The sequence below is a fragment of the Oncorhynchus kisutch genome, linkage group LG3 (assembly GCF_002021735.2).
Source record: "Oncorhynchus kisutch isolate 150728-3 linkage group LG3, Okis_V2, whole genome shotgun sequence".
In the NCBI taxonomy this organism is placed as follows: Eukaryota; Metazoa; Chordata; class Actinopteri; order Salmoniformes; family Salmonidae; genus Oncorhynchus; species Oncorhynchus kisutch.
The window spans coordinates 19,031,495-19,175,673 of record NC_034176.2 but is presented as its reverse complement, the minus strand read 5'-3'; the positions used below and the strand labels follow the sequence as shown (position 1 = coordinate 19,175,673).

Here is a 144,179-nt window from a genome sequence, read left to right as displayed (position 1 = left end):
TGTCCACATGCACATACTGCATCTCGTCATCCACCCAGAGAGTAGAGCAAGAGGTGCTCTGTTGGCATGGCATGTCTGACACAGTGGCAGACAAGCCAACACCCCAGCCATTTCTTCTGCATTTATGTGATTAGTTTGATTAACGGGGGCTGAGCTACAGTGGTGTTTGTGAGACAAGGGCCCCCAAGGGGTCCGGGCCGGGTCATTTCCCAAAAACGTCAGAATGGTTTGAGCTGTCTATGAAAAGCTGAGACTCTCATGAACACACTCATGTAACATGTTTTGTTCTATGATGCTACAAATCTACACAATGGTCGTTAGAAGTTAAGGGGTTCTACATAAAAAATCGTAGGAAATCCCTGGACATAGTGTCTATAATACTGTAATAAACTCACATAGTTGCTGTCACAAACTACAAACTCCACACAGTTATCACTGACTAGTTTATTGACATTTGTCAATAAAACTTATGAACTCAACTGTTTATGTCAAATACTTTTGTGTTCTACTTGTAGCCCTGGTTGTCCTGAAAAGAAAATGGTAAAACATTTAATTTTGAGGCTAAATATAAGGGCAGGATATGCAGATAAATGGAGGTCAGATAAATGAAAAGCAGATTTTTCTCAGGTCTTGGGACTGAAGACAAACTCAGAAGTAAAAGACAGTGCTAACCACTACCTCTTATGTTAAGAATAATCTTATCTGTAACCTACAGCCTTTCTCAAAGTATCTGAGTTCATAAAAATAGACCAGGAAGAGATTGCAGAGATGCAAAAGCCATATATAGTCAAAATATCAAGAGGAGATGCACACACACAGATGCACACAGATACAACTCCGTTAACAGACACAGCAGTGGAAGAACACCAGATCTTCAGTCCAATGGACAAGCAATCCCACCGACACCTCATCCCATAGGATAGAGGAGTATTCTGATGATATATCTACAATCCCAGACAGATTTGTTAATCAACCTACACTGTATGACAAAATCTCAACTGGATAAGAAACAGGATGCTGAAAGTGATTTCCTACGGACAAACTACAGACGGCTTCACATCATCCTAGCAGACCAGTGTCTACTTCAAAAGAAAGCTGTGGCTGGTCTCTGCTCAGTTTGAACTATTGGTGGTTTGGATCATCGGCTCCTGGGGTTGGTTAAGTAATAAATGCATCCTCTATGACAAGAAATCTAATTAGTGGCTTTCCATTCACTCCAGTTCCTGCCCTCACAGCAACCTAACTGCCGTTTTCTGGGATTTATCTGATCTCAAACTCAACCTTTCCATTGTTCCGTCAAACTACCAGGCTCTCTGTCTCTAGATCAGGAGTGGGTCTGTGATGCAGTCTGGGGCTTTATCTCGATTCTCCGTCCTTGAGACCATTCACATACGTCTGTCCACGATTCTCCCTGGAACCTTCAAGGGGCTGTCCCATGTGAAGAAACTCTATCTGCTGTGTATGGAACAGTGTTACAATTCTACCTAACACATTCAGTGACCTGACTAATCTTGAGGAATTGTCCATTGAGAACTACAGGCTTTCTGTGATGGCACCGGACGCATTAGGAGGGATACCTCTTCTGAAGAAACTCACAGTCGATAGTTGTACAGAAGAGCTCTCTGATTTGCTATGTAGGATAGTCAATATGTCACAGTCATTGACATCCCTGGACTTCACTTCAGATGGCATAGTCATTTTAAGGCACCGAAACTGTTCTGACACCAACAGAGCTGTTCTTCAGCTTCCTTATTTCTACCGTCTTCAAGAGGTGTTTCTTAACTTCCCTAATGCCCACCGTTTAGAAAAATGAGCATTAAAATGCTTTGAAAATATTTCCTATATATTGCCTGACAATGATGCGCTACAGACACAGCTTCTGCAGTCTGGTATCAGCAGGCTGCGTCATTTTGTGCTCAACAATAACATTTCTTTTGAATCGGTTTGTGAGACTGTATTCAAACTATCAATCAGACAAGTTCATATAAGTGAGCATAAAACTCAGAACTACTATTTCTTATTGTCGATCCCCTGACAATAAGAAATTGTCAGGGGATCGAGGTGCTCAGACTCAGCATCTGTCATAGTGATAATGTTAGAGTCAACTTGATCCATTATTTGAAGAATCTCACTGATGTGTCAGTGTTAAGATACTGGGACGTTAAACCTGAGTGCATTGAGCTTTGTGACACACACTCAGGGCCCAATCACATGGCTGAAGAGACTTTCCTTGACCCTACACATGCCAAGTATCACCTCAGAGCAGTTCAGTTGCTTGAAAAATCTGGAACATCTGGATCTAGAATCCAGCAACATTAACAATATTTCGGACTTTACATTTAACGGACTTGGTAAATTGAGGATCCTAAATTTAAGGGATAACAATATCTCTCAGATTACAAAGAACATTTTATTTGGCCTGCACAACTTAGAGACCCTAACACTGGAACTAAACCCACTTGTACACATTGAAGCTTTTGCATTCATTCACCTCACTTCACTGAAGAATGTAGATTTAGGGGACATTCACCATCCAGCCAGCCAGTGGGAGAAGCATGTGACTTTAAATCTGACGCACATATTTGGGGTCTTCCCTCCGGGATTGATGTACATGAACATTACCTCCTTTTTCGGTTGTATAAACATCATCATCGGCAGCAACAGCACCCCTACACTAGGCTTGGCCCTTCAGGTCCGTGCCAAAAATGTGTCTTTCCAGGACTGCTGGAGGCCGTTCTTCAAGTCCGTCGTCAGCCTCACAGCTATGACGGAGCACCTCCTGTGTGGATCTCATTTTGCTGCAAAGTACTTCCCCTCCCTGGAGTATATTGACTTCCAGTCTATGCTCTATGCAGAGTTTGTAGATATGACTGACCTGAACACACTTGTGCAGCTGAGGTATCTTAAGCTGATGAGAGTTGACCTTATCCTGCAACCGGGACTGGCCATCATGTTCCGCAATCTGACCAAACTGGAGAGCCTGAACCTCATCTCCTGTAGGATCCTCACTCTGGAGGAGGAGCTGAGCAGAGACCTGCACTCCCTCGTGCAGCTGTCAATCAAAATCGAAGAGGAGTTCAGTATGTTAGAGACCTTCCCAGAGCCCCTGACCAGCCTGAGTTACCTGTTGTTCTACAGACCTCATCTGCACTGTAGCTGTGACAACACCTGGCTGGACAACTGGGACAGGGGTCAGGGGCATATCCAGGTCATCATCTGGCACCCAATGAGGCTGATCTGACCTGTAAAGATGAGACTGGTATCCAAAACTTTGCCAGGTACTCAGAGGCCAACTGTTCCCTGGATGTGGGCTTTGTCCTGTTCTTCTGCACCTCATTGGGCCTGCTCCTCTTCATGCTGGTGACGGTGCTCTATCAGCTGGCTGGGGACTACCTGCTGGCCTTCTGCCACATCCTCCGTGGCTGGATGGAGGAGGCCGTGCGGAGGCCCAACCCCAGAGGGCGCCACTGCTATGATGTGTTTGTGTCGTACAGCGGTAGAGACGAGCGCTGGGTGGTGGAGCAGCTGTTGCCAGGCTTGGAGAAGAGGGGGCATCCGTACCTGCGTCTCTGTCTGCATAGTAGGGACTTCCAGCTGGGGAAGGACATTGTGGACAACATCACAGACAGCCTCTACAGCAGTCGCCACACCCTGTGTGTGGTGAGTCGTCACTACCTGCTCAGTAACTGGTGCTCCCTGGAGCTACGACTGGCCACCCTGCGTCTGTTGGTGGAGCACAGGGACTTCCTTATCCTGGTCTTCTTGGAGGACATCCCTCCTCGCCAGCTGTGTGCCCACCACCGCCTGGCCAGGCTGGTCAAGACCAGGACCTACCTGGACTGGCCTCAGGAACCGGCTCTGCAGTCTGCCTTCTGTGACCGTTTGTGGATCAAACTGGCCCCTCCTGAACCAGATCCCAGACTGTAACATTTACATTGACATTTTGCTCATTTAGAAGACCCTCTTATCGAGAGCGAGGTAGAATAGTGAGTGCATACATTTTCGTATTTTTTTTTTTTTTGTCATAATAACACAACACACAAGATATACATGACTACCTTTATCATGGGTATTTTGAATTTACAGACATGGGAAAATAGTAACTTTTTACATTTTGTTCCATACTGTGCTACCTGCATTGCAACAGATTTTGGTCTTATTCTTTGAGTTTATTTTATTTTATTCAACATTGCAGATACATTTTTATTGTTTAACATATTGTGTTGTTATTGTTTTTTTCTTTGCTTTGCTTTCATTAAATGTATATATAGTATGCCTTGATCATTTGATACCAAACACACACAAACACACTAGAGGCCAGTCTGATATTGTGTACTGAATGTCAAGATGTCCATACTTTAAGAGTAGGAAAATGATTCACGTATACTGTATTGTTGATTGCACTGTGCACAAGACAACACAATATAGCCTCGCTACTGTTTTTCACTGTCTTCTTACTGTTGTTTTTATTTCTTTACTTACCTATTGTTCACCTAATACCTTTTTGCACTATTGGTTAGAGCCTGTAAGTAAGCATTTCACTGTAAGTATCACGCATGTGACAAATAAACTTTGATTTGATTTGAACACAATGTCCTCTTGTGTCACGGTTGATAGATTTGAGAGATAATCCACTGTTGCAGAGTAATCAAAATGTCCCTCTGTGTTTTAATGCCCCATAAAGAGATGTTCAGTCATCTGAGCATGTATAAGCTAAGGGGCTGAGGTCCAGAGATCTGATTGACAAGTGGACATAATGGACAGATAAACATTTAACCAAGGGCATTTTTAATGAAAAAGCGAATTATCTTACGCTAAATAGGGAAATGAACTGAGGTTATCCTCTAACACACAATCCAATTTCTACAGGATCAGTGTGTGTGTGTGTGTGTGTGTGTGTGTGTGTGTGTGCGTGCGTGCGTGCGTGCGTGCGTGCGTGCGTGCGTGCGTGCGTGCGTGCGTAGGTGAGAGTCTCTACATTGAGGTGGGTTGATGGGTATTTTACTATTGTGTTGCCCATTGTAGAGGGAAGTCAGAGTTCAGGGCAGGTTTACTCCATTAGCACAGAACAAACTCTTTGTGTTCCATAAATAAAATATAAATAAGAGGGAGAGAAAGAGAGAGAGAGAGAGAGAGAGAGAGAGAGAGAGAGAGAGAGAGAGAGAGAATGTGTGTGTGTCTCTCAGGGATGGATGCTAATAGCTTGCCTTAGGCCACAATTTGAAGGGAGTCTACAGTAAAGCAGACATAACAAGAGTGCTTGTGTGGATGTGGTGTTGGTGGAGGTAGGGAAGGTGGAGATAGTGGTGTTGGTGGAAGTAGTGGTGTTGGTGGAAGTAGTGGTGTTGGTGTTGGTAGAGGTAGTGGTGTTGGTGGTAGAGGTGGTAGAGGTGGTGGTGTTGTCAATGTTGGTAGAGGTGGTGGTGGTGGTAGTGGTGGAGGTGTTGATGGTGGTGGAGCTATTGGTGGTGTTGGTGGTGGTTGTGGTGGAGGAGGAGGAGGTTTTGGTGGTGGTGTTGGTAGTGATGGTGGTGGTGGGTGGTGGTGGAGGTAGTGGTGTTGGTAGAGGTGGTGGTGATGTTGGTGGGTGGTGGTGATGTTGGTGTTGGTGTTGATGGAAGGTTTTAGTGGTGTTGGTGGTGGCGGTGTTGTTGGGTGGTGTTAGTGGTGGTGTTGGTGGTGGTGGTGTTGAGAGTATTTAGTATTTTATTAGGATCACCATTAGCTGTTGTGAAAGCAGCAGCTACTCTTTCTGGGGTCGACACAGAACATGAAACATAATACAGAACAGCTCAAGGACAGAAGTACTGGCACACATAGCCTACATCACAATACATACACACAAAATATCTAGGTTAAATATATATAAATATATATATTTAACCTTTATTTAACCAGGTAGCTAGTTGAGAACAAGTTCTCATTTACAACTGCGACCTGACCAAGATAAAGCAAAGCAGTGCGACAGAAACAACAACACAGAGTTACACATGGAATAAACAAATGTACAGTCAATAATACAATAGAAAAAAAAGGCAAATAGGCAATAGTAGCAAAGTAATTACAATTTAGCAGATTAACACTGGAGTGATAGATGAGCAGATGATGGTGTGTAAATTGTGATACTGGTGTGCAAAAGAGAAGCAAAGTAAATAAAAACAATATGGGGATGAGGTAGGTAGATTGGGTGGGCTATTTACAGATGGACTATGTACAGCTGCAGCGATCGGTTAGCTGCTCAGATAGCTGATGTTTAAAGTTAGTGAGGGAAATGCAAGTCTCCAGCTTCAGCGATTTTTGCAGTTTGTTCCAGTCACTGGCAGCAGAGAACTGGAAGGAAAGGCGGCCAAAGGAGGTGTTGGCTTTGGGGATGACCCGTGAGATATACCTGCTGGTGCGCTGTCACGAGAATTTTCAATCCCAATGATAATAACTAACAATCAATAAGCTTTGACCAATCACCGAGGTTTGTAAGACCCTGGGTTTAATAATAATTAAGCAAAGACTCAGTTTATGCAAAAGGTTCGTACAGTTTATTCACGAGAACGTTCTGAAGTCCATAATACAAAGACACCCATTTTATGGCTTACGCACATACCTCCATACAAACAGTAGATATCCTACGCACATAAATACACAAGAACAGTAGGTGAGTTGTATCTACTGTTTATCACTACCAAACCGGCAGTTCCATTCCCCCGAGATTAGAGGAACCTTGAAAGGACTCCCTGTCCTATCATAAGTTTCTCAGAGTTCTAGCCAGGTCAGGTCATACATAGTTTAATGGTTCTCGGTCTCTTCTTAGTCACACAGAAGTTTACCATTCTAATTCATTATAGATGTTACTGAATCGATTGATTACTAATAGTTACATTTGTCTAATTATTCATTATATCTGTTACATAATGTCATAATTACGTTTCAGGGTGGAATTGTTTAGTCATTACCTTTAAGCATATAAATTCCCGTATCAAGTGCGTGCTACGGACGGGTGTTGTTATCGTGACCAGTGAGCTGAGATAAGGCGGCGCTTTACCGAGCATAGACTTATAGATGACCTGGAGCCAGTGGGTCTGGCGACGAATATGTAGGGAGGGCCAGCCAACTAGAGCATACAGGTTGCAGTGGTGGGTGGTATAAGGCGCTTTGGTAACAAAACGGATGGCACTGTGATAGACTACATCCAATTTGCTGAGTAGGGTATTGGAAGCTATTTTGTAGATGACATCGCCGAAGTCAAAAATCGGTAGGATAGTCAGTTTTACTAGGGTAAGTTTGGCGGCGTGAGTGAAGGAGGCTTTGTTGAGGAATAGAAAGCCGATTCTAGATTTGATTTTGGATTGGAGATGTTTGATATAAGTCTGGAAGGAGAGTTTACAGTCTAGCCAGACACCTAGGTATTTGTAGTTGTCCACGTATTCTAGGTCAGAACCGTCCAGAGTAGTGATGCTAGTCGGGCGGGCGGGTGCGGGCAGCGAACGGTTGACAAGTATACGTTTGGTTTTGCTAGTGTTTAAGAGCAGTTGGAGGCCACAGAAGGAGTGTCGTATGGCATTAAAGCTCGTTTGGAGGTTAGTTAACACAGTGTCCAAAGAAGGGCCAGATGTGTACAGAATGGTGTCGTCTGCTTAGAGGTGGATCAGGGAATCATCCGCAGCAAAGCGACATCGTTGACATATACAGAGAAAAGAGTAGGCCTGAGAATTTAACCTTGTTGTACCCCCATAGAGACTGCCAGAGGTCCGGACAACAGGCCCTCCGATTTTACACACTGAACTCTGTCTGAGAAGTAGTTGGTGAACCAGGCGAGGCAGTCATTTGAGAAACCTTGGCTATTGAGACTGCCGATAAGAATACGGTGATTGACAGAGTGGAAAGCCTTGGCCAGGTCGATGAAGACGGCTGCACGGATATCGTTTAGTACCTTGAGCGTGGCTGAGGGCAACCGTGACCAGCTCGGAAACCAGATTGCACAGCGGAGAAGGTACGGTGGGATTCGAAATGGCCAGTAATCTGTTTATTAACTTGGCTTTCAAAGACTTTAGAAAGGCAGGGCAGGATGGATATAGGTCTGTAACAGTTTGGGTCTATAATGTCACTTTGAAGAGGGGGATGACAGCGGCAGCGTTCCAATCTTTAGGGATCTCGGACAAAACGAAAGAGAGGTTGAACAGACTGGTAATAGTGTTTGCAACAATGGTGGTGGATCATTTTAGAAAGAGAGGGTCCAGATTGTTTAGCCCAGCAGATTTGTACGGTTCCAGGTTTTGCAGCTCTTTCAGAAAATCTGCGATCTGGATTTGGGTGAAGGAGGAGCTGGGGAGGCTCGGGCAAGTAGCTGCGAGGGGTGCAGAGTTGTTGGCCGGGGTTGGGGTTGCCAGGAGGAAAGCATGGCCAGCCGTAGAGAAATGCTTATTGAAATGTTCGATTATCATGGATTTATCGGTGGTGACCGTGTCGCCTAGCCTCAGTGCAGTAGGCAGCTGGGAGGAGGTGCTCTTGTTCTCCATGGACTTTACAGTGTCCCAAAACTTTTTGGAGTTAGAGCTACAGGATGCAAATTTCTGTTTGAAAAAGCTAGCCTTTGCTTTCCTGATTGACTTGTGTGTATTGGTTCCTGACTTCCCTGAACAGTTGCATATCGCTGGGACTATTCGATGCTATTGCAGTCCGCCACATGATGTTTTTGTGTTGGTCAAGGGCAGTCAGGCCTGGAGTGAACCAAGGGCTATATCTGTTCTTAGTTCTACATTTTTGAAAAGGGGCATGCTTTTTTAAGATGGTGAGGAAAGCACTTTTAAAGAACGACCAGATATCCTCGACTGACGGGATGAGGTCAATATCCTTCCAGGATACCTGGGCCAGGTCGATTAGAAAGGCCTGCTCGCAGAAGTGTTTTAGGGAGCATTTGACAGTGATGAGGGGTGGTCGTTTGACCGCGGCCCCATAGCGAATGCAGGCAATGAGGCAGTGATCGCTGAGATCATGATCAAAAACAGCAGAGACGTATTTGGAGGGCAAGTTGGTCAGGATAATATCTATGAGCGTGCCCATGTTTACGGATTTAGGGTTGTACCTGGTGGTTTCCTTGATGATTTGTGTGAGATTGAGGGCATCTAGCTTAGATTGTAGGACTGCTGGGGTGTTAAGCATATCCCAGTTTAAGTTACCTAACATAACGAACTCTGAAGATAGATGGGGGGCAATCAATTCACATATGGTGTCCAGGGCACAGCTGGGAGCTGAAGGGGTTCTATAACAGGCGGCAACAGTGAGAGACTTATTTCTGGAGAGATTCATTTTTAAAATTAGAAGCTCGAACTGTTTGGGCATAGACCTGGAAAGTATGACAGAACTTTGCAAGCTATCTCTGCAGTAGATTGCAACTCCTCCCCCTTTGGCAGTTCTATCTTGACGGAAAATGTTATGGTTGGGTATGGAAATCCTAGAATTCTTGGTTGTCTTCCTAAGCCAGAATTCAGACACGGCAAGGACATCAGGGTTGGCGGAGTGTGCTAAAGCAGTGAGTAAAACAAACTTGGGGAGGAGGCTTCTGATGTTAACATGCATGAAACCAAGGCTTTTTTAATTACAGAAGTCAACAAATGAGATTGTTTGGGGACACGCAGGGCCTGGGTTAGCCTCCACATCACCCGAGGAACAGAGGAGGAGTAGGATGAGGGTACGGCTAAAGGATAGCAAAACTGGTCGTCTAGTGCGTTGGGGATAGAGAATAAAAGGAGCAGATTTCTGGGCGTGGTAGAATAGATTCAGGGCATAATGTGCAGACAGGGGTATGGTGGGGTGCGGGTACAGTCCGGCTAAGGCCGATTGAAGGCACTGCTGATGGAATTACATCTGCGGACCAGTCGTGGTGGTACGGCGGGGCGCCGTATCGACGAAGGGACCGGGCCAGATGGCGAAAGAGGTATTGTAGTTTTGGTCATTTTGTTTGCTTGCCGGGAGATGCACCAGGCTCATGGCTAGCTTTTGGGCTGGGTCACTCAGTGGTAGCTAGCTAGCTGTGATGATCAATGGTCCAGGGTTTACGGCAGGAATCTGGCGTTGTAGTGGAGAAAGACAGTCCGAGGCTGGCAGGTATTATCCAGGCTAAAAAAACAGCTGGTGCCTGAGCAGAGGGTAAAGGCCACCAGCAGTGGCTAACAATGACTAAATAGCTAGTAACTTAGCTAATTAGCTGGCTACCTTCTGATGAAAGTTTTGGCTATAGGGTCTAAAAAAATAGCGGATTCGTGTCACATAGAGTGAGGCGGGTTACCGGAAGGAATATTTCATTTAAAAATGGAAAAAGAAAATGAAAATTAAATTGGAATATGTACAAAATAGACGAAAAATATTTTGGCCCATTGCTCCTGACAGAGCTGCTGTAACTGAGTCAGGTTTGTAGGCCTTCTTGCTCGCACACGCTTTTTCAGTTCTGCCCATACATTTTCTATAGGATTGAGGTCAGGGCTTTGTGATGGCCACTCCAATACCTTGACTTTGTTGTCCTTAAGCCATTTTGCCACAACTTTAAAAGTATACTTGGGGTCATTGTCCATTTGGAAGACCCATTTGTGACCAAGCTTTAACTTCCTGACTGAAGTCTTGAGATGTTGCTTCAATATATCCACATCATTTTACCTCCACATGATGCAATCTATTTTGTGAATTGCACCAGTACCTCCTGCAGCAAAGCACCCCCACAACATGATGCTGCCACCCCTGTGCTACACGGTTAGGATGGTGTTCTTTGACTTGCAAGCCTCCCCCTTTTCCCTCCAAACATAATGATGTTCATTATGGCCAAACAGTTCTATTTTTTTTCATCAGACCAGAGGACATTTCTCCAAAAAGTACGATCTTTGTCCCCATGTGCAGTTGCAAACCATAGTCTGGCTTTTTAATGGCGGTTTTGGAGCAGTGGCTTCTTCCCTGCTGATCGGCCTTTCAGGTTATGTTGATATAGGACTCGTTTTACTGAGGATATAGATACTTTTGTACCTGTTTCCTCCAGCATCTTCACAAGGTCCTTTGCTGTTGTTCTGGGATTGATTTGCAGTATTCGCACCAAAGTGCATTCATCTCTAGGAGACAGAACGTGTCTCCTTCCTGAGCGGTATGACGGCTGCGTGGTCCCATGGTGTTTATACTTGCGTACTATTGTTTGTACAGATGAACGTGGTACATTCAGGCGTTTGAAAATTGCTCCCAAGGATGAGTCGGACTTGAGGTCTGCAATTTCTTTATGATGTCTTGGCTGATTTCTTTTGATTTTCCCATGATGTCAAGCAAAGAGGCACTGAGTTTGAAGGTAGGCCTTGACATACATCCACAGGTACACCTCCAATTGACTCAAATGATGTCAATTGGCCTATCAGAAGCTTCTAAAGCCATGACATAATTTCCTGGAATTTTCCAAGCTTTTTAAAGGCACAGTCAACTTAGTGTATGTAAACGATTGAACCACTGGAATTGTGATACAGTGAATTATACGTGAAATAATCTGTCTGTAAACAATTGTTGAAAAAATTATTTGTGTCATGCACAAAGTAGATGTCCTAACCGACTTGCCAAAACTATAGTTTGTTAACAAGAAATTTGGTGAGTGGTTGAAAAACCATGACGGTTCATTTGCAAAGTATATGGTTCCTGTAAGTGAGAGTGGTTTCTAAATGTACCAACGTTAAGTGTCTCTGTCCCTCTCTCTCTCGCCCTCTCCATCTCTTTTGTAACAAGCAGCCATATTGTTGTCAGTCCACTAGCGACCTTTTTTAACGTATGTATGTATGTGTGTATGTTGTTTGTGTATGTTTATCCTGTGTTACCATTTAATTAGCTAGTGAATAAATAATTTAACACATTTGTGTAGTACTGAATAATAAGTAAGGCTCTGGTTTTTGCAGATGCAAGGAGATAATGACTGTTCAGAATGATGATACGATTAGGGGTTATGGTTAATAAGATGACTGTTTAAAGATGTGATCGTTAAATACCTTTTTTAGAGTTTAATTCAGGAGATGGTAACTCTTTAAAAAACTATCTTGTGGTTCCCCAGATCCTAATGAGTTAATTGTTACATGATTCATGTAATTGGGTAAAAATAAAACATTGTTAGTTGATTAGATAAATCATCAGATTAATGTTAAAGTCAAGTCACGACACAGCCAAGAGGGACCAAGAGGGACTAGCATACATAGTATTTATATTAGCCCTCTGATTACAATGAAGAGAAATAAGTGCTGCTCTGTTTTGGGCTTAACTAGGTTGTTTTTAACAGCACTTGACCACATAGCTGGACAATAACCAAGATAAAACAAAATTATAGCCTGCAGGACATGCTTTGTGGAGTGTGGAGTCAAGAAAGTGGAGAACATCTCTTTATTATGGACAGACCTCGCCACATCTTTACAACCATTGAATCTATATATTTTGACCATAACAGTTTACAATCTAAAGTAAAACCAAGTAATGTAGTCTCCTCAACTTGTACAAAAGCCACACCATTCATCACCAGATTCAGCAGAGGTCTAGAGCTTAGGGAATGTTTTGCACCAAATGCTTAGTCTCTTAGTTTTAGAGATGTGCAGGACCAGTTTATTACTGGCCACCCATTCCAAAACGGACTGCAACTCCTTGATAAGGGTTTCAGTGACTTCATTAGCTGTGGTTGCTGACACATATATGGTTGAATCATCAGCATCAATGGACACACAGGATTTTTTTCATGCCAGGGGCATGTCATTGGTAAAAATATAAAAAGTAGAGGGCCTAGAGAACTGCCCTGCGGTATACCACACCCTACATGTTTGACATTAGAGAAGCTTCCATTAAAGAAAACCTCTGAGTTCTATTAATCCACGATATGGTAAAGCTTGAAAAGCAATAAAACATATGTTTTCTCAACAACAGCTTATGGTCAATAATATCAAAAGCTGCACAGAAATCTAACAGTACAGCTCCCACAATCTTCTTCTTATCAATTACTTTCAATCAGTCATTTGTGGCAGTGCAGTACTTTTCTCTATAAGCATGCTGAACATCTTTTGTCAAGAGCTGGCAGCAAACTGATTGGTCTGCTGTTAGAACCAATATAGGCTGCTTTACCACTCTTGGGTAGCGGAATGACTTTGGCTTCCCTCCAAGCCTGAGGAAAAAAACCTTCCTCTACTCTCAGATTAAAGATATGACAGATAGGAGTGAGCATAGAGTCAGCTACCATATCAATCTAAGTTGTCAATGCCAAGAGGTTTGTCATTATTGATCAATAACAACAATTTTCCCACCTGTCCTACACTAACTTTACAAAATGTACATTTTTCCTTCATTATTCATTTTTTTAAAGCATGAATAGGATGGCTCACTGTGTGCTGTTGGCATTTCCTGCTTAAGTTTGTCCACTTTACCAATGAAGTAATCATTCAAATAATTGGCAACATCAAATGGTGTTGTGATGAATAAGCCATCTGATTCAATGAAAGATGAACTTGAATGTATCTTTCTACCCACAATTTCATTTAAAGATTTTATATCATTGAACTTGTCATCATAATACAGTGAAGGAGTGTGTTGTTGCATGTATGTGGTGTTGTTGTTGTGGGGGGGTGTTGGTAGTAGTAGTAGTGGTGTTGGGGGGGGGGGGGGGGTGTTGGTGTTGGTAGTAGTGGTGTTGGGGGGGGTAGTGGTGGTGGTGGTATAATGGATAATACTGTACTTACAACCAACATACAGTAACTTCTCTTTCTCCAGTATACATGCAAAAAGTCACTCCTTCACACACACTCACGTTTCACCCTCACCTCCACTCTACTCCATTCATAATTCACCTATCAATATTTCAGCATGACATTAAGGGGAAACTGCTGTTGCTAGGCAGAATCACTTATTTTCTCCTGTCGTCACCCTGATTGAAGTCAAAATGTTAAAAAATAACATTAAATGGGGAACAATTTATAAATGGCAATATCAAAAGAAAATACACACACACACACCCACACACACACACACACACACACACACACACACACACACACGCACACACACACATACACACACACACACACAGGGATCACATCTGGACTTACAGACTTGGAGAGGGGAGGGAAGAAAAGTGGTTGGGGTTACATGGCTAGATTCACATTAATGAATCATGCCCCCCATCCTCATTGCCCCCCTCTACCCTTCCCCACATCATCCTACACCCTGCAGCACCCACTGCCATACAGCTTCCCCCCATGCCTCCACACACTCACCTACAATACTATTATCATACATTATACTATGAGTTCTGCAGACATGCAGATTTCAATGTTTCATTTTAAATAGCTGGGTTCTATTTCTATTGCCATTCAAACAAAATGGAAAACACTGTATGCTTACATGTACACTTTGTATTAATGAGTATGTATATTTGCATGGATGCATTCTTTGAATTTCATATCACTTTAAAGACTGCCTGTGGTTAGCCCTGATGTAAATATCAACTAATGGCATTTGACTGACATTTGACTGGGTACATTTATGTCCTCGCAGACGGTGTGAATGTTTTTGGTAATGCTCAGTGTGCTGTGAGGCTTCCTAACAAGCCCAATTGCCCTGTGTGTGTGTGTGTGTGTGTGTGTGTGTGTGTGTGTGTGTGTGTGTGTGTGTGTGTGTGTGTGTGTGTGTGTGTGTGTGTGTGTGTGTGTGTGTGTGTGTGTGTGTGTGTGTGTGTGTGTGTGTGTGTGTGTGTGTGTGAGTTAGATGCCTGAGTGTGTATGTGTTTGTGCAGATGTTTATGCAGATGTTTTGGGCACTCATGTCTCGTACTCCCTCCTGTTTCTGTTTAGGGAAGTGAGGTTTCATGCTTGTCAGACACATACACACAGTGGAGTGTGCATTGGAGCAGCTCTGTGCTTTGCTGATTGTGCTGGTCAATGTGCTTCACTGTGGGACTGCATGCCCCCAAGACTGAGGTTGAGTCTAGACACGAGCCAGTCAAGTCACCCTGCTGACCTATATCCTACAGTTACACTGCACACCCGCACAGAGAGAGAGAGAGTCAGAGTCAGATAGAGAGAGAGAGGGATCGAGACTGAGAGACACAGAGAGAGAGACAGAGATAGACAGGGAGAGAGAGAGAGACAGCGAGAGGAAGGGAGACAGAGAGACAGAGAGAGGAAGGGGGACAGAGAGATAGAGAGGAAGGGAGAGAGAGAGAGGGAGGAAGGAAGGTAGAGAGAGATATGAAGGGATAGAGAGAGACAGAAATAGGATAGGAGAGAGAGAGACAGAGAGAGGAAGGGAGAGAGAGAGACGAGAGGAAGGGCTGTGATAGAGTGTTGGAAATGGAGAGCAACTGGAGAGAGAGAGCAGAGAGAGGAGGAGAGAGTAAAGTGAGATGGGGGATGTGAGGCTGAGAGGGAGAGAGGTGTACTGTAGACATGCAGGCATGAGGACAGGAAAGAGGGGGGTGAAGAAAAGAAGAGAGATCGGTATGGATAATTCAGAACGAGGTCCAAAGGGGGATAGCAGGGCATGGGGAGAGATGGAAGTCACTGAAGCAAAATGACAAAAATTGTTAAGTATGTGGAACAAAACCCAGAAGAAGAAAAAACACCCCAGGAGAAGACAGATTGGAGTGCGTATAGCATTATGTCACTGAACAGCGTAACAAAATATTCTGAAGCCCAACTCAAAGGAATGCCTGTGTTAATCCCCTTGGTAACACTTGTTAAAGTATCAATCAAGGTTTGATAGGGTGTAAGCAGTTCAGTAGTTACTATTGAAAAGCAAGAATAGATACTTTATAGATATTTTGTAACATATGAATACATTTATATAGAAAATACCTAAATTGTTAATATACAGTATGTCAAACCCTTGCAATTTGCATCTTTGGTAACACTTAGTTTGATGGTGTGCCTGTGGAATATGCCAGTATTAAATTACTTGTTAATATTCCTAAACTGTTAGTAAATCATTACATAGTATTCTTCATGCATTCACTAATATTTTGTGAATACATTTGGGCCTATATAATCATAAATAATGTACACATACAGTATGGACTAAACAAAACATACCCTTCCATAAATGTTTGGATTCATGCCAGCTTAAAATATATTGCCAATATATTAACTAGATTCTTGCCCTTCTGTACAAACCCTAGCATGTGCTTTTTGTGAACTTCGAGAGCGTTCATGGAGCCACACTGGTTTTGCCATTGAAATGAACAGAGGCTGGGAGATAAATAATATTACCTGGATGGTATAACCGATTTCCCTTGCAATTCCATTGAACATGCATGGCGTTGAGCCTTGCGTTGAGCCTTGCGTTGAGCCTTCGTGGCACAAGTTTGGTGAATTCTCAAAGCACCGCATCCAAAAACTATCGCTCAATGCAAATCGTCTCTAGAAGATGGCAACTTTTCTGGAACATCCCCAGAATCTCAGACTGCCCCTCATAAGTGAAATACTTATGACTTTGATATTAAAACTCACTCAACTGTCTTGCAGTGTTAGAAGTCAATCAAGCTTGCAATTGTGCTCGTGCCAAGCTGTGTAGAGAGAGAAAAAAAAAATCTACCGGAAGTGAATCTGTGTTGAATAATGTTTATAATCAGTACAGAGCGAGACCTCCACATACTTCACACTTGATGTAAAGTGTTACCACATTCTTCATAGAGAAACTACAGTTTAAACAAGTATTTTGTAATGGTATCTAGAAAACCATAATATCCTATTATTCCAAAAGGGGTTGAAAGTCTATAATGCAGTATACATGTTACTTACATGATGAGCAGCTGCATTTGATACAATGGTAATTGTGTTTCAGCACAACAAAATTAATATGATAACAAAAGTTTATTTGTGTACGTTATTTGTGTAACATACTTGAGGTGGAATAGTGGTGTGTATTTGTTGATGAAACGGCTCAGTATAGCCAATGTAAAGTCAAGTGTTTCCCACTTAAAACCATAAACTTAAATTCATTCATCTGTCCACTTTTTCTTTCCCATCCTTCCTCCTATAAGCGAGACAATGAATGAGCCAGACAGAGGAAGACAAAGACTTGACATGTTTCTTATCCTTTCCTCTGTGTAATGAGAGTATCAGCTGGACTGTACTAATGGTGTTTGAATGTGTGAATGGAACAGGGTACTTTTTGTGTGTGTGTGTGTGTGTGTGTGTGTGTGTGTGTGTGTGTGTGTGTGTGTGTGTGTGTGTGTGTGTGTGTGTGTGTGTGTGTGTGTGTGTGTGTGTGTGTGTGTGTGTGTGTGTGTGTGTTCCAGACAGCAGCACATAAGGCAGGACTTAAGTAGATGCTCATCAAAGCGTATGTAATACCAGAGAACAATAATATAATCCCTGATGCGTCCACTTCTCATTTTAAACTCACATTAGCAATCCCAAAACCATTACTGTTGTGTTTTCCTTGGGAACTTATCCTCCGTGTGGTCAGATGATCAATACACTGTAAATGAAACAACATCAAGAGTTGTGTGAGGTCAAATCTTAACATCAGATCTCATGCCAAGACTGAGAGCTGATGACACTGGGACTGATTTGGAAATACAAAATATTTAGCATAATTTCTGGCTTTATTCTTACTATATATATTATCTAAATGTATTTTATCATGTCACATTTTTTTTCTTCTACAAAAATCTGCTAATGTCATTCAATTCACACACACACACACACACACACACACACACACACACACACACACACACACACACACCACACACACACACACACACACACACACACACACACACACACACACACACACACACACACACACACACACACACACACACACACACACACACACACACACACACACACACACTCCATGGGGGATTGTTGTTACTTCTCAATCCTAACAGATTAATAGACTAACAGACTAATTTTACGTCAGCCCAAACCAAGAGAGGTGTCAAATCAACCCCCAGCAGTTAACGGTGTGGTTCGTATTTGCATGGTGTGGTGGGTGTGTGTGTTGGGAGGGGAGGGGGGGAGTTACCAGTGAGCCGGGGAGAATGAAAAGGGAGAAGCCAGATTCTTTAGTCAACTGAGTGAGTGACAGGGCCACATTGATGGGCACACCTGTTGTTGACTCAAACATATATACACACACACACACACACACACTTCTATAGACATACCAGGCCCTGATGCTGCATGGTGGATGTATGGAGGGATGTTCTGATTGCATATAAAGTCATTAGCCTTAGCCATGTGCTGACTGTAATATTCTCACAGTGCGGAAAGGGTAAACTGCTTATAGACGTAATCTTATAGATGTGCCATAAGAAACACTGCTTTATGGCAAACAGTGGTGAGGGACACTGCCCTCTAATCCCCATGCTAGACTTGGGATTAAAGAGGAGGGCGAGTGAGGGGTTAAAAACATGAGCCCCCGCTCTTCTACCCATGCCCACCACCCACATCCATATAGTCGCTATCTCCAGATTAAAGTGCTTAGTGCTGCCCCTGTGAAACAGACAGTAAGAGGATTTTGGGGCATACCCCAGGGATTTGTTATTAGTCTCCTGTAAAAGCCTCTGGTCAAGCATCCCTCTGATAGGGTGGAGGTCAAAAGGTAAGGGTTAGAGGTGGGCAGGACTTAATGAAGATAGGGGCCTGTGTGGTGTGTTATCAATCAGAGAATAGGGATTTATCCTTCCTGGGAGTTTTATATATTCTGAACAAAAATATAAACACAGCATGTAAAGTGTTGGTCCCATGTTTCCTGAGCTGAAATAAAATTACCCAGAAATGTTCCAGATGCACAAAAAGCTATTTTCTCAAATTTGTTAACATCCCTGTTAGTGAGCATTTCTCCTTTGCCAAGATAATCCATCCACCTGACTGGTGTGGCATCCCAAGAAGCTGATTAAACAGCATGATCATTAAACAGGTGCACATTGTGAGCAGAGTGCCCCATGGAGATGGTGGGGTTATGGTATTGGCTGGCATAAGCTACGAACTTAAACACATTGCATTTTATCAATGGCAATTTGAATGCACAGAGATAACGTGACGAGATCCTGAGGCCCACTGTCGTGCCATTCATCCGTCACCATCACCTCATGTTTCAGCATGATAATGCACGGCCCCATGTCGCAAGGATCTGTACAAAATTACTGGAAGCTGAAAATGTCCCAGTTCTTCCATGGACTGCATACTCAGTCATCCATTGAGCATGTTTGGGATGCTCTGGATCAACGTGTACGACAGTGTGTTCCATTTCCCATCAATATCCAGAAACTTCACACAGCCATTAAAGAGGATTGGGGCAACATTCCACAGGCCACAATCAACAGCCTGATCAACTCTATGTGAAGGAGATGTGTCGCGCTGTATGAGGCAAATGGTGGTCACACTAGATACTGACTGCTATCCTGATTCACGCCTCTACTTTCTTTCAAGGTATCTGTGACCAACATATGCAGATCTGTATTCCCAGTCATGTGAAATCCATAGATTAGGGCCTAATGAATTAATTTCAATTGACTGATGTCCTTATATGAACTGTAACTCAGTCAAATCTTTTAAATTGTTGCATGTTGCGTTTATATTTTTGTTCAGTATATACAGTATTTCCACACTATGAGGTTGGTATAATACTGTGAAATTGTGAAAATAATGATAATGCCCTTTTAATGTAAGAACTGAAATTTCAGCCTGTTTTGGTAGGAGGGAGTTTTGGCCTTCCACGGTGACATCACCATGACATAAATGAGCCAATAAGAAAGAATGTCCCAAAACCTCTCTGCCAATGTACTGCTTCCCCTCCCCACTAAAAACACTCCCAGACAGTCCTAGTAAAATTCTTGAAACCCAGAAATGATTTGATATTGACATAAAAACTGCTTCATTGGACTTTTGTCTAATGGCACAGAGCACGGTTTCTACTAACTTAACATATGGAATTGTTTTAAGATGTTTAAAAAAGGATCAGTTAGCTAATTGATTTTGAAGTGTAGGACCCCTGTAGGTATAAAAACGTTGATGAAGTTTTTGATGAGACATTGAATTTAGCCTTACTGCTCTTAGCTTATAGAAACACATTGAATAACCGATTCATACATGGCAAAATAGAGAGACAAAAAATAAATCAAACAGAAGTGTGTTTTGAAGTGTCTGTCCTGTATCTGAGATATATAAGAAAGATCAGGAAATTATATATACACTACATGACCAAAGGTATCTGGACACCTGCTTGTTGAACAGCTCATTCCAAAATCATGGGCATTAATATAGAGTTGGTCCCCCCTTTGCTGCTATAACAGCCTCCACTCTCATGGGAAGGCTTTCCAATAGATGTTGGAACATTGCTGCAGGGACTTGCTTCATTGAGCCACAAGAGCATTAGTGAGGTCGGGCACTGATGTTGGGAGATTAGGCCTGGTTTGCTGTAGTCGTTCCAATTAATCCCAAAGGTGTTCGCTGGGGTGGAGGTCAGGGCTCTATGCAGGCCAGTCAAGTCCTTCCACACCGATCTCTACAAACCATTTCTGTATGGACCTCGCTGTGTGTATGGGGGCATTGTCATGCTGAAACAGGAAAGGGCCTTCCCCAAACTATTGCCACAAAGTTGGAAGCATGGAAATTTCTAGAATGCTGTAGCATTAAGATTTCCCTTCACTGGAACTAAGGGGCCTAGCCCAAACAATGAAAAACAGCCCCAGACCATATTCCTCCTCCAACAAACTTTATAGTTGGCACTATGCAATTGGGCAGGTAGCATTCTTCTGGCATCCACCAAACCCAGATTCGTCCTTCAAACTGCCAGATGGTCACTCCAGAGAATGCGTTTCCACTGCTCCAGAGTCCAATGGCGGCGAGCTTTACATCACTCCAGCCAACGCTTGGCATTACACATGGTGATCTTAGGCTTGTGTGCGGCTGCTTGGCCATGGAAATCCATTTCATGAAGCTCCAGACGGACAGTTATTGTGCTGACATTGCTTCCAGAGGCAGTTTGGAACCCGGTAGTGAGTGTTGCTACCGAGGACAGATGATTTTTACGTGCTACACGCATCTGCACTCGGTGGTCCCCTTCTGTGAGCTTGTGTGGCCTATCACTCTCGGCTGAGCCGTTGTTGCTCCTACACCTTTCCACTTCACAATAACAGCACTTACAGTTGCCCGGGGCAACTCTAGAAGGGAAGAAATTTTACAAACTGACTTGTGGCTGAAAAAGTCAAATCCACTCATTTGAAGGGATGTCCACATACTTTTGTATATATAGTGTATATATTTGTACATTTCTTTTTGCCATATTTAATCCCTTTTTTGGCACTACAGTACTTCCATATATAAACTTCCATTCATTTTTAAAACTGGTACTGGGCTACCTTCAGACGAGTCTTGAGACAGAGCCCATTTAAAAATATATCTAGCTTAAACAGACAGATTTCAATGGGGATTGTTGTATTATGCTAATTCGATTTCCAGGGGACGTGGACATCAACTCTAGGGGGTTAGGAAATAAGATTGATAGAGAGTGGAAATACCTGCTGTTACTGAAAGATGTAAAAACGTAAATGTAAAGAAAAACTTGTTGACCTTTTAATTACAGTCAAGCTGTCATAGCCGACATTACTATTGGAGACTGAATCGTCAGTAACAGTAATACTGGAGCCAGTCTTCTTGTTGCTTTAAGTCACTCAGAGCTGCTATAGAGGATATTTTGAAATAAAGGTTAATGGGGGAACAGTGACGATTAAAGTACGATGAATTATTCAACCTTTAGACACTGGATTGGGTATGGATTGGGATTGGTCTCCCTTGCTAGATCCATCCGGAACATATCAAACAACAGACCCTGAACATGAAAGCTTCTGACTCTCTGATTGCTATTTCTCACAATTTTAACGTCAACGTTTACTATATTAAGCGCTCCGAACGAAATCAACGGCTAAATCATTTTCAAAGTGCGCCTCAGGCCATACAGGCATATTCTAATGCGTACCAAAATAAGGACATGAAAACTAGATTTAATATCTTAATGGCTTTGTGTGGAAAGAACAGGGATAAAACAGAAATCCAATTAAAATCAGATGATTGGTACTGTGAGGTATAGTGTGGAAAATAGGCCTGTTTTGTCTAAGTGACTGACTATTTAAAGCTTTGATGAGATGACACTGGTTACGACAGCCTTTTACTTTAACTGGAGTGCAACACTGTTAAGCAAGAACTGTGCCGTGGCTAAGCACAGAACCAAATCCTACAGTCATTTTCATTATTCAATAATATTGAAATGATTTCACACACATTACAAACATAATGAAGGGCATACATGTGCTTAATTGTTTATTTTCAATTTTATTTGTACTTTTCTTTATGTTTATGTGTGTGTGTGTGTGTGTGTGTGTGTGTGTGTGTGTGTGTGTGTGTGTGTGTGTGTGTGTGTGTGTGTGTGTGTGTGTGTGTGTGTGTGTGTGTGCTGACATTTTCTCTAATGCTTCTCAAGGTGACACAGCCTCCTTCCTCCTTCAGGGCTTGCCTTTCAATTCTTTTTGGGATTGAAATTATGATGAAGTCATTTTTCTCCAGAAATTGCCTATGTCACTTGTGGTATCTTTCTGCACATTTCTCAAGTGTATTTTCAATCTCTCTCTCGTTCTCGCTCACTCTACTTTGACACTTCAGAAAGTTCAAGGTGGATGATATCCCACCGACACTTATTTATGCACAAAGACAGAAATGTTCCCTCGCATAGATCTACAGACACACATAGACCCAAATGTGCACACACACACACACACACACACACACAGTGAAAATCACCTGCTTGTTTCAGGAGAAAATAAAAGGCAATGTTGTACATGTCGTTTGAGACGAGAGGGGGAATCCTTAGAGACCATTGGCCTAATTTTTTATTTTCAGGAGGAAAACGATCTAATTATATGTAAGTTAACTTCCTGATGGTCGACTCAAGGGCGGGACAGAGTGGTATGAATGAGTTAAATCCTCAAAAAACAGGACTATCAGCACACAATCCCATCTCTTCTTGTCTCCTGTTCCTGCTCACACACAATAGCCCTAATATTATCCTCTTTAATTCTGTGTTGTACGCACAAAGTGCTTGGGTGTGTGTGTGTTGTGTGTGTGTGCGCATGTAAGTCTGTATGTGTGAGCTGTAATCAAAATGACATGTGCAACACATTTCTACACACACACACACACACACACACACACACACACACACACAGAGAGAGAGAGAGAGAGAGAGAGAGAGAGAGAGAGAGAGCAAGAGATAGTAGGCTTCAAGGGGACTCCTACAGTAGGAACACCTGTAGCTCGTCTCTTGGCAGTAGTACAGTAGACTACTTTATCACTGACCTCAACCCAGAATCTCTCAGAGCGTTCACAGTCAGCCCACTGACACCCCTCTAAGATCAGAGCAAAATCACAGTCTACTTGAACAGAGCAATACTCAATCATGAGGCATCAAATCCAAAGGAACTGAATAATATTAAGAAATGCTATAGATGGAAGGAAAGTAGTGTGGAAACCTACCAAAAAGCAATTAGGCAACAATTCATTCAAACAGGTTTCACTGTAATAGTGAAGGTATAAACTTGGCAGTAGAAAACCTAAACAGTAAATTTGACCTCTCAGCTTCCCTATCAAATCTAAAAATGAAAATGAACAACAATGACAAAAGGTTTGATGAAGAATGCAAAAACCTAAGAAAGAAATTGAGAAACCTACCCAACCAAAAACATAGGGACCCAGAAAACCTGAGCCTAAACCTCAATATGATGAATCACTAAAACAATACATAAATGCACTACAAAAAAAGAAGGAACAGCACATCAGAAATCAGATCAATATAATTGAAGATTCCATAGACTCTAACCACTTCTGGAAAAATTGGAAAACACTAAACGAACAACAACACAAAGAGTTATCTATCCAAAACAGAGATGTATGGGTAAACCAGTTATCCAATCTTTTTGTCCATATAACAAAGAACAAACAGAAAAGAAATATACATGATCAAATACAAATCTTAGAATCAAATATTTAAAACAACCAGAACCCACTGGATGCTCCAGTTACATTGAATGAACTACAAATTGACTCAATTTGGCATGAGGGTTTGCTATAAAAATGGATGATAATGGTGTGTGTGTGCCACTGGAGGCTGCTGGGGGGAGGATGGCTCATAATAATGGCCGGAATGGAGTGATTGGAATGGTGTCAAACATGGTTTTCATGTGTTTGAAACCATTCCATTCACTCCATTCCAGCCATTAAACTCCATGCCGTCCTCCCCTCAGCAGCCTCCACTGGTATGTACATGCATGCATGTGTTAAACCCAAATCGTAAATCGTGTGTCCTTGTTAACAGCAACATATGACCTTGATTTCCAGGGTGTTTCTGTGAGAAGGTCACGTCCACACATGCGCACAAAAACATTACACTCTCTACTCCATTTTCTAATAATTCTGGGTCCGTCTTCTGTCTCTTGTCAGGCATATAGCCACAATCCCTGTTAGACAGGTACATCACTCTGTTAGGCATGAAGATGAGGAATGGGTCTGGAGAAATGTAGCCAGGATTAAATATAATACGTTTTTTAATTTATTTGATTTATTTAACCTTTATTTAACCAGGTAGGCAAGTTGAGAACAAGTTCTCATTTACAATTGCGACCTGGCCAAGATAAAGCAAAGCAGTTCGACACATACAACAACACAGAATTACCCATGGAGTAAAACAAACATACAGTCAATAATGCAATTGAAAAATAAGATACAGACAGAGATACAGACAGAGATACAATGAGAGAGAAAGTGATACAGAGAGATCATTTCATAACAGTTTTAGACATGGCTGGGGTGAAACAAGCAGGTCAAATGTAGAAAGACCACATAGGAAAAGATTTATGAGAAGATGCAACTGGAAGAATCAGGAAGAGAACTAAACCAAGGAGGTGAAGTGAAGCAGTAGCGCTGAATCAGATAGAAAGACAGACTGAGAGAGAGAGAGACCTTGGATCCTGTCTCTGGTCTGAGTGCTTTTCAATGCATTCCCCAAGCTAAGCCCTTGGGCATGGCCCAGTCACTTCCTTTCTCACTCTGCTTAGACACCATATGGCAGCAGACTTCTTCAATTCAGAATTACAGATTTAGTATAGCAGTAGTTGTACTTACAAGGAGGATATTTCATAAGCCTATAGTAGAATGAATATTATTTTATATTTTTTTCTATGGAGGTCTATCTTCCGTTTCCTAGCTAAAGGAACCTCCACCAACACAAGAATGTTATCCTCTATTTTTTTCCTTCTCAAGGAATAATGTAGTGTCACATCATTTCAGTTCCATGTCATCAATAGGTTTTCTCTCAGTTGATAAGGCATCCGTATGAGAGGTAATCCTGCTTAATGGATCCTTAGAGCTCAGATGGCTCCTGCTTACTATGCTATATGCCATTAAGATCACTGAAGCACACAAAGAGCACACGAGGACAGGTTGTATTGCCTGAACAAAAAGAAAAAGCTTTTTGTATTTTGACACAGCCCACTCCTTCCTTTCTTCCCTTCTCCCTCTCTCCCCCTCTCTCCCTCTCTCCCTCTCTCTCTCCCTCTCTCCCTCTCTCTCTGGATGTCTGTCTCTCTTCAGGGCCATCTTTTTTGACCAGTCTAGCCTTTTGTCATACTTGCTTTGGTCATTACATCACAATTACGGAGCTGTTGGTACAAGAGAAATGAGATGAAAATATAATGGATGAAAAAAAGCAAGGGATGAAATGTAGGTCAGTGGAGATGTGCTCGGGGCTGTTTCTCTCTCTCCCCCTCTTTCTGTCTCTCTCTCTTTCCTTGCCTTTCCAGGTCCAACACTCTGACGCCACAACTACAGGGGCTATGGGACAGGGGGCTATAGACTGCAAACCAACATATACTCTTGCATGTAAAGGTGCTTACATCCATCATTATGTCCATCATAAGCCTAATAATCTCCATGAAATACAATTGGGATAGAACTGTAGCTGGGCTACTCAGAATGAAAAAACAAGATGTGTTGCTAAAATCTCAGTAAGGCAGTAATGAAACCCATAAGTGACGAGGAAGAGACACTGCAATGCATGCTTATGACATAACGGTTCAGATTGCGATAGAGTGAAACTGTAGGTACACTGAGGTACAGTGAAGTCAGACATAATAGGAAGTAATGTAATGCGGGGTCAGTCAGGGGTCAGAGCTGGTCAGGCTGGGGTAAGAATGGCATAATAACGTCTCTAAATCAAATCAAATTTTATTGCTCACATACAAGTGTTTAGCAGATGTTATTGCGGGTGTAGTGAAATGCTTGTGTTTCTAGCTCCGACTGTGCAGTAATATCTAACAAGTAATATCTAACAATTTCCCAAAATATATCCAACACACACAAATCTAAGTAAGGAATGGAATTAAGAATATATACAGTAGATATATGGAATTAAGAATATATACAGTCGATACAGTGCCTTGCGAATGTATTCGGCCCCCTTGAACTTTGCGACCTTTTGCCACATTTCAGGCTTCAAACATAAAGATATAAAACTGTATTTTTTTGTGAAGAATTAACAACAAGTGGGACACAATCATGAAGTGGAACGACATTTATTGGATATTTCAAACTTTTTCAACAAATCAAAAACTGAAAAATTGGGCGTGCTAAATTATTCAGCCCCTTTACTTTCAGTGCAGCAAACTCTCTCCAGAAGTTCAGTGAGGATCTCTGAATGATCCAATGTTGACCTAAATGACTAATGATGATAAATACAATCCACCAGTGTGTAATCAAGTCTCCGTATAAATGCACCTGCACTGTGATAGTCTCAGAGGTCCGTTAAAAGCGCAGAGAGCATCATGAAGAACAAGGAACACACCAGGCAGGTCCGAGATACTGTTGTGAAGAGGTTTAAAGCCGGATTTGGATACAAAAAGATTTCCCAAGCTTTAAACATCTCAAGGGGCACTGTGCAAGCGATAATATTGAAATGGAAGGAGTATCAGACCACTGCAAATCTACCAAGACCTGGCCGTCCCTCTAAACTTTCAGCTCATACAAGGAGAAGACTGATTAGAGATGCAGCCAAGAGGCCCATGATCACTCTGGATGAACTGCAGAGATCTACAGCTGAGGTGGGAGACTCTGTCCATAGGACAACAATCAGTCGTATATTGCACAAATCTGGCCTTTATGGAAGAGTGGCAAGAAGAAAGCCATTTCTTAAAGATATCCATCAAAAGTGTTGTTTAAAGTTTGCCACAAGCAACCTGGGAGACACACCAAACATGTGGAAGAAGGTGCTCTGGTCAGATGAAACCAAAATTGAACTTTTTGGCAACAATGCAAAACGTTATGTTTGGCGTAAAAGCAACACAGCTCATCACCCTGAACACACCATCCCCACTGTCAAACATGGTGGTGGCAGCATCATTGTTTGGGCCTGCTTTTCTTCGGCAGGGACAGGGAAGATGGTTAAAATTGATGGGAAGATGGATGGAGCCAAATACAGGACCATTCTGGAAGAAAACCTGATGGAGTCTGCAACAAGACAATGATCCAAAACATAAAGCAAAATCTACAATGGAATGATTCAAAATAAACATATCCAGGTGTTAGAATGGCCAAGTCAAAGTCCAGACCTGAATCCAATCGAGAATCTGTGGAAAGAACTGAAAACTGCTGTTCACAAATGCTCTCCATCCAACCTCACTGAGCTCGAGCTGTTTTGCAAGGAGGAATGGGAAAAAATTTCAGTCTCTCGATGTGCAAAACTGATAGAGACATACCCCAAGCGACTTACAGCTGTAATCGCAGCAAAAGGTGGCACTACAAAGTATTAACTTAAGGGGGCTGAATAATTTTGCACGCCCAATTTTTCAGTTTTTGATTTGTTAAAAATGTTTGAAATATCCAATAAATGTCGTTCCACTTCATGATTGTGTCCCACTTGTTGTTGATTCTTCACAAAAAAATACAGTTTTATATCTTTATGTTTGAAGCCTGAAATGTGGCAAAAGGTCGCAAAGTTCAAGGGGGCCGAATAATTTCGCAAGGCACTGTATATGGACGAGCAATGACAGAGCGCCATAGACTAAGATACAGTAGAATAGAATACAGTATATACATATGAGATGAGTAATGCAAGACATGTAAACATTATTAAAGTGACTAGTGTTCCATTTATTAAAATGGTCAGTGATTACAAGTGTATATATATAGGCAGCATGCCTCTATTTGCTAGTGATGGCACAATGGGACAACTCCATGATCATCACCACACATGACCTTTAATTACTCTTCACTACACAGGGGCATACAGTGGGGCAAAAAAGTATTTAGTCAGCCACCAATTGTGCAAGTTCTCCCACTTAAAAAGATGAGAGAGGCCTGTAATTGTCATCGTAGGTACACTTCAACTATGACACACAAAATGAGATGAAAATTACAGGCCTCTCTCATATTTTTAAGTGGGAGAACTTGCACAATTGGAGGCTGACTAAATACTTTTTTGCCCCACTGTATATAGAATATAGGCTTCATTTGAATGGGTTCTGTGTGTTACTTACTGGTAATTCCTCATTATTGAAGAGGTGAATTGTTTGTTCATCTCTGTGATACTCTGCATAAAACAATGCATGTTTCTTTACTCTAACTGAATATGTGTGAATATGGTTATTGGTAATGTAAGTTGAGCGTCAGAGTACAGGTGGATGGAGGACTTTCTGTAGGAGCAAGGACAGGATGGTCACCATCAGCCACAACCACTGAGGGCCACAAATAAAACAAAATCTGTCACTTCCTGTTTTCAATAAAGCTATTACAAGCAATGTATTGACCAATTACCAAATAGATGATTAGTTAGCAGGTTAAAAAAAATAGGTAAGCACATACACCACTGTATGTGCTTTGCAGAAGAAACATTAGACATGTAGCTTAATGTCATCCTCTCAGTGACACTTAAATAAGCATTTGAACAGCAACATTTTACTGATTACCAATTGAATAGCCTATTTAAATATATATATATTATTCCACGGCTCTATTCTACTATTTAATTCACAGCCATTACAGTGTTTAACATCCAAGGAATATTTTAAATATATATCAGAGAGTGTTGAACTGTGTATCAATAAACTATTTAGATACAACCATTTATCAAATCCCAATTCTGAAAGATTTAAAGATTTGCTCATCTAACTGGTGTAGCCTAGGCTATTATACCTGATTGTAAGATATGTATAGGCCTATAAATTGAAAAAGCATTTATGTAACCTATTGCTTTGACTGCACACTGTCTGTGAACTTAGAAACGTATTCATGTAGACAGACTTAACCCAATCGCTCCATCTTTTGACTACAATTCAGTAGGTTCTACATATGGCCGTTAGATAGTTCGGTTATGTGTTATTGTAGGCTAACTAACTGTTTGTAAACACAATTTATTTGGGAGGATGATGTATCTTATCCTCACAGTTGACAGTGCCCTCACGCGCAGACGGATACTGTCTAACATGGGCTACTACACTCACACTCATTGGGGACGTTCGAGAGTGGGAGGAGCAGAAAGTGCTAGTCCAATCCCTGCTCCTGTAAGCCTCTAGCGCTCTCCCCTCCGCCGGGGGGAAACAGTGAAAACCTCGGGTTGATGTGCAGACGCAGATGTCATGTGAAAACTCGCATGCTCGCTGCGCGCACGACTCAAACCGTCCGACTACTGCTCCAGACTCCACCGCCCGCGCTCTGCCCAGTGCGTCACCAAGCTCGAGCCCGTTCTGGACTGGAATGCTTTTGCACATAAAAAACACTCATTGAATGAACGTGGACGACGCCGAATATTAACATTGTTTTTTTTCCCGAGGATATTGCTTTTTTTAAGTCTTTATGTTTGTTTCTTCATGACTGCTGCATTCGGAAGCGAATCGCACCACAACCACTATGCGAGGTAAGGAGAATCCAACTGCTTTTGACAGCTCATTTAAATAGCTGGCCATGGAGCGCGTGTGGCGCCCGGCCGCTATATCCACTCACTCACATCACACTGGTATTCCACAAATCCATTCGGGACTGTAGTTATGTTGTGTGTGGGCTGTGTAAACTTACTCGGGAAGTTTTTTCAGCCTAACTTGCTCATACAGCCTCAGTCAAACTATTAGCCCAAGTGTGAGGATAACATGGCCATTTATTGTCATTGTTGTAGCCTATTCGGATATTCGTGTGTGTGTGTGTGTGTGTGGTCCATCAAACACCTTGCATTAAGTGAGTTACAGTGTTTGAGTTAACTCCACACTCCACTAGTTTGGAGGAACTTCTACTCACTACAAACAAATGGGCGCACGTGAAGACCTCTATTGCCATTGCCATTAACTATTGCCAGTGATGATTTAAAGAAACAACTATTTTCTCAGAGAGCAGCAGGTATAGGCTGTGTGTACCAGACCTCCATGGTGCTAGGGCCAAGCGCGGAGGTTCTGTGTTCCAACGTGTTATGCGCTCTACTAACCCATTTCCGTCAGTCAAGCGCCGCACCGCGCCGCGCCGAAAGCATCGAAATGCAGTGCCCCCCAGGTCCAACACATACACACACACACACGCGCGCACGCACACACCAGAGAGAGTGAGCGATAAAGAACTGACCCCAGTCTTCCAGACGGAAGTTCACTTCACAGCTCTCCCGGTCCCAATCATGTGCTTTAGATCAAAGGCTTTTAATGCTGAATAGTAGGCCTATTTTACATCTCCTACAAATTATGCCAGAATGGCAAAACAGTGGCAATGCAGTTCTGCCCAATAATTGAACAAATTAACGTATCCCTGATTACTAATTGTGAGCAAATTACATAGGTAGTGTTATTAAGCTGATCACTATAGCCCATAGGCTATAACTTATTAATTGTAAAATAAATACAATCACTAAAAATATAACCCATGAAGAAACTAAGCCTACAGGAATTATTATCATTACATAAAAGTAGCCTATAATCTGTTTACATTTTTTTTTAAAGACAGGTGATAGCCTCACTGGGAGGTAGGCTATTACCTCTGTTGTTCAGGCAACATACTAATTCTACGTTGTATACTTATAATCGCAAATAATAAAAAAAACATAATTATGTTAATAATGAAGTGAGGTTTAACTAAACTGTAGACTTCTGAATTATAGGCAATTTACCGTTAATCATCGATTATCAACGGGTATCTTAATTTGAGTTTGTCATCATTAAAGAGAAAACATGGGATGGTGCATACAGAAATGGCTGTTGTAATAATAGCATTCAAATTATTATTATTATTATTACATTATTCCCCTGTTAATTTTTGCCAATTGTTGAAGTTCTAGATATTTTAGTCAATATTTAGCCTATTCAACATAATTCATTTATTGCACAACACTTTTGTGATATTAACAGTATTTTTTTCGTGACTATTATGGTGTCCCTTGCTAGCTAATGCTATTTGGCCTTGAAAGTCAAGCGCTTCCTTGCATTAACCTTTTTACTTTATAGCCGTGGTGGGTAAAAGAGGCTCTCTCTCCCTCCCAGTCTTCCTCTCTCTCTCTGCACGCCCAAAGGGTTTTGTCGGATATGATTAAATCAGTGTGCGCCGGGCGGCCCCTCTCCCAACCTTTGCGGCCTGTGGAGTCTATGCTGCTCACAGAGAAATGCACTCCCATCCACGAGGTTATAAAAAAAGTAGAGGGCCCCACAATATGTCTTGTTTAATTATCATTTAGCAATTGCCAAAATTCCTGTCCCGACTGACTGACGGACGATGATGTAGCATATGCTAGACTAATAATCACAACCAGACAAGGGAGAAAGAAAACGTTGTTTGGTGAAAAAGATAAGTTGATTATCAAATAATTCTCATTGTCGCGGCTCTTATAGTCCTACTGTTAGGCTAAATATACGTTATTCAATGTCAAGCATGTTGGAAACTCTCTGAAACAATTAGCATATAACAGGGGTGTCAAACTCATTCCACATGAACCAAGCGTGTTCGGTTTTTCTTCTTCTTCCAATTAAGACCTAGACAACCAGGTGAGGGGAGTTCCGTACTAATTAGTGACCTTAATGCATCAATCACGTACAAGGGTGGAGCGAAAACCCGCAGACACTCGGCCCTCTGTGGAATGAGTTTGACACATCCGGCCTAAAGCCCAACCTGAACTGCCCTAAAACATTTTTAAAAAATAAGAACGTGCTCAAGTAAAATGTTTTTTATGTGCTCTTGTTAATAGCTGTTATTTTTATTTCCCTGATTTGATTCCATTAACTCATTCTTAGATAAAAATGTTTGGGGTCTGAGCATTTCGTTTCCCAAGTGAACCTTCTCCTGATTTCTTTTTTACTGCCAATTAAATAACTTCAAGCCCGTTTTGATCTTGTTGACCAAGCTATCACTAATAATTGGTTTATACAAGTTCTCTAATCACTGAACTTTATTTTTCAAACATTCTAATAATCAAACAGCCTACTTCTTTAATTAACCAACATTGTCCTTTCAAATTAAATGTTTGGTTTATTTTCTGCATCTTTTTCTAAGGTTTCATACCTCAAATCAATTCACATTCTAGAATCATATTGATGCAGATGGATTCGTATTTTTTTCGGTTTGACTAGGCCTATGTTTGGTCAGGGGGCTTCAGGAACCACGTGCACCTTTGCATTGCACCTGCACTTTACTGTACACTCCCACCTACACACACAAACACAGTGAACCCCCCCAAAACATACCTTCATTATAATAAACACAATGATGCCTCCATGCATGCGCACATCACATGCAAGTGCACATGATCACATACATACATTCTCACAGATATGGGAATACATACATAGGCCTAATAAACATGGCCAAACACACTTAAATTAATAATATATGTGTATATATGTGTGTAGGCTACATGGACGAATGCATACCAACAAATAAACACACACACATACACACACAGGCAATGACAATCTACTGCAATGCAATCCAATTTTGTTTACCTCATATGATTTATTCTTGTGTGTGTGTGTGTTCAGTGAGATAGACCGAGTCTTGTGCTTTGTATTGCTGATCAGATTATGCTGCTGAAGCCAGTATTACCCAGGCTAACCCTCCCATAGACGGTATAGGTCACTGAGTTTAGTCCAGGGCAGAAGGAGGATGGATCATGGGTCAGAGGTGGGCTATTTGCAGCGAGATCACACTAGATAGACTTCAGTATTCAACATTTGTCCAGGTCCCCAGGACGTCAGGAGATGCCTTCAATACCGTCCACTAGGGGCAACGTGAGCATGTATTACCATCTAGTAGGCTTGCAGTTTACGAGGGCATTGTGTTAAACTGTGCGCTTCGGCTCTGAGGATTGCGGGTTCAATCCCAGTGCTTTAAAATATATATATATACATTTAACCTTTATTTAACTCAGTGCTAGACACTTGTTTTATTTATTTCCTGTTTTAACCTTATCCCAAACCTTAACCCTGACAACCAGTCAGAATGAATGCCTAAACTTAACGTCAAGGTTTTTACTGTTATAACAACCTTAATTAACCCTCAACTATCATTTCACTTCACCTGAGGTGTGGTGGAAATGTGAGAGAGGAAGATTGCGAGATAGAGAGAAAGAAAGAAAGAAAGAAAGAAAGAAAGAAAGAAAGAAAGAAAGAAAGAAAGAAAGAAAGAAAGAAAGAAAGAAAGAAAAAAAGAGGAGGAGGGATCGGAGATATTAAATCTAAAGGTATGATGCCACTTCTATGATGTTTATTATCAACATAACACAAAGCCGTGCAGTATAACTAGTGGTGATTCTTTAGGTATCACTTCGAGAGCAAAGATAAACATTGTTGTCCTCCAGAAGGTATTGAAGTGAACGTCATTACATTCATTTAATCTGGTTATCCTATGCACAGAAATCTCAGTCTAGTAATTGGGGATGCATGATATATCGGTGAGTATATTGAAATCGGCCGATATTAGCTAAAAATGCCAAAAATCGGCATCAGCCCGATGTCTAGGTCAACAGCAGTGTGCAAAACCGATGTCAAAGCTGACGTACATACCTATATAACGTAGGTAGATGACGTGCATACCTATATAACGTAGGTAGATGATGTGTATACCTATATAACGTAGGTAGATGACGTGCATATAGGTAGATGATGTGCATACCTATATAACGTAGGTAGATGACGTGCATACCTATATAACATAGGTAGATGACGTGCATACCTATATAATGTAGGTAGATGACGTCCATATCTATATAACGTAGGTAGATGACGTCCATACCTATATAACGTAGGTAGATGACGTGCATACCTATATAACGTAGGTAGATGACGTGCATACCTATATAACGTAGGTAGATGATGTGCATACCTATATAACGTAGGTAGATGACGTGCATATAGGTAGATGATGTGCATACCTATATAACGTAGGTAGATGACGTGCATACCTATATAACGTAGGTAGATGACGTGCATACCTATATAACATAGGTAGATGACGTGCATACCTATATAACGTAGGTAGATGAGGTACATACCTATATAACGTAGGTAGATGACGTGCATACCTATATAACGTAGGTAGATGACGTGCATACCTATATAACGTAGGTAGATGACGTGCATACCTATATAACGTAGGTAGATGACGTGCATACCTATATAACGTAGGTAGATGACGTGCATATAGGTAGATGACGTGCATACCTATATAACGTAAGTAGATGACGTAATGATGCCACGAAAAATACAGAGCTACACAGAACAAAAGCAGAAAAATACTAAGCAAACACTTCCAACAACTAAACAAGTTCAAGTCGAGCAGTCATTTGAAAGAGTAAGAACATTTCAGCGAGACAACTCAAAGGCAAAATTCATTATTGCTAAGATAATGGAATTCATTGCCCTTGACAATCAACCGTCCTCTGTCGTGGATGATGTTGGCTTTCGCCGACTGGTCGAGCCCCAGTACACACTATTTTTCAGATGTTGCCCTAATGGAGTTACACAGTATTGTTGAAATGTACTACTTGCTATGGGCGTCACTGCTATTAGCTTCATGACTGACATTTGGACCAGCGATGTCAGCCCCATGAGCATGCTGATTCTGACAGCACAGTGGGTCGACAAAGATTTCCTACTGAGGAATGCCGTATTGCACGTTCATGAATGTGCTGATTCTCATACCGCTGCTGCCATTTCAATGGCATTTGAGAACATGTTTGAAACTTGGAAAAAGGAACACTCCTAGCGCCATTTGAACAACTGACTGGAGAAATAAGCTAAACAACTGCGTCTGCAGCAGACGTGATACCCTCTGTCATGGTATTGAAACGCCTGCTCAACAAACTGTCGACAGACCGTGGGGTTAAAACATACAAAAGTACTTGAGGCTGTGAACAAGTGATTCGGTGGAATTCTCTCTGAGCCTTTTTACTGTGTTGCCACCATGCTCGATGCTAGGTACAACGACCGCTACTTCGATGCTCGATGCTAGGTACAACGACCGTTACTTCGATGCTCGATGCTAGGTACAACGACCGTTACTTCCATGCTCGATGCTAGGTACAACGACCGTTACTTCCATGCTCGATGCTAGGTACAACGACCGCTACTTCGATGCTCGATGCTAGGTACAACGACCGTTACTTCCATGCTCGATGCTAGGTACACGACCGCTACTTCCATGCTCGATGCTAGGTACAACGACCGCTACTTCGATGCTCGATGCTAGGTACAACGACCGCTACTTCCATGCTCGATGCTAGGTACAACGACCGTTACTTCGATGCAGACAAGAAACAGGGTTTACGTGAAATGTTATACACAGCTGGACAAGTGACAACGGACTCAGTGACAGTTCGCACCGAGGAAGAGAGACCACGGACAGACAGAGCTGAAACGTCACTGCTTGACGTGTATGATGAAATCCTGGTTGAGAATGAAACGACTGAACAAATGAACAACAAAACAGCACAGGAAGTAAGTGAAAGAAATGGGTCTTGATTATGTTTTACTGGTAATGGGGACATGCCTAAATGCCAACAAAATAACTTTTTGGTCAGTGTGTGTAACCTTTATTTAACTAGGCAAATCAGTTAAGAATAAATTCTTATTTACAATGACGGCCTACCCCAGCCATACCCGGACAACGCTGGACCAATTGTGCACCGCCCTATGGGACTCCCAATCACGGCCGGATGTGATACAGCCTGGATTTGAACCAGGGACTGTAGTGACGCCTCTTGCACTGAGATGCAGTGCCTTAGACCGCTGCGTCCATGTGTGTGTATGTGTTAACTATTTAACTGTACTAGAATGCTTAAAAGGCCGCAACATTTTTAAATATCGGTTATCGGTATCATTTTTTTGGCAAGGAAAATATCAGATATCGGTATCGGCCAAAAATGTCATATCAGTGCATCCCTACTAGTAATCCTAGAGCTATATTCCCAAACTGCTCATTTCTGCCTGTAGGACTAGTTAACAAAGCCTTTCCATCAACACCTTAGTTCACACCCCGATCCCATTAACAACCATATGGTCTATCCATTAAACACTCATGGACAATATGGACACAGACATACAAGTTATTAAGGTATAAATGACCAAAGATCCCATAGATTCCAGTAATTTGATATATTACAAGTAGCTTTGCAACCCTAGTCCCCCCTTTCACTGTCTTCTTCTCTCTCTGTTGGCGCATTTGAGCGGATCACTTTTTTCTCGTCGGTGACCAGCATTTCAAAGTGTGTTGCATTATGGGGATAGAAATTGTTAGATGTATGTTTACATGTTGACTGCATGAACAACAACCATGTGATCAAAGGTCATGACTTTTCGACTGCGGTCAACTTCAATTTTCTGCAGTTGCTCTTCACCAGCTGCAACTTGTAGTCACCGCATTCATTGTGGGAGGCACTATTTGTCATCCAATCATTACAGTGTCTTTGTTTGACCCACATGAACGGGACCAAAGACGTGACTAAACAGCAAGCAACTTTGTCGCGTTTCATATGTATACAGTGGATATGTACAAATTAACAGTGGTGGAAAAAGTACTCAATTGTCATACTTGAGTAATAGTAAAGATACCTTAATAGAAAATGACTCAAGTAAAAGTGAAAGTCACCCAGGAAAATACTACTTGAGTAAAAGTATATTTAAGTATCAAAAGTAAATGAAATTGCTAAAATGTACATAAGTATCAAGAGTAAAAGTATAAATAATTTCAAATTCCTTATATTAAGCAAACCAGATGGCACAATTTTATATATATATATATTTTTTAATTGACGGATTGCGAGGGGCACACTCCAACACTCAGACATAATTTACAAACAAAGCATTTGTGTTTAGTGAGTCCACCAGATCAGAGGCAGTAGGGATGACCAGGGATGTTCTCTGTTTAGTGAGTCTGCTAGATCAGAGGCAGTAGGGATGACCAGGGATGTTCTCTGTTTAGTGAGTCTGCTAGATCAGAGACAGTAGGGAGGACCAGGGATGTTCTCTGTTTAGTGAGTCTGCTAGATCAGAGGCAGTAGGGATGACCAGGGATGTTCTCTGTTTAGTGAGTCTGCCAGATCAGAGGCAGTAGGGATGACCAGGGATGTTCTCTGTTTAGTGAGTCTGCTAGATCAGAGACAGTAGGGAGGACCAGGGATGTTCTCTGTTTAGTGAGTCTGCTAGATCAGAGGCAGTAGGGATGACCAGGGATGTTCTCTGTTTAGTGAGTCCGCCAGATCAGAGGCAGTAGGGATGACCAGGGATGTTCTCTGTTTAGTGAGTCTGCTAGATCAGAGGCAGTAGGGATGACCAGGGATGTTCTCTGTTTAGTGAGTCTGCTAGATCAGAGGCAGTAGGGATGACCAGGGATGTTCTCTGTTTAGTGAGTCTGCTAGATCAGAGGCAGTAGGGATGACCAGGGATGTTCTCTGTTTAGTGAGTCTGCTAGATCAGAGGCAGTAGGGATGACCAGGGATGTTCTCTGTTTAGTGAGTCTGCTAGATCAGAGGCAGTAGGGATGACCAGGGATGTTCTCTGTTTATTGAGTCTGCTAGATCAGAGGCAGTAGGGATGACCAGGGATGTTCTCTGTTTAGTGAGTCTGCTAGATCAGAGACAGTAGGGAGGACCAGGGATGTTCTCTGTTTAGTGAGTCTGCTAGATCAGAGGCAGTAGGGATGACCAGGGATGTTCTCTGTTTAGTGAGTCCACCAGATCAGAGGCAGTAGGGATGACCAGGGATGTTCTCTGTTTAGTGAGTCCACCAGATCAGAGGCAGTAGGGATGACCAGGGATGTTCTCTTGATAAGTGTGTGAATTGGACCATTTTCCTGTCAAAATGTAAAGAGAACTTTTGGGTGTCAGGGAAAATGTATGAAGTAAAAATTACATTATTTTCTTCAGGAATGTAGTGAAGTAAAAGTATAAAATATAAATAGAAGTTAAGTTAAGGTTAGAGACCTTCAAAAACGACTTTAAAGTATTTGTACTTAAGTACTTTACACCCATAGAAATTAATGTGATATTTGAGGCTTTCTCTGCCCAATTGATAATACAATGTACACACATATATTTACAGTTTGAGTGTGTGATATGGGGGTTGGAGACATGTTCCAAAGAAAAACTTCATAAACAATGGCAACACTGCCATGTTAGTAAAGAGCCTGCGCACAGTGTTAAAGCTCCCAATTCACTGGTTTATTGACAACGTTTTCACCCAAAATGGATTTTGGTGAGGTCAAACAAACACTGCCATGTTGCACTAAGCCTTGCTGTTGGAAAACCACATCAGTGTCTGACTTTCAGCTGTAGCAGATGTACCTCCTCCGACTTCACTCCTCGACTTTTGTCTGCAGTTGGTTGCTTCAGCCTTTCCACTCAAACAAGCCCACAGTCTCTCTCCTCCCTCTCTTCCCCCTTCTCTACTCCCTTTCACATTGCTTTTTTCACTCTCTGTTTCACACACACACACACACACACACACACACACACACACACACACACACACACACACACACACACACACACACACACACACACACACAGTGCATAGCCAGAATGTCATGCATGAGATCCCAATGCCAATAGAATGAGACATCCTGCATCTGCATTGATCAGTCAATCCTAGCGTGATCAGGGGATCGATGCCTCCTGAAGCTCTACGGAAGCAATCCCCAACATAATCTATGTTGTAGTGCAGTTTAATCATTTACATAATCTATGCTGTAATGAATAGTTTAATCATTTACATAATCTATACTGTAATGCATCATGTAATCATTTAAAGAATATATACTGTTGTGCATAGTTGAATCATTTATATCACCTATGCTATAATACATAGTCTAATCATTTACATATTCTATACTGTAACGCATAGTCTAATCATTTACATAATCTATACTGTAATGCGCAGTTTAATAATTTACATAATCTATACTGTAACGCAGTCTAATAATTTACTTAATCTATACTGTAATGCGCAGTTTAATCATTTACATAATCTATACAGTAATACAGTCTAAACATTTTCATAATCTATACTGTAATGCGCAGTTTAATAATTTACATAATCTATACTGTAACGCAGTCTAATAATTTACTTAATCTATACTGTAATGCGCAGTTTAATCATTTACATAATCTATACAGTAATACATAGTCTAAACATTTTCATAATCTATACTGTAATGCGCAGTTTAATAATTTACATAATCTATACTGTAATGCGCAGTTTAATCATTTACATAATCTATACAGTAATACATAGTCTAATCATAAACATAATCTATACTGTAACGCATAGTCTAAACATTTACATAATCTATACTGTAATACATAGTCTAAACATTTACATAATCTATACTGTAATACATAGTCTAAACATTTACATAATCTATACTGTAACGCATAGTCTAAACATTTACATAATCTATACTGTAATGCATAGTTTAATCATTTACATAATCTATACTGTAACGCATAGTCTAATCATAAACATAATCTATACTGTAATACATAGTCTAAACATTTACATAATCTATACTGTAACGCATAGTCTAAACATTTACATAATCTATACTGTAATGCATAGTTTAATCATTGACATAATCTACACATAATTTATATCACATTACATGATCCATCTCATCATTTCATCAACATTTCCCAAAGCATGATCAGCATTCTTTATATACTGAACAACAATATAAAGGCAACATGTAAAGTGTTGGCCCCATGTTTCATGAGCTAAAAAAAATATCCCAGAAATGTTCCAGACGCACAAAAAGCTAATTTCTCTCAAAATGTTGTGCACACATTTGTTAACATCCTTGTTAGTGCGCATTTCTCCTTTGCCAAGATAATCCATCCATCTGCCTGATGTGGCATGTCAAGAAGCTGATACAACAGCATGATCATTACACAGGTGCACATAGTGCTGGTGACAATAAAAGGCCACTCTAAAATGTGCAGTTTTGTCACACAACACAATGCCACAGATGTCTCAAGTTTTGAGGAAGCGTGCAATTGGCATGCTGACTGCAGGAATGTAAACCAGAGCCGTTGACAGAATTGTATGTTCATTTCTCTAGCATAAGCCACCTCCAACATCGTTAACAGAACATCCAACTGGCCTCACAACCGCAGACCACGTGTATAGCATCGTGTGGGCGAGCGGTGTGCTGTGAAAAGAGTGCCCCCATGGTGGCAGTGGGGTTATGGTATGGGCAGGCATAAACTACGGACAACGAACACAGTTGCATTTTATCGCTGGAAATTTGAATGCAAAGAAATACCAAGACGAGATCCTGAGGCCCATTTTTTTTTAAGTTCTCTGTGACCAACAGATGCATATCATGTGAAATCCATAGATCAGGGCCTAATTTATTTATTTCAATTGACTGATTTTGTCATATGAACTGTAACTCTTTGAAATTGTTGCATGTTGCGTTTATATTTTTGTTCAGTGTATTATTGTCTTAGTTAGGAGCATCAAACTTACTTTCATTGAGTATCATTCATTGTGGTGAAGAAGCATCCCTACAAACCTTTATTGGTGGTGGTGGTGAAATGTTTGTTCATGTACCTGAAGAATGACCAGAATAAAAGAGAGGAAAATGTTTTCATTGTGTGTGTTGCTGACTAATGGCCCAGTGTTATGTAACTGGGGGAAAGATTACTCAAAGCCCGGGCCAGGAGAGCTAATCCTCCACACTGAGGCGTTGCACCACAACACACACACACGTCCACATATGACTATGTATAGTCTCTATCTATCTCTAACTGTGTTCCTCGATCCTCTCTCTAACCCTGTATCACTGTCTCTCCTCACTCCACCTGTCTGCTCTTCTTTCACTCCTGCTTTCAACTCAAATGAGGAGAGGTTGTGTGTGTGTGCATGTTTGATTTATCAGTGTATTTTAGATACTGTAGCCTGTAGAACGTGTCTGTACAGTGTGGTTCCCAGTGGAATCCAAGTGTGTTTGCTTAGGGACTGCTCCGTGTTGATTTTATTTCGTCAGCTTTTGAGGGGAGTCTAGGCAATACCCCGCTGAGAGCAATGGAATATGTTCAGTCAGTGTGATGTGTGTGTGTGTGACTAGCATTACATTGCAGCACAGTACATTTCTTCTACTTTATCTCAGCTGTGAGGGATAAGAGATCCCTAGCACCCCAGTGCTGCCCGACTCTGAGTTAAATAAACAAGCTTTCTCTCTTTAGAAAGTCCTAGTTAAACACACTGGCAGTATCTCTTAATAGATGCAGCGTATCCGGGCAGGATTCTTCATCTAGTCTAATACACTGGCTGGTAGTGATGGTAGCAGACGCACTCTGGTAGTGCGGTGTAGTGTGATGTCGTGCAATATGGGATTGAACTTTGACCTCATCAGCTTACTTTTGTTCAGTAGCACCTGGCTATATCCCAAGTGTACGCTTTAGAGATTGTGGGTGGCGGTCATCATGATGTGAATCAGAGAGAACAAGTAACGGGCAAAGGAGAAAGAGAGAGGGCAGAGGGAGAAAGATGCAGAGAGAGAGAGATGGGGGACAGAGAGAAAGAGTTATGCAATGGTGAAATTATAATCTTGTGAGCGGGTTGATTTGGGTTTCTGTATGTGTACAATTCACCAGATGGGTGTGCTTGTGTGCGCATGTACGTTACCAATAGAACAATGACAGCTACTAAACTTGTAACCTTGTGCATATTTCTTGGACGGTGGGTAGGCAGGCAGAACCCTTTGTGGTACTTTCTGACACTTAGCTTCTATTGTAACCTCCACCACCAGAGCTCCATTACTGCACTCACAGCTGCTTACCCCAAATGAGTGTTGAGTTTTCCTGTTACATTCCACACTTTACTATGTACTAGGAGGAAAATAGGTGTCATTTCTGTCATTATATAGTGCATTTATATGCTTGCTACAGGAGGTGACCATAGCTACCATGGAAGTAACAGATTTGTAATGACCTAAAGCTATTTCCTGAAGACTAATTATGCATTTAGCATATTCCACAACACAATTAGATGCTTTAAAAAGTCATTGCCCACCATCGTATCCCATAGAAGGTTGTTTGTTGTGGCATACCTGTAGCACTTACTGTGTTGACTATAAGGATGAGCTACAGGTAGGGGTTAGCGTCAGTGTGGCATGTTTTGTGAGTGGCAAAGATTAGCCTGTATTAGCGTCAGTGCCTAATCTCACTGAGGAGAGTCTCCAGGGCTTTATCAGTTCTATTTCTCTCTTGTTTGCTGCACTTCCACATCTTGAAACACAGTACCAGAGCTGCTGGTTTCAAATATTATTTCTGTGCTTGATTGAGATTTCTTGTTGCAATGGAACAAATAAAGTCATGACATTGTAAAACCCGCCAATCTAGTGCAATGTATAGTGTTCATATATTTTCTAGAATCATAATAGTCTTTTTGTTTTAAACAGTGTCTTCATATTAAGGTTTGATGAAATACTCATATTGTATGTGAAGAGAGCTCTTTGATTGTCTTTGAGAAAGATGCCCCTGGGGCCACTTTGGGGAAAACCTTGTTAGACAGTTAAATTGTGGCCTAAGGCGAGCTATTAGCGTCCATCCCTGACACACACACACACACACACACAGTCTCTCTCTCCAAGGCAATTGTTGTAGTTTGGTACCTTTGGATCCATGTGATTAGCTAGTGTCCTCCAAGATGAGCTGGAATATGCATGTTTCTAAATTAAGTTGTAAGCTATTAGTCCCCTATACCCTTCCCTTCTTACTCATGCATGCACGCACACACAAACACTTGTACACAAGCACACACACATCATCTACAATTAGGACCAAGACCAAAATCATAGGAAGATGAGTGGGTTTGTTTAAGGGAGGGTTAGGGAGCGGTGCTCCAGGCATTTACTTACAAATACATTATTTGGATCATTATCATCAGTAGCTCTGCAACAGTGTGTAGCCTACCCCTGCTCTCAGAAGGGGTAGACCAGATGCTGTGGTCACATCACCCTTGGACTTGTTCCTCTCTGTCTCTCTCTAAGGAAAGTTCAGAGGTCAAGCCTGAGGGTGGATCACAGAGGAGGGTGTTGGGAAGAACCTGAGGGGACAGAAGGGTGGGAGGGACGAGAGGGGGTGAGGGTGTTTGGGGAGGGAAAGGGGCATTGGGATCGAGTCTACCCTGTGGAGTATTTCCCAAGCCTCCCTTGCATACCTCCCCATTTCAGGGCCACTTACCATGAACCCCACAGTGTTGTATGGGCTTCACTTATAGCAGAGGTTCCCAAAATGTTTCACTCGGGCCCCCCTTCTAGCATTGGGGAACATCCCCCGCCCTCACCCCTCCCCTGCGCCATGTCTATTTCTATGGGTACAAATACTGTTCATGACTAATGTCTAATGTGTATTCGTGATATTTGAGTGACAAAAAAAATAAAAAAATATCTATGGCCTAGAAAAACTAAACAGAATATAAAAGCATTAGCTGACATGGGCTAGTTAATCTGGACATTTTTGACAAGTTATAAATAGCTCTCTATGTTATGAAATGACTAACATGACAAAGGAAAACTGATGATGCACTACCCAATTTCGAAAATGCACCTTCCACTATTACAACTTTCAAGAGAAAGTTTAAAGCCGGACTGAGATCCTTTAAAAAAATATATATAATAATTTTAAAATACACTACCAGTCAAAGTTTGGACACACCTACTCATTCCAGGGTTTTTCTTTATTTGTACTATTTTTCTACATTGTAGAATAATAGTGAAGACATCAAAACTTTGAAGTAACACATATGGAATCATGTAGTAACCAAAAAGTGTTAAACAAATCAAAATATATGTTATATTTTAGATTCTTTAAAGTAGCCACCCTTTGCCTTGACGACAGCTTTGCACACGCTTGGCATTCTCTCAACCAGCTTCACCTGGAAGGCTTTTCCAACAGTCTTGAAGGACTTCCCACATATGCTGAGCACTTGTTGGCTGTTTTCCTTCACTCCGCGGCCCAATTCATCCCAAATGGGTTGAGGTCGGGTGATTGTGGAGGCCAGGTCATCTGATGCAGCACTCCATCACTCTCCTTCAAATAGCCTTTACACAGCCTGGAGGTGTGTTGGGTCATTGTCCTGTTGAAAAACAAATGATAGTACCACTAAGCACAAACCAGATGGGATGGTGTATTGCTGCAGAAAGCTGTGGTAGCCATGCTGGTTAATGTGCCTTGAATTCTAAATAAATCACAGAGAGTGTCACCAGCAAAGCACCCCCACACCATCACAGCTCCTCCTCCATGCTTCACGGTGGGAACACACATGCGGTGATCATCCATTCACCTACTCTGCGTCTCTCAAAGACACGGCGGTTGGAACCAAAAATCTCCAATTTGGACACATCATACCAATGGACAGATTTCCACCGGTCTAATGTCCATTGCTCGTGTTTCTTGGCCCAAGCATTGGTGTCCTTTAGTAGTGGTTTCTTTGCAGCAATTCAACCATGAAGGCTGTTTCACACAGTCTCCTCTGAATAGTTGATGTTGAAATGTGTCTGTTACTTGAGCTCTGTGAAGCATTTATTTCAGCTGCAATTTCTGAGGCTGGTAACTCTAATGAACTTACCCTTTGCAGCAGAGGTAACTCTGGGTCTTCCATTCCTGTGGCGGTCCTCATGAGAGCCAGTTTCATCATAGCGCTTGATGGTTTTTAAGTCTTCACTATTAGAAAATAGTCAAAATAAAGAAAAACCCTGGAATGAGTAGGTGTGTCCAAACTTTTGACTGGTACTGTATATATATATATATTATTATAATTTGTAAAAAATAAAATTGGGGGGGGGACCCTGCTGAACACTCAGTTTGGGAACCACTGACTTTATAGTGTTGCCATAGCATTTCTAAATCCTATGTATTATCTACCGCTGTGTTTGAGTGTACAGTACATTTCTGCATTTCACGATGTGATTTGTACGTGTGCATACATATGTACACTTTTCTGTATGTGTCTGCGTGCGCATGTGAGTGTGTATCGATGCGTTGGATGCCAGCCAGTGGCCCCCTTCTGTACCCTCTCTGACGTGTCCAATCAGAACACAGAGCTGGATTCCATGAGCCCAATGCAGCTGATCCCAGACCTGCTGCCCCATGAGCAATTACCCAGAGTGCACTGCACCTCGCGGAAAATTGGATGAGCCTGTTCCCTCTGACATATGAGGGAGGGAAGGGGGACGGGGAGCAATCCATGATGCATCATGGCTAATGTTCAACATGGCTACTGGACAAAGACATGTTTGCCCCACAACACACAGGCAGGCGGGAGGGGATGGGAGAAGCCCCTGCCCTGTGTTATTACCCAGAGTCTGGACGGACCCCATGGAGACAGTGCCAACCATACAATCAGGTCTGAGTAATTACCCATAATACCCGGCTGCTGCCACGATGCCAGAGCCATCCAAGTGAGTCAATGTAGGCATTGGTGACCCTAGTGAAAACACAGGTGTGAGGGTCAGGCTGTGTGTGCATGTGTGTGTGAGCAGTAACAAAAGTAACAACATAACTCCTATTGCTGCTATTCCATGGCAACAGCATGCTGAACACAGTATAGCCCTGGGTGTGTTTTTGTAACTAGCCCCCTTTAGCTAATGGATGAAACATGCATGTCCAGTCTGCCCCTTCTGTTCACACTTACATAACAAATAGCCCTTACGGCTGTTGAAATACAGCAACACCTAGTGGTAACAAGCATCACCACACAGTTTGAGAGGTGCCCGAGGTAAGGACGACTGCTGGTTGAACATTGCGCTTAGTATTGATGTTGTCTTGCTGCTTTGTGCCCATATCCCTTTGTGTGTGTGTGTGTGCGTGTGTTTGTTCACTACAAATTGAATTATGGTAAGCCAGTGTTCATGTGCGGATGCTCCCATCTCCTCAAATGAAGCTAATTAAGGCTCTATTTAGAGAGTAGGGAGCCCATGAGACTGAGTGGAGTTCCTCACTTCATTAAAAATCAATTAACACACTCCACGTGCCATTTCACCATACATCACTCACTGTACCAACCAGACACCCACAGTCCACCTCACAAAACTCTTTCCGTTAGATGACTGTAACACGTCTGTCTGTCTGAATGTGTGTCTATCTCTCTCTGTATCTCTATCTCTCTCTGAGGAGATTGTGGGGCTGAGCTCATCTTGGCCATGGAATCGCCAGCGCTGCACTACGGCTCTTACATAACTTCAGGATAAATCAGGACTGCCAGTCAGGGCCTAGCTCTCACCCACACAGCCAGCAAGTCAGAGGGCAGCCACACCCACACAGCCAGCCAGTCAGAGGGCAGCCATACCCACACAGCCAGCCAGTTAGAGGGCCTAGGAATCATTAATGTAGTTCTATACACCACACTTCTATCTGCAGCTCTCTATCTGCTATCTATCTGTTCTAAACTTTGCAGAATCATGAATAATCTCCTGAAGCACAGGTGTTCCATATACAGTCGTAACTGAACTGTATTCACAATGTACCTGTCTGTGTGACTACTATGTAAATAGACAGTTCTAGAGCCACTTGGTGTAAAGTATGACCAGTGTTGGCACCAACACCAAGTGAGAGGAGGCAGTAAGAAGGAACCTACTTAGAATGTGATAGTAAGCAAGACAATCTCCAGAGTTTGGTGATATCACTTCCTGTAGGCATGTGTGTGACTGCTCAGCGAATCATTGCTCTGACAGCCAGACGACAGGAACGAGTGAGTGGTCGCCTTAGCAACAGCCAAACTGTCATGACTCGCTCCTTATTTCACCTGACAGGCCCGGTGGCTATGCACACACACTTTGAAACACACCCACACAAACACATTCTGAAACACACTATCACACCCACTGAATCACACACACACAATCTGAAACACACTCTCTCTAACACATGCACACACATTCTGAAACACACACAGACACTCTCAAACACACACACATAACAACACAGACGTCTACACACACATATACAGACGAACACAGAAACACAAACAAAACAGTCGGATTATAATCTTTGTCGGTCCACACACCCCTCAAGCCGTTTTTCTAAACTTTAGACTGGTCAGTTGATAAATCCCTTTTGAACATGTTCATCCTTGAAGTCCAAGTAAAAGTTGTTCTTAAAGGATCTACAAAGAGACATTCCGGGATGTATAGCAGAACAAGGTTGTACATGGCACTAAATGAGAGTGGTGGAATACACACACACACACACACACACAGTTTTGTTCTGTGTTTGTTTACTGGTTATATTCGGTCTCTGTTTATTACCTTTATGTCCTGCAGCACAACTGACCTGTTTTCACTATAAATATACCGTTAGACACCGCTTCCATTGACATCTTCACTGTAGCACTCAGTGTGTGTATGTGTCTGTGTGTGTTTTCCTCCCCAGTCCGGCCCAGTCCATCCCAGTGCACTGTGCTGCTCTGACCCAGTTTGGCGCTGGCTAGGAACTGGGTCACCTCTAGAACCAATCCAGAGAGTACTAACTTCATTACACTCACAGTCCCAGTCCCAGTCCACACACAGCAGCTATCAAACATATACATTGGAACTTAACACACGCACGCACACACACACACAGAGAGATCATGCTCAATAATTGTTGGTTGTGCTTTCGTTTATTAATGTGCTATCTGTTCATTAATGTTGAGCCTGAAAGAGATGCTTGTGGTGGCTGTCTATGGGGTGGGGTATGGGCAATTTAGCAGCTAACTTTGTCAACTAGTACTCTAAATGGATAATTCTCATTCACCATGGGTACGTAAGAGCTTGTAGATCCATTAGAGAAAATAATAGGTAGAAGAGGATATGAATGGGGGTTTGAAGAGGGTCAGTAAGTCCTGTCTGTTCTGACTGCTAAGGGTTTTCAGTTCTCGAAGACGACCTTCTCGTACCCCTTATCAGTCGTTATTTTTTTTTATTTTTTTTGTATTAACCCCTTCCGTTCTGCTAGCTAACGTTCAATCGCTGGAAAACAAATGGGACGAACTGAAAGCGCGTATATCCTACCAACGGGACATTAAAAACTGTAATATCTTATATTTCACAGAGTCATGGCTGAACGACGACATTAAGAACATACAGCTGGCGGGATATACACTCTATCAGCAGGACAGAACAGAAGCTTATAAGAAATTCCGCTATGCCCTCCGACGAACTGTCAAACAGGCAAAGCGTCAATACAGGACTAAGATTCAATCATACTACACCGGCTACGATGCTCGTCGGATGTGGCAGGGCTTGCAAACTATTACAGACTACAAAGGGAAGCACAGCCGACAGCTGCTCAGTGACATGAGCCTATCAGACGAGCTAAATAGCTTCTATTCTAGCATTGAGGCAAGTAACACTGAAACATGCATGAGAGCATCAGCTGTTCCGGACGACTGAGTGATCAAGCTCTCCGCAACAGATGTGAGTAAGACCTTTAAACAGGTCAATATTCTCAAGGCCGCTGGGCCAGACAGATTACCAGGACGTGTACTGCGAATATGCACTGACCAACTGGTAAGTGTTTTACTGACATTTTCAACCTCTCCCTGTCTGAGTCTGTAATACCAACATGTTTCAAGCAGACCACCATAGTCCCTGAGCCCAAGAACACTAAGGTAACCTGCCTAAATCACTACCGACCCATAGCACTCACGTCTTTATCAATGAAATGCTTTGAAAGGCTGGTCATGTCTCACATCAACTCCATTATCCCAAAAACCCTAGACGCACTCCAATTTGAATACCGCACCAAAAGATCCACAGATGATGCAATCTATATTGCACTCCACACTGCCCTTTCATATCTGGACAAAAGGAATGAGAATGCTATTCAGTGACTACAGCTCAGCGTTCAACACCATAGTGCCTTCAAAGCTCATCACTAAGCTAAGGACCCTGGGACTAAACACATCCATCTGCAACTGAATCCTGGACTTCCTGGCGTGCCACCCCCAGGTGGTAAGGGTAGGTAACAACACATCTGCTATGCTGATCCTCAAAAAGGGGTCCCCTCAGGGGTGCGTGCTCAGTCCCATCCTGAAGTTTGCTGATGACACAACAATGGTAGGCCTGATCACCGACAACGATGAGACAGCCTATAGGAGGTCAGAGACCTGACAGTGTGGTGCAAGGACAACAACCTCTCCCTCAACGTGATCAAGACAAAGGAGATGATTGTGGACTACAGGAAAAGGAGGGCAGAGCACGCCCCCATTCTCATCGACAGGGCTGTAGTGGAGCAGGTTGAGAGCTTCAAGTTCCTTGGTGTCCACATCACCCTCAAACTAACATGGTCCAAGCACACCAAGACAGTTGTGAAGAGGGCACGACAAAACCTATTCCCCCTCAGGAGACTGAAAAGATTTGGCATGGGTCCTCAAATCCTCAAAAGGTTCTACAGCTGCACCATCGAGAGCATCCTGACGGGTTGCATCACCACCTGGCATGGCAACTGCTCCGCCTCTGACTGCAAGGCACTACAGAGGGTAGTGCGTACGGCCCAGTACATCGCCCGGGCCATGCTTCCTGCCACCCAGGACCTCTATACCAGGCGGTGTCAGAGGAAAGCCCTAAAAATGGTCAAAGACTCCCGCCACCCTAGTCATAGACTGTTCTCTCTGCTCCCGCACGGCAAGTGGTCCTGGAGCGTCAAGTCTAGGTCCAAGAGGCTTCTAATTAGCTTCTACCCCCAAGCCATAAGACTCCTGAACAGCTAATCAAATGGCTACCCAGACTATTTCCATTGACCCCCCCCCCCCCCCCCCCCCCACGCTGCTGCTACTCTCTGTTATTATCTATGCTTAGCCACTTTAATAACTCTACCTGCATGTACATAATTACCTCAATTACCTTGACACCGGTGCCCCCCGCACATTGACACATTGCCTCTGTATATCGCCCCGCTATTGTTATTCACTGCTGCTCTTTAATGATTTGTTATTCTTATCTCTTACTTTTTAGGGATTTTCTTAGAACTGCATTGTTGGTTAAGGGCTTGTAAGTAAGCATTTCACTGTTGTATTTGGCGCATGTGACAAATAACATTTTATTTGAACTAGGACATTCTTACATTCTTTACATTTCTGTCTGTCTGGCTGATTGGGAGTCAGCCAGTACGTCCGTCCGTCTGTCTAGTATAGTGTCCTGGGTCAGGTGGGGTCAGGATCAAACTGACCTTAAGTCAGCACATGGTCTGGGGCTAAGGGGTCACAGAGGTCATGGTCATTAAGACCCCCAGTTAGACCCTCTCTGACTCAGGCTTTGAGGGGGGAGTGGGACGTACCTTCCTGGGTAAAGAGGTACAAGACAGCCCCATACAGCTTAGACAGCAGACGCAACTCCCGAGTAGTCATCATCTTTCTGCGCTAATCCCATTATGACACTGCACACACAGATCACATAAAAACCACATACACACACACTTCAAACACTGCTGATCAGACCAATTAAGTCCTAGCCGTAAACCAATCAGACACATAAGACATACCTATGGACACATTCATTAGCACACACATTGAAACACCTGTCATCCTATTGCAGCTGCAACACAGAACGGTGTGTGTACATCTGTTTATGCGTGCTTGTCTCCACCGAAAATGAAAACGGATGTCGTAGGTAAGACATACTTTTGGACATTGCCTTTTACCCTAAATTACTACATTAATATCAGAAGCTTAGGTTAGAACGTTAGAAGATTAACCCTTACAGTCATTTATCGTGTACTTTGCAGCTTTTCTGTTATTGCTCTACAGTATGTAGAGTATGTAAAACAAAAACGTATGTTCCTTATTGGACAAATCCAGGTAGTCCCTCCCCTTTTCAGTCCGTTTAGTTCCTTATGAACATAACTCAGTTTTCGGTCCCTTTTTTTGTTGTTGGGGGGACTATACTCAGGGTCACCAAAGTTATGTGTCATTTCTGTTTTCTATGTTTCTGGCTAAATCTGAAGAATTGCTTATTGTAGATTTGTGGAATATTACTATTTCACAAACCGAAAATAGGATGATTATTTTGTCTAGTCTGTTTGTAGCCATTTTACCTGATTTCTGGGAGAATAGTGCAGTTGCAGGTGCAGAGAGGTTATTAGGGTCCTACTGCTTTGGATTAGCCAGCCAGTGTGCAGAGCAGGGAAACAGCGTGTGAGGAAGGAAATAATATAGGATTAGATTGCGTGTCTAATCTCCTTATAGTGAGTGTGCATTCTCAGCAGATATGTGCCATCTATCTCTCTCTCTCTCTATATATATATATATCATTTCTCTCTAGCTATCTCTCTATCTGTCACTATCCTTCTCCATCTCAAACTACGTGGCCACACTGGTTACTGTGGTCACAGGATACTCCTAAAGGTTTCTGTGTGTGCCGATTTCAGACCTACAGTACACAGTTCAGTCCTATAGTACACTACATGTACACTGTGAGTGAGTGAGTGAGTGAGTAAATGAAGATACTTTGGTGATGTAACCCCACTACAATCCAGGGACCAGATCTAAGGACCCCTGCTCATCCTCATGACAAAATGTCTGTCACCTGTCATTACCACACCATAAAACACTGCTAAAATGAACAGGATGTCACAGAGTCCTGTTAACTGGAGAGGTTCCTTCTGATTAGGAGCACTGTTCCCTCTCACTGGGTCATGTGATAAAAACACACAACCACGCACACACACCCTAATGAGCCCCCTGACAGTCGGGGGAACGTTGAGTGGCCATTAATACTGGTACAGTACAGGCAAGTGTGTGTGACACAATGAAACGGTTATGTAACCCAGGTGTGTGTGACACAATGAAACAGTTATGTAATCCAGGTGTGTGTGTGTTTTCCCCCTCCCATCTCTTTGTCCACAGCCCAAATCGAAGTTATACCGTGCAAAATCTGTGGAGACAAATCATCAGGAATCCACTATGGAGTCATCACGTGTGAGGGCTGCAAAGTGAGTTCTCCACACAGCTCTGTTGTTCCCTCTGTCTGACTCTATCCCCATCATTCTCCTGTCATTCCTGTTTCATATCTTCATTTCTATTCCAGCATCTGCGTTCTACTCTCTGTCAACTCTTTTCTATTCTATTATTTTCCAAAACATAGACTGACCGTTAACTGACTGTTGTGGTTGTCCTGTAGGGGTTCTTCAGACGAAGTCAGCAGAACAACGCTGCATACTCATGCCCTCGCCAGAGGAACTGTCTGATCGACAGGACCAACCGAAACCGCTGCCAGCACTGCCGTTTACAGAAGTGTCTTGCACTCGGAATGTCCAGAGATGGTGAGACTGCTTACACACAGACACACACAGACACACACACACACACACACACACACACACACACACTTACCTACTTAAGATTGTCACCTACTCCCGAGTGGTGCAGTGGTCTAAGGCAGTGCTAGCTGTGCCACTAGAGATTCTGGGTTCGAGTCCAGGCTCTGTCGCAGCCGGCCACGACCGGGAGACCCATGGGGCGGTGCACTATTGGCCCAGCGTCATCCGGGTTAGGGGAGGGTTTAGCCGGCAGGGATGTCTTTGTCCATCGCACTCTAGCGACTCCTGTTGCAGGCCGGGCGCAGTGCACACTGACACCGACGCCAGGTGTAGGGTGTTTCATCTGACACATTGGTGCGGCTGGCTTCCGGGTTAAGTGGGCATTGTGTCAAGAGCTTGGTTGGGGTGTGTTTCGGAGGACGCACGGCTCTCGACCTTCCTGAGTCCGTATGGGAGTTGCAGCGATGAGACAAGACTGTAACTACCAATTGGATACCAAATTAGGGCGAAAAAGGGGTAAAAAAAACAATGTTTTTTTTAAATAAAGTTTGTCACCAACACAATGTCTAAAGCCCAGGTGAAGCTGAGAGAAAATAAACACAATGTGACTAATAAACAACCTCTCCCTCTCCCTCTCCGTGCGTAGCGGTGAAGTTTGGCCGCATGTCCAAGAAGCAGCGTGACAGCCTGTACGCCGAGGTACAGAAGCACCAGCAGCGGATCCTGAATGAGCGGCAGCAGCAGACGTGTGAGGCAGAGGCCCTGGCGCGTGTCTACTCCTCCAGCCTGACCAACGGCCTCAGCACCCTCAACCACGAGATCGGAGGCACTTACGCCAACGGCCACGTCATCGAGCTCCCCAAGGGCCAGGTGAACGGTGGTGCCACGGGTGGCTACTACCATGGTATGGACTCCACCCAGCCCTCCCCGGACCAGTCAGGCCTGGACTTGGCGGGCATTAAGCACATCAAGCAGGAGCCGGTGTACGACCTGACCCCTGTGGCTAACCTGTTCAACTATAGCACCTACCAGGACAGTCAGCTGGCGCACAGCAATGTCAGCATGGGAGAGCTAGGTAACTAAGGGTTACGGTTAAGTTCATTCAAAGATATCAAATTTGGCCGTCAGTGCCCCCTCGAAAACATGCATGATGCCGTCTCTGAGTGAGTGTTGCATAGTGCAGGAAGATACCAGGCCTTAATTGATGATTTGAATAGGAGGGTGTCATGGTGAGGCTAAAGGAGTGTGAGTCAGTGTGATAAGCTGTGTGTGGGACAGGAGATCAAACAGGCTTAGGGAGAGAGGGAGGAAGAGAGAGAGAGAGAAAGAGAGGGAGGGAGGAAGAGAGAGATGGAGGGAGGAAGAGAGAGAGAGAGAAAGAAAGAGAGATAGAGGGAGGGAAGAAGAGAGAGAGAGAGAAAGAGAGGGAGGAAGAGAGAGAGAGAGAGAGGGAGGAAGAGAGAGAGAGAGAGAGGGAGGGAAGAAGAGAGAGAGAGAGAAAGAGAGGGAGGGAGGAAGAGAGAGAGAAAGAGAGCGAGAGAGAGCTGTCCATGCGTCATATTTAAGCTTAGCCCATCAATGCAAGAAACCCCCATTGAGAGTGTGGCCTGCCTTAATGTGTGGCCTGCCTTACAAAGGCTATAATGTCAATTTAGTGGAACACAGTTTTACTAGTGCATTCCATATTTGTCACACTTCTACTCGGGTGGAGGTTTACAATTACATTCCCTGATTCTTGTAAACATCGGTTCTGCTGTTTTCTATACCCCGTTTCAATTAGCGCCAACATTCAAACAAAAAAAATTAACATTTCTACAATACAGATTAAAATGATGCTACATAAAAAGTAACCTCGTCTCAAAGCCTGGTGGACAAGACCACATACAAAGTTGCGTGAGGACTGAAACTTTGGGAGGTTGAACACTAAACTTCACTAAACTTATGATCGGTTCATCAGTTTCACGCTCCCATAGACAATGAATGATAAGCTACCATTTTGCTCAAATTTGTGTGTGACTGTCTCTTCTCTGTCCTCTCCCTCCATAGATCGTATCGCCCAGAACATTATAAAGTCTCACCTGGAGACCTGTCAATACACAGCAGATGAGCTGCAGCAGCTGGCCTGGCAAACACACTCCTACGATGACATCAAGATGTACCAGAGCAAAGTGAGTGTGTGACCAGTGTGTGTCTGTGTGTTCCTTGTGACCAGTGTGTGTTCGTGTGTGTCTGTGTGTTCCTTGTGACCAGCTGACTTGCACTGCTCACTTAGCGACAACCTCTGAGCACCCCCCCCCCCAACTCCATTGTCATCCAATGCCACTTTCCTCCCCTATACACCCCCTCCAACTCCATCGTCATCGAATGTCTCTTTCCTCCCCTATACACCCCCCAACTCCATCGTCACTATTTAAATGTCTCTTTCCTCCCCTATATTCACTATTTAAATGTCTCTTTCCTCTCCTATATTCACTATTTAAATGTCTCTTTCCTCCTCTATATTCACTATTTAAATGTCTCTTTCCTCTCCTATATTCACTATTTAAATGTCTCTTTCCTCCCCTATATTCACTATTTAAATGTCTCTTTCCTCTCCTATATTCACTATTTAAATGTCTCTTTCCTCCCCTATATTCACTATTTAAATGTCTCTTTCCTCTCCTATATTCACTATTTAAATGTCTCTTTCCTCTCCTATATTCACTATTTAAATGTCTCTTTCCTCTCCTATATTCACTATTTAAATGTCCTTTTCCTCTCCTATATTCACTATTTAAATGTCTCTTTCCTCCCCTATTATCACAATTTAAATCTCTTTTTTTTTAGTATCTCACCTCCCACTTTTTCTCTTTTCTTTCTCAAGTTCTTTCTCTGCTCGTTTCTCCTTCTTCTGTTTCTCTCTCTTGCTCCTCCTCTCTGCCTGTGTGTGTGTGTCTATGTAACAGAGCAGTAGTTCCTTTACCACTGTGACCTCTCTCATTCCTCTGTGTCTAATGGATTATGGGTCATTACAGAAGAACCCTTTGAAATATTATCCATGGAGATTCATCCTACAGCTAGAAACTATAGAACACAAAGACAACTTGCTGATATTGTACTTTGGATATTCCGAGTAGTGATGGAGCTGACTATTTTACAAGTATTCATTTGATACAAATTCCTGTCTTTGTAGTGTACTTCATTGAACAGCACAAAGGGGTGACCCAAATACAACTCTTCTGCATGTCTTGTTGTGTGCACAGTCCTGTGGCATAAACATGTGGGTGAAATACTGTTTGTATTTGCACAAGTGCTATAGTAGTGTTTCAAAGTTGTGTTCATGATATGTACACAGCTGTCATAACACACGTGTTGATTTGTCTGTGGATATGTCCCTACCTCCTTACTTCATTTGCACACACTGTATACATATTTTTCTATTGTGTTATTGACTGTATGTTTGTTTATCCCATGTGTAACTCTGTGTTGTTGTTTTTGTCGCACTTTCTTTGCTTTATCTTGGCCAGGTCGCAGTTTTAAATGAGAACTTGTTCTCAACTGGCCTACCTGGTTAAATAAAGGTGTTCTCAACTAGCCTACCTGGTTAAATAAAGGTGTTCTCAACTGGCCTACCTGGTTAAATAAAGGTGAAATAAAAATAAAAACATACCAAAGTGTGTGTTTCTTTGCAGACGCGAGATGTGCTGTGGCAGCAGTGTGCCATCCAGATCACCCATTCCATCCAGTATGTGGTGGAGTTTGCCAAGCGCATCTCAGGCTTCATGGAGCTTTGCCAGAACGACCAGATCCTCCTGCTCAAGTCAGGTGACCTCACCCTGCTTGCCCATTGGAAACAAGTCTCCTGGTTGAAACAGCGTTGTTTCCACCTCCTTTCAACAAAAACATACAACAAATGGTGACAAGACAATATTGTATCAATGTGGGAAAAGGTATTAGATTTGCAAAAAGACTAACATCTTTCTTTGTCTCTCTCTAGGTTGTCTGGAGGTGGTCCTGGTTAGAATGTGTCGGGCGTTTAACCCACTCAACAACACAGTACTGTTTGAGGGGAAGTACGGGGGCATGCAGATGTTCAAAGCACTAGGTAAGGCACTGCTGCTAGTGATACTGTACCGCCTCCATCTACGGCCATCTAAGTAGCATGATGTACTACTGTACTCATAATGCTCTGGACAAGATATTGGGTAGTCTCTGACCTGACCCTGAACTCTGATTTGTTACATATTACATTCATAGAAGTAACAGAATTGCATACATAACTGTAGTAGGATGGGAAAACACTTCAGTGAATAGTTTGTATGAGTGTTTCTCTGTTCACTGTATTCTTATTTTTCACGAGACTACAGTATAATTATGAGACTACAGTATAACCATGAGACTACAGCATAACTATGAGACTACAGCATAACTATGAGACTACAGTATAACTATAGGACTACAACATATAGTGGGGCAAAAAAGTATTTAGTCAGCCACCAATTGTGCAAGTTCTCCCACTTAAAAAGATGAGAGAGGCCTGCAATGTTCATCATAGGTACACTTCAACTATGACAGACAAAATTAGAATAAAAATTCCAGAAAATCACATTGTAGGATTTTTAATTAATCTATTTGCAGATTATGGTGGAAAATAAGTATTTGGTCAATAACAAAAGTTTATCTCAATACTTTGTCATTGCCAAAAAGGGTATATAACAGAGGTCAAACGTTTTCTGTAAGTCTTCACAAGGTTTTCACACACTGTTGCTGGTATTTGGGCCCATTCCTCCATGCAGATCTCTTCTAGAGCAGTGATGTTTTGGGGCTGTTGCTGGGCAAAACGGACTTTCAACTCCCTCCAAAGATTTTCTATGGGGTTGAGATCTGGAGACTGGCTAGGCCACTCCAGGACCTTGAAATGCTTCTTACGAAGCCACTCCTTCATTGCCCGGGCGGTGTGTTTGGGATCATTGTCATGCTGAAAGACCCAGCTTCCTTTCATCTTCAATGCCCTTGCTGATGGAAGGAGGTTTTCACTCAAAATCTCACGATACAGGCCCCATTCATTCTTTCCTTTACACGGCTCAGTCTTCCTGGTCCCTTTGCAGAAAAACAGCCCCAAAGCATGATGTTTCCACCCCATGCTTCACAGTAGGTATGGTGTTCTTTGGATGCAACTCAGCATTCTTTGTCCTCCAAACACGACGAGTTGAGTTTTTACCAAAAAGTTATATTTTGGTTTCATCTGACCATATGACATTCTCCCAATCTTCTTCTGGATCATCCAAATGCTCTCTAGCAAACTGCAGACGGGCCTGGACATGTACTGGCTTAAGCAGGGGGACACGTCTGGCACGTCTGAGTCCCTGGCGGCGTAGTGTGTTACTGATGGTAGGCTTTGTTACTTTGGTCCCAGCTCTCTGCAGGTCTTTCACTAGGTCCCCCCGTGTGGTTCTGGGATTTTTGCTCACTTGTGATCATTTTGACCCCACGGGTGAGATCTTGCGTGGAGCCCCAGATCGAGGGAAATTATCAGTGGTCTTGTATGTCTTCCATTTCCTAATAATTGCTCCCACAGTTGATTTCTTCAAACCAAGCTGCTTACCTATTGCAGATTCAGTCTTCTCAGCCTGGTGCAGGTCTACAATTTTGTTTCTGGTGTCTTTTGACAGCTCTTGCTTGTTTGTAGGTGACCAAATACTTATTTTCCACCATAATTTGCAAATAAAAAATCCTACAATGTGATTTTCTGGATTTTTTTTTTTCTCATTTTGTCTGTCATAGTTGAAGTGTACCTATGATGAAAATTACAGGCCTCTCATCTTTTTAAGTGGGAGAACTTGCACAATTGGTGACTGACTAAATACTTTTTGCCCCACTGTAACTATGAGACTACAGTATAACTATGAGACTACAACATAACTATGATACTACAGCATAACTATGAGACTACAGCATAACTATGAGACTACAGTATAACTATGAGACTACAGTATAACTATGAGACTACAGCATAACTATGAGACTACAGCATAACTATGAGACTACAACATAACTATGATACTACAGCATAACTATGAGACTACAGCATAACTATGAGACTACAGCATGTTATTCTATATTGACCGCCTCGTTATTAACTCTCACAGGTTGTGACGACTTGGTCAGCGCTGTGTTTGACTTTGCCAAGAGTCTGTGCTCTCTGCAGCTCACTGAGGAGGAGATCGCTCTGTTCTCTGCAGCAGTGCTCATCTCCACAGGTTAGTACAGACTACTCACAGCCAGTTACCTTCTGCTGCCACCTACAGGCAGACCTTACTGAGGCACTGCCTGGATGGAGAATGCTGCTGTCAACACAGTGATTGACATGTGCTGCATTCGTGAAGCTGTCTTTATTATAAGTAAGACAGACACAGTGACTGACGTGATGTTGGTGTGTGTTCCTCTGTCAGACCGTCCATGGCTGATGGAACCCAGGAAGGTGCAAAAGCTCCAGGAGAAGATCTACTTTGCGCTGCAGCACATCATGCAGAAGAACCACATGGACGAGGACGCGCTGGCTAAGGTAGGGCGCATCACCGCGGCGCATCACCGCACCTCATACAGTACAGCAGTTGTGGGGCTTCACACTGGCATCAAAGGGGTTCACACCTAGACACTGTTCGATGGCAGTGTGTTTCAAACAACCCTTTTCACTTTAGCTGCAGTTTTCATGTACAGACTGAGACTTTAGTTAGGTTATGATCTGGATTTCTTGACCCATCACCCTTGACCTCTGACCCCTCTGTGTCCTCTGTAGCTGATTGGTCGGATACCCATGCTGTCGGCCGTGTGTACTCTCCACACCGAGGAGCTGCAGGCCTTCCAGCAGCTTCACCCTGAGACGGTGAATGTGCTCTTCCCCCCGCTCTACAAGGAGCTGTTCAATCCCGACCCCAATGCAGCGATCACCATGCCCAAGTGACTTCCTATGGTCCAACCCCAGAGAGTGGACCACAACGTGACCGCGGACGCATCATTAACGCAACGGCAAAGCAGCCCGGACCCCAGGCCCGAACCATCCAGACACTTACAGCCGCAAACACTAGGAATGTCCAGCACTTATCCAACCCTATTCACCGATACAGTCTAAAGAATGTATATAACGCACCCATGACCACGGGGCTCTTCAGAACTGACCAGAAATGTACAGACTTTAACTAGCTAATTTAAGCTGTCTTTTAACTGGGTAAGTTCATTTGTTTATTTTAGTTGTTTTTTTTTTACATGAAATTGTGATATTGAAGATGGGGGAGGGATTTGTGTGATTCAGAAAAGGTATTGTAGATATTATGTAGTGAAGAACGGATTCCAGTATTACATCTTCTGTTAATATTTTAGTCTTCATTTAAAACTGTAGCAGCCCTATGTGGCTGATATCTTGTCTGTTTTGTTATTTAATATTTTCATGTGTACAGAATTTGTAAAGTTAAAAAGAGACTTGTTAAAGAATATTGGGGTAAACCTGGGAGGTAATTTTGGTATGTCGAGAAAGCCTTGTCTGGGCTCTGTTGATACGTGAAGAGGGTATTGCATCTTTCAGTTCGGAACTATCAAACTGTAAAAGAAGGATTTAAACAATTATGGCTACTTTTCAAGGTGAAGATATGTATATAAATATTATATTTTGCGTGAAAAAAAAGATTTTGTCAGACTGCCATCCTGTCAATAATTATTTGTCGCTGCAATAACTCTGTCCATCGAAGTTGGACTGCTATTGAACAATCAGATCAAATGACAGATTATTAGGAGTACCTCTCCCCCCCAGTCCCCCTAAACCCACCACCACCTCTTACCACACCACCCACCCCCACCTCTTACCACACCACCCACCACCTCTTACCACACCACCCACCCACCACCTCTTACCACACTACCCACCTCTTACCACACTACCCACCTCTTACCACACTACCACCACCACCTCTTACCACACTACCACCACCATCTCTTACCACACTACCACCACCACCTCTTACCACACTACTACCACCACCTCTTACCACACTACCACCACCACCTCTTACCACACCACCCACCCCCACCTCTTACCACACTACCACCCCCACCTCTTACCACACTACCACCCCCACCTCTTACCACACTACCACCCCCACCTCTTACCACACTACCACCACCACCTCTTACCACACTACCACCACCACCTCTTACCACACCACCCACCAACACCTCTTACCACACCACCCACCTCTTACCACACTACCCACCTCTTACCACACTACCACCACCACCTCTTACCACACTACCACCACCATCTCTTACCACACTACCACCACCACCTCTTACCACACTACTACCACCACCTCTTACCACACTACCACCACCACCTCTTACCACACCACCCACCCCCACCTCTTACCACACTACCACCACCACCTCTTACCACACTACCACCACCACCTCTTACCACACTACCACCCCCACCTCTTACCACACTACCACCCCCACCTCTTACCACACTACCACCACCACCTCTTACCACACTACCACCACCACCTCTTACCACACCACCCACCAACACCTCTTACCACACCACCCACCAACACCTCTTACCACACCACCCACCACCACCTCTTACCACACCACCCACCACCACCTCTTACCACACTACCACCACCACCTCTTACCACACTACCACCACCACCTCTTACCACACTACCACCCCCACCTCTTACCACACTACTACCACCACCTCTTACCACACCACCCACCAACACCTCTTACCACACCACCCACCAACACCTCTTACCATACCACCCACCCCCACCTCTTACCACACCGCCTACCCTGGCCAAACCCTAACCCGGACGATGCTGGGCCAATTGTGCGCCGCCCTATAGGACTCCCAATCACGGCTGGTTGTGATAAAGCCTGGAATCGAACCAAATCAAATTGTATTTGTCACAGGCGCCGAATACAACAGGTACCCCCCAACCTTACAACGAAATGCTTACTTACAAGCCCTTAACCAACAATGCAGTTTTAAGAAAATAACCAAAAAATGTCATTAAGAAAAAAGTAAGAGATAAGAAAAACAAATAATTAAAGACCAGCAGAGAATAACAATAGCGGGGCTATATACAGGGGGTACCGGTACAGAGTCAATGTGGAGGCTATATACAGGGGGTACCGGTACAGAGTCAATGTGGAGGCTATATACAGGGGGTAAGGGTACAGAGTCAATGTGGAGACTATATACAGGGGGTACCGGTACAGAGTCAATGTGGAGGCTATATACAGGGGGTACCGGTACAGAGTCAATGTGGAGGCTATATACAGGGGGTACCGGTACAGAGTCAATGTGGAGGCTATATACAGGGGGTACCGGTACAGAGTCAATGTGGAGGCTATATACAGGGGGTAAGGGTACAGAGTCAATGTGGAGGCTATATACAGGGGGTACCGGTACAGAGTCAATGTGGAGGCTATATACAGGGGGTAAGGGTACAGAGTCAATATGGAGACTATATACAGGGGGTACCGGTACAGAGTCAATGTGGAGGCTATATACAGGGGGTACCGGTACAGAGTCAATGTGGAGGCTATATACAGGGGGTAAGGGTACAGAGTCAATGTGGAGGCTATATACAGGGGGTACCGGTACAGAGTCAATGTGGAGGCTATATACAGGGGGTACCGGTACAGAGTCAATGTGGAGGCTATATACAGGGGGTACCGGTACAGAGTCAATGTGGAGGCTATATACAGGGGGTACCGGTACAGAGTCAATGTGGAGGCTATATACAGGGGGTAAGGGTACAGAGTCAATGTGGAGGCTATATACAGGGGGTACCGGTACAGAGTCAATGTGGAGGCTATATACAGGGGGTACCGGTACAGAGTCAATGTGGAGGCTATATACAGGGGGTACCGGTACAGAGTCAATGTGGAGGCTATATACAGGGGGTAAGGGTACAGAGTCAATGTGGAGGCTATATACAGGGGGTACCGGTACAGAGTCAATGTGGAGGCTATATACAGGGGGTACTGGTACAGAGTCAATGTGGAGGCTATATACAGGGGGTACCGGTACAGAGTCAATGTGTCAATGTGGAGGCTATATACAGGGGGTACCGGTACAGAATCAGTGTGGAGGCTATATACAGGGGGTACCGGTACAGAGTCAATGTGGAGGCTATATACAGGGGGTACCGGTACAGAGTCAATGTGGAGGCTATATACAGGGGGTACCGGTACAGAGTCAATGTGGAGGCTATATACAGGGGGTACCGGTACAGAGTCAATGTGGAGGCTATATACAGGGGGTAAGGGTACAGAGTCAATGTGGAGGCTATATACAGGGGGTACCGGTACAGAGTCAATGTGGAGGCTATATACAGGGGGTACTGGTACAGAGTCAATGTGGAGGCTATATACAGGGGGTACCGGTACAGAGTCAATGTGTCAATGTGGAGGCTATATACAGGGGGTACCGGTACAGAATCAATGTGGAGGCTATATACAGGGGGTACCGGTACAGAGTCAATGTGGAGGCTATATACAGGGGGTACCGGTACAGAGTCAATGTGTCAATGCGGAGGCTATATACAGGGGGTACCGGTACAGAGTCAATGTGGAGGCTATATACAGGGGTACCGGTATAGAGTCAATGTGGAGGCTATATACAGGGGGTACCGGTAGAGTCAATGTGGAGGCTATATACAGGGGGTACCGGTACAGAGTCAATGTGGAGGCTATATACAGGGGGTACCGGTACAGAGTCAATGTGTGGGGGCACCGGTGTCGAGGTAATTGAGATAATTATGTACATGCAGGTAGGGTTGTTAAAGTGGCTATTCATAGGTAATAAATAGTCTGGGTAGCCATTTGATTAGCTGTTCATGAGTCTTATGGCTTGGGGGTAGAAGCTGTTTAGAAGCCGCTTGGCCCTAGACTTGGCGCTCTGATACCACTTGCCGTGCGGAAGCAGAGAGAGCAATCTATGACTAGGGTGGCTGGAGTTTTTGACCATTTTTAGGGCCTTCCTCTGACACTGCCTGGTATAGAGGTCCTGGATGGCAGGAAGCTTGGCCCCGGTGATGTACTGGGCCGTACGCACTACCCTCTGTAGTGCCTTGCGGACGGAGGCCGAGCAGTTGCCATACCAGGCAGTGATGCAACCCGTCAGGATGCTCTCGATGGTGCAGCTGTAAAATCTTTTGAGGATTGTAGGGTCTGTAAGGCACTGAGATGCAGTGCCTTAGACCGCTGCGCCACTCTACTGACATAATTCAGACGTTTCATCTTTCAGATTAAAATTGACACTTGAAACCTATTCCACATTACAGAGTTATCTCTGGGACTGTAGCTCTTGCATTGCTTATTATAGAACACTTTTCCAGATCCTAAAAAAACAGGGTAATATATATTTTTCACTGAAAAATTTGCAACTTGAAGTTGCAATACATTGAACAATCTTAATACTAAACTATGATAGACAATCACATCCATTTAAATGTTAATATTGAAGATCTTCAAGGATTCCCTTACACGTTATAATGGACACGTTTCCATGTTTCGCACTGTGGCCAAATCCCTTTAGTGGAGATTAGATGCTAGCCAGTGCCAGAACAACATAACCTGTAACATTTTCCTTGACTTCCTTTTATATTTTTCCCAAACCCTTCCCATATGCTGTGAACACTATCATCCTCCATATACACAGAGGATGTATGATTCTCCTAGTCATAGTGCCCCCCCCCATACCATACCCTGCCCACCCCTCCACCAAAAAAGGAGGGTGAAGTTAGAGGTCAGTGGCTTGTTAAAGACAATCACTCGTGTCTCGATGCACTACACAGCATCTCTCTCAGGGAGCAACTCTTTTTCTATCTTTGCATAAAAAGAGTTTGAATATTTTTGAAAATGTAAGCGTTTTTGGGATATATAAATACGCTGGTGGCTCCCAGCGAAGGAAGCTACCCAGACAAGGCTTTGGGGGGGATGTGTGTGTGTGTCTGCGTGTGAATGGATCTGTGTGTGGGGATAAATTCACTGTCCGGATGCATTTTGAGTCCATATAATGGGGAGAGCCTATTCTACAAAAGTCCCAGAAAATCATGTTCCTGCAATCATAAACCCACCCCGGTTCAAGATGTACTGGTTGTTTTACAATGAAGGAAGATCATAACTAAGCTGGCGTCCACCCATTCCATGCCTTTAGGACAGTGAATTCAACCCAACTCCGTTTTATTTTCCCCTGCAGGACTGTGAATCAGGGGTTTAGGGTGGGGTTGGTAATCTGAGTGGCAAATAAACACTGTAAGGTACTGTAGCAATAACAACTGGAAAGCATTTACTACTGTCATGTTTGCATTGTACAATTATTTTCATTTTATTACTATTATTATTATTGTTGTTATTGCTATTATTACTACTATAATACTATTAGTCTATTGTTGTTCTGTTATCTTTGCATGCTGTTTCATGGCAATGAAACATTGGGGCTTTTAGGTTTTCTCATGCGATGCTGTGGGTCAGGGGTCGGGGATATTTTTTATTCTGAATGTTATGGAGTATTGTGTTCAGCGTGAGGGACTGAATGCATCATGCACCTTTTACTCCATCAACAGAGACACCACAGAGCACAGGCAAAAGGTGGTCCTTACCCTAACGAGACCACAAAGTGCACTGACATTTTATAGACTTGGTCAAAAACATTTCATATACTTAGTCAAAAACACCTCCTTAGAGAACCTGTGTGTGTGTGTGTGTGTGTGTGTGGGGGGGGGTGCGCGCGGGTGTGTGTGGGTGCGTGTGCGTGCGTGCGCGTGCGTGCGTGCGGGTGCGTGCGTGCGTGTGTGTGTGGAGTGAGAGGCTGAAAGAGAGTGAATGAACAAAGAGCAGGTTTTTACTCTATTGCGCTTTGTAAACTTTCTTAAATGCATTATACATGCGTGCAACTGGAGTAGTGTTAAACATGTTTTATTTATTCATTAGAATGTCCTTGCGTCCCATGATGAGAAAGTCAAGTACAGTAAGTGCAGCAACTGTGACCAAAACCCTTAAAAAAGGTACTTGGGGTACAAACACTTTTTTAAACGGACTAACTAAAACAACAAAAAAATAAAGTTTTTTCAAGTGCCATAGTTAGAGAGGAGGTTGCTGGATTAGTGAAATGGGAAATAGTTTCTTTACTGTGTGAGTTTACTTGAGAACCAATCAAAAAGGGGAATTTTGAGGCAAGTGTGTATTTGATTACATTGAATTGTTTGTTTGTATGTTTGCATTTTTCACTTCGTGAGTCGGATCGAACATCGGAACTTTGACACAGCTTTATGTCCCCGAAGCTCACATGTAGACCTGTGTGTGTGTGTGCGTGTGTGTGTGTGTGTGTGTGCGTGTGTGTGCGTCATAAATTAAGAGCTTTGATGATCCAGTTGTGTCAATGTTCTGAGTTGTCCTTAGGTATCTCAGTGTCTCCTCCTTCGAGATGTAAATAAACAAGTCAAGGTCTGAAGTGAGTTTTGTTAAATTCTATATTTTATCGCTTTTGTAGACATTTCTTTGTGGGAAGAAAAATAAAGGAAATTTTATGGATGTATTTCCGGCTCGTTCTTTTTCCATTCTACTGCGCACGCACACACACACACACGCATTTATTTAGAGTTTTTGTGGACAAACAAACTGGCATTTTAAGGGTTAGATACTTTTCAGAACTGCTCTTTAAGTGAAGGACTATAGCAACAAGAACAAAAAAGATGCGCTATCCATTGTGATGATTTGAATAATCTGAGTCTGAGCAGTGTGAATTCCAACCATCTTGTATTAGCGTTCTCATTCTGAATTTAAGCCATAACATAAGCCATGCTTCAGTCCAGCTGTGTCGATGCTTAATTCTAGTTTTGTAATCACTTGTAACATAATCAGCATAACAATATATTTGAGTATTGCTAAATACAAAAATATGATTTCACACATGCACAACAGTGTTTGAAAACAGGAAAATATATATTTGATGAAATTGAGAGGGGATGTTTTGCTGAAAAACAAATCCCAGATTGTAGTTTTGACTCTGATTAATAATTTGGTCTCAATAAAGTTTTGTTTAACATTCAGTTTTGAGCCCAGCCTGAAGAACATGGTCCATGACTCTGAAGATGGTTTCCTTTCAAGGGTTTCAACATGTCACTTAAATACAGCTTTTCCTTGCTACGCTTGTCGTTCAGCTTTTAGCTGTGAATGTGTATAAGATTAAATAAACCAGACTATGTTTGGTAAGAAAATTATGTCAAGAGTATAACACTTGAAATACCCTAATAGTCTGGGACCTTAAAAAAACAAACATGTTGAAGCAGATATAAGCATGACATTTGGTACAACAATTCCTCAGGGGATCTGAAAACATCCCAGCAGGTCTGCCCGTTTGAAACTTAACTAGGAAGGTGAGTTATTGTGAACATTCAAAATGGCTGCCATAATAGCTGGTATTTTACAATAAAAACAGTTATGCAACAGATAAAAACATGACATCTGGTATAAACATTCCTCAGATGATATGAAAAGATCATAAAGTGGTGCTCATTTCAAAATTAACCAGGTGTTACATTTAAACAGAACAGAGAACAAACAAATGATATCTTGGTGTATGGAAACACCTTCCTAGGATGCCCTCTGCATCATGTCTAATGATACATAACATTACAATAAGGCAAAGTGTTTGATTGATTAATAGGTTACCTGTGGCACAACAGACACTGCGGCCTCCCTCCACTATGCACTCCATAGGCGGAATGAATGCAAGACTACAGCAAGACTACTATCCATTCAAACCAACCAAGTGAGTGCTTTCCTTCCTGGTAGAAGTTACCCTTGTACACCTCTGGATCCGCTTAGCTTCTCCAGATCCTAACCATAACCATTTGGGGAGGAAAACACAAAAGTGACAGGAAATCAGTGTCTATGCTTTAAGGGCAACTTCATCCCACCTGAACCAGAGGTTAGGATGGCGTACTTCTGCTTCCGGATCAGAGGTTACATCCTAGTCATGATCAATTCACTCTCCTTTTCAAAAGGCCTGTGTTCTGTTTTCCCGTGGATGTCCGTGCTCCTCCTCAAATCTGACAACACAAACATCAATCAGCTACATGGCAGTTTATACAGTCATTACCACTAAAAAGAGGATTTGATCAGGCCAGAGAGGAAGTCCATGGATTTTTCATGAATAATTTGTTTTGATTTGATGGGAATCTTGGAGAGGATACAAGAAGAAGAAACAAGAAGAAAAAAAACAAACCACCTTTGAAAAGATCAAAACAAGAATGGCTGAATGTTTGCATGTTTGTTTGCTTGCTTGTTTGTTTTTGAGTGAATTTCCGAGGCGATGCTCCCTCTAGATGCTGGTATCATGCGTCTCGTGTCTACTCAGCGATTGCAATTAATATCTAATCAAAGCTAATTTCTCCACAGCACAAAGCCCTGTTTAATATGTAATCAAAGAGAGCTCAGCACACCGCACAAAGCAAGTCCCTCCCCCTGCCTCCAATGCTCTGTTGTCATTTAAATAAATGCTTCCCTTGGCCTAATTAGCCGGTTCTATCTTCATTTGAAGTTCTGGGCTTAATCTCAGGCCAGCGAACCTCCCGAGTGACGACATAAAGGTGACACACACACGTAAGAAGTCCACTCTCCACCTACAGATTCCTAACAGACCACACATTCTCACACATTACAGGCTAGCATACACACACCCACAATCCTCTATAATCCCCCTATAAAAGTGGCGGTCTGAAGGGTTCCTTTCTCTCACCTGAGAGTCCGAGGTTCTCGCAGCAGGAGTTGCAGGTGTGCTTGTTGACAAAGGTGTGGATGGCAGCGTCTCCCAGGTTAGAAGGACCAAACACCATGTCATCACTCGAGCTACAGGAAGGCAAGGGACAAAAGAGGGAAGGACAAAATAAACATATTTCACATCTTTAGACCTCAAAAGAATGGATGTCAAGATGACAATAAGTGTCAGTGTTACACACTGAACCTCCACTGTACGAGGCGAGTACCTTTTGTCTTCTGCTCGGATGACCGATGGGTCTGTAAGCTCCGATCCCACTCCTGTAAAAGATTTAGGAGGGGAAAGAGAGATTTCAGTTCAATATAGTAGTTTACAGGACAAACCCTGTGAAGTGATGTCGTTGCAAAATAAATCTATCCATAGTCAGACAGACAGCTCAACAGAATGGGATGGACAGACAGACAGACCCTGTAAGTCCAACACCAGCAGTTCCCTGCAGGAGTATTGGTAGGTCCAGTGGGAGAAGGCCAGGAGTGTTTCCTCCATCCCACAGCAGGGGGCGATCTCCTCTCCTGTGTTATTATTGTACTTCCTGAAATCTCCCGTCATGTTCCTCTCGATGGTCAACCACTGGCCGTCTGAGTGCCAGTGAAGAAGAGACATGTCCAGGAACCTAGAAGGGAGACGCACATTCATAACACATGTAACACACACACATACTGTAATTCCATAGATATACACATATCATATGTGCTTAACCTCTCTGGGATATGTGGGACGCGTCCCACCTGGCCAATTGCCAGGGAAAATGCAGAGCGCCAAATTCAAATAAATTACTATAAAAATCAAACTTTCATTAAATCACACATGCAAGATAGAAAATTAAAGCTACACTTGTTGTGAATCCAGCCAACATCTCAGATTTCAAAAAGGCTATTCGGTGAAAGCAAATGATGCTATTATCTGAGGATAGCACCTCCGTAAACAAAGAGAGAAACCATATTTCAACCCTGCAGGCGTGACACAAAATGCAGAAATAAAAATATAATTCTTGCCTTGCCTTTGACGAGCTTCTTTTTTTGGCACTCCAATATGTCCCATAAACATCACAAATGGTCCTTTTGTTCGATTAATTCCATCGGTATATATCCAAAATGTCAATTTATTCGGCGCGTTTGATCCAGAAAAACACCGGTTCCAACTTGCGCAACGTGACTACAAAATATCTCAAAAGTTACCTGTAAACTTTGCCAAAACATTTCAAACTACTTTTGTATTTTATTTATATTTTTTTATTTGACCCATTTTTCTCCCCAATTTCGTGGTATCCAATTGTTTTAGTAGCTACTATCTTGTCTCATCGCTACAACTCCCGTACGGGCTCGGGAGAGACGAAGGTTGAAAGCCATGCGTCCTCCGATACACAACCCAACCAAACCGCACTGCTTCTTAACACAGCGCTCATCCAACCAGGAAGCCAGCCGCACCAATGTGTCGGAGGAAACACCGTGCACCTGGCAACCTTGGTTAGCGTGCACTGCCCAGGCCCGCCACAGGAGTCGCTGGTGTGCGATGAGACAAGGACATCCCTACCGGCCAAGCCCTCCCTAACCCGGACGACGCTAGGCCAATTGTGCGTTGCCCCATGGACCTCCCGGTCGCGGCCGGTTACGACAAAGCCTGGGCGCGGACCCAGAGTCTCTGATGGCACAGCTGGCGCTGCAGTACAGCGCCCTTAACCACTGCGCCACCCGGGTGGCTCCTTTAGGTATTTTTTAACCTAAATAATCGATTGAAGACGGGATGATCTGTGTTTAATACAGGAAGAAAAACTGTAGCTAGTTTTCTGGTCACGCACCTTTATCTAACAGTACACTTCAAGTGACCCTCGTTCAAGATGGCCGTACAGCTTCATTACACAAAGGGAAAACCTCAACCAATTTCTAAAGACTGTTGACATCCAGTAGAAGTGATGGGAAGTGATGGGATTCCCAATGAAAACACATTGAAAAGAGAGTGACCTCAAAAACAAAATATTTGAATGGTCGTCGGGGTTTCGCCTGCTAAATAAGTTCTGTTATACTCACAGACATGATTCAAACCGTTTTAGAAACTTCAGAGTGTTTTCTATCAAAATCTACTAATAATATGCATATCTTATCTTCTGGGGATGAGTAGCAGGCAGTTGAGTTTGGGCATGCATTTCATCCGGAAGTGAAAATACTGCCCCCTGTCACCAAGAAGTTTTAACATAGTAAGGGGGAAACGAGGTGAGTTTATCCCTTACTATGTTAAACACTTTGAGTATCTCAGTTGGTAGAAAGACACTATATAATCCAATCCACTATTATTATTATTACATGTGCACACATACCACACACACACACACACACACACACACACACACAGGTGTACTAGTACTGAGTTCTAGAGTTGAGTACCAACCTTGGAGAATGAGGCATGTTTTCTGGTTTTACTTGGTTGAACACATGCATGAGTTTCTGAGCAGCTCTCTGTTGCTGTATCTCCTGTAAGGACAAAAACAGAAGGCCAGAATGATGCTATTAAGGAATGTAATAAATGCCAAGTAAAACATGGAGGGTAAAAAAGAGGAGAGCGCATAACAAAAACAAGGTGATGTTCCGGTTTGTTGTGGAAAATTGATGTATATAAGTAGGGCCCAGAGTGTATGACCTGATCAGGAAAAGATCTGTCTTACAATAACCAGGGCCCAGAGTGTATGACCTGACCAGGAAAAGATCTGTCTTACAATAACCAGGGCCCAGAGTGTATGACCTGACCAGGAAAAGGTCTCTTACAATAACCAGGGCCCAGAGTGTATGACCTGACCAGGAAAAGATCTGTCTTACAATAACCAGGGCCCAGAGTGTATGACCTGACCAGGAAAAGGTCTCTTACAATAACCAGGGCCCAGAGTGTATGACCTGACCAGGAAAAGGTCTCTTACAATAACCAGGGCCCAGAGTGTATGACCTGACCAGGAAAATATCTGTCTTACAATAACCAGGGCCCAGAGTGTATGACCTGACCAGGAAAAGGTCTCTTACAATAACCAGGGCCCAGAGTGTATGACCTGACCAGGAAAAGATCTGTCTTACAATAACCAGGGCCCAGAGTGTATGACCTGACCAGGAAAAGGTCTCTTACAATAACCAGGGCCCAGAGTGTATGACCTGACCAGGAAAAGATCTGTCTTACAATAACCAGGGCCCAGAGTGTATGACCTGACCAGGAAAAGGTCTCTTACAATAACCAGGGCCCAGAGTGTATGACCTTACCAGGAAAAGGTCTCTTACAATAACCAGGGCCCAGAGTGTATGACCTGACCAGGAAAAGATCTCTTACAATAACCAGGGCTCAGAGTGTATGACCTGACCAGGAAAAGATCTGTCTTACAATAACCAGGGCCCAGAGTGTATGACCTGACCAGGAAAAGGTCTCTTACAATAACCAGGGCCCAGAGTGTATGACCTGACCAGGAAAAGATCTGTCTTACAATAACCAGGGCCCAGAGTGTATGACCTGACCAGGAAAAGGTCTCTTACAATAACCAGGGCCCAGAGTGTATGACCTGACCAGGAAAAGATCTGTCTTACAATAACCAGGGCCCAGAGTGTATGACCTGACCAGGAAAAGATCTGTCTTACAATAACCAGGGCCCAGAGTGTATGACCTGACCAGGAAAAGATCTGTCTTACAATAACCAGGGCCCAGAGTGTATGACCTGACCAGGAAAAGATCTGTCTTACAATAACCAGGGCCCAGAGTGTATGACCTGACCAGGAAAAGATCTGTCTTACAATAACCAGGGCCCAGAGTGTATGACCTGACCAGGAAAAGATCTGTCTTACAATAACCAGGGCCCAGAGTGTATGACCTGACCAGGAAAAGATCTCTTACAATAACCAGGGCTCAGAGTGTATGACCTGACCAGGAAAAGATCTGTCTTACAATAACCAGGGCCCAGAGTGTATGACCTGACCAGGAAAAGATCTGTCTTACAATAACCAGGGCCCAGAGTGTATGACCTGACCAGGAAAAGATCTGTCTTACAATAACCAGGGCCCAGAGTGTATGACCTGACCAGGAAAAGATCTGTCTTACAATAACCAGGGCCCAGAGTGTATGACCTGACCAGGAAAAGATCTGTCTTACAATAACCAGGGCCCAGAGTGTATGACCTGACCAGGAAAAGATCTGTCTTACAATAACCAGGGCCCAGAGTGTATGACCTGACCAGGAAAAGATCTGTCTTACAATAACCAGGGCCCAGAGTGTATGACCTGACCAGGAAAAGATCTGTCTTACAATAACCAGGGCCCAGAGTGTATGACCTGACCAGGAAAAGATCTGTCTTACAATAACCAGGGCCCAGAGTGTATGACCTGACCAGGAAAAGATCTGTCTTACAATAACCAGGGCCCAGAGTGTATGACCTGACCAGGAAAAGATCTCTTACAATAACCAGGGCTCAGAGTGTATGACCTGACCAGGAAAAGATCTGTCTTACAATAACCAGGGCCCAGAGTGTATGACCTGACCAGGAAAAGATCTCAAATCAAATCAAATCTTATTGGTCACATACTCATGGTTAGCAGATGTTAATGCGAGTGTAGCGTAATGCTTGTCTTACAATAACCAGGGCCCAGAGTGTATGTTTAACGGGTCTTGTGGTCAGAAACTTCTGACCCTAAAAACAAACTATGATGTTATATACTGTATGTACATATATATGAAGTTTATACCCGCAGACAGAGTTGGAGGGTGGTGTCGCTGTGGAAGACCCTCTGCCAGGTGCAGACCACATCGGGCTGGATGGCTTTGACCACATACACGCAGCCCACCCTCAGGACATCCCTCTCAGCCCAGGTGCAAAGTACGAGCATGGCCCTGCGCAGCCCCCCATCTAGACAGCCCTCGCTGGACAGCGGCTGCAGCATCGCAGACAGCCCCTTGGATGACCAGTAGGATATGGAGGACTCCGGGCCTGCAGCTTCCACCTCCTCCAGGGTGTAGACACTCACCTCCTCTCCCGCTGCCAGGGACCATGCAACCACGGGGAAGATGGGTATTAGGGAGGCACTGGCATGCTTTTGAATGCATCCAAAACAGAAACAATCCAATTCCACTAGCATTGCTACATTCTTTACAAATGCTAGTGAGATCATTCTAGAAATGGCTTAAAAACCAGCTAACACATTTAAGAACTGTTTGGAGAAACAACCACACCCTAGGGGAGTCTAAAATAATTGAAACGTCAAGAACTATCCCTTTAACATGATTGGCTAATGACTTACCCATTATGGAGACAGGTGTGAAAGGTATGGTGTGAGCAAGCCTCATCAGGTTGTTCCTTTCCATGGCTAACACGACCACCACACATTTACAACACAACATACGATTAACATTTATATTTGAGTCATTTAGCAGGCGCTCTTATCTAGCTTCTTACAGTTTGTGCATTCATCTTAAAATAGTTAGGTGCGGCATCCACATATCACTGTCATAGTAAGTACATTTTATCTCAATAAAGTAGCTATCAGTAAAGTCTGAGTTAGTAAGGGAGGAGAGGGGGGTTAAGTTCACGAAAGGCACAACAGAGAGTAATACGATGTAACGCAACATAACCAGACAAAAACAGGTCCTATAATTTAGCTATCAGATCTACTTTTTTTGTGTATGATTTATGTGATTGTTGGGGAGCACCTGAGTAGTGTGGGTCCAGGTCTTCTGTGGATTGAAATGTAGAGGATTTTACTAACAGACAAACAAACACGGCGAAAACAACCACGACAGACCAAAACATGAACGATTATAGTTAACAATTCCTCTTTTGCTTAGGAAGGTAAATATTCTAGCGGAGGGGGAAGCTAAGAAAAATAAAGACAAGGAAAACTAATAGGTGTGATTTATTTTCTTTTTTCCTTTAAAAAAAATACAAGCCATTAATACAGACAATAAATCAGGTTGCCTACCTTCACCTGCGATCCCACTTTGCACTCTACAACAGAAGAACATACAGAGGTCACACAACTATCCCACACAACTATACACAACTTCAGTACTTCCACAGTGACCACTTTCTCCACAACTCTATCTAACCCTAACTCTAGCCCTAACATTAACCCTTATCCTAACCCTAAACTTAACCCTTACCCTAACCTTAGCCCTAACCCAAACCTTTATTCTAAACCTAACTCTAGCCCTAACATTAACCCTTATCCTAACCCTAAACTTAACCCTTACCCTAACCTTAGCCCTAACCTTTATTCTAAACCTAACATTAGCCCTAACCCAAACCTTTATTCTAAACCTAACTCTAGCCCTAACATGAACCCTTATCCTAACCCTAAACTTAACCCTTACCCTAACCTTAGCCCTAACATTTATTCTAAACCTAACATTAGCCCTAACCCAAACCTTTATTCTAAACCTAACTCTAGCCCTAACATGAACCCTTATCCTAACCCTAAACTTAACCCTTACCCTAACCTTAGCCCTAACCCAAACCTTTATTCTAAACCTAACCTTAGCCCTAACCCAAACCTTTATTCTAAACCTAACCTTAGCCCTAACCCAAACCTTTATTCTAAACCTAACCTTAGCCCTAACCCAAACCTTAGCCCTAACCCAAACCTTTATTCTAAACCTAACCTTAGCCCTAACCCAAACCTTAGCCCTAACCCAAACCTTTATTCTAAACCTAACCTTAGCCCTAACCCAAACCTTTATTCTAAACCTAACCTTAGCCCTAACCCAAACCTTTATTCTAACCCTAACTGTAACCTTAGCAAGCAGTTGCTTATCAACGGATAGTTTGTTGATAGTATGACCATCTGTAGATCATCTATATGCAACTATATCAAAATAAAGTGTAACCATGTTTTCTTTCAAATACTAGCTGCTAGCCAATCACTAGCAGCGGTTGATTGAGCTTGCCTGGCGCAATGGAACCAAAGGCATGGTCCCAAAAAAATGTTAATTCCGCCTATCCGGCACTCCAGGTAGGCCGAATCAAACGCTCAAAGTATTTTAAAGTTCAATAAAATTATTTGAACTCAGGTCTGACTCCATTTGGGCTTTTTACACTACTAAGCAGAACCAGGCCGAGACAAACTGAGTTGCATGGAGATGGCATAGTTACTGTATGCATCCACCCTAGTAGCTGGAACCATGCTGAAAAGGATCATATGAAAAGGAAACATCCGAGCCAGCAGAGTTTGGTTCGGTTCAGCACATGTAAAAAGGGTCAATGTGATCTCCAGGTACCGTCCCATGCAGACTTACGAGGACCTGCAGCTGACAGAGCAGGCCCAGCTGGTCCACACGGACTGACTGGAGTCCTGCTGGACAAGAGCAGGAATTACATAACAGTTATTGCATTGTATCAATAAATGGTTGTTTGCCATGTCATCGACTACACAGTGGGGCATCAGATTGATATGTCATACGATGTGGTGAGCTGATATGGTAAACATCTATCCAGACTGAGTTTTGGCAGGCAACAGCAATGTAGTCGGCCAGGAACATATCCATAGTCTTGGCTGAGCATCTTTAAACGCTCTTTAACCTATTATTACTCCATGGGTCAGCAGGCCAAATTTCACATATTTGTCCACTTTGGGGTGGCAAATTCTAATGATGATTTTCATTTTGATATACCCACCGTTTGGAGGTAGCTACATTAAATGCTATGACCCATATCCGGTTAGTTGGGCCAACAGGATTGAGGGTATGAAATGTAATTTTGTATTATCTGGGAAGAATCTTCTGAAACTAAGGCAATTTCATATGTTATTAACTTCATAGTACAACACATTAATATGGAACAATAGGAATGGTAATGACATCCCTATAGGCCCACCTTTGGGGGGCAAAGGTCATACATAACTCTATTATCACATGGTACCCGATGATAACTCCACCAAATTTCACAAAGAACAACAAAAAAACATTGGAAAAGTGTTATACCTATGGTATACAAAGTCATCATATATTTGTCTAGAATTGGTCCCAGCAGGCAGCAGCCTATTTTTAAGATGGCCACCATTCATTTCAATGAGGAGGAACTGCATTGATTTTGCATGGCCATAACTGAATAAATATTTGGTGTAATAAGACCAATAATGGCTTAAAATGTGTGTTATAACGAGGACAACACAAACTGATGGTCCAAGTACGTCAGATATACTGTATGTATTTAGCTAAATATACCAGAATTGTGTTTGTAGAACAAAGAAGGTGGGCTATGCTTCATGATCAACAACTCTCAACTGTCGTAATGTAGATATTCTTTCGAAATTTTGGTCACTCAATCTGGAATACCTGTCGATTAAATGCCGACTCCACTACCTCCAAGAGAATTCTCATCGGTTATCGTTATGGCTGTTTAGATTCCTCCCCAAGCCGTCTTTATTTTAGGCATGTACACAGAGTACAAAACATTAGGACCACATTCCTAATATTGAGTTGTACCCCCCTTTACCCTCTGAATTTGTCAGGACATGGACTCTACAAGGTGTCGAAAGCGTTCCACAGGGATGCTGGCCCATGTTGACTCCAATTCTTCCCACAGTTGTGTCAAGTCGGCTGGATGTCCTTTGGGCGGTGGACCATTCTCGAGACACACAGGGAACTGTTGAGCGTGAAAAACCCAGCAGCGTTGCAGTTCTTGACACAATCACATCGGTGCACCTGGCACCTACTACCATACCCTGTTCAAAGGCCCTTCAATCTTTTGTCTTGCCAATTCACCCTCTGAACGGCACACAATCCATTTCTCAATTGTCTCAAGGCTTAAAAATCGACACTGATTGAAGTGGATTTAACAAGTGACATCAATAAGGGATCATTGCTTTCATCTGGATTCACCTGGTCAGTCTGTTTCAAGTTGAAGTTTTAATGTCATATGCACAAGTACAGTGAAATGCCTTTCTTGCAAACTCAAAACCCAACAATGCAATAATTAATAGCAATGTAATATTAGAAAAAAACAAAAGAGAAAAAATATGAAAAACAACATTTTAGAGAAGAAAGCATACTACATACAGGGTCAGTTCCAACACCATATTTGCATGTTTAGGGATACTGGTGTGATGGAGGTAGATATGTATAGAGGTAAGGTGACAGGGATACTGGAGCGATGGAGGTAGATATGTATAGGGGAAAGGGGACTAGGTTGTTTATAACGTAAGATAAACAGAGTAGCAGCAGCTTGTATGTGAGTGAGTGTGCGTGTGTATGTGTGGAGTCAGTATAAATGTATGTGCATATTATGTGTGAGTGAGCAGATGATGGAGTGAGTGTGTGAGTTTGTAGGGCCCAGCGAGTGTGTAGAGCCCAGCGAGTGTGTAGGGCCCAGCGAGTGTGCAGGGCCCAGCGAGTGTGCATAGAGACAATTAGGATACAAGGTTAACTCATACAGCCTGTGAAGCTATTTTGTTAGCTATTTATCAGTCTTATTGCTTGGGTATAGAAGCTGTTCAAGAGCCTGTTGGTGTCAGACTTGATAAACCGGTACCGCTTGTCGTGTGAAAGCAGAGAGAACAGTCTATGACTTGGGTGGTTGGAATCTTTAAAGATTTTCCGGGCCGACCTCTCACACCGCCTGGTATAGATGTCATGGAAGGGACAGGTGTTCCTAATGTTTTGTGCACTCAGTGTAATACCATTGATAGTTGTTACAAATAACCATCCCACAATAGGGAAGTGGTAGCTAAAGGTTCATGGACCCCCGGACCCCCCGACACACCTCCAACAGAACACCCCACCCACTTCAGCCCACTACCTCAGTGTGGTGGAGACACAAATGGCAAATAAACAACCAATTACACTAACAAAATATAAAAGAACATAAACAAGAAGATTTCAAAATAGAACTACAAAAATAATAATATTTTAATTGTTATATGACTGGAGATTCGGAACACCTTTCCGTAGTCTATGAAATCAGGCCCATCCCTTGAAGTGTTATTTGGTCCCACTTATCAGTAAAATCTCCCGCTTTCTTTTGCAATCAATCCTACTAGTGTATAATAGTGTTTGACTGTTATTTTTTTAATAATCCAATACTAACATTTGTTTTCTGAGTTTTAAAAATGAAAACCTTACCCATCAGAATCAAGAGATTGTATATCGTGTTGCATCTGTAACTTAACTGTTACGAACCTCGTCCTCCTCTTCTGAGGAGGAGAAGCGAGAAGGATCGGAGGACCAAAACGCAGCGTGGTAAGTGTCCATAATGTTTATTTTAAAACATAAACTGAACACTACGAAATACAAAAACAATAAACGTGAAATGAACAAAACAGTCCCGTGTGGCGACAAACACTGACACGGAAGACAAACACCCACAACCCAAAACTGAAACCCAGGCTACCTAAGTATGATTCTCAATCAGAGACAACTAACGACACCTGCCTCTGATTGAGAACCATACTAGGCCGAACACAGAAACCAAACATAGAAAAACAAACATAGACTGCCCACCCCAACTCACGCCCTAACCATATAAACAAAGACAAAACAAAGGAACTAAGGTCAGAACGTGGCATTAAGTCACCCAATATAACCTTTTGTCGAGATATAATAAAATGATGTAAAACAGAGTAACCACTCTTGTACTTTTGCCCAAAAGTTAGCAACTATGGGACAATTCCCGAAAATATGTAACAAATCCTCCACTTTCACAACCCATTCTTCGATACCTCATATTTGAAACACCAAAAACCTGTTTCCAAGGAATGGGAGTATCACTGAACTTCCCAGAAAGAGTGGGATTTGTGTAGGATGGCATCCAATTTGTTGTTTTCCAACTGAAAATGGTACGTCTTCAATGATTTGAACTCTAGTTAACCATCTGTGAGAACAGGATCGGTGTCCCGTCCGCCGGACGGTTGAGCTAACGTAAGCTAATGTGATTAGCATGAGGTTGTAAGAAACAAACACAAAAGTCCCAGGACAAAGACATATCTGATATGGGCAGAAAGCTTAAATTCTTGTTAATCTAACTGCACTGTCCAATTTACAGTAGCTATTAGAGTGAAATAATGCCATGCTATTGTTTGAGGAGAGTGCACAATTATGAACTTGAAAATGTATTAATAAACCAATTAGGCACATTTTGCAATCTTGATACAACATTTTGAATAGATATGCAAGAGTTCACTGGATCAATCTAAAACTTTGCACATACAGTGCCATCTAGTGGCCAAAGTCGAAATTGCGCCTGGGCTAGAATAATGAATTATGCTGTTTCTCTTGCATTTCAAAGATGATGGCACAAAAACAAAACCAATAAAATCGGTTGGTTTTTCCTTTGTATTATCTTTTACCAGATCTAAAGTGTTATATTCTCCTACATTCCTTTCACAATTCCATAAACTTCCGTGTTTCCTTTCTAATGGTATCAAGAATATGCAATCAATCCTACTAGTGTATAATAGTGTTTGACTGTTATTTTTTTAATAATCCAATACTAACATTTGTTTTCTGAGTTTTAAAAATGCTTCAATGCCTAAGCTACAGGCATTTAGATTTGGGGATGTAATTTTAGGCGAAAATTGAAAAAAAGGGGCGGATCCTTAAGAGGTTTTAATATGAGGTCTACAAATGAACAGTTTATCTTTTCTTTCCCTTAACTTGTTCTTCCATTCTGTAGGAATTGCTGCCAGTAACTGATTGTGATTATGATTTTAATATATTTGTATATTTGAATTCAACCATATGATTCGGCTCTGAATTTCTGAATGGCTCTGAATTTCAGTCAGTCTAGGTAAATAATTTGATATGATGGCAAAATTGTACAAAATACTATGTTTTTAAGATGAGATCCACCCAATAGAATGTTCCATTGCTGTTTGATGTATTCATTTTCAAAGAGCATGTGACCATTTCAACTTGTCTCAAAATTCAGCCTGCAAACATCAGCCTGCAAACATTTTATTGCATAGACTCCCATACAACAAAACACATTGATATGATACCAACTCCAAAAGAGTAGCTGTGTATGTTTTTCACACCTTTAAACATACAGTTGTCAGAAGTTTACATACACCTTAGCCAAATACATTTCAACTCAGTTTTTCACAATTCCTGACATTTAATCCGAGTAAAAATTCCCTGTCTTAGCTCAGTTAGGATCGCCACTTTATTTTAAGAATGTGAAATGTCAGAATGATAGTAGAGAGAATGATTTATTTCAGCTTTTATTTCTTTCATTACATTCCCAGTGGGTCAGAAGTTTACATACATTCAATTAGTATTTGGTAGCATTGCCTTTAAATTGTTTAACTTGGGTCAAAGGTTTTGGGTAGCCTTCCACAAGATCCCACAATAAGTTGGGTGCATTGTGGCCCATTCCTCCTGACAGAGCTGGTGTAACTGAGTCAGGTTTGTAGGCCTCTTTGCTCGCACACACTTTTTTTACCATTTTTTTTACCAGTACCAGATTTTTTATTTTATTTATCCGTTATTTTACCAGGTAAGTTGACTGAGAACACGTTCTCATTTGCAGCAACGACCTGAGGAAGGAGGGGAGGAGGGGGATGAAAGAGCCAATTGTAAACTGGGGATTATTAGGTGACCGTGATGGTTTGAGGGCCAGATCGGGAATTTAGCCAGGACACCGGGGTTAACACCCCTACTCTTACGATAAATTCCATGGGATCTTTAATGACCTCAGAGAGTCATGGGTGTGTGATGGTCACTCCAATACATTGACTTTGTTGTCCTTAAACCATTTTGAAACAACTTTGGAAGTATGCTTGGGGTCATAGTCCATTTGGAAGACCCATTTGCGACCAAGCTTTAACTTCCTGAATAATGTCTTGAGATGTTGCTTCAATATATCCACATAATTTTCCTCACAAATGATGCCATCTATTTTGTGAAGTGCACCAGTCCCTCCTGCAGCAAAGCACCCCCACAACATGATGCTGTCACGGTTGGGATGGTGTTCTTCAGCTTGCAAGCCTCCCCCTTTTTCCTCCAAACATAACAATGGTAATTATGGCCAAATTATGGTTTCATCAGACCAGAGGACATTTCTCCAAAAAGTAAGATCTTTGTCCCCATGTGCAGTTGCAAACCGTAGTCTGGCTTTTTTATGGCGGTTTTGAAGCAGTGGCTTCTTCCTTACTGAGCGGCCTTTCAGGTTATGTCGATATAGGACTCGTTTTACTGTTGATATAGATACTTTTGAGTTTGAAGGTAGGCCTTGAAATACATTCACAGGTACACCTCCAATGGACTCAAATTTTGTCAATTAGCCTATCAGAAGCTTCTAAAGCCATGACATCATTTTCGGGAATTTTCCAAGCTTTTAAAGGCACAGTCAACTTAGTGTATGTAAACTTCTGGCCCACTGGAATTGTGATACAGTGAAATAATCTGTCTTTAAACGATTGTTGGAAAAATTACTTGTGTCATGCACAAAGTAGATGTCCTAACCGACTTGCCAAAACTATAGCTTGTTTAACAAGGAATTTGTAGAGTGGTTGAAAAACTAGTTTTAAACTAAGTGTATGTAAACTTCCAACTTCAACTGTACAAAGCTACTCTTTTGGAGTGGGCATCATATCAATGTGTTCATAGGAATGGGGAGACAAAGACAAGACTCTTAAACCTTTGCCATCCCAGAGTGGACACATTTTTTCGCTGGCCCACGGACTATTTCTAGAGAGATCTCTATATACAGTATCTTTATAAAAGGTTCTGGTACCTTTTCCTCTATTTTTACTTAACATCTTTATATTGACAAAACATAACTACTTATACATACAACACAAGATAAAATCTTACCTGACGTGAAAAAGCTACTTTCTGCAATGAATCCATGGGTTCAGAATCTGAAACAATATCGACACGAGAAGGTGAGATGGTGAACAGAATTGATCAATGGCAAAGATAGGAGGTCTGCCCTCTTTCTGTCTCTATGCGTACATACTGAGTGGGTTGGGGCTGGCAGAGGCAGACCAGCACACAGGCTCTCCTCCCCTGCGCCTCCTCTTTCTGCACACGTCGGAGAGGTATGAGTCCACCTCTTTCCCCTGAGAGCAGAGTGGTCAATGAAGGGTAATCTCAAATCAATCGATATACACAGACTATACACAGCTTTACGTGTACTGTTGTAAATAGCTACAGCTCTGTTAGACTGTGGCACCATGCAGGACCTAGTAGTAAATGGCAGATACCGTTTGAACAGTGTTCAGGGGTCTGTCTGTCTAGTGTCGGTCTATCTGTGTGTCTACTGTCTGTCTTACAGCGTCTGAAGAACTCTCCTCCAGGATCTTGACTGTCTTCCTGCCCTGACACCTCTCTCTGCTCCCTGAGGTCACTGCCAGATCAAACCAGTTGGACCACTCTGCAAAACACAACCAGGACAGGTAGAATCCCTTGAGATACATTGGGAAACTGATTAGTGTCATGGAATTTTTTACCTTATTGGTCTTTGTACTCGTACAAATATATAATACAAATGCGAGGATGAAAAAAATATAACGGAGCCTTGTATGTATGTTGTTGCTAATGCTAACCAAGCATAAGAGCAATGTTCCCTCTAAACTGTGCCCCCGGGATTGACGTGCAGAATTTATCTCAGCCCACACATAGAAGCACAAGATTGAACTCCATTAAACTTTTTAGAGTTTTCCCCCTTACTTTACACTATCAACGTTTTCCCACTCCAGTGAATGGGTTGGCTACAGGAGGAGGTGTGGCCCCACAGCAGGGAGGGTGGGATGCTGCGGTAGGCCTTGGGGGTGTGGCAGGGAATGATGTCAACGTCGCCTCCTTTTCCCATTTATTAACGCTACTAACGTTTCCCTTTACTGTGGGAATTGTGACCTAATCAAAGCAATATTAGCCACTTTCAATGCAAAATACAAAACTTAATATGCAAGACTTAGTATGCAAAACTAACTATGCAAGAGATTTTGTCATAGGTAAAACGCATCAGTGTAAGATTCTATTGTATTGACAGGCATGACTCAGCACGACTCAGACCATACTCTACACTCCACACAGTGTGGCATAACTAATCAGAGCTGAAGTAAGCCTATATGCAATTATATGCAACTAGACCATTGCCATACATGGATTTATGTAATCCACTTTGAACTGGACTGTATTTACAGCATGAGCGGTCGTGAATAGATGCAATTTTTTTTAGATCAAAGCGAGAGCTGCATGTAGCCATGTGTGCACATTTGTTCATATCCTTTGCTCATTAGTGAGTTATTAGTCCTGTTATAGATCAATTGTAGCCAGCAAAAAGGGAGTGATTTCTTCCTACAAGAGCACAAAACGTGTACAGCTCGAGACATCTTTGAAAAGCGAGTCAGGTAAGGAGTTTTTTTTTCTTAAAGGAGCAGTGTTATATTTTGAGACAGGCTTGAATAAGCTAAGTAGCTAATAGGCAGAGGGTAGCAAAATTTGTCTGATTCTCTGTAATAATGGTATGGGAATAATAATTAATATAGATACAGTTGAAGTCGGAAGTTTACATACACTTAGGTTTGAGTCATTAAAACTTGTTTTTCAACCAATCCACAAATTTCTTGTTAACAAACTATAGTTTTGTCAAGTCGGTTAGGACATCTACTTCGTGCATGACACAAGTCATTTTGCCAGCAATTGTTTTCAGACAGATTATGCCAGCATTTCACTGTATCACAATTCCAGTGGGTCAGAAGTTAACATACACTAAGTTGACTGTGCCTTTCTCAGCCTCCAGTATTTATGCTGCAGTAGTTTATGTGTCGGGGGGCTAGGGTCAGTTTGTTATATCTGGAGTACTTCTCCTGTCCTATTCAGTGTCCTGTGTGAATCTAAGTGTGCGTTCTCTAATTCTCTCCTTCTCTCTTTCTTTCTCTCTCGGAGGACCTGAACCCTAGGACCATGCCCCAGGACTACCTGACATGATGACTCCTTGCTGTCCCCAGTCCACCTGGCCGTGCTGCTGCTCCAGTTTCAACTGTTCTGCCTTATTAATATTCGACCATGCTGGTCATTTATGAACATTTGAACATCTTGGCCATGTTCTGTTATAATCTCCACCCGGCACAGCCAGAAGAGGACTGGCCACCCCACATAGCCTGGTTCCTCTCTAGGTTTCTTCCTAGGTTTTGGCCTTTCTAGGGAGTTTTTCCTAGCCACCGTGCTTCTACTCCTGCATTGCTTGCTGTTTGGGGTTTTAGGCTGGGTTTCTGTACAGCACTTTGAGATATCAGCTGATGTACGAAGGGCTATATAAATAAATTCGATTTGATTTGATTTAAACAGCTTGGAAAATTCCAGAAAATTGTATCATGGCTTTAGGAGCTTCTGACAGGCTAATTGACATTGTTTGAGTCAATTGGCGGTGTACCTGTGGATGTATTTCAAGGCCTACCTTCAAACTCAGTGCCTCTTTCCTTGACATCATGGGAAGAAAAAAATATCAAGTATCAAGTATAAAGTATAAACACGCAGCCGTCATACCACTCAGGAAGGAGATTGCGTTCTGTCTCCTAGAGATGTATGCACTTTGGTGCGAAAAGTGACAATCAATCCCAGAACAACAGCAAAAGGACCTTGTGAAAATGCTGGATGAAGCAGGTACAAAAGTATCTATATCCACAGTAAAACAAGTCCTTTATCAACATAACCTGAAAGGCCGCTCAGCAAAGAAGAAGCCACTGCTCCAGAACCGCCATACAAAAGCCAGACTATGGTTTGCAACTGCACATGGGACAAAGATCATACTTTTTGGAGAAATGTCCTCTGGTCTGATGAAACAAAAATAGAACTGTTTGGCTATAATTACCATTGTTATGATTGGAGGAAAAAGGGGGAGGCTTGCAAGCTGAAGAACACCATCCCAACAGTGAAGCACGGGAGTGGTAGCATTATGTTGTGGGGGTGCTTTGCTGCAGGAGGGACGGGTGTACTTCACAAAATAGATAGCATCATGAGGTAGGAAAATGATGTGGATATATTGAAGCAATATCTCAAGACATCAGTGAAAGCTTGGTCGCAAATGGGTCTTCCAAATGGACAATGACCCCAAGCGTACTTCTAAAGTTGTGGCAAAATAGCTTAAGGACAACAAAGTCAATGTATTGGAGAGGCCATCACAAAGCCCTGACCTCAATCCTATAGAAGATTTGTGGGCAGAACTGAAAATGTGTGTGTGAGCAAGGAGGCCTACAAACCTGACTCAGTTACAGCAGCTCTGTCAGGAAGAATGGGCCAAAATTCCCCCAACTTATTGTGGGAAGCTTGTGGAAGGCTACTCAAAACGTTTGACCCAAGTTAAACAATTTAAAGGCAATGCTACCAAATACTAATAGAGTGAATGTAAACTTCTGACCCACTGGGAATGTGATGAAAGAAATAAAAGCTGAAATAAATCATTCTCTCTGCTATTGTTCTGACATTTCACATTCTTAAAATAAAGTGGTGATCCTAACTGACCTAAGACAGGGAATTTTTACTAGGTTTAAATGTCAGGAATTGTGAAAAACTGAGTTTAAATGTATTTGGCTAAGTTGTATGTAAACTTCCTACTTCAACTGTATATATATTTTTTGTAAAGTGGTTTCTTGCATCAAACAACACAACATTTTCAGTCACCTCCTTGTCTGAAGGACAAGTGGATCAACAGGTTAATGTCAAGCCCTGCATGTTTTTTTTCTAATGTCTAATGCAATGTCGGCCTACACTGAGCACACATTTGCTGCAACTGTTGGCTGGACAATAGAACAGCTATTTCCATGTTGAAATGTTATGGGATGCATTTTCTCTACTGTTTTTGAAGGTAGGCCACTCTGGTAGGCCTACATCATGATCAAATAGTCACTGTAGTCTGAAAGTGTAACTTAAAGCGGGTGTTCACAGTAAACGCACGCGGAAGTTGCACAACATTTTCAGTGCTCAGCAGACATGAAATTTGCTCAGGGCCAAAACATTTCTAGAGAACATGACATAAGACGGTGGTAGAGTACCTCTGCTTTTACTGCAGCCAAGGGGTATGTCAGCTGTGAATCTTCCCCCCTCAGACAGGCAATCGAGGGCGGGGAAGGAGGCTCGTAGCTGGCTCAGGGGGACACCAGAGAGAGCCATGTTCTCCATGCTAGAGGAGAGAGAGCGGCTGTGACTGTAGGGCCGGTCCCTGGACAGACCCGCCCACCGGTGAGGACGCTTCCTGCCCCACTGGCCCCGTCTGGAGTGAACTGCCCCAGGGTCGTCGTCCTTACAGAAGGCGGGGTTCACCAAACCCCTGGCCCCACAGCCTCTCTCATCCTGGGTGTCCGACAACAGGAAGGCATGACTAGAGGCCCTGGACACATTCACATCAAAGGACTTCCCAAACTCCTCCCCTTCCTTTTCCATGGACATCTCAGGGTCACAGCAGACCCTGGGTTTGCTGTGGGGGCGTTCCAGAGAACTGTCTATAGCCAAGGCCGAAGGGTACGGAGGAGAGCCACAGCGGGAAGGCACACACGACTCACCAGCCCCCTGCCCTCCATGGTTGCCGCCCCCCCAGGCCCCAGTGTGCCACTCCAGTGACGGGCGTTGGCTGCGGGAGGAGGTGTGGCCCCACAGCAGGGAGGGTGGTGTGCTGCGGTAGGCCCTAGGGGTGTGGCAGGGCATGATGTCAACACTGCCTCCACCTCCGTGGGGGAGGGTCCAGCTGTGGGGGACATGGTGACGGGAGGGGGTGATTGGCCGGCAGTGGCCTAGGCGGGCCTCCTCCTGCTGCAGGCTATCGGAGGCCGATAGGAGGGTGAGAGTGTCCACGGCCAGGGCGGACAGGTCCTGCAGCTGACCCAGCTGGCTGTCCAACACCTTCAGGGTATCCTGGATGAAGTGGACCCTGTCCGACACCTCGCGCATAACCACACCCATCTCCTCAGCCCTGTCAGGTAAAGGACATAGACAGATATTCAGGTGAATCACAAAGAAAAAGTCTCAATGGCTATTGTGACACTCTTTCTAAGTCCCAGTCTCACCTTTCTGCAGTGGCTCGTACCCTGTCTATCTGGCTGCAGAGAACATCTTGGTTTTTCTCGTGGAAATACGACACCAAACATCTCTCCTCAAACTCATGCAGCTTCTTCAGCTCCTCTTGGCCCAGGTAAAGCTCTGACAGAAGGAGAAAGAGATTACATTTTTCCAACACACAATCTACTGTAGCATTTTTCCACCACATTGAAATGCTGTGAATCAATACTGTCATAGAAACACAGTGTATTAGGCTAAAGCTAAATCATACTTTTAATGGTGTTTCATCAAGAAATAAATGCATCCACACCCACACACACACTCACTAAGCCCACAGGAGTCCGTCTCCTGCTCGGACAAGCCTCTGTGTTTCTGGTAAATGGCAGTCACACACAGGGTCATGTGACTCAGGATGATGAGGGGCGGGGGCAGCCACGGCTTCTCCTGATAGGTCATGATATAACGGTAGCGGTTGTACTTCCACAGCTTATTGGATATGGACTTCATGTCAAAGTAGACATTGCTGTCAAAAAGGATCCATAAGAAACAGTACAACACTCAGAGAAGCTGCAAAACCCATTTGTACATCAAGCATAAAACATAAAGACACAATCAGGCAGATTGATAGAGAATCCCTACTTGAAGAAGGCAATGAGGATGTTGACCATGATGATGTACTGGAAGAAGAGGTAGACGGCCTGGAGGAAGGGGGTGAGGAAGGCACCGGGGACACACGGCGTGTCACCTTCACAGGCTGCCACAAACACACAAGAGATGTCTCAAATAACACCCTATTCCCATAGACTGTTGGCCATGCAGGAGTCTACCTACACAGCTCTGGTGTTGCAAGCAGTGCCAACCAATTGAGCCACTACTGTGACTGGTCACTGGTTACTCACTGTCTATTTCGCCTGCGTACACTTCTCCAAACATCATCCAGTACGGCTGGTTGACTACATCTCTGAGCAGGCTCCATGACAGAGCTTCGTCTGGAGACAAGATGGCCTTCCTGGACACGCCGAAACTCAGCAGCACAATCGCCATCATCACCACAATGTAGAACATGTTACTAGTCTGAGCAGATGGGTAGAGAACACAGATAAAAATAAAAATATGACTCCATTTTGTTTGTATAAATTAAGATATGTGCTGTATGGTCAGTCAGTGTTCTATCCCAGCACTAGGGGGCACACAATGGTGCACATTTTTGCTCCAACCCAGCACTAACAAACCTGAATCAACTTGTCAAAATGTGCATCACTTTTGACCAGGGCCCATAGCATACCATGTCATACTCACTCTAGGTGTTAGCCCAAGGAAGGAAAGGCACATGGCTTTACTCACCATCTTGGTGATCATGGTGAGGTAGGCCCCGGCATGCTGGTTGACGGCCAGCAGGTCCAGCACCCGAACATACCAGAAGATGATGTCCAGGCAGTAGGTGATCCGCCCGGCAGTCCGGTAGGACCCGCTGTCCCAGCGTAGCCCCAGCCCCACCAGGAAGAGGACGATGGCCAGGAAGTCAGTCACATTCCAGTACTCTCCAAACCACACCTTCAGCTTTTGACTGGGTTTCCTCGGCACTGACATGAACACCTAATAAGTAGTCACAACCCACACCTCACTATTATTTAAATGGGTTAACCATTTAAAATATACATATACAGCCAGTATACATACATTTAGTTTAATTCAGTGCCATTGGTGAAGAAAGCACTGTTGTTAGTGTTTGTTACTAGCCTAGTACTGTATTAACAGATGATAGCCTGATTGCTGGCTATTTTGCACAACACAGTAACAATATTATGTCGATCTCCATGTAGTATAGCTGTATGTCGTGTCAGAGACAGCTATGATGATCAAAGTATTTCAGTAAAATTAGGCTACTGTGGACGTGTGTGAGTTGCCTACAGGGTGTCTCCCATGGCAACCTCTAGCATCATGTAATGCCATAAAACATATTGTATAAATCATAGAATTAGGAATTAGAACACTAATTAACTAAGTAATTGTATATGATCTCTATGGTATGAATAATGACTGGCAGTGTGATTGGTTATTATTGTGATTCTCACATGCTTGATGGTAAGTTGAAGTATAATATGGATTACTTTATGGTAAGATGGTGAGATAATGACCACTGAGTTATTCAGTGAACGTACAGTATATTTATGGGTAGTGACGTGCAGAATGGTCATTCTTTTTCTAGAAGAGCAGTGAGCAAGACGATATGGAGATTTTTTGTGAAGCTCCTGTCATCCTGTTCAACTGAGTGGTTGTTGTGGACCCTGTACCACCCCCCATAGAAAGTGAAATATCGTTTGAAAGCCACAGTCCTTGTCTTTTTGGAAATCTCGATCCCAACACCCCTCCATAAAAGCCAGAAATCATGCGCTATGGTGATTTTCATCAAATATGCGTTGTAGGTCAATTCACAAAGTGCAAACATTTAGTATGCATGGAAAGGGTACAAATGATGGTCATCATTAGCCTAGTGGTTAGAGCGCTGGGCCAGTAACCAAAAGGTTGCTAGATCGAATCCCCAAGCTGACAAAGGTATAAATCTGTCGTTCTTCCCCCGAACAAGGCAGTTAACCCACTGTTCCTAGGCCATCATTGTAAATAAGAATTTGTTCTTAACTGACTTGAATAGTTAAAAAGGTTACATTAAAAAAGAATAATAATAATTGGAAAGCAATGAAATTCCTTCTCCATCCACATTACCTTATATGCATCCTCCACACGTGCCATTTATCTAGCTCATTGTTTACAATAGGAAAATAAGTTTGAAGTTTCCTCACTTCTCTGGGTCTTATTTTTGAAAGCCCTAAGGTCATTTTATGATGTCAGCCTTGAAAATCCGTTCTGCCATTTTTTTGGCATAATGACTCACCACCCAAACCAGACACAACTGGTTTCTAGCGGCAAAGAGAAATTGTCCTACTGCTATCTAGTGGACGCTGTATTCAGACTGTGGGTACCAGAGGTGGGACCAAGTCACAATTATTTGAGTGACAAGTAAATCTCAGGTCACAAGGTCCAAGATTCAAGTTGAGTCCCAAGTAGAACAGGTCAAGTCTCGAGTCAAGTTCAAGTACTGCATTCCAAGGGACAGATCAACATTTACAGGTCTGGGGTGTGTGTGGGGGGCTGGTCCAACTCAAGGTGTCAGAAAATAAAATGCACCTACCTCCCCAATTTTAAAAATACTTTCACATGACCCTGAACAACATCCCTCTCATTGAATTAACTCAAAATAATGTTTAAGACCACAAATAACAATAACTGCCACTTATTTTGTGGCACAGTCGATGCCACGCAGGGCTATAGGCCAGAAGGTTGAGGGTTCACCGACCACCACAGACGAGCTCACTCTCCATGCCTGTTATATTACTTCATGATCAGAGGTGGTTGCAGACAATGATCAGCTAGGGGAATCGGATTTTAGAAAATATACACAACACATTTTTCACCAACAGGTTTCTGTGCCAATGCAACACACAACCAATAAAAAGAACATGGACTTCGGGCACTTCATTATCATTATACCTTAGGCCTACCCATTATTGAAGGTTTGGTCTCTGAATATCTCTTCACTTTTTAAAGTTTTGCAACAGATGTCTCTTTCCATTCAAATTGCTGCTGCACAGTTTGGACTGATTGATTTTTATTTGTCAGCAAAAAAACACATACAGTTAAGGTCGGAAGTTTAGCCAAATACATTTAAACTCAGTTTTTCACAATTCCTGACATTTAATCTGAGTAAAAATTCCCTGTCTTAGGTCAGTTAGCATCACCACTTTATTTTAAGAATGTGAAATGTCAGAATAATAGTAGAGAGAATTATTTATTTCAGCTTTTATTTATTTCATCACATTCCCAGTGGGTCAGAAGTTTACATACACTCAATTAGTATTTGGTAGCATTGCCTTGAAATTGTTTAATGTTGGTCAAACGTTTCGGGAAGCCTTCCACAAGCTTCCCACAATAAGTTGGGTGAATTTTGGCCCATTCCTCCTGACAGAGCTGGTGTAACTGAGTCAGGTTTGTAGGGCTCCTTGCTCGCACACGCTTTTTCAGTTCTGCCCACAGATTTGACAGGATTGAGGGCAGGGCTGTGTGATGGCCACTCCAATACCCTGACTTTGTTGTCCTTAGGCCATTTTGCCACAACTTTGGAAGTATGCTTGTGGTCATTGTCCATTTGGAAGACCCATTTGTGAGCAAGCTTTAACTTCCTGACTGATGTCTTGAGATGTTGCTTCAATATATCCACATAATATTCTTACCTCATGATGCCATCTATTTTGTGAAGTGCACCAGTCCCTCCTGCAGCAAAGCACCCCCACAACATGATGCTGCCAACCCCGTTCTTCACGGTTGGGATGGTGTTCTTCAGCTTGCAAGCCTCCCCCTTTTCCCTCCAACCATAACGATGGTCATTATGGCCATACAGTTATATTTTTGTTTCATCAGACCAGAGGACATTTCTCCAAAAAGTAAGATCTTTGTCCCCATGTGCAGTTGCAAACCGTAGTCTTGCTTTTTATGGCTGTTTTGGAGCAGTGCCTTCTTCTTTGCTGAGCGGCCTTTCAGGTTATGTCGATAAAGGACTCGATTTACTGTGGATATAGATACTTTTGTACCTGCTTCCTCCAGCATCTTCACAAGATCCTTTGCTGTTGTTCTGAGATTGATTTGCACTTTTAGCACCAAAGTACGTTCATCTCTAAGAGACAGAACGCGTCTCCTTCCTGAGCGGTATGACGGCTGCGTGGTCCCATGGTGTTTATACTTGCGTACTATAGGCCTTGAAATACATCCACAGATACAGCTCCATTTGACTCAATTGATGTCAATTAGCCAATCAGAAGCTTCTAAAGCCATGACATCGATTCTGGAATTTTCCAAGATGTTTAAAGGCACAGTCAACTTAGTGTATGTAAACTTCTGACCCACTGGAATTGTGATAAAGTGAATTTCAGTGAAATAATCTGTCTATAAACAATTGTGGCAAATTGACTTGTGTCATGCACAAAGTATATGTCCTAACTGACTTGCCAAAACTATAGTTTGTTAACAAGAAATTTGTGGAGTGGTTGAAAAACGAGTTTTAATGACTCCAACCTAAGTGTATGGAAACTTCTGACTTCAACTGTGTATTTATATATATATATAGGCTTAAGCTTCTCTTCCTTTATATAGACTATATATTATATAAATATATTAAAAAGTGTATGGAAACTTCTGACTTCAACTGTATGTATATACACCCATATATATGTATATACACATTTTAAAAAAGGACACGTCCAAAATGAAGGACAGAACCCAAAACCAAAAGCCACATGGCCACCGGCTCTGCAAGCTTGCACACTAATCATCTCTCGATTCTTCCACCCGTGGGGTCAATAAGGCTTAGCATAGCACCTGCCCTTGACCCTGTTGGTGCTGCCACCTGGGAATGGAGCGTGGAAGTGTATCCTGGGAGTGTGTTGCCCAACTGTGTGCTAACAATTAAACTACACTCATAACAACACTCACCTCTCTTGTTTTCTCCACAGCAGTGGATATAATATACGCAATGACCAGCCACTCCTGAGTGCTGGGCCGGTCCTCCATCTTTACCAAAACAGTGTAGGAGAACAGCATGAGAAAGGCCAGGTAGGACATCTAGACCACACACAGTGAAACAGCATCAGACACCAAGAGTGAGAACAATTCAAGAAGGGATCTAGTCTAATCCCAGTCAATCGTTTCAGACTGAGAAATATTTTCAACAAAGAAGGTCCCTCTTTATATAATATGCATGTCCTGAGGCTTAGAAGAGTATCATGAGTGCATGCTGCTAGCTCACCGTGTGGAACCAGAACTTGACGACAGGAGCGGTGTAGAAATCGTACAGCCTCGTGGTCCAGAAGAAACACTGGGTGGTAACAGGTGTGATTGTGTCAGCTTCGGGGGCTGAGCAACTCTCCCACCACGCTGATCCCTTCTCCGCATCCTGGCCATCCTTCAGAGAGCCAAGACATCAGGGTCATGTTCATTAGAACACCCAACAGAAAAAGCTTTGCAACGGAAATCAATAATGAGCAAAGTCCCTCCTTGTTTGAGTCCATTTTCTACTATTTGGTTCTTAAACAATAAATACGACCCTGGTATCAACAATAGCATCAAACTGAGATTAGAACGACCATGACAGACAGGAACAGGAAGGACTGACATTCTGGGAGACTGGTGTATGGTGTACATTTTGGAACCTTAACTACCGTATGCCCCCCCTCCTGGGCTGCCTCTGGTCTTCCCGTGTCCCAACCAAACTGCAAAGCCTCCTGGGACTGGGGGACATGGGACATCTCTGCCTGGCTCTTAAACTCCAATAGCAGGATGGCAGGGGGCATGAGGATGCTCAGGATGATCTAACACACACCCAGGGAATAAGATTCAGACACATAAACACAAGTCTAATCTGAGGGGTAACTGTTGGAACAGCATAACATCGGCTGACATTAATAGACTAAAAATTCACTTCAACTACTGGTTATTCATGCTGTCAATCAATCTTAGCATGGAAAAACACTCAGGTGCACTGGCTCTGCTTTTCAGAATCTTTAAGCACTCAAACTGGTGGGACTTGGGCCCGATACAGCCCATGTTTTAATGCGATCCGCGGTTGTCTTAGTAAGTTGTCTTAGTAAGTTGTCTTAGTAGTAAGTAGCCTTAGTAAGTTGTCTTAGTAAGTCATCTTGGTAAGTCGCTTTAGTAAGTTGTCTTAGTAGTAAGATGCCTTAGTAAGTCGCCTTAGTAAGTCGTCTTGGTAAGTCGTCTTGGTAAGCCGTCTTGGTAAGTCGTCTTAGTAAGTCATCTTAGAAGTAAGTTGTCTTAGAAGTAAGTCGCCTTAGAAGTAAGTGGTTTTAGAAGTAAGTGGCCTTAGAAGTAAGTTGTCTTAGTAAGTCGTCTTAGAAGTAAGTTGTCTTAGAAGTAAGTTGTCTTAGAAGTAAGTCGCCTTAGAAGTAAGTGGTTTTAGAAGTAAGTGGCCTTAGAAGTAAGTTGTCTTAGTAAGTCGTCTTAGAAGTAAGTTGTCTTAGAAGTAAGTTGTTTTAGAAGTAAATTGCCTTAGTAAGTTGTCTTAGAAGTAAGTTGTAAGTTGTCGCCTTAGTAAGTCGTCTTAGTAAGTTATCTTAGAAGTAAGTCGCCTTGGTAAGTCGCCTTAGTAAGTTGTCTTGGTAAGTTGTCTTAGAAGTAAGTTGTCTTAGAAGTACAGTGCCTTGCGAAAGTATTCGGCCCCCTTGAACTTTGCGACCTTTTGCCACATTTCAGGCTTCAAACATAAAGATATAAAACTGTATTTTGTTGTGAAGAATCAACAACAAGTGGGACACAATCATGAAGTGGAACGACATTTATTGGATATTTCAAACTTTTTCAACAAATCAAAAACTGAAAAATTGGGCGTGCAAAATTATTCAGCCCCTTTACTTTCAGTGCAGCAAACTCTCTCCAGAAGTTCAGTGAGGATCTCTGAATGATCCAATGTTGACCTAAATGACTAATGATGATTAATACAATCCACCTGTGTGTAATCAAGTCTCCGTATAAATGCACCTGCACTGTGATAGTCTCAGAGGTCCGTTAAAAGCGCAGAGAGCATCATGAAGAACAAGGAACACACCAGGCAGGTCCGAGATACTGTTGTGAAGAAGTTTAAAGCCGGATTTGGATACAAAAAGATTTCCCAAGCTTTAAACATCCCAAGGAGCACTGTGCAAGCGATAATATTGAAATGGAAGGAGTATCAGACCACTGCAAATCTACCAAGACCTGGCCGTCCCTCTAAACTTTCAGCTCATACAAGGAGAAGACTGATCAGAGATGCAGCCAAGAGGCCCATGATCACTCTGGAGGAACTGCAGAGATCTACAGCTGAGGTGGGAGACTCTGTCCATAGGACAACAATCAGTCGTATATTGCACAAATCTGGCCTTTATGGAAGAGTGGCAAGAAGAAAGACATTTCTTAAAGATATCCATAAAAAGTGTTGTTTAAAGTTTGCCACAAGCCACCTGGGAGACACACCAAACATGTGGAAGAAGGTGCTCTGGTCAGATGAAACCAAAATTGAACTTTTTGGCAACAATGCAAAACGTTATGTTTGGCATAAAAGCAACACAGCTCATCACCCTGAACACACAATCCCCACTGTCAAACATGGTGGTGGCAGCATCATGGTTTGGGCCTGCTTTTCTTCAGCAGGGACAGGGAAGATGGTTAAAATTGATGGGAAGATGGATGGAGCCAAATACAGGATCATTCTGGAAGAAAACCTGATGGAGTCTGCAAAAGACCTGAGACTGGGACGGAGATTTGTCTTCCAACAAGACAATGATCCAAAACATAAAGCAAAATCTACAATGGAATGGTTCAAAAATAAACATATCCAGGTGTTAGAATGGCCAAGTCAAAGTCCAGACCTGAATCCAATCGAGAATCTGTGGAAAGAACTGAAAACTGCTGTTCACAAATGCTCTCCATCCAACCTCACTGAGCTCGAGCTGTTTTGCAAGGAGGAATGGGAAAAAATTTCAGTCTCTCGATGTGCAAAACTGATAGAGACATACCCCAAGCGACTTACAGCTGTAATCGCAGCAAAAGGTGGCGCTACAAAGTATTAACTTAAGGGGGCCGAATAATTTTGCACGCCCAATTTTTCAGTTTTTGATTTGTTAAAATTTTTTGAAATATCCAATAAATGTCGTTCCACTTCATGATTGTGTCCCACTTGTTGTTGATTCTTCACAAAAAAGTACAGTTTTATATCTTTATGTTTGAAGCCTGAAATGTGGCAAAAGGTCGCAAAGTTCAAGGGGGCCGAATACTTTCGCAAGGCACTGTAAGTGGCCTTAGTAAGTCATCTTGGTAAGTAAGTTGTCTTAGTAAGTTGTTTTAGAAGTAAGTTGTCTTTGAAGTAAGTCGCCTTAGTAAGTCGTCTTGGTAAGTTATCTTAGAAGTAAGTCGCCTTAGAAGTAAGTTGTCTTAGAAGTAAGTTGTCTTAGAAGTAAGTTGTCTTAGTAAGTTGCCTTAGAAGTAAGTTGCCTTAGAAGTAAGTTGCCTTAGTAGGTTGTCTTGGTAAGTTGTCTTAGAAGTAAGTTGTCTTAGTACGTTGCTTTAGTACGTTGTCTTGGTAAGTTGTCTTAGAAGTAAGTTGCCTTAGTACGTTGTCTTGGTAAGTTGTCTTATAGAAGTAAGTTGTCTTAGTAAGTTGTCTTGGTAAGTGCGGCACACAGATTTTGACGGAAAGGCAATATAGGGTTGCTCTCCGGATCTCTGTGAAGACAATTTTCCCCCTGAGGCAAAAGGACTTTGAGAGCCTGACCTTAAACCAGGAGTTCTTCCTCATGTTGAGGCGGCCGGTCCACAGGTCGGTGAGCAGCATCTGGGTGCAGGAGTGGGAGACGAAGGGGCGGAGCCGGGAGGACACAGCCATCTGCAGACAGGTGAAGTGGCTCCAGGCCTCCATCTCCGAAGTCAGCAGTTTCATGGCCATGCGTTCGTTCTGTCTGAAGGTACGGTCCAGCACGTCCACCGCCAGCTGACCAAAGTCCCTACAGCCATCCATACCACAACACACCAACAGTTTCAACTGTTCTGCCTTCTTATTATTCGAACATGCTGGTCATTTATGAACATTTGAACATCTTGGCCATGTTCTGTTATAATCTCCACCCGGCACAGCCAGAAGAGGACTGGCCACCCCACATATGCTCTCTCTAATTCTCTCTTTCTTTCTCTCTCTCGGAGGACCTGAGCCCTAGGACCATGCCCCAGGACTACCTGACATGATGACTCCTTGCTGTCCCCAGTCCATCTGACCGTGCTGCTGCTCCAGTTTCAACTGTTCTGCCTTATTATTATACGACCATGCTGGTCATTTATGAACATTTGAACATCTTGGCCATGTTCTGTTATAATCTCCACCCGGCACAGCCAGAAGAGGACTGGCCACCCCACATAGCCTGGTTCCTCTCTAGGTTTCTTCCTAGGTTTTGGCCTTTCTAGGGAGTTTTTCCTAGCCACCGTGCTTCTACACCTGCATTGCTTGCTGTTTGGGGTTTTAGGCTGGGTTTCTGTACAGCACTTTGAGATATCAGCTGATGTACGAAGGGCTATATAAATACATTTGATTTGATTTGATTGAGAAACACCGACCGGAAAACATACACTCAAAAACATAGTAATATACACACACAACCACAAAAGTTCACTCTGCTGAAACAACATACATAAAATCCCAGAGGCACACATAGAGTTTGGGACTATAAGGTTCGATCTGCATTAAAAAAAAAAATATATATATATATATATATATATGTATTGACATAGCCTTGTTCTGTTCCATGTTCTCTACCTATACAGTAATCTAAATACTCCAATTCATGTTGTTAAGCTCAAAAATATACAAGATAAAAAATCCCTTCCACCATTCAAATCAATGAGTCTTCAGAACATTAAAGCCAATTATCTCAGAATCTTTTTGTAGATAGAAGATTATAGTCCCAAACTCTCAACACTACTACTACACAACACATTTGATGTTAACGAGGAAACACTGACATAGAGTAGGTTTTGAGCTGCTCTCCCGTGGTGTCATCCATGTTGCTCTGCCGAAACTCGTAGGCCATGGCACGGTACAGTTTACAGGCCACTGTAGCCCGGGCCATGGCCTCCTCCCCGTGCTGCCACAGGAACAGCGCCATCTGCTGCCGCCTCTGCAGCACAGCCCACACAAACAGGTCATTGAAGTTGTAAACAAACAGTGGAGAGTCACCCAGCTCGGAACTCTGCTGCTGGGCCAGCTTCAGGTCCCTGAGTACCATGGATCTTTCCTGTAGAGATAGAGGAGAAGGAGGAGGGAGGGGAGAGGCAGCCAGCCAATTAGAACAGTAATGTACAGGGGGTATTTGTAGCCACAGAATATACAGTACTAGCTATCAAAAGCCTGTGTGTTTGTGTTTCAGTGTGTAAGTGGAGACAAGTGTCTTTAAAAGACCTCTCATTTGTAAGACATGTTAGTTCTGTCACAGATTTGTTTTGGCTGGTCCCATATCTTTCACAGACCTTGCGTTTATAGGGCTGAGCAGTGCGGAAGAAGGGTGGCCTTGATGGACTACTGTTTGGGCTTTGGTGCGGGTGAAGGGTGCAGTCTGCCCTCCTCTTTTTGTTAAGGGGTCCTGAACTATCCCGTCCAGACTCCTGGAAATGATGGTCACTTAAATCAGTGCAGAGTACACAAAGGCGTATTTAACAAGGTAAAATGTCTAAACAAAAACAAGACAACAACAACTCAAAAGAGAAAAACTGCTATATTAATGGTAACAGTTTTACAGAAATGCTTGAGGGCCCAAAGGTGATATCTTGCTCTGACTGTATACAGAAATCTCACATGGGCTGCGTTCCAGACAACTTTGCAGTCGTGGTCCAGGTATCATCCAATGGCTGCGTGCCATGTCATTGACTATGTATTCAACCTTCATATTGCTATATCATATGATGCGGTCAGCTGATAGGCCTACAATATGTTAAACACCTACCCAGGCGCTGTGAGATTTAGCAGGCAACTGCAAAATAGTCATCCTGAAATGTGACCATGGTCTCTTACCTTGCAATGGGCATATAGGAGGTTATAGTGGGCCCTGAAGTGCTTCCGTGTGTATGTGCTCCGATAGGCTCCTCCTATCAGATACTCGATTACCTGCCCCACATCTATGAGGGAGACTCTGTATCCTTTAGGTATATGGGTCTACACAAAAACACACACACACCTGAGTAATTGAAACTCAATATTTCCACACGCAAAATAGTGTAGACATAACCACACACAAAATGTAGTTTCACAATATTCACCTGTTTCACATCTTCCACGAGAATATGGAGAAAATTGTCTGTTGGTCCCTGCTGCTATAAAAAATAATGGCATGTCATGTCTTCATTATCCACAATCAGAAACCATCAAGCACAAACCAGACTTCAGTGGCTAGTTATCTGGATTACAATACAACATTTGTTCCTATGGAATGAAGTGGTAGACCAGATGAAAAGTTATCCTTTCAACTTTTAGAAAACAAACTTCCACAATTTTATATGATAATATATGGTGTTAAATAATTTACAAAGTTATTAATTATTGAATATTGTTTATATCTCGAACAACCATCCACAGCTGGACTCGTGACAAAGAGCTCTGTGATCTACAAAACATCATCAAACTGTGGGAAAACCAAACAACCAACAAGAGACTTACACTGTATTACTGGGATTGCAATTACCGGTAATTGCAATCACAGTAATACAGTGTAAGCTATGAGTTAGCTAATGGCCATTGTACTGTCAATAGTGTAATGAAACAGGCAGGGAGCAGGTCTCGAACCTTCGACCTCTAGTCCGAGGTCCGGCGGCCTCCTTTCAAAGAGCGCGTCCTCGGGCTAGCTTGCGGCTCTACGTCTTATCCGATCATTTCTGACACCAATGTAATGGGAGGGAGCAGGTCTCGAGCCCGAGGTCCGGCGCGCTATCGACTGTGCCGCAAAAGCATGCTCGTGCGGCAGAGTCAATTTCCGCGCTTATAAACCCAGGGTCGTTACAATAGGAAAACACAGAATTGTAACTCATAAATACAGAGCTGAAAAGAACAAGAGAGAGAAAGTGATCAAGTCATTACCGTGTTATAGAGTTCTTCCAGGCGTGACACGGTCAGGAAGCGGTTCATGGTCATACCGTTGTCGATCAGCAGTTTGACAAAGCCGACCCGGTCCATAACCAGAGCATCCAGCATGGCCTGCTCCAACGAGCCTACCTAGACAGACAACCACCACAAGCCCACCATAAAGCCTGACAGCCATACCATCAAACACAAACATGTTTTAAAAAATGCACAGCAATTTCAGTTTACTTCTCCCCACCAAAAAATATATAATATATATATAGGTAATATATAATATATATATATAATATATATTTATTTTTTTAAACAAGGACTACACAAACGGAGCGTAGTTTGCTGAGAGTTCTATGTAGTTCTACGTACTTTTGGAACCTACCGTATACGACGCTCAATCGCTACGTTTTTGTAGTGTGTAGCATGCTTAAGCAAGCCTTGCCCTGCCTGCCCGCTGGGTCTGTCTTACATTCACATTTGAGTCATTTAGCAGACGCTCCAGAGAGACTTACATTTAATGCATTCATCTGACGGTGGCTAGCAATGCCAACCACATCTCAAGTTAAATAAAGGTTCAATAAAAATGTCCTAGTAACATTTTCCTCAATAAAGCAGTTATCAGCAAAGTCAGTGCTAGCAAGAAAGGGCATTTTTGAAAAGGTAAGTACAACGGTAGGGTGTGAGTTGTTTTGGGTTTTTACCTGCCAGTGCTGGCCATACACAAGGATGTGTTTTTTAGCTATGTCTGCTCGGTCCCATGCCAGAGCTGTACTGAGCTGTTCCCCAGGAGACGCCTTGGTGCCTGTCAATCATCACAGCATCTGTGGGTCCAATCTTAACCAGACATCAGCACTGCATAACCTTTGTAGATCATGCATAGATCTATAGGTCATTTGTGTGAAAACTCTGATTTCAAGTTAGGATTCAGCCCAGAGAACACATAGAACAGACGGGACTGGGTCATTCCAGTGACTGACACGGGCATAAAGGCCAGGAGGAGTGGTACCTTTCAGTGTGGCCGTCAAAATGGCACAGTCTGCCTCCTGTTGATCCTCAGATTCCGAGTCGAAGATTGTGATCTGTGTTTTATAAAGATAGAAATGGGCGAGGATGGGATGGTTTTCCCAGGTTAAAGCCTAGTCCTGGATTAAAAATAATTCTCAAATGAGAGTACATTTTAGTCAATGCCCGGGAACCCGGTCCACAGTCACGTTACTCACAGACTGTCTGTAGTCCATACACTCCATCAGAAGGTTGTAGAGCTGGCTGGCGTCTGCTCTCTCCAGACCAAACATGCCCCCTATCCTCAGCAGGAAGTCCTCCTGGATGTCTGTGTCCAGCTGGCTGTAAACAGTACCAACACAGTAAACATATACTGGTACACCAGTAAAGTAAGACATTGGCTAACAACCTGGGTCCTTTTGGCTCAACCACATGCTAAGATCTGAGCTCTGGTTAGAAGCTGCCTCATACACCTGCCTCAACTCTCATTTCTCAATTGGCATGTTTTGGTCCCAAAATACAGCCTGTGTTATGCCTCTGGACACCAACAGTATACCTCAGCCCATTTTTCTGACCAGGGAAAACTCTGAGCCTCCCACTGGGTGAGGGCTCAGCAAACTTGATTTAAAACAGCAACATTTTCTCTACACCCCATGGCAAAATGTGCAGAATTGCAGGAAATTAACTTTAAAACTAAAAATATATACAGTTGAAGTCGGGAGTGTACATACACGTTAGCCAAATACATTTAAACTCAGTTTTTCACAATTCCTGACATTTAAACCTAGTAAAAATTCCCTGTCTTAGGTCAGTTAGGATCACCACTTTATTTTAAGAATGTGAAATGTCAGAATAATAGTAGAGAGAATGATTTATTTCATATTTTATTTCTTTCATCCCATTCCCGGTTAGAAGTTTACATACACTCTATTAGTATTTGGTAGCATTGCCTTTACATTGTTTAACTTGGGTCCAATGTATCAGGTAGCCTTCCACAAGCTTCCCACAATAAGTTGGGTGAATTTTGGCTCATTCCTTCTGACTGAGCTGGTGTAACTGAGTCAGGTTTGTAGGCCTTCTTGCTCGCACACGCTTTTGCGGTTCTGCCCACAAATATCTATAGGAGAGGGGTCAGGTCTTTGTGATGGCCACTCCAATAACTTGACTTTGTTGTCCTTAAGCCATTTTGCCACAACATTGGAAGTATGCTTCGGGTCATTGTCCATTTGCAAGACCCATTTGTGACCAAGCTTTAACTTCCTGGCTGATGTCTTGAGATGTTGCTTCAATATATCCACATAATTTTCCTCCCGCATGACGCCAGCTATTTTGTGAAGTGCACCAGTCCCTCCTGCAGCAAAGCACCCCCACAACCTGATGCTGCCACCCCCGTGCTTCACAGATGGGATGGTGTTCTTCGGCTTGCAAGCGTTCTTCTTTTTCCACCAAACATAATGATGGTCATTATGGCCAAACTGTTGTGCACTTGAGTGAGGACCCAAAAGCGGTTTAACAAAAACAGAGTCCTTTAATGTAAACACAGGGAAGACATAGATCCTCTTCAGATGTAGATAATGGGAAAATAGACAACCCGCAGAGAGGGCAACAAATGAAACAAAAAGTCCTTCTGATAATTACAAAAGAGCCCCCTTCTTAGCAGCAGAGGAGAATAGCTGGGTTAGCGGCGACAGGCTGCAGGTCTCTCTGGGTAGGCGCGGGTCCTAGAGGAACAGTGGTACCTGATCTCACGTAGCATCAGATGAACTGGACACAGTACAAACGATAAGACAGTTAGCTGAGTACAGGATGCACTTGCCAGGCAGATTCCGACAGGACAAGGGTGAAGCAAACGAGACGATCGTTTGTTTCTGGCATGAGAAACTCAAACGAGAATCTGACAAAGAAAGAAGCAGGAACAGACAGAGAAATAGAGACCTAATCAGAGGGAAAAAGGGAACAGGTGGGAAAAGGGTGAACGAGGTAGTTAGAGGAGATGAGGAACAGCTGGAGGGGGAGAGAAAGAGAAGGTAACCTAATACGACCAGCAGAGGGAGACAGAGTGAAGAGAAAGAACAGGAACAAGACATAATATGACAAGACATGACACAAACAGTTATATTTTGTTTCATCAGACCAGAGGACATTTCTCCAAAAAGTACGATCTTAGTCCCCATATGCAGTTGCAAACCGTAGTCTGGCTTTTTTATGTCGGTTTTGGAGCGGTGGCTTCTTCCTTGCTGAGCGGCCTTTTAGGTTATGCCGATATAGGACTTGTTTTACTGTGGATATACAGTGGGGGGGAAAGTATTTAGTCAGCCACCAATTGTGCAAGTTCTCCCACTTATAAATATGAGAGAGGCCTGTAATTTTCATCATAGGTACACTTCAACTATGACAGAAAAAATGAGAAAAAAAATCCAGAAAATCACATTATATGATTTTTAATGAATTTATTTGCAAATTATGGTGGAAAATAAATATTTGGTCACCTACAAAAGTTTATCTCAATACTTTGTTATATACCATTTGTTGGCAATGACAGAGGTCAAACGTTTTCTGTAAGTCTTCACAAGGTTTTCACACACTGTTGCTGGTATTTTGGCCCATTCCTCCATGCAGATCTCCTCTAGAGCAGTGATGTTTTGGGGCTGTTGCTGGGCTGCAGATACTTTAGTACCTGTTTCCTCCAGCATCTTCACAAGGTCCTTTGCTGTTGTTCTGGGATTGATTTGCACTTTTCTCACCAAAGTAAGTTAGCGGTATGACGGCTGCGTGGTCCCATGGTGTTTATACTTGCGTACTATTGTTTGTACAGATGAATGTGGTACCTTCAGGCGTTTGGAAATTGCTCCCAAGGATGAACCAGACTTGTGGAGGTCTACAATTTTATTTCTGAGGTCTTGGCTGATTTCTTTTGATTTTCCCACGATGTCAAGCAAAGAGGTACTGAGTTTGAAGGTAGGTTTTGAAATACATCCACAAGTACACCTCCAATTGACTCAAATTATGTCAATTAGCCAATCAGAAGCTTCTAAAGCCATGACATAATTTACTGGAAATTTCCAAGCTGTTTAAAGGCACAGTCAACTTAGTGTACGTAAACGTCTGACCCACTGAAATTGTGATACAGTGAATTATAAGTGAAATAATCTGTCTGTAAACAATTGTTGGAAAAATTACTTGTGTCATGCACAAAGTAGATGTCCTAACCAACTTGGGGGGTACAAAGACCCAGAAGCCACTGCGGCCCCTCTTGATGAGTTACGTTTTTTGTGGCCCCCACCTCCATAAAAGTTGCCCATCCCTGCTCTACCGGACATGAACACCAAAGTCTTAAAGGCATAAAAGCCATTATATGCATGACTACAGCGGCACTCCACACCTGTCAATAGCAGTCTGTTTGTGTAAGAATGCCAGCAGGTCAGCTGCCCGACCTGATCCCTCGAAGACAAACACAGGCACGGGGGGCACACTGCTCACGTACTCCAGCACCATGGACACAATGTCAGGGCCGCCCTCCACCACCACACACACCACTGGCACACCCTGGTTAAACCCTACCAGAAAGGGAAACATCACACACAGACATATTGTTACACACGTGTATTACAATACTCTCTCTCACACACACACTGCGATGCAATCTCTCTCTCTCTTTCACACACAGTCACACACACACTCACGAGGGTGGATCTTCTGCAGTTGAATGTGCCTCTCCAGCTTCCTCCTCAGTCCCAGCTGGCAGCCATGTTTTCCCAGAGTTCCATCGTCCACTAACAGGAAGTGGGAGTGCAGGCCGTTCAGACACACCCTCTTACTCAAGGGGTTTCCCAGAGGCTGGTAGGGCCTGAGCACCTGGGTCAGGTATCAGAACACAGGTCAGAGAGCAGGCCAGAGAGAAAGCAGAAGAGGATATGAGATAGGCCAAGCAGGAAAGTGAGAGCACATGGCAGCTCAAGAAAGATAAAAGGTGACATTTTCATGGCGCAAATTAGTACAGTGTTTTGCAAAAAATCCTGCAAACCTTATTATAATGTGACAGCGTGATTTAATTAGAAACTTTCCTTAAAAGCAATGATATCTTTACAGAGAACAACACTCACATCTCTCCCTATAAGGTCACTGTGATTGTCAATTACACCCCAGGGCGTGACCCCTACAGCGTTCCTCTTCCTGAGGTCATGAGTGCCATATGTTTTCACAGCCTCCCCTACGTACCGGGACACACCTAGGAGGGGCAGATTCTCAGTCCACTAACAGTGCCTTTGGAAAGTATTCAGAACCCTTGACTTTTTCCACATTTTGTTACGTTACAGCCTTATTCTAAAATTGATTAAATAATTTTTTTCCCTCATCAATCTACATAAAATACCCCATAATCACAAAGCAAAAGAAGGTCTTTAGATTTGCAAAACTTAAATATCACATTTACATAAGTATTCAGACCCTTTACTCAGTACTTTGTTGAAGCACCTTTGGCAGTGATTGCAGCATTGATTATTCTTGGGTATGACGCTACAAGCTTGAAACACATGTATTTGGGGAGTTCCTCCCATTATTCTCTGCAGATCCTCTTAAGCTCTGTCAGGTTGGATGGGAAGCGTATATATATTTTTTTTATTTTAACAGAAATGTTTTCGCTTTGTCATTATGGGGTATTGTGTGTATTGTTTTTTTTATTTAATCCATTTTAGAATAAGGCTGTAACATTACAAAATGTGGAACAAGGCAAGGCGTCTGAATTACAGGTCGACCGATTAATTGGAATGGCCGATTAATTAGGGCCGATTTCAAGTTTTCATAACAATCGAAAATCCTTTATTTATTTATTTATCTTTTATTTAACTAGGCAAGTCAGTTAAGAACATGTTATTATTTTCAATGACGGCCTCGGAACGGTGGGTTAACTGCCTTGTTCAGGGGCAGAACGACAGATTTTTACCTTGTCTGCTCGGGGATTCAATCTTGCAACCTTACAGTTAACAAGTCCAACGCTCTAACCACCTGATTACATTGCACTCCACGAGGAGACTGCCTGTTACGCGAATGCAGTAAGCCAAGGTAAGTTGCTAGCTAGCATTAAACTTATTTGATAAAAAACAATCAATCAATCATAATCACTAGATAACTACACATGGTTGATGATATTACTAGTTTACCTAGCGTGTCCTGCGTTGAATATAATCGATGTGGTGCGTATTCGCGAGAAAGGACTGTCTTGCTCCAATGTGTACCTAACCATAAACATCAATGCCTTTCTTAAAATCAATACACAAGTATATATTTTTAAACCTGCATATTTAGTTAATATTGCCTGCTAACCTGGCTCGTTGGGAACTCTGTTAGGACTTTCTTCGCCAAACGGGGGACGATTTAACAAAAGCGCATTTGCGAAAAAAGCACAATCGTTGCACAACTGTACCTAACCATAAACATTAATGCCTTTCTTAAAATCAATACACAGAAGTATATATTTTTAAACCTGCATATTTTGCTAAAAGAAATCCGGGTTAGCAGGCAATATTAACTTAACATGTTTCATTTTATTTGAGGCTAAATAGATTTTATTGATGTATTATATTAAGTTAAAATAAGTGTTCATTCAGTATTGTTGTAATTGTCATTATTACAAATACATTTTTTTTCCTTTTTTTTCCGGCCGATTAATCGGTATCGGCTTTTTTTGGTCCTCCAATAATTGGTATCGGTGTTGAAAAATCATAATCAGTCAACCTCTAGTCTGAATACTTTCCAAAGCCACTGTATATACATACAAACACATATAAACTGATCTACAACACATATAAACAAGTACATGTAATACACACCACACACACAGTATAATACATGTAAAATGAGCCCAAAATCACACACATATGCTGACATCCACACGTGCTTACTGTCTTAATTAAAAGCCAATTGCAAATTCATCAGCATTATTTCACACACATACCTGTGTTGATGCCGTCTGTGAGTATCCAGGCTCCAGTGCTCTGGGCTGCTGTGATCAGGCCTTTGCTGAAGGCCTGTCTAACCTTGAGAGGGAGGGGGAAGTTCTCTGTCCCCCCATGAACCGTCAGCAGTAGTTTAGGCCGTTCCATCTGCCATTCACTCCGCATCAGCTGCAACAGAGCCTCAGCCTTGGCATCGACCGCAACACGAACATACTGAACGGTCAACACATAAAGCATGGTCAGGTCAAACACATTAATATGAGATAACAGCTTGTCCTAGTTGGCATCCTATTTGGCATTACACTGCAGTTCGCATATTGCCTTTTCACACAGTTTGACACACAAACACCACGCTTTTGTTACTCTGAGTTTCAGACGTCCAAAACCGTTCCTAACAAGCTTCTAAATGGTAAATAGAAGTGGGAAACTCAGGTAGCATCATTGCACCCCTTGTTTCCCAGTTGGATATTTCTGAGTTCCGACTAGCACATGAATGCAGCAATAGCTACAGACCTTGGCATGGCAGTTACGTCCAGCACTGTCCTGGAAGTCAATGGTTCCGTAGGCATCGGTGGCACTGGTTTGTGTGTGGCACTCCACTGACCACTCCTCTTGCTGCCCTGTCCCAGGCCCAGGCCAGCTGGACATGGAAGGGCCAGTCTCCAGCAAGGTGTGCTCCCCTACCAGACGTCCACAGCAGCATCTGGGGGTTAGGGGTAGAGAGGCAAAACTCAAACCTTTCTTGTTGTTAAACATTGGCACAAAAATGCATTGTAGTTCCTATAAATGTCGTGATAGTATACACCGAGTATACCAAACATTAAGAACACCTTCCTAATATTGAGTTGCACCCTCTTCCTCAATTTGTCGGGGCATGGACTGTACAAGGTGTCGAAAGTATTCCACAAGGATGATGGCCCATGTGGTCTCTAATGCTTCCCACAGTTGTGTCAAGTTGGCTGGATGTCCTTTTGGTGGTGGACCATTGTTGATACACACGAGAAACTGTTGAGCGTGAAAAACCCAACAGCGTTTCATTTCTTGACACAAAGTGGTACGCTTGGCACCTACTACCATACCCAGTTCAATTCAAAATAATTCACCCTCTGAATGGGACACATACACAATCCATGTCTCAATTGTCTCAAAGCTTAAAATTATTTTGTTAACCTGTCCTCCCCTTGATCTACAATAATTAAAGTGGATTTAACAAGTGACATCAATAAGGGATCATAGCCTTCACCTGGATTCACCTGGTCAGTCTGTCGTACTCAGTGTATATGGAATTACTTTTACACTAAAATTGACAATCTCACTCTAAAAGCACACGCACACACACACACACAGCAAAGTCATACCTTATTAGGTTTTGGCATACTTGACACATTGGAAAACATCTGCAACAAACAGGAAATGATACATCAGCAACACAACCGCTTCTACTAGAAAAGTTAGCATTACCAAAAGTTTGCATTTCTGCATAACACTGTAAATATCATAATTCCAGCACTACTGTCCATTATCATATGAGATTTTGACACTGCTCAGCAAATACCAATTCCAGCTCACCTGTGTAGGTCTCGACATGCTGGGATGAATTTACCACATGCTCTCTTGCAGAAGGTATCTTCAATCCAAGATCTCCGTGACTGGAACACACACACAACAAATGAACACAATGCTTTCTGAGGGAGGAATACCATGAAATCCATGATACTACTAAAATGTCTAACTAACCTTTTGAGAAGAACTTGTGAGAGACATCAATGCTGTGCTATCAGGCTAACAGAAGCTACCTAATGCTGTATCCGACTATAAGAACAAATCGAACATAACAGTCTGTTCATTTCTGGAGACTGAGAGAAAACCGAGACCACTGTCATTGGACTGTAGCCCAGCTCTCTCCACCACTCAACATCACAGTGAGCCTTCGTCATGTTACTCCACATTCGTCAGAGCCTAAGTCATGTATTTCCTGAAAGGCTCTTGCTCAACATTGGCCCAGCTCAAAATAGAAACATACACACATCCCTTTCCTGTGATTATCTAACATGATTCAGACCTTGAGTGTTGTTGAGTATTGTGTGCATGTGTATTTTCCGTCCTCCTCTGTGTACATTGATTTCAATGCAAAACCTAGGAGGCTCATGGTTCTCACCCCCATAGATTTACACAGTAATTATGACAATTTCCAGAGGACATCCTCCAATCTATCACAGCTCTTGCAGCATGAACTGACATGTCCACCCAATCAAAGGATCAGAGTGAATATAGTACTGAAAGCATAAGCTATACCTAGCTGGCACTGCAGTGCATAAAATGTGGTGAATAGTTGACTCATAGAGAAAGACAATTGAATAGTTTTCAAACACATTTATTTAAAAATGAAGGAGAAGCAAATGAGAGAGCTATATGTCCTTGTATTTTTTTTCACTTTCACTTACTTAGCGAATACATCTAGATAGTTTAGCCTACTCAAACACCTGGCTCAGAGAGGGATCCTATGTTAGCTAGCTGGCTATCCAACACTGGAACTATTCCAAGGTAAGCTTTTGGTTTTATTAATTTATTGCCACCAGGGCCCGCCAGTGTAACTGCTAAACTGCTTGATGACTGTGCACTTTATTGAATGATTGTAGCGGGTTTACTAACCCTTTCTATTAGCTATGTTGACTATGATGTTAACTAATATGGTGACAACAACGTAAGCTGTGTGTAGAGATTAGCAGATATGATATGAAGGTTTGGCATGGAAAGCTGATGTGTTGTGCACAAGCGATGGACAAATGTGAGAGGAGAGCGCATAGATGCGAGAAGGAATTATACAACTAGCAAAGTGATCATGCTGTTAGTATGTGTCTGATCAGGGGTGTATTCATTCCACCGAATGAATTCAGATAAACATACCTGAATTCGTCCCGTAGAAACTCTCGTTTTACAATGGTTGGATTGATTACACCCTAGATCAGCTAGATGCCAAGATGCAGGCAGGTGTGAAGCCGGTATTGAATGTGTCACTCTCTGTCTCACCTTGATTACAAAAAAAAGTATCTTGAGCCGTGCACCTACGTTGTAAGCTTTCATTCATAGGCTAGGTTGTAGCAACCTCATGATGGGTAGAGAAAATTAGAGTATCATGTAGCAGCCTAAACCCATTGATGTTACTTTGAGCTGGGTGAATGATGACAGTCATCCAATATTCTGTAATAGAAATAAGGCCATGCTCATTAAAAAAATGTAACGTCCTCCCTCATCTTAAATGGCACTGACCGCCACTGGTGTGTGTGTGTGTGTGTGTGTGTGTGTGTGTGAGTGAAAGAGAGAGATTTACCTTCATTTAAACTAGGCAAGTCAGTTTACAATGACGGCCTAGGAACAGTGGGTTAACTGCCTTGTTCAGGGGCAGAATGACAGATTTTTACCTTATCAGCTCAGGGATTCGATCTAGCAACATTTCGGTTACTGGCCCAACACTCTAACCACTAGGCTACCTGCCGCCCCCCAAAAATATATAAATTCATCCTGGTCATCTCAACAAGCTTGTAATTTACACACCAAACAATCTTTAGGCTTTTGTTTTGCACACCCCACATTTTTGGGTTAGTGACAAATGTTCTCATATGTAAACTTTGAATCCAGGTTTTTCGATTAAAAAAAAAAAGGCACTCAAAATCTATCTTTTGGGACTATCTTGAAAACTTGATTGCTGACATGCAACACATTTTAGGACTGTATAAACAGTGGATTAATGAAACAAATACCAAATTCATCTCAGGTTCTGTGCACTGTACAAACAAATGCAACGTTTGGACAGCACATTGACAAGAATAGCAAGGAAGCGAGAACATTGTTTTCTAGAAACACATGGTGACAACGGCAAAAATAGAACAGATTTGAATCACAACTGTGTCACAATAGATATGAGATGCCCACTATTAATTCACTTAGCCTTAGTTCACGCCGATTTGACTTTATTTTAAGTTTATATAAGAAGCACTTGTATTATTATATAATGAAGACAGATTTCAAATAATTTGAAGACTTTTTTCAAATGACAAAAAAATGTAAATATCTTGCAATCAGTCATTTCAGTTAGGCTACAATTTTGCAATTTCATACCACTAATACTCATAGAAACGTGCTAATGAACTGCCTTCAGTATGAGAAGCCATATAGATCATATAAAGACAACTTATCCAAACTTACCATTGTAGAAGCTGCATTCATATAGGCACACAAATGATCATAACATAGGTCCATACGTATACTTGACACAGGTATCCGATACAGTAATTAAACTCATGGGTCATTCAGCTCCCCTGCTCTCTCATTGGCTGATCATTGTTAGAGACAGGCTTTAACCAGGCCTTGGTCCAAGGGTCAGTCATTCCTTCACAAAGGCTTTGAAGATCTCATGCTTTCCTCCACCATAAACACACTGGGAGAATCTCAATTGGATTGCTCTATTTCTTGCGTCCTCTCATTGCCTCCTTTTGGAAAAGGTCAAAGTTAGTTGAGTAGAGAAAACATATGTGCTTGTATGAAATGACTCTCCTGTCCCACTAGCATGTCATCAGGAAAGTTACATTTACAGAGGAAGATCCCCAAAATACATGTGTGTAGTGGTCAAAAGAAATGGAGCTAGTTATGCTACATAGTTGATATATAAAAGGATAAGTTGCATTTCATTTCTAAATGTGGGCATGCTATTCTACATGAGAAAACAATGGCTGATTCAAAGGGGATGTGGCAGATTTCAAAACTCTTCGCGGTAGATTTCGCAATTGAAAAAAGGCTAAGATTTGGAACTCCTCCATTCACCACTTCACTAAGAGTTGGTGGTGCTGCATACGGCTAGAGCTCATTATAACCACAAATCAAATGCTTTTAAATCCCTAATGGGGGGTGTGAAAGTGCACTTTGGGACAATGTTATGGCCCAGGGCAACCCTGTTTGGTCAAAGAACATGGCTGTCAGAGTGTAGTAAACATGTGTGCCATCGATCACACTTCACCCAACACCCATGGAATGAGTTGTGGTCTGCTGCACTCCATTCTTTAAGGGAGTGCAGCACCCACCCATTGGTCATTTCAACAATAAACAGTATACATAATAATAGTTTTATTGTACAAAGCGATAACTGTATAGACCAACACAGACCTCAAACTTGCCTTGTGTTACCTACAGTGCCTTCAGAAAGGATTCATACCACTTGACTTAACAAAAACAAATTGTGTTGCAGCCTAAATTCAAAATGGATAAAAATAAGAAAAATCTCCCTCACCTCTCTACACAAAATACTCTGTAATGACAAAGTGAAAAAATACCTCACAAAGAATGTACTGGTACTGTATACAACATGTCGAGCGGCAGTTTACAGACTGAAGATCAGACTTGTAAACAGAGTAACGACTTCCGTATGTTTGCCTTAACATAGACATTCATTGATTAATACCTCAATTCTTTCATCAATAAATCCATCTATTTGGAATGCAATTTAAAGTAAGAATCCAACAGCTAGCTATGACCAACAGCAAGCCCAGCTAGAGGAAAAGCACAGTTTAGGTTTAGTTCAAATAAAATAGTCCATTCACTTTGAAAAACCATCAAAGTAGCCAGGGTGGGTTAATGTACCAACAACTAGCTGCATACAACACATTTCATCCCTTCATTCCAATACAATATACTGTAGGCTACATGAAGATAAAAAAGGAGCACTGAATGCCGTTTAATGACGCTATGTCAATGATTTATCTCCTAAAAGTAATAAAACAATTTGTGTTCAGTGTATAAAAGCTCTTACAAATACCGGTCCCCAGGGGCGGACTGGCATTTCTGACACATCGGCCTTATTATCCAAGGCCCCCCCACCAGCCCATTTTTTCCTTGAGGCCACCCATTATAAGCCAAGTAATGATCATTTTGCAAACAAAAAAAATGAACTAGTTAGACAGGCCCAGTGGACCAAAAATGGACCAGCCCATCTGGCATTTGGCTCAAATGCCAGATGGCCAGTTCGCCCCTGCCGGTCCCGACTGGTGAAAATAATTTTACTCTGGTTTCATGCTGTAAGCCATATAGATATAGTTGTATTTCCATGGTAATGACACTGTAGCCCTCGTATGTATAGTGCATTCGGAAAGTATTCAGACCCCTTTACTTTTCCCATTTTGTTACGTTACAGCCTTATTCTAAAATTAACACAATACCTCATAATGACAAAGCGAAAATAGGTTAAGAAATTCTTGCAAATGTATTAAAAGTCTAACAGAAAAACCTTATTTACGTAAGTATTCAGACGCTTTGCTATGAGACTCGAAATTAAGCTCGGGCGCATCCTATTTCATTGATGATCCTTGAGATGTTTCTACAACTTGACTGGAGTCTACATGTGGTAAATTCAATTGATTGGACATGATTTGGAAAGGCACACCTGTTGGTCCCACAGTTGACAGTGCACGTCAGAGCAAAAACCAAGCCATGAGGTCAAAGGAATTGTCCGTAGAGCTCTTAGACAGGATTATGTCGAGGCACAGATCTTGGGACGGGTACCAAAAAAAATCTGCAGCATTGAAGGTCCCCAAGAACAGTGGAAGACGTTTGAAACCACCAAGACTAATTCCTAGAGCTGGCCGCCCGGCCAAACGGAGAAGTCCGGGGACAAGGGTCTTGGTCAGGTAGGTGAACAAGAACCCAATGGTCACTCGGACAGAGCTCCTCTGTAGTGATCGGAGAACCTTCCAGAAGGACAACCATATCAGCAGCACTCCACCAATCAGGCCTTTATGGTAGAGTGGCCCAACAGAAGCCACTCCTCAGTAAAAGGCACAACAGCCCGCTTGGTGTATTCCAAAAGGCACCTAAAGGACTCTCAAACCATGAGAAACAAGAATCTCTGCTCTGATGAAACCAATATTGAACACTTTGTCCTGAATGCCAAGCCTCACATCTGGAGGAAACTTGGCATCATCCTTACGGTGAAGTATGGTGGTGGCAGCATCATGCTGTGGGGATATTTTTCATTGACAGGGAGACTAGTCAGGATCGAGGGAAAGATTAACAGAGCAAAGTACAAAGATCCTTGATGAAAACCTGCTCCAGAGTGCTCAGGACCTGACTGGGGTGAAGGTTCACCTTCCAACAGGACAATGACCCTAAGTGCACAACCAAGACAACGCAGGAATGGCCTCAGGACAAGTCTCTGAATGTTCTTGAGTGGCCCAGCTAGAGCCCGGACTTGAACCCGATCAACCATCTCCGGAGAGACCTGAAAATAGCTGCTGTGACACTCCCCATCCACCCTGACAGAGCTTAAGAGGATCTGCAGAGAAGAATGGGATAAAACTCCCCAAATACAGGGGTACCATGCTTGTAGTGGCATACTCGAGGCTCTAACCACAGGCAAAGGTGCTTCAAGAAAGTACTGAGTAAAGGGTCTAAATACTTATGTAAACGTGATTTCAGTTTATTTTTCATAAATTTACAACAACAAAAAGTTTTTGCTTTGTTATTATGGGTATTGTGTGTAGATTGAAAGGGGGGGGGGGGGGGGGGTTATTTAATCCATTTTAGAATAAGGCTGTAACGTAACAAAATTTGGGAAAAAACAAGGGGTCTGAATACTTTCCGAATGCACTGTACATACAGATTTATCCTTGTGTTCAAAGCAGGTACAATAACCATGTAGCCAGATTTCAGAGTTAGTGTCTCAGGCCAGGTGAAAGAGCGAAAATGTTGCAGTTTTAAAGCTAATTTCCTGCAAATCTACAAATTGTGTCATGGGGCAGAGCTGTTTTGTTGTTGCAGCTTTAAAGATAATATGCTGCAATTTTGCAATGAGGCAGAGGTAACATTGTGGCTTTAAAGGTTAAATTACAGTGCATTCATGTCAAAACAAAAATTTTGGGGAATAGTATGGAGTTGACACATTGATTATTTGTGGAGTACTGTGGATACCAATATCCCTGTGAGCCTCCCAGGCCCATGTTGCCCAGGGTTAAGAACATCAATTGTAGATTAATAATATCACACTGTATTACACACTTTAAACTTATTCCACAGATCCTTTGGCCAAAAGCAATTTAATATGTTTTTTTGTAATATTAATTTTATAACATTTAAGGTTAAAATGTAATATTCAGTATATCTTTTGAGATCTGGCCAGGTGTCCACGTTCCCCACTTTGAGAACCCCATGATCTACACAGTACAGATCTAAAGCTATGGCTCTGATGGGCAGTGTGTCTGGTTGGAGGAGCTATAGGACAGGCTCCTTGTAATGGCTGGAATATAATACATGGAATGGTATCAGACACATGTAAAGCACGTTTGACTCCGTTCCATTAATTCTATTCAAGCCATGGGACAAAGACAGTCCTCCTATAGCTTCTCCCACCAGCCTCCACTGGTGGCCACCTCTCATAAGAGTTCCATGGTGGGCAGACCTTCATGAATTAACATTTATGACTCCATGGCTTCACAGGATAATTCTTTGGCAGGGGGTTCTCCATTTGATCCAGAGAGGTTTCCATTCTGAAGGAGTGAAATGTCCAGCTCGGGTAGAGGGACCCTCCAGTACTGGAATGAGTTGAAAGTGCATAGGTCATTGCCATCATCATCTTTGTGTGTGACCTAGAGGTGAAAGGAAGAGGGAGAGCGTTTAATAATTAACAAGAAAATAAACAAGAAACTGTTGTAGTGGTGACTTAAGAACTTAGTGACATGGTTTGAACGGAAGAATGGGTACTGAAAAAATACAACGTGCAACATCTTGTGGACACCTCAAGTATTGCGCTCAATGGATGTTGATTACAACTATTTCAACCTTGTGCAGTTTGTTCAAGTATACACTTTCTAGGCAGCAGTAACATATATATATATATACTTACAATCCTTTGAGCATCGTATCTTGTGACAGCGTTATCTCGTGCACGTTTCTTAGAGGTCACCGTTGAGCAACCAGAGTCCGCAGATGCACTCTCTCGGATACTTCCAGAATTCTTTACCAGCACACTCGGTGGTGCACTGACCCGATGTTCACTATTTGACAGCTTGCGCGGTTTAAGTGTTTCTTGATGCTCCTCCTGATCTTCGAAATAATACGGTCTCTTTTTGCAGCGTCTCCCCAACAAAGCGAGCAGAGATGGCGGACTCACGCACCCGGCTGCAGCCATGCTTTCTAACTGCGTATCAAATTTGTCAAATGGACGAAAACATGATCTTTTAACAGGCGTGTCGTGGAACAAAACTTCTTCAGCTCGCCTTTTCGCCATGAGTACAAGCGTGGAATCTTTCAAGCATCAACAACAGGTAACAATGTTTTGACTGAGCCGCGCATCACCTACTGTGTAAATTACACACACGCGGTCTGGCCAATGAGAATGGTTGTCACTAGTTAAACCCCGCCTATATCTACAATTTAAAATCTGATTTTAAAACTAACCTTAACCACACTGCTAACTGTATATTAACACAAACGCACGTTTGTTTTCATGAAATGTTACGATACAGCCAATTTGGACTTTGTGGCTGTCTTATCTTGTGGAAACCAATGAGAGGAGGATGTATCCTGTTCCCGCCCACCACTATCAAGGCTCTTCTCCGCACCAACAGGGTTAGTGCTATCTGGTATCATTGGGACGTTCATACCTTAAACCTTATTTTTAGTATGTGTCCTACTCCCATCAAAACGCAACTCTGGACCTCGGAGCCAGTTCCACTGTATTTTTCTCCCTCATTGTTCCCCTCTAATCAGGGACTGGTTTAGACATTGGATGCCAGGTGGGTGAAATTTAGTTATCAGGTAGAACAGAAAACCAGCTGCCTCCACTCGGACCTCGTAGGGTAACAGTTGAATACCCCTACCCTAAACATTTTACATTTCAATTGGGTAAGGACGTCCCAAGGAATCCAGCTAGAAAATATAGCGCCACCTACCGTTTCAAGTGTGTCACGTGCACAAGTACAGTGAAATGTATTTTTTGCTTGAGCTTTCCCAGCAATGCATTAATAAATATCAGTAGGAATATATTCATTTTAAAAAGTCAAGTAGAACCAAAACACACAATAAATATAAATAATATGAACATGAAAGTAAATAAGCTACACAAAGGATCAGTTCCAATAGCATATTTACAATGTGCAGGGATACTGGAGTGGTAGGTGTATATATAGGGACAAGGTGAGTAGGCATCAGGATATATGATAAACAGAGTAGCAGCAGCATATATGATGATTGTATGTGTAGTCAGTATGAGTGTGTGTGTGTAAGCAAATGAAGTGGGTGATTTTCCAGGCCTTCCTTTCACACCACCTGATAGAGGCCCTGTTGCTTGAGAAAGCATTATTGAGATGGCCAAATAGGGCATTCAATTGATTAGGACAGTCCTTCATATACATGGTCATTGGGACAATCATTGTCAGTGAATAATTCAATGTGTGCACTGACTGGATCTCCCGTTAATTATATACGACTATGGAATCTCCTTTTCATGTGCTGTGTACATATTTTATTGATATGATAAAGGATTCACCACTGATGTTTATCTTCTGTAACTTCTCGATCTACCTGGCTGTATAGTCTGCAGACAGTAATTGACAAAGGTGAATTGTTCTAGAATAATTACATTGGTCATAATGCTTCAAATTATTTCTGTCTGTAACTGCAAACAGAGGGAATATAGGAGATTCATTCTAAATAGATCTCTTTGGTCAAATACATTTTAATTGCGTAATGAACAATACCATTCAAAATTAGACTAAAATGTAAATTACATTTTTTTCTTAAAATTCTGTTTTACTTTATTGTTACGTGAGGCAGTAGCTAGATCCAGTTTGTAATGCTGAAATTCAAATCATATAATTAGTTTAAAACAACTTTGTCCGACCCTCAGTATTACCAACTCCAGCATACATTTCCCAGTGAGAAAATACTATAAATAGCCAGACTTGGTCACTGTATTTTACAAAATAAATACATTGGGAAGCTGTAGAGGCGGGTCTAACACGCATGCAACCACATCAGGTCAGCATGGAGACATCACCTTACATCTAACTGAAGACAAACAGTCCAAGGGCTGAATGATTTAGTCATATCAGTCCATTATAGGTGTCTGTCTCAATCTCAAAGGCTTGGACGTAAGGTGATCGGGGAGTTCCGGCAATGAGATATAGAAAATAAGCACATTTAAAGCAAACCATTCCATTGTCTTGTGTTTGTCTTCTTACTCTAAAAAAAAAAAAAAAATGCTCGACGGCAGCCAATCGGTTGTTGCGCTATAATGTCACGTCAGACTGCCACAGCTCCCTCCCCGTGGCAACGCTTCCCATCTGTCATACAGGTACTTCAGCATGGACTGATCATTCTTAGTGTAGGTGGTGGGGACAGACTCTCTCCACCTGCAGTGAAAGACAGAGTGTTTCTCAATATGCATACTACCGTGCTTCACACTGTCATGCTCCGAGTGCATTCTCCAAAGACGTCCTCTTGAGTACGGAGGATTCATAAAACATTACATTTGAGAAGCAATCGCACTCCCCCAACTGTATTACCTCACCTCCACATTCACTAAACCATCTTCCAGCCAGGACAATGCCAACAATAGACAAAACAAGATATACACAAATCAAACTTTTTATTTCAGAATTATCAGATGGATATGTTAATCATAATAATCTAGCTAGCCAGCTAGATATGTTAATCATAATAATCTAGCTAGCCAGCTAGATAAACAGGCAAAAATGACCTAAAACTAAATGTTATGCAAGATAGATGTACATTTTTCGTGGGTAGTTACCAATTCTTTGTGGCTAGCTAGTTATCCCTATTGACTTACCCATTCACTGAACTGCCTTCCAGACAGGACAATGGCAATAGAGACAAAACAAGATATACATAATGGTTTACACAACCGGTTTACTTCATAACTATCAGCTAGCTATATGTGAATTGTAATAATGTAGCTGACCAGGGCCTCCCGAGTGGGTAGTGGTCTAAGGCACTGCATCCCAGTGCTAGGTGTACCGCTAGAGATTCTGAGTTCGAGTCTAGGCTCTGTCGCAGCTGGCCACGACCGGGATACCCATTGGGTGGCGCACAATTGGCCCAGCGTCGTCCAGGTTAGTAGAGGGTTTGGCCGGCAGGTGTGTCCTTGTCCCATCGCGCACTAGCGACTCCTGTGGCGGGCTGGGTTTCCCTTCGACACATTTGTGCAGCTGGCTTCCGGGTTAATTGGGCACTGTGTCAACAGCAAAATGACCTAAAACTAATATTATGTCAATTATTTGTGGGTAGCTAGCTAACAATTCTTCGTGGCCCTTTCATTAGCCTTTTTGACTTATGGGATTGCAATCTACAGTATGTAGGCAGGTAAACATGCCAAAATGAACACAACATGTATTTATTAATGTATCAAAATAAAATATTGTAGTCAGGCAACATATGATGTGAATAGGAAACATTTTATTCCGAAGTCGGAGTGTATTTTCTCTCGCTTCATCTCAAATAATGACCAGCCATTGATTTCAATACATTTTGCGTAATGTTTGACGTGGTTGCGTGTTATTTCTTTGCATACTTTCCGTTGAAGCTTGCATCGGTGCATGCTTCAAAATATATACAAATGGAGTACGCTTTTGAGAACTGCTCTCCGTTCTCCATTTCGTATACTTTGATTTGGATTCATACTCCAACCCTCCTGTGCTCGGAGCACGGTAGTATGCATTTTGAGAGCGGGCCTAGAGGAAAGGGAGGAATTTCAGCTTTGGTAAAAGTATACACTCAGTATACGACTCACTACCAGTAAGTTAAAACGGCAACTGCACCAAAAATGCATAGAATCAAAGGGAACCTCTTTCACTGGTCAGTAAGGTGGTCTGTTGAACCAATCGTCACTCACCAAGATTGATCCATACGCCTCCAGATTTGAGAAAGTTCCAGATGGTCTCCACGTAGTCGATGACATTGTGCACCGTGTTGATGAAGAAGCAGGTAGCCACACAGTCCCAGGTGTCTGAGAGCAAAGACCACAATGATACTCGTTTCACCACATTCTATCATTGCTAATACAAACCAACACAGGTTATACAAATAATTTATGTGTCTAGTGTAGAGTGCTCACTTTCACCACTTGACTACTCCCAATGCGTGGACAATTTACATAACCTGAGAGACACAAGGGCCAGGGCCCATATTCACAGGGCCTGTGTCTAAGAGCAGGAGTCCTGATCTAGGCTCAGTTTAGCCTTTTAGATTCTGAATAAAACGGGGGACCTGATCCTAAATCAGCACTCCAACTCTGAGATGCTTTGTGTATAAAGGCCCTGATCACTTAATGCTCTTGTTGATCTTTCAGACAGCCTGTGTGGGGCTCACCACTCACTAGGCTCTGTGAAGACCTCCTGGAAGTCCCCGGCCACCATGGAGAAGTCAGAGTTTGGAGGCAGGCTCTGGGGGTTGACGCCAGATGACCTCTTGTTGTTGCTGAACTGGTGGATCCACGGGTACAGGGTCATGGAGTTGACCTTTTCACACCTCAAGAAGGAGGAAGGACAGAACAGAGGCAAGTTAGATAAGCTGAACAACAGTAGTGTGAGAAAATGATCACCAACAATAAATATTTTTTTCCGAAGAGGATTGCATGGGGCTAATTTTATATGCTAGGCAATTGATTTGGCCCAACTCAATCATTAAATGACACATGGTGCAACATATGTAAGGACTGAATTATTGCATTATATGCTAGGCTTAAATGAGGGATGAGGGTGTGTGTTACCTGTTGAGGACAAAGTTGGAGGAGAAGAGCATGAAGAAGCTCCATGCGTTATTATATTTGGCAGGCGTAGCCCTTGGCAGGCGTAGCCCAGACGAGCGATTTCCCATGCCAAGTGACCAAGCCCTGCCCCCGGAACCAGCACACTCACCTTAGACACATCACTACAGAAACAACCATGCCATCACTGACAGAATAGACACAATTCAGAACACAAAATCACACAACTGAGTTAGATTTCAAGACTGTGTGCACTCACCACTTATTGCTTAGAAAGAGTCTCTGGATCTCTATGATGAAGGGCAGGTAGCAGGAGTCTCCCAGCCTGGCCCGCCTCACTCCAGTCACGCACAAACTGCTTAATGAGCTTGTCTATGTCGAACATGGAGGACGTATGCACCTTCCTCAGGTCATCTTGGGCAGAAAGACAGATTCACTTTAACTCCTCCAATGCATCCAATGATGAAAGGATCATGGCAGAAAATGAATCTAAGATCTATACTAAATATAATTTCCACTAATACAATAATTTGTGAATTTTGTGCTGTGCGATATACTAGAATAGAAAAACACCTGCAGCACCTCCAACTACACTGAATAAAAATAAACCACAACATGTAAAGTGTTGGTCCCATGTTTCATGAGCTGAAATAAAAGATCCCAGAAAGAGCTTTTTTCTCTCAACTTGTTTACATCCCTGATAGTGAGCATTTCTCCTTTGCCAAGATAATACACTGCTCAAAAGAATAAAGGGAACACTAAAATAACACATCCTAGATCTGAATGAATGAAATATTCTTATTAAATACTTTTTTCTTTTCATAGTTGAATGTGCTGACAACAAAATCACACAAATATTATCAATGGAAATCAAATTTATCAACCCATGGAGGTCTGGATTTGGAGTCACACTCAAAATTAAAGTGGAAAACCACACTACAGGCGTATTCAACTTTGATGTAATGTCCTTAAAACAAGTCAAAATTAGGCTCATTAGTGTGTGTGGCCTCCACGTGCCTGTATGACCTCCCTACAACGCCTGGGCATGCTCCTGATGAGGTGGCAGATGGTCTCCGGAGGGATCACCTCCCAGACCTGGACTAAAGCATCCGCCATCTCCTAGACAGTCTGTGGTGCAACGTGGCGTTGGTGGATGGAGGGAGACATGATGTCCCAGATGTGCTCAATTGGATTCAGGTCTGGGGAGCGGGCGGGCCAGTCCATAGCATCAATGCCTTCCTCTTGCAGGAACTGCTGACACACTCCAGCCACATGAGGTCTAGCATTGACTTGCATTAGGAGGAACCCAGGGCCAACCGCACCAGCATATGGTCTCACAAGGGGTCTGAGGATCTCATCTCGGTACCTAATGGCAGTCAGGCTACCTCTGGCGAGCACATGAAGGGCTGTGCGGCCCCCCAAAGAAATGCCACCCCACACCATGACTAACCCACCGCCAAACCGGTCATGCTGGAGGATGTTGCAGGCAGCAGAACGTTCTCCACGGCGTCTCCAGACTGTCACATGTGCTCAGTGTGAACCTGCTTTCAACTGTGAAGAGCACAGGGCGCCAGTGGTGAATTTGCCAATCTTGGTGTTCTCTGGCAAGTGAAAAACGTCCTGCACGGTGTTGGGCTGTAAGCACAACCCCCACCTGTGGACGTCGGGCCCTCATACCACCCTCATGGAGTCTGTTTCTGACCGTTTGAGCAGACACATGCACATTTGTGGCCTGCTGGAGGTCATTTTGCAGGGCTCTGGCAGTGCTCCTCCTGCTCCTCCTTGCACAAAGGCGGAGGTAGTGGTCCTGCTGCTGGGTTGTTGTCTCCTGATGTACTGGCCTGTCTCCTGGTAGCGCCTCCATGCTCTGGACACTATGCTGACACACACAGCAAACCTTCTTGCCACAGCTCGCATTGATGTGCCATTCTGGATGAGCTGCACTACCTGAGCCACTTGTGTGGGTTGTAGACTCCGTCTCATGCTGTGAGTGAAAGCACAGCCAGCATTCAAAAGTGACCAAAACATCAGCCAGGAAGCATAGGAACTGAGAAGTGGTCTGTGGTCCCCACCTGCAGAACCACTCCTTTATTGGGGGTGTCTTGCTAAATGCCTATAATTTCCACCTGTTGTCTATTCCATTTGCACAACAGCATGTGAAATTTATTGTCAATCAGTGTTGCTTCCTAAGTGGACAGTTTGATTTCACAGAAGTGTGATTGACTTGGAGTTACATTGTGTTGTTTAAGTGTTCCCTTTATTTTTTTGAGCAGTGTACATCCACCTGACAGGTGTGGCATATCCAGAAGCTGATAAAACAGCATGATCATTACGCAGGTGCACCTTGTGCCGGGGACAATAAAAGGCCTCTCTAAAACGTGCAGTTTTGTCACAACACAATACAACAGATGTCTGAAGTAGTTGAGGGACTGTGCAATTGGCATGCTGACTGCAGGAATGTCCACCAGAGCTGTTTCCAGAGAATGTAATGCTTATTTCTCTACCATAAGCCGTCATAAGCCATTTAGAGAATTTGGAAGTACGTCTAACCGGCCTGAACACAATTGCATTTTATCGATGGCACTTTGAATGCACAGACATGGTCCTGAGGCCCAGTTTGTTTAAGGTATCTGTGACCAACAGATGCATAGATTAGGCCCTAATTTATTTATTTCAATTGACTGATTTCCTCATATGAACTGGAATTGGTGGATTTTTATTTTTTTCAGTATACTTGTACTACTATGTTTTTATTGCACTGCACATCTAGATGCAGCCTACTACTTCTCCAACCACGAGGAAGAGGATGACTAACAGGGTGGTTACACCAGAAGTTACCTTGTAGTAAGGAATCTTTGATATCTTTCGAACAGCATGCAAAACAGCAAACTTGTTGTTTGCCTATCCAGCAGTGTCAAAGCTAGTAAGTCAGACCCTCCCTCCTCCGATTGAGTCGCACTGATAATTTGCATAGTTGGAATTTTCTCAATTTTGCCTTCTAGTCGCCAGTGATTAAATCGTTGAATGACTCCTTATTTCCTCCTTTCATTGAAAATGATTGCCTTTCAGTAGTTTGATTGCTAGAAGTAGCCTAGTGTCTAATGTAACCAAGGTTAGTTGCCTAGTGTCTAATGTAACTGAGGTGTAGGAGAAAGCATGTGTGACCTTTCTGACCCTTCAGCTTACCTCTTCGCCATACTGCATGTTCTCAAACATGTGGACACAGTCGAGCATGATGGCATGCAGCGCCTCCTGGTTGTGGTCCACACTGCGCCGGATACGGGCCAGGTTGGGCAGGACCCTGGGCAGCGGCAGCTGATGATGATGATGCTCCTGAAGACTCCGGAACTGACTCGATTCACCCGTTCCTGAACATGCATCCTGAGATTAAGTGGACAGGAGGAACAGGAGATGGGGATAAAGGGAGTCCAGAAAAGCATAAGGGAAATAGAAACCTAGCTATATTTCATAGCCTTTTTTAATTATGAAAACCCTCCATTCAATATGCAGACTTCTTAAAATTACTTGACACAAAGATCCACAAAACACTTTCTTTTCTAAGCATCTTCTACTTGGTGAACGTGGTTGTATAGGCTAGGCATAACCTTGTTTGTAAATAACATGAGCAACCGTATTGAAATGTAAATGTTTGTCTTTCTGTCAGCCAGGAATTTAGCCCATATTATTTTAGTATCCTCTTATCTTTGTTATTTTCTAGAGCTAGCTAGCTCCACTTCCTTTGCTTCTGTGCTAGTTAGCTGCTAGCTAATAGATAAACAGAGGTGGTGGTCAGCTATAGGACATAAAAATGGTTTTATATTGGAAATGTGGTTATTTCATTAATAGCTATTGAACCAAGCATGCCATGACTATGAATATGGTATATTCTGAATCAGGAGCAGATGGAGAGAAAAATATATATTTAAAAAAATTAAACACAGCTTTTTATTTTTTGTGTAATAATATTTAGTATTTCAAATCTTCAATAGCTCTTAAACAAAGCATTCCATGTCTATGAAAATTATATATTCTGAATCGGGGGTTGCTTTCAATTTTCATTAGCTCTTACACAAAGCATGCCACGACTATGAAAATTCTATATTCAAAATCGGGTGGATGGACAAAAATTAACTTTTTGTGTGTGCGTGCGCATTTATCTATCTATACAGTGCATTCGGAAAGTATTCAAACCCCTTGACTTTTTCCACATTGTTATTACAGGCTGACCACACCACTCGCAATCACGTGCGTTGCAAAATGAATGTAGAAATATGTGTTATTCAATTATTGCACCCACACTGCTCGCAAGCGTCTGCCTTGCCAAGGGCTAAAATAGAAGTCATTTCTATTTCTGATGCAGATCCCGCTGCAAGTCCTGCTTCTCCCATCTCCTCATTGGTTTATAGTAGCAGGTACCCACGTGCCATCTCCTCGTGGTTTATACCCACGTGGGTAATTGAAAGACGAACTGTTTTGCCGGTCAGCATAGTAATACTATGAAAGTTTAGATGCCAATCACCATTTAAGCTCTAAAATGAAATATGCCTGGAAGGAGGAGAAATAACTAGAGATGATTCGGTTGACCATTTTATGTGTGGATTAATTGTCTGAGTAGAGGACCTTGTGCATTTCAGGTAAAATAACAACTCAATGTTTATATCCCAGGACAAATTAGCTAGCAATAGCAAGCTAGCTAAATAGGACAAATTAGCTAGCAAGTGCAAGCTAACTAGCTAAATTGCCATAAATGTTGAATGCTCTCCGACCTGTCCCCAAATTAATGTAATTGGTTCAGAGTTTGTTTTGATATTTTAATCTGCGTGTCATGATCGCGTTTGGTGTAGGGGGACAAAATAAATGTATGCACAATGGTACATGTGCACAACCAGTATGGGTTCCGTGTTATTCTAAAATTGATTAAATTAGATTTAAGGAGTAATGGTGTTGAAAAGCCAAGCTTAAATGAACTGCTGCTAAAATCTTCAGAGGATGTAGTATTTAATTATGTATTTATTTTTCTAGAATGTACACCTTCCCTGTCTCTGGTCCACACTCCTGTACAGTTGGAGGTAATGCACCTTAACGTTTGTTGCAAACCAACATACAATCCCCAGAAGAAGCTAAACCCATTGATCCGGTTTCCCGACACACAGACCGCAGGAGAGACGACTATTTAGCATTCTTGAAAGTATGCCTAGAATATACCTATAACATATCTACCGAATATTCAATATAAAACACATTTCACCTCGGTTTGGTACCTATAGGAACATTAGCCAAAACAGACCCCAATATAAATACAGGAATCGATTTTAGCTAGCAATGCATCATCATTAGCTAGTCATCTCTTTTCTAAAAACTTCATACAAAACGTTATCAAATACAGTAACGTAGTCTGTGACATTACTCTATTAAACTAGCCAAACACACTGTCTGGGTCAAAGGACTTTTATGGATTAACTCGCGCGCTAACAACCATACCTATAACGTTAGTACTGCTGTTTTGAAGCAGTCCGTACCTGTAGTATCTAAACGCATCCCTTTCGAGTATTGTCTCCTCTTCTGTTGTACATTTAATCCTTTCTCTATACAAAAAAATATGCTTCTTCTTCTTCTCCATTAGTAGCCTGTTCCACCGTTCCTTCCGCCATGTCCGAATGTAGTAGCCTACTCAGGCCCATCCAATCTAACAATGGAGTGAGCCAGGAAAAGTAATCAATCTGGCTGGCAAGCAAGTTAAAGTATATTGGTTAAAACTTCTTAGGGATAGCCCCCTTGTTTTCAATTTTCGCCTAAATGACATACCCAAATCTAACTGCCTGTAGCTCAGGCCCTGAAGCAAGGATATTATTATTATTATTTTTATTCCACCTTTATTTAACCAGGTAGGCTAGTTGAGAACAAGTTCTCATTTACAACTGCGACCTGGCCAAGATAAAGCAAAGCAGTTCAACACATACAACAACACAGAGTTACACATGGAATAAACAAACATACAGTCAATAATACAGAAGGTAAGGTAATAAATAGGCCATGATGGCGAAGTAATTACAACATACCAATTAAACGCTGAAGTGATAGGTGTGCAGAAGATGAATGCAAGTAGAGATACTGGGGTGCAAATGAGCAAGATAAATAAATAAATACAGTATGGGGATGACGTAGTTGGATGGGCTGTTTACAGATGGGCTATGTACAGGTGCAGTGATCTGTGCGCTGCTCTGACAGCTGGTGCTTAAAGCTAGTGAGGGGGATATGAGTCTCCAGCTTCAGTGATTTTTGCAGTTCGTTCCAGTCATTGGCAGCAGAGAACTGGAAGGAAAGGCTGCCAAAGGAGGAATTGGTTTTGAGGTGACCAGTGAGATATACCTGCTGGAGCGCGTGCTATGGGTGGGTGCCGCTACATAAGGCGGGGCTTTACCTAGTAAAGACTTGTAGATGACCTGGAGCCAGTGGGTTTGGCGACGAATATGAAGCGAGGGCCAGCCAGCGAGAACGTAAAGGTTGCAGTGGTATATGGGACTTTGGTGACAAAACTGATGGCACTGTGATAGACTGCATCCAATTTGTTGAGTGGAGTGTTGGAGGCTATTTTGTAGATGACATCGCTGAAGTCGAGGATCGGTAGGATGGTCTTTTTTTTGGGGGGTGAACACAGTGTCCAAAGAAGGGCCAGAAGTATACAGAATGGTGTCGTCTGCGTAGAGGTGGATCAGAGAATCACCAGCAGCAAGAGCGACATCATTGATGTATACAGAGAAGAGAGTCGGCCCGAGAATTGAACCCTGTGGCACCCCCATAGAGTCTGCCAGAGGTCCGGACAACAGGCCCTCCGATTTGACACACTGAACTCTATCAGAGAAGTAGTTGGTGAACCAGGCGAGGCAGTTATTTGAGAAACCAAGGCTGTTGAGTCTGCCGATAAGAATGTGGTGATTGACAGAGACGAAAGCCTTGGCCAGGTTGATGAATACGGCTGCACAGTAATGTCTCTTATCGATGGCAGTTATGATATCGTTTAGGACCTTGAGCGTGGCTGAGGTGCACCCATGACCAGCTCTGAAACCAGATTACATAGCGGAGAAGGTACGGTGAGATTCGAAATGGTCAGTAATCTGTTTGATAACTTGGCTTTCGAAGACTTTAGAAAGGCAGGGTAGGATTTATATAGGGCTGTAGCAGTTTGGGTCTAGAGTGTCTCCCCCTTTGAAGAGGGGGATGATTGCGGAAACTTTACAATCTTTGGGAATCTGACGATACGAAAGAGAGGTTGAACAGGCTAGTAATAGGGGTTGCAACAATTTCAGCAGATAATTTTAGAAAGAGAGGGTCCAGATTCTCTAGCCCGGCTGATTTGTAAGGATCCAGATTTTGCAGCTCTTTACGAACATCAGCTATCTGGATTTGGGTGAAGGAGAAATGGGGGAGGCTTGGGCGAGTTGCTGTGGGGGTACAGGGCAGTTGACTGGGGCAGGAGTAGCCAGGTGGAAAGCATGGCCAGCTGTAGAAAAATTCTTATTGAAATTCTCAATTATAGTGGATTTATCGGTGGTGACAATGTTTCCTAGCCTCAGTGCAGTGGGCAGCTGGGAGGAGGTGCTCTTGTTCTCCATGGACTTTACAGTGTCCCAGAACTTTTTTGAGTTTGTGCTACAGGATGCAATTTCTGTTTGAAAAAGCTAGCCATTGCTTTCCTAACTGCCTGTGTATATTGGTTCCTAACTTAGCTGAAAAGTTTGCATATCACGGGGCACGGGGCATGCATATTTAAAATGGTGAGGAAGGCACTTTTAAAGAATAACCAGGCATCCTCTACTGACGAGATGAGGTCAATATCCTTCCAGGATACCCGGGCCAGGTTGATTAGAAAGGCCTGCTCACTGAAGTGTTTTAGGGAGCGTTTGACTGTGATGAGGGGTGGTCATTTGACCGCAGACCCATTACAGATGCAGGCAATGAGGCAGTGATTGCTGAGATCTTAGTTGAAAACAGCAGAGGTGTATTTGGAGGGCAAGTTGGTTAGGATGATATCTACGAGGGTGCTGTGTTTATGGATTTGGGGTTGTACCTGGTAGGTTCATTGATCATTTGTGTGCGATTGAGAGCATCAAGTTTAGATTGTAGGATGGTTGGGGTGTTAAGCATGTCCCAGTTTAGGTCACCCAGAAGCACGACCTCTGAAGATAGATGGGGGCAATCAAATCAAATGTATTTATTTTGCCGTTCTTACATCAACTGATATCTCAAAGTGCTGTACAGAAACCCAGCCTAAAACCCCAAACAGCAAGCAATGCAGGTGTAGAAGCACGTTGGCTAGGAGAAACTCCCTAGAAAGGCAAAACCTAGGAAGAAACCTAGAGAGGAACCAGGCTATGAGGGGGTGCCAGTCCTCTTCTGGCTGTGCCGGGTGGAGATTATAACAGAACATGGCCAAGATGTTCAAATGTTCATAAATGACCAGCATGGTCCAATAATAATAATCACAGTAGTTGTCGAGGGTAGAAATGGTCAGCACCTATTGAGTAAATGACATTTGGCTTTTCATAGCCGATCATTAAGAGTATCTCTACCGCTCCTGCTGTCTCTAGAGAGTTGAAAACAGCAGGTCTGGGACAGGTAGCACGTCCGGTGAACAGGTCAGGGATCCATAGCCGCAGGCAGAACAGTTGAAACTGGAGCAGCAGCACAGCCAGGTGGACTGGGGACATCAAGGAGTCATCATGCCAGGTAGTCCTGAAGCATGGTCCTAGGTCTCAGGTCCTCCGAGAGAGAGAAAGAAAGAGAGAGAGAGAGAATTAGAGAGAGCATATTTAAATTCACACAGGACACTAGATAAGACAGGAGAAATACTATAGATATAACAATAAATTCACATAGGGGGTCCAGGGCACAGCTGGGGGCAGAGGGTGGTCTATATTAAGCGGAAACGGTGAGAGACTTGTTTCTGGAAAGGTGGAAAAAAAGTAGAAGTTCAAATTGTTTGGGTACAGACCAGGATAGTAAGACAGAACTCTGCAGGCTATCTCTGCAGTAGATTGCAACTCCGCCCCCTTTGCCAGTTCTATCTTGTCAGAAAATGTTATAGTTAGGGATGGACATTTCAGGGTTTTTGGTGGTTGTCCTAAGCCAGGATTCACACACCGCTAGGACATCCGGGTTGGCAGAGTGTTCTAAAGCAGGGAATAAAACAAACTTAGGGAGGAGGCGTCTATTGTTAACATGCATGAAACCAAGGCTTTTACATTTACAGAAGTCAACAAATGAGAGCACCTGGGGAATAGGAGTGGAGCTAGGCACTGCAGGGCCTGGATTAACCTCTACATCACCGGAGGAACAGAGGAGGTGTAGGATAAGGGTACGGCTAAAGGCTGTAAGAACTGGTCGTCTAGTACGTTCGGAACAGAGAGTAAAACGAGTAGATTTCTGGGCGAGATAGAATAGATTCAAGGCATAATGTACAGACAAAGGTATGGTAGGATGTGAATACAATGGAGGTAAATGTAGGCATTGTGTGATGATGAGAGAGATATTGTCTCTAGAACATTTAAACCAGCTGATGTCACCGCATGTGTGGGAGGTGGAACTAAAGGGTTGGCTAAGCCATATTGAGCAGGGCTAGAGGCTCTGCAGTGAAATAAGACAATAATCCCTAACCAGAACAGGAATGGACAAGGCATATGGACATTAGGAAGAGGCATGCGTAGCCGAGTGATCATAGGAGTCCAGTGAGTAGTTAGGCTGGCTGGAGACACGGCGACTCAGACAGCTAGCAGGCCGGGGATAGCAAGCTAGCAGAAGTGCCTTAGAGGGACATCGCGACAGAGGAAGTCTGTTATAGCCTCCTCGTGTGGTTACGTCAACTAGACCAGTCGTGATGGAGTAGTAGGGTTCCGTGTAACAAAAGGGTTCAGTCCAATTGACAAAATAGTGGCCCAAGAAATAGACCGATGGACCTATTCAGCTAACAGTCTGATATGCTCTAGACAGCTAGCGGGCCGCGGCTAGCAGGCTAACAGATGGGCATTCAGGGGACGTCGCGTAGTAGGAGCCAGTTGAATAACCCTCTTGAGCAGATTACGTTGGTAGTCCAGTCGTGAAGGCGCTCCGTACCGGCAGTAAAAGGGGTCTGGGCCAATTGGCAAAATAGGTATTGTAGAGTTGCTGATGGACATCTTCAGCTAGCCGGGAGATGGACCTAGCATGAGTTAGCTCCCGGCTAATTGGTGCTTGCTTTGGGACAGAAACGTTAGCCGGGAGTAGCCACTCGGATTGCAGCTAGCCAGGTTCAGAACTTGCGATAGGAATCTGGGGATATGGAGAGAAAATAGGTCCGGTATGCTCTGGTTTGAATCGCGTTGTGCAAATTGGCGAGAGTTTTCCGAGCTAAAGGTTAGCTTATGACCGCTAGCAGTGGTTAGCTGACAACTAGCTAGTAGCAAGTTAGCTGGCTAGCTTCTGTTAGGGGATTCCGGTCCGAAGTAAAGAAAAATACTCTAGAAAAAAGCAGATCGACACCACATTGGGTGAGGCTGGTTGCAGGAGAGTATTTGGAAGTTCATGTTTAGAAAAATATAAAAAAGGATATGCAAAGAAAAATAAATAAAAAGATATATACATGGGATATGACAGGACGAGGACAAAGACGTCTGACTGCTGCGCCATCTTGGATTTAATGCATATTCTTGATACCATTTGAAAGGAAAAACTTTGACGTTTGTGGAAATGTGAATTGAATGTAGGAGAATATAAAACAATAGATATGATAGAAGAAAATACAAAGAAAAAAACAACCAGTGTTTTTTTTACCACCAACTTTGAAATGCAAGAGAATGGTCTCTGTTATAGCCATCACTCTGGTTGTAATTCCGATAGTGTCCACAAGATGGCAGCCGTGTATGTGCAAAGTTTCAGATGGATAACTTGGAGTATGAGTGATCCTCAAGACTTTTAGTGTGAAGTCCCCATGTACATTTGGGCAAATCGTGAAGGAGACATTAACATTTATATTCTATTTATCTGTGAGAATATTGTCAAATCTGTATACTTTGAATTTGATTTAGGCTTTCCAAGTATTAGTAGTCATATTATAAGTTCTACATTTGCAAAACAACCACTTTTAATAACTTAATAGCTCTGAATATCATGCTGTCGTACAAGGTTAAAAGCTACATTTGACAACATATACATGGTTTCTGGGTACTCCCGTAAAGCCCAACTCATTGGCTATCTAGCTAGCTTTGTTTGACCCCGATTGGTGCTTATTTGACAAAGATACAGTCGTTCAAGAGATGGCCGTCCGCGTCATCGGTGTGCCATGAAGACGTCGCTCTCTAACCAAATATGGTGTCCTATAGGATATACTACAGTTGTGGCCAAAAGTTTTGAGAATGACACAAATATTAATTTCAACAAAGTTTGCTGCTTCAGTGTCTTGAGATATTTTTGTCAGATGTTAACTTTGTCAGATGTCAATTAACTTCTGGGCCACATCCTGACTGATGGCAGCCCATTCTTGCATAATCAATGCTTGGAGTTTGTCAGAGTTTGTGTGGTTTTGTTTGTCCACCCGCCTCTTCAGGATTGACCACAAGTTCTCAATGGGATTAAGGTCTGGGGAGTTTCCTGGCCATGGACCCAAAATATTGTTGTTTTGTTCCCCGAGCCACTTAGTTATCACTTTTGTCTTATGGCAAGGTGCTCCATCATGCTGGAAAAGGCATTGTTCGTCACCAAACTGTTCCTGGATGGTTGGGAGAAGTTGCTCTCGGAGAATGTGTTGGTACCATTCTTTATTCATGGCTGTGTTCTTTGGCAAAATTGTGAGTGAGCCCACCCCCTTGGCTGAGAAGCAACCCCAGCACATGAATGGTCTCAGGATGTTTTACTGTTGGCATGACGCAGGACTGATGGTAGCACTCACCGTGTCTTCTCCGGACAAGCTTTTTTCCGGATGCCCCAAACAATCAGAAAGGGGATTCATCAGAGAAAATGACTTTACCCCAGTCAAATCAAATCAAATCAGTCTTCAGCAGTCCAATCCCTGTACCTTTTTCAGAATGTCAGTCAGTCCCTGATGTTTTTCCTGGTGAGAAGTGGCTTCTTGCTGCCCTTCTTGACACCAGGCCATCCTCCAAAAGTCTTCACCTCACTGTGTGTGCAGACGCACTCACACCTGCCTGCTGCCATTCATGAACAAGCTCTGTACTGGTGGTGCCCCGATCCCGCAGCTGAATCAACTTTAGGAGACAGTCCTGGCGCTTGCTGGCCTTTCTTGGGTGCCCTGAAACCTTCTTTGCAACAATTGAACCACTCTCCATGAAGTTCTTGATGATCCGATAAATGGTTGATTTAGGTGCAATCTTACTGGCAGCAATATCCTTGCCTGTGAAGCCCTTTTTGTGCAAAGCAATGATGACGGCACGTGTTTCCTTGCAGGTAACCATGGTTGACAGAGGAAGAACAATGATTCCAAGCACCACCCTCCTTCTGAAGCTTCCAGTCTGTTATTCAAACTCAATCAGCATGACAGTGTGATCTCCAGCCTTGTCCTCGTCAACACTCACACCTGTGTTAGCGCGAGAATCACTGACATGATGCCAGCTTGTCCTTTTGTGGCAGGGCTAAAATGTAGTGGAAATGTTTTTGGGGGATTCAGTTCATTTTCATGGCAAAGAGGGACTTTGCAATTAATTGCAATTCATCTGATCACTCTTCATAACATTTTGGAGTATATGCAAATTACCGTCATGCAAACTGAGGCAGCAGACTTTGTGAAAATGTATATTTGTGTCATTCTCTAAACTTTTGGCCATGACTGTACACCCCTAATGAAATAGTGAAGTCTTGTTACCTTCTAGGATCTCTGAGGAATAGATACGAATGTGATTTGACTCGTTGAAACAACGTTTAGGGTGAGATTTTCACAGTTTCATTTCTATGCAAATGGAACAACTGCAAATACAAAATCGATCGTGCATGTTATATGTACTTTTTTAAGACTTGAAAAGGGATTTTAGCTAACAAAACGACACTTCATGTTATCTCTGGGACCCTTTGGATGATAAATCAGAGCAAGATTTCAGAATGTAAGTACACATTTCACCTTCAGAGGTCAATTTATCAAACCTATCGCCGTCAAAAAACGGTTTTGGTGTTAGGAGCTCTCCTCAAACAATAGCATGGCTTTTTTTTTGCAGTAATAGCTACTGTAAATTGGCAGTGCAGTTATATTAACAAGAATTTAAGCTTTCAGCCGATATAAGATACTTCTACCGACATTTGTTGTTAAAATCTGGGATCTTGACATAACATGCTGAATGATTTACAACTGTCCCGTTGATGGGACGCCAATCCTTAATCCCAACAAACGTTCCTCAGAACTTTAGAGAACGTTCCCTTACGAGTCTAGTTAGGTCATTAACTAACATTTTCATAGCAATGTTCCTGTGACATGCAAGGAATGTTTCCAAGAGACCATTCCCTTAATGTCAGCTAGAACTTACCCAGAACACAGTTACCATGTTCTCAGAACTTAAGATATTAATGGTCTAGACACATTTCATGGGAACATTTCAAGAAAATGAATGTGTCCAGTTTTCTGTGGGTAAGGAGAATATTCCATGAACGTCCCATCAAACATGCACAGAACATGGTTACCATGTTCTCCGAATATATTATATTAATGTTCTAGACACGTTTCATGGGAACGTTGCAAGAACATGTATGTGTCCAAATTCTGTAACATGCTTTATTAGGCATAGAACCAAAAGATAAGACTGGCAGCAAATGGTGATATGTATTTAATAGTTGTACAAATATCCAGCAAAGTGAATACAGAGGATTTATACTCTTGCTAGCTTTGGGTTCCCAGGCTAGATTGACCCAGAAGAGTTTGGATGGGTTTGCTTACTTGTTTCCTAACAGCAGCACTTAGATTTCAATTTGTGATAATAGACCACATGTTTTCTGCAGCACAGGTTTTACATAGCACCGGTTTTATTTGTTGGCTGGGTTGATGATCTTGCCCATGAAGAGAATATTCTTGGTCTCCCGGTCCATAACAAAGACCATGAATGGATGGTCGAACTTCAAGACATGGGTGTGTCGGGAGGAGAGGGGCATAAGGACCACACCTGTGGCAGCTGCTGTGGTCACTCCAGCCTCATCCACGTCCAAGGAGGCTTGTTGCACCACCTGAAAACAACCACACAATGCAGTCTGATGTACAGTACATAGGCCTAGTTCACATGGTTCACATATAATATGTTCTAGGGCAGTGATTCTCCCAGGACACCCTGGGGAGCCAGATAGAGCTTTCAGGGGTTGCTTGAAAAAGCAGGGATAAAACTACCAATTGAAAATGACCACAACATTAAGGCTGTCATTACATGGTTGTGCTTGAGAGGTTAGTGCATTGCTGTTGCTGTATTGCTGTTGTTTCCCTGTATATTTATGTCTTTATGAATCACTGAGAGTGAATGAGTTCCCCACCTCTGAGACAGCCACCTTCAGTTCCTCTGATATTCCACTGAAGTCAGCTCGATCACTGAATATGTCCGGCATTCCAATTCCACTCAGAATGTCCTTGAGGGAGTATGTTGTAGTGATGGACAACTTGGGAACATATACATGATATTCCCTAAAGACAAACATGGACAGGAAGAAGGTTTTACTTGCAATGATTGTGATACGTGGTTATTTTACCCACCCAACATTTATTAGTTCTATGAGAGTGGTGCTTAATGATTGAGAGAGGTCATACCTGGCTTTCTTCCACCTGTGCCACTTGGTGATGTGGTTGAGGCATATGACTTCGTCCAGACTAGCGAGTCCCTTCTCCGGTAGCACCAACATCATGGACACTGAGTCGTTGTAGCGGAGATGCAGGATACTGGTGGAGATCTCCTGGTCGTAGTAGACGGAGAACCTCTTCATCATGCTCATCATCTGGACCGGAACAGTGGTGTTTTCATCCACATGAAATGTGTCCTCCTTTGTGTCTGCAGGGTTAAATGGAATCTCCCATTTTCCTTGAGAATTAGAAAATCGTAAAACATTTCAGGGTGTGATGTGATGAGTAAAAGTTACCAGACCAAAAGTGGTTTTCTGAGGGGGAGACCCAGCAAGAGATACAGCCAAAAGGTACAATGGCATCAATAACACCAACAACATCCAGAGACCAAAAAAATTTCATATTGACAGAGTTAGAAGGAATTGATTCCACAAGATCTGTATCCATCAAAGAAGTGAACTCTACTTCATTTCAAGGACCGTATTTCATGTTTGTATTTTTGTTTTTTGTCTAAAAGTTTGCAATATCCTCTTACCTTTGAAGTAAATGTAGCTGAGGAGGTACATGACAGTGGTTGGGTCCAGATCTTTGACTAACTTGTCTATCTTGCCTTTAGTCTTGTCCCCCACGTATGTATTGATTGTATCGATGGCCTTAGCAGTGTTGGTGAAGTCCACTGTGACACCCTCAGAAAGGTAGAAGCGCTTCAAGTCCTCAAGGAACTCGGGGTGTGGTGTAAAGGTGTTTTGCATGAAAAGTGCACTTCCTACGGTCAGGTTCACATCTATTTTCTGGTTGAGCTGTGTGAGGATGGTCTGGAAGGCCTGGTCCACCTGTTCTTGGGTCAGTAGGCTACTGTTGAAGCCCAGAACAGTGAAAAGCTGCTGGTGGGTTTGACCCTTGGCCCCCACAGACAGAGCGGCCAGGGCCAGGGACACACTCAGCGGGGAGAAGAACACATTCTTGCCCTGGTTGTCAGGCTGAGCCACCAGCTGATTGTACAGGCTATAAGCAAACTCCAAGTTTCCTTGGATCACTGGTTTAGTGCTGTTGTCACTGGGCTCATGATGATGATGATGCCCGTGGTCTCGTCCGTGACCGTGGTCGCGCCTGTCACCATGGTCATGGTCGCGCCCGTGACCGTGGTCGCGCCTGTCACCATGGTCATGGTTGCGTCCGTGACCGTGGTCGGGCCTGTCACCATGGTCATGGTCGCGCCCGTGGTCGCGCCTGTCACCATGTTCGCGGTCACGCCTGTCACTATGGTCACGGTCACCACCATGGTCGCGACTGTGACCGTGGTGGCGGTCACCTCCGTTACCTTTGTGACCTCTGACCTCTCCCGGGCAGAGCACTCCCATAACGATCCACAAACACAGGGCTGTCCTCATCTTGGCAACTATCACAAAGTAAAACATGTAGCATTAGTCAATCAATTTGGTGTCAATTCCACAATTAATGTCACTATCTGGAAGATGTACCGCTATTCAGAGGTCATTTGAATAATGATATAGGCTAAACCCATTGAATCTGGGAACACAACTTGGTAAAACTTTCTGGCCAGTGACATATGTGTGTGTGTGTATATATATATATATATACAGTGCCTTGCGAAAGTATTCGGCCCCCTTGAACTTTGCGACCTTTTGCCACATTTCAGGCTTCAAACATAAAGATATAAAACTGTATTTTTTTGTGAAGAATCAACAACAAGTGGGACACAATCATGAAGTGGAACGACATTTATTGGATATTTCAAACTTTTTTAACAAATCAAAAACTGAAAAATTGGGCGTGCAAAATTATTCAGCCCCTTTACTTTCAGTGCAGCAAACTCTCTCCAGAAGTTCAGTGAGGATCTCTGAATGATCCAATGTTGACCTAAATGACTAATGATGATAAATACAATCCACCTGTGTGTAATCAAGTCTCCGTATAAATGCACCTGCACTGTGATAGCCTCAGAGGTCCGTTAAAAGCGCAGAGAGCATCATGAAGAACAAGGAACACACCAGGCAGGTCCGAGATACTGTTGTGAAGAAGTTTAAAGCCGGATTTGGATACAAAAAGGTTTCCCAAGCTTTAAACATCCCAAGGAGCACTGTGCAAGCGATAATATTGAAATGGAAGGAGTATCAGACCACTGCAAATCTACCAAGACCTGGCCGTCCCTCTAAACTTTCAGCTCATACAAGGAGAAGACTGATCAGAGATGCAGCCAAGAGGCCCATGATCACTCTGGATGAACTGCAGAGATCTACAGCTGAGGTGGGAGACTCTGTCCATAGGACAACAATCAGTTGTATATTGCACAAATCTGGCCTTTATGGAAGTGGCAAGAAGAAAGCTATTTCTTAAAGATATCCATAAAAAGTGTTGTTTAAAGTTTGCCACAAGCCACCTGGGAGACACACCAAACATGTGGAAGAAGGTGCTCTGGTCAGATGAAACCAAAATTTAACTTTTTGGCAACAATGCAAAACGTTATGTTTGGCGTAAAAGCAACACAGCTCATCACCCTGACCACCCCATCCCCACTGTCAAACATGGTGGTGGCAGCATCAGGGTTGGGCCTGCTTTTCTTCAGCAGGGACAGGGAAGATGGTTAAAATTGATGGGAAGATGGATGGAGCCAAATACAGGACCATTCTGGAAGAAAACCTGATGGAGTCTGCAAAAGACCTAAGACTGGGACGGAGATTTGTCTTCCAACAAGACAATGATCCAAAACATAAAGCAAAATCTACAATGGAATGGTTCAAAAAATAAAAATATCCAGGTGTTAGAATGGCCAAGTCAAAGTCCAGACCTGAATCCAATCGAGAATCTGTGGAAAGAACTGAAAACTGCTGTTCACAAATGCTCTCCATCCAACCTCACTGAGCTCGAGCTGTTTTGCAAGGAGGAATGGGAAAACATTTCAGTCTCTCGATGTGCAAAACTGATAGAGACATACCCCCAAGCGACTTACAACTGTAATCGCAGCAAAAGGTGGCGCTACAAAGTATTAACTTAAGGGGGCTGAATAATTTTGCACGCCCAATTTTTCAGTTTTTGATTTGTTAAAAAAGTTTGAAATATCCAATAAATGTCGTTCCACTTCATGATTGTGTCCCACTTGTTGTTGATTCTTCACAAAAAAATACAGTTTTATATCTTTATGTTTGAAGCCTGAAATGTGGCAAAAGGTCGCAAAGTTCAAGGGGGCCGAATACTTTCGCAAGGCACTGTATATATATATATATATATATATATGTGTGTGTATATACACACACATATATACAGTGGGGCAAAAAAGTATTTAGTCAGCCACCAATTGTGCAAGTTCTCCCACTTAAAAAGATGAGAGGCCTGTAATTTTCATCATAGGTACACTTCAACTATGACAGACAAAATTTGAGAAAAAAAATCCAGAAAATCACATTATAGGATTTTTTATGAATTTATTTGCAAATTATGGTGGAAAATAAGTATTTGGTCACCTACAAAAGTTTATCTCAATACAATGCCTGGACTTGGCACTAACGCCGAAGAAGACTCTGGCCTTGGAGCTGAACTGGACGCCGTGCTTAGACTGGGCATCGGACTGGGCATCGGCGCAGGGGAAGGCTCCGGCCATGGAGCTGGAGGTCCCGGACCGTGGACCGTCCCAGGAGGTCCCGTACCGTGGACCGTCCCAGGAGGTCCCGTACCGTGGACCGTCCCAGGAGGTCCCGGACCGGGGACCGTCCCAGGAGGTCCCGGACCGTGGACCGTCCCAGGAGGTCCCTGACCGTGGACCGTCTCAGGAGGGCCCGGACTGTTAAACGTCGCCAGAAGCTCTGGACTGGGAGCCGTCGCCAGACTGTGGACCATCGCAGGAAGCCTGGTGCGTGGGGCCAGCACTGGTGGTACCAGGCTGGTGACTCGCACCTCAGGGCGAGCGAGAGGAGCAGGCACAGGACGTACTGGACTGGGGAGGCGCACATGAGGGAGAGTGCGAGGAGCAGGCACAGGACGTACTGGGCTGTGAATGCGCACTGGAGACCTGGTGTGTATAGCTGGCATCAGTTGTTCCGTAACTTTAGCACACTTCTCAGGACATCAATTGTTCTGGAACTTTAACACACTTCGCACGGCAAGTGATGGATGATGGACATCCACAAATTAATACATACCATACGAAACATAACATATCATGTAATTAACTAAATGGAGTGTCTCTGATTTACATACAGAATAATATGAAATTACAACCATTACAGGACCTAGTTTCCTGAAAGGGATGGAACTTATGCTTAGGAGTGTTTTAAGGATGCATCTTTGCTACAACGGCCAAAACACAACGCAGAGAGAATGTTCGCTAAGTGTGTTGGTACTAATAGGTACGAAAGAAAAGCAGCGCTGCTGTCGGATCATCTTTCGCCATTTAAATCTTACCTTAACATTAGAATTACTCCACACTACTGACAACGGATCAGCTCCGACCTAGAGAGATATTACTACCTATGGCTGCAAATATTGAGGCAGTTTATTATGCTCTAAATCACAGATTGGTCACATCATTGCGCACATGTTACACATCATAAAATATATTGAGGCAAAAACAGAACTCAATTGATTGAACATGATATTGATTTCAATATGATTCAAATATACGTAGCCTATTTATCTTTTAATGCAGTCATCTCGGTTTTAATTTGAAGCCTATTTTTATCCTTCACATGTTTGTAACAATTGCAAAGACTCGATTCTATGTTTAGCATAGATCTTTTGTGAATAAAGCGACTCAGAAGGGCAAAAAAGCATATAACGACACACTTAGCTGTTTTATGAGTGGTCTGAGGCAGTAGGTAAATAACAAGCTTTACAAGTATAACTTTAGGAACAACGTTTTTTTGGAAACAGCTCGGAGATTTAACAATGCTGCTGTGAAGGGTTAAATTATCAATTTAGCCTTAATATGTTTTTGGAAAGGGACGGTTTCCCGCTAGCGATGGAACTCAATATTACGAGTAGGGTTGCAAAGGGAGGGTATATTACTGGAAGGTTTACCAGTAAACTACCATATTTTTGGTATATTTCAATAATTTTATGTACTGTAATCTATCACAAGACATTTATGGCCCTTTTAGTCCTGCAGATTATCACAAGTGTTTTAATTATCTCTGGCCCTCTCTCTGGCCTTATCACATGTAAAATATATGAAATAATTAAATATGATGATTTTAAAATAAAAATATATAATGACAAAGCTGTAAACATTATCCTAAACCATAAACTTAGTGAATACCATTGGTGTTTAATATGAGGGTATCAGCATGAAATATCCTTTTTTTTATTTTTGTGAGCATGAAACTGGTGACAGTTGTTAAAAAAGTCAATAGTTGGACAAGTTGCAGAGGTAATTGAAAATAATGCCATTATTGATTAAATGCTTTTTTCATTAATTAGGCTATTTTCTCTTGAACCATAAGGTCTATCTATTAGAAACTCATGGACAATAGACAGAGATATAAAAATGTAATACTAAATATGAATACATTTTTTGAAAGTTATTCAAGTATAATTTAACAAAATTACCGAAGATTCCGGTGACTTTGTTAAATTACCGGTGCTTTGCAACCCTTCTTACGAGTGTTTTAATGATGTATCTTTCCTACAACGGCTGACGATCCCAAAACACCACGCAGCGATAACGTTCACCAAGTGCATCATTGGAGCATGTGTCTACAGTGAATTCGGATTTTGTTACATTACAGCCTTATTCTAAAATTGATGAAATTCAATTTCTCCTCATCAATTTACACACAAAACCCCATAATGACAAAGTGAAAACAGGTTTTTAGAAATGTTATTACAAATAAAAAAGATAACTTATGTAAATAAGGTTTCAGACCCTTTGCTTTGAGACAAAAAGAAAATGGAGCTCCGGTGCATCCTGTTTCCATTGATCATCCTTGAGATGTTTCTACAACTTGATTGGAGTCCACCTGTGGTAAATTCAATTGATTGGACATGATTTGGAAAGGCACACACCTGTCTGTATAAGGTCCCACAGTTGACAGTGCATGTCAGAGCAATAACCAAGCCATGAGGTCGAAGGAATTGTCCGTAGAGCTTCAAGACAGGATGGTGTTGAGGCACAGATATGGGGAAAGGTACCAAAACATTTTATGTAGCATTGAAGGTCCCCAAGAACACAGTGGCCCCCATCATTAAATGGAAGAAGTTTGAAACCACCAAGACTCTTCCTAGAGCTGGCCGCCCTTCCAAAGTGAGTAATTGGGGGAGAAGGGCCATGGTCAGGGAGGTTACCAAGACCCCGATGGTCCCTCTGACAGAGCTCCAGTGTTCCTCTGTGGAGATGGGAGAACCTTCCAGAAGGACAACCATCTCTGCAGCACTCCACCAATCAGGCCTTTATGATAGAGTGGGCAGACGGAAGTCAGTCCAGTAAAAGGCACATGACAGCCAGCTTGGAGTTTGCCAAAAGGCACCTAAAGGACTCTCAGACCCTGAGAAACAAGATTATCTGGTCTGATGAAACCAAGATTGAACTCTTCTGCCTGAATGCCAAGTGTCACAATTGGAAAAAACCTGGCACCATCCCTACGGTGAAGCATGGTGGTGGAAGCATCATGCTGTGGGTATGGTTTTCAGAGGCAGGGACTGGGAAACTAGTCAGGATTGAGGGAAAGATGAACAGAGCAAAGTACTGAGAGATCTTTGATGAAAACCTGCTCCAATTCGCTCAGGACTTCAGAATTGGGCGAAGGTTCACCTTCCAACAGGACAACAACCCTAAGCACACAGCCAAGATAATGCAGGAGCGGCTTCGGGTCAAGTCTCTGAATGTCCTTGAGTGGCCCAGCCAGAGCCCAGAGAAACTCCCCAAATACAGGTGTGCTAAGCTTGTAACATCATACCCAAGAAGACTTGAGGCTGTAATAACTGCCAAAGGTGCTTCAACGAAGTACTGAGTTAAGGTTCTGAATGCTTATGTAAATATGCTATTTAATTTTTTTATTTGTAATAAATTTGCAAAAATATATAAAAACCTGTTTTTTCTTTGTCATTATGGGGTATTGTGTGTAGATTGATTAGGGGGGAAAACGATTTCATTAATTTTAATATAAGGCTGTAACGTAACAAAATGTGGAAAAAGTCAAGGGGTCTGAATACTTTCAAAATACTTTTCTATACTGATAGAATCGAAAGATAATAATCTAAATAATTTTTTATCCTTCACTTGTTTGTAACAATTGCGAACATATTGTCTACTTTGTATTTGGAGTCAACTTCATTCTGAAATCGGCAGTCACAGAGAGACAGATAAGCATTGTGATTCTATATTTAGCGGAGATCTTCTGTGTATAAAGTGACACAGAAGGGCAAAAAAAACTCTAACGTGCTTAGCTGTTCTATGAGTGCTCTGAGGCAGGCAGTAAATAACAAGCTTTTTCAAGTGCAACTTTAGTAACGATAGTTTTGGGAAACAGCACGAAGATTTAACAATGCTCCTACAAAGGTTCTAATGATGATCTTAGCCATAAGATACTTTTGGGAAACCGGGCCCAGAGCTATAGAGCCAGTTAACATTTCCCAGTGTAGAGATAGATAGCAGTAGAGTAGCCTACTCACCCTTCCAGACAGCAGCTTTGGCATCTTAATTTGGACCAAATTCCCTTTATATACTGTGCGTGGTTCATTTGGGATTGATCAGGGGTTGAACTTTGACATGTTTGTTTGGTACTGGCAAAGCCCCCATATTTAAAGAATGTAATCATTACCTGCTTAAGGGAGTGCTGACCACACATTTTTTTCATTTAGGATTGGCACAGGACACAACAACTAAAACTTTAAAAGCTATATTGGACATTTTGAAAATGCAACTATGGACATGGGACATTGTGAAAATACATGTTGGATGATAACACACAGAGAATGATAGAGCTATATGTTGTTGTTCTGTTTAGTTATTTTATAAAACTCTGCAATTGATGTCTATTGTGCATTTGGTGGTCTGCATGGTTAAACGTATGCCTGGGACATTATAATGTGTAACAATGCAATAGTGAGCTCCTACTTCATTGGCACGCCAAACCACACTTGAGCAACCAATAATCAATTAATTATTGTGAAGCACCACAGGCTGAAATTACATTTTTTGCATTAACGTACATTTTTATATTTTGGGGTATTTCGGCCCTTTAATATTAGTACTTTCAAAAAGCTAAATAAAAAAAGTCAAACTTAATGTAAATGTTTATCATACTACCGCCATTAAAAAGATTATTGAATTTTAACCACATTCAAATGGACATAAATGCATAATTTCTAAACTCAAATTTCTAAACATGTAATCATACATAATTTAAAAGCCCATTTCATAGATAATGTTACAAACTAGACTATAA

The 144,179-nt window shown here is 42.7% G+C and overlaps 3 protein-coding genes and 2 pseudogenes across 8 annotated transcripts; 2 read left to right on the top strand and 3 right to left on the bottom strand.

The window, feature by feature from the left end:
- The first annotated feature begins 1,828 nt into the window (after positions 1-1,828).
- LOC109873206 (toll-like receptor 13) lies at positions 1,829-4,393 on the top strand (annotated as a pseudogene).
- Positions 4,394-29,650: 25,257 nt separating this feature from the next.
- On the top strand, positions 29,651-60,645 carry LOC109871534 (nuclear receptor ROR-beta-like). Of its 2 annotated transcripts, none has more exons than XM_020462425.2 (10): positions 29,651-29,943; positions 52,370-52,455; positions 52,644-52,785; positions 53,429-53,857; positions 54,829-54,950; positions 56,454-56,586; positions 56,759-56,866; positions 58,911-59,021; positions 59,214-59,326; positions 59,561-60,645. In XM_020462425.2, exons 1-10 carry the CDS (start codon positions 29,937-29,939, stop codon positions 59,723-59,725), a joined length of 1,416 nt encoding a protein of 471 aa, XP_020318014.1. In that variant the 5' UTR covers positions 29,651-29,936; the 3' UTR covers positions 59,726-60,645. The 2 variants fall into 2 exon arrangements, with proteins under 2 accessions (XP_020318014.1, XP_031674347.1); XM_031818487.1 differs by lacking the exon at positions 29,651-29,943 and adding an exon at positions 50,949-51,134.
- Positions 60,646-66,276: 5,631 nt separating this feature from the next.
- On the bottom strand, positions 66,277-116,839 carry trpm6 (transient receptor potential cation channel, subfamily M, member 6). Of its 5 annotated transcripts, none has more exons than XM_031818470.1 (40): positions 116,109-116,839; positions 111,428-115,851; positions 108,791-108,870; positions 108,580-108,618; positions 107,735-107,924; positions 107,221-107,434; positions 105,371-105,495; positions 104,951-105,122; positions 104,650-104,824; positions 101,486-101,609; positions 101,272-101,344; positions 100,967-101,067; positions 100,269-100,403; positions 99,455-99,508; positions 99,210-99,350; positions 98,669-98,803; positions 98,165-98,436; positions 96,927-97,155; positions 93,823-93,972; positions 93,411-93,566; positions 93,098-93,226; positions 88,898-89,149; positions 88,453-88,627; positions 88,193-88,307; positions 87,880-88,076; positions 87,562-87,694; positions 86,554-87,467; positions 82,831-82,931; positions 82,515-82,617; positions 82,370-82,416; positions 75,857-75,915; positions 74,545-74,570; positions 74,276-74,299; positions 73,867-73,932; positions 73,315-73,604; positions 70,994-71,076; positions 69,016-69,221; positions 68,817-68,868; positions 68,570-68,679; positions 66,277-67,880 (listed from the first exon to the last, which is right to left on the bottom strand). In XM_031818470.1, the coding sequence occupies exons 2-40, from the start codon at positions 111,479-111,481 to the stop codon at positions 67,795-67,797; spliced, it is 5,787 nt and encodes a 1,928-aa protein (XP_031674330.1). In that variant the 5' UTR covers positions 111,482-115,851; positions 116,109-116,839; the 3' UTR covers positions 66,277-67,794. The 5 variants fall into 5 exon arrangements, with proteins under 5 accessions (XP_031674330.1, XP_031674340.1, XP_031674332.1 ...); XM_031818480.1 differs by having other exon boundaries at positions 66,407-67,880; positions 93,098-93,175; XM_031818472.1 differs by having other exon boundaries at positions 66,407-67,880; positions 99,455-99,505.
- Positions 116,840-119,660: 2,821 nt separating this feature from the next.
- On the bottom strand, positions 119,661-134,509 carry LOC109873159 (carnosine N-methyltransferase-like; annotated as a pseudogene).
- Positions 134,510-134,772: 263 nt separating this feature from the next.
- On the bottom strand, positions 134,773-143,489 carry LOC109876785 (alpha-1-antitrypsin-like protein CM55-ST). Its single transcript, XM_020469170.2, has 5 exons — positions 143,404-143,489; positions 136,316-137,179; positions 135,751-136,018; positions 135,480-135,627; positions 134,773-135,182 (listed from the first exon to the last, which is right to left on the bottom strand). Exons 2-5 carry the CDS (start codon positions 137,169-137,171, stop codon positions 134,985-134,987), a joined length of 1,470 nt encoding a protein of 489 aa, XP_020324759.1. The 5' UTR covers positions 137,172-137,179; positions 143,404-143,489; the 3' UTR covers positions 134,773-134,984.
- Positions 143,490-144,179: the final 690 nt, after the last annotated feature.

Excerpts from the sequence above, each read along its gene's own strand:
- LOC109871534 (XM_031818487.1), top strand. Across the intron at positions 56,867-58,910 it reads GCAGATGTTCAAAGCACTAG|GTTGTGACGACTTGGTCAGC; the intron begins GTAAGGCACTGC and ends TAACTCTCACAG. Across the intron at positions 59,327-59,560 it reads ACGAGGACGCGCTGGCTAAG|CTGATTGGTCGGATACCCAT; the intron begins GTAGGGCGCATC and ends TGTCCTCTGTAG.
- trpm6 (XM_031818470.1), bottom strand. The coding sequence starts at position 111,481 with ATGGACCTATGTTATGATCATTTGTGTGCCTATATGAATGCAGCTTCT. Across the intron at positions 88,628-88,897 it reads TCACCATGATCACCAAGATG|ACTAGTAACATGTTCTACAT; the intron begins GTGAGTAAAGCC and ends CCATCTGCTCAG. Across the intron at positions 67,881-68,569 it reads CGAGAACCTCGGACTCTCAG|ATTTGAGGAGGAGCACGGAC; the intron begins GTGAGAGAAAGG and ends TTGTGTTGTCAG.
- LOC109876785 (XM_020469170.2), bottom strand. The coding sequence starts at position 137,171 with ATGAGGACAGCCCTGTGTTTGTGGATCGTTATGGGAGTGCTCTGCCCG. Across the intron at positions 136,019-136,315 it reads CAGCTACATTTACTTCAAAG|GAAAATGGGAGATTCCATTT; the intron begins GTAAGAGGATAT and ends CTAATTCTCAAG. Across the intron at positions 135,628-135,750 it reads CACAGGTGGAAGAAAGCCAG|GGAATATCATGTATATGTTC; the intron begins GTATGACCTCTC and ends GTTTGTCTTTAG.